Source organism: Melanotaenia boesemani, chromosome 23, assembly GCF_017639745.1.
Source record: "Melanotaenia boesemani isolate fMelBoe1 chromosome 23, fMelBoe1.pri, whole genome shotgun sequence".
Taxonomy (NCBI): domain Eukaryota; kingdom Metazoa; phylum Chordata; class Actinopteri; order Atheriniformes; family Melanotaeniidae; genus Melanotaenia; species Melanotaenia boesemani.
In genome coordinates, this window is record NC_055704.1 from 10,466,670 (window position 1) to 10,585,000 (window position 118,331).

A 118,331-nucleotide genomic window follows, 5' to 3' on the forward strand; every position below is an offset into this window, starting at 1 on the left:
TACTAAATTGGGCATCTAAACACACAAATTTATAATCATAATTAAGCTCAGAACTGAACTCTGGTTTGAAATGAGGGCCGTGGAGCCTTCACAAATTAGCTTGAGCATATAAAAGTCTTCAAAGACATCATTTTGTTCAGAAAAATAACGTTTATCTTTCAGTAAACGGGAACTCTTCTGGACCTCAATTGAAGTGTAAACGCCGGAACACTAGGTGGCGGTATGTAAAATAGGAAGACAACTTTTAAGGTTAAAGGGTACTTCCGGTCGGCGGTAAAGCGTGCTGTATGTAAGCGAAGCTCAAACGTTATTGTGACGAAACGTAATAAGACCATTTGTTTTAAACTTCCACAGCTATTTATTCAAAACTAAAATGGTGAGTAAAGTTTTTAAAATTTTGCTTTAAACTGATTGAATATTATACGCAGTTATTTTGAGAACAGATCGAAAGGATACTAAGTAGCCTGTTAGCTAGTTAGCATTAGCTTTACCAGCTTTTCATTCATTGCCATTGATTGAAAGGAAATGGAAATTACATTTTATCTGAGTAGGTATTTAATGAAACCGTAAGAATTTTTTTTATGTAGCTCATGTATGATTTTATGGCTTTTTGATTATTTTGTGGTATCGACACATCAAACTGGTATAAATTGCCACCCGACATTCAAAACCAGACTCAACCCACCTGTTTAAGATCGCGTCCTAATTTTAACCACTATTCATGCATTTATACCGCAGTTTATTTATTTACTTGGTCTTGAATTTATTTCCTTTTTCATTAGCTGTTGTAAAGTGCCTTTTAGAGTCTTGAAAGGTCGTAACAAATAAAATTTACAATATTATCATTATCAAATGTTTTAGTTTAGCTGACAAGGGACTACTATATAAACATCGATACGTGTATTTATTTTCGCAGAATTGTATGTTTGGACTGCAAAGGCTGTTTGCAGCTTCACTGCATGCTGTTAAAAACATACACATGAAAGACTACAAAGGTTGCACCAACAGCTGCCATACATTAGAAAAAAAGAGTGAATTAATATATGTTTTTTTTGTGTTTTGTCACCGTTTTTTCCACACACAGAGTCTACCTTTGAATCCAAAACCCTTCCTGAACGGTCTGACAGGAAAGCCAGTGATGGTGAAGCTGAAGTGGGGTATGGAGTATAAGGGATACCTGGTATCCGTGGATGGATACATGAACATGCAGGTGAGAGAAGTGTCTAGCTGTAAAATACTCCTTTTATTTACTCTTTATGATAGATGTCAGGGCCTGAAATTCACTGCAGGATTGTGAGAGTTGTGCATAATATAGTTGATTCCTGCAAACGCAGCTCTTATAATGCAGGAAATTTCTGCATACAATTACAGTTGTGTGTAATAATGTGCAGTAAAGTTTGCATTAGAGCCATAAAACTGAAAGGAAGATGAGTATTTTCTCTACTAATTAGCATGCTCCCTCCCTCTCAGCTCCAAGCCCCCTCTGCCTTCGCAGTGTCACTCCCACTAGCAAACCAAACATTGCCACCTGATGTCCCGCCGGCAATTCAAAGGCGCCTTGCAGTGTGAAGAGTAATCAAACAGGCTTCTTGAAGCTTTATAGCAGAAAACTATTGAGTCTGTCTGATGACAAAGATAAAATAAAAATGTTACCCGTGGTCTTTGCATTAGTAAGTCATGGCCATGGATTACTAATGCATGGAGGAGATCATTGATTTGTGGCCAGGTGTTAGTTAAGCACATGTTTAAGGGCAAATATCATTTAATTTGATTGTACTTTAATGTTGAGATTAATTATCTAGTTGTAACCGAGTTACTTAACAGTTTCCATACTAAACTAGAAGCGCTCAAAGTGCAGACCTCCGCCAAGACATAGTAATTTTTATTTCTCCTAAGACTGTGGGCATTATTTTTCAGTTAGAAGCTCTAGTGGCAAAATTATTCCCATCTCCCCATAGTGAAGTACTCTATAAAAAAAGCCATGGATCCAGGCGGTGGATCTGGATCGCGACCAAAATCTAATCGCTCTTTTTATTCCATTTATGAGATTTCCTGAAAATGTAATCAAAATCCATTCATACCTTTTTGAGCTATGTTGCTAACAAACAGAACAATGCTGTGAAATCGTGCGAACATAGATTCAGCATAGAAAGGAAGATTAAAAAACAATTAAGAAATCCACTGAATAACACCAACCTCACCTGGTCCGATGCCCATTTCAGAGCTTGACCCTCCCCAAAACAAGTTTTATTTCACTGGAATTCTTAGAAACAGGAAAGAGATTAAGGAGAGAAGACAGAGCATGGTGGGAAATGACTTATTACACTGATGGAGCTGAAAGAGTCAACATATTACAGCAATGAATATAGTTCATAGCAAGTCGGGAAAGACTATGTGAGCACATAGATGAGATGAGAGTCATCTGAGATGATAACCAAGAAAGGAGAAAGACGACAAATTAAATATGCATATTAATCTAAGTAATTAATCTAAGTACGAGCAGGACACACCGCAAGATCTGTAATTAAGATCACAAAGTGTATAACCCCCCACTCCCGATATGCATATAAGGGAGGAACCCCCCCCCCCACACACACACTTTGAAAAATGAATTTCAGGCCATGGCTGTAATCCAGCATAAAATTGTTCACACACAATAAAAAGAGTCAGTATTTCTCTTACAAACGTGTCGTGTTTAAGACTGAATCCGAAATCCTTCAAATATTTAAAAAAAAAATCTTTAAGACAAAAAAACAACAATAAGGAAATAAATTTTTAGGTTTTTTCCTAATTGAAAACTCACATTTTACTATGTACAAATACTTTTACTTTAGGTAGTTGTGTGTTTTGTACTTGAACTTCAAACAGATACGGTTGTGTAACTAATGTCTACAGTGAATTTTCTCATCTCCACTAAAATTCCTCATAGGAAATCTCTCATCCCAGATATTTTAAATCATGTTTGTTCTTGCCACAGTTTTCTTTTCAAAGCATTTTTTTATATCCAAAACTCGTTGACTTTGAAAGAAATTGCATTGTTTATTTGATATTTAATATTTTAACTAGTGACAGTAAAATTTAGATATTTGAAATTACACAAAATATAATATAATACAAATAAGGGCACATTTTCATCATATTAATATTTTAGCAGTAACTTTTTATTCAACATTCTTTGTGCAGCAATGGCCTGTTTTTTTTTTTTGTTTTGTTTTTTTTATTAATTAGGTTTAAAGTGAAACGGCGTGCATGCCCACAAGTGACTTGACATGGAAGTCACATATTTATGGAAGTAAAAATAGATGCTACAGGTCAGTTAAAACCAATAATGGACTGGTAAAGTAGACAAAGGATTTTTTTTATAGTGTTACATGTCAGAAGTGTTTGTAGACACATTAGATTAGATTATTACAATCATCTGGTTACTCCCACATATTCTTTGCCGTGCCCCGACACCTCCAGCACAGAAATGTGACGTTTGTCTAAATTTAGGGACAAAAAAGTCACTGATGACTTGCAATGTGAAATGACCACTCAGAATCAGGTCATTAAAAAGAAGAAGAAGAAGAAAAAAAAACATACGTGTGATTTAAGTCTGATTTGAGGAAAAGAAAAAAAAAGATTTGTGCTCTTCACTCATCATTTATTTGGGTCACATACCAAAAAAAAGTGCTTTTATACACGTTAGTGTTTATACAGCATTTCATTCTCTAAACTGCATCAATCTCTACAGAAAATTTCTTACCAAAGCTGAACATTAAAACTCTTTTCACAGAAATGCATTCATGTCACTACCTTTATGACAATTTAACCTTTTATTCTTCATGATTTCCGGCAGCTGGCAAACACAGAAGAGTATGTGGATGGAGCGTTGGCAGGACATCTCGGTGAAGTGCTTGTCAGGTGTGTAGGTGCTTCTTGATCTTGTCAGCACATGTGACAGAACAGACAAGTAAACATGCAGCTCAAATATTTTTCACTTTATACAGAGAAAACTGGTTTTGTGTCCTCAGGTTTAAGATTACTAACCAGCTTAACTAAAATGTTAATAATTAACATGGCATGTTTAAAAGACTTCCTGCAGTCATTTGTGGAAATCTTTTGTGTTTGCAGATGCAACAATGTTTTATACATCAGAGGAGTGGAGGAGGAGGAGGAAGATGGAGAAATGAGAGAGTGATGACTGCTTCGTGGAGCTGTTAATGTATGGATGTGTGTTTCACCGTGTGAAACATCTCAACGCTTTTTGGTTAAGGTTTCCAGACAATTTAAGTTACTTTTTTTTTTTGTTTTTTAACTTTACTGCGTGTAACTCCAGTTTTATGTTTTGACACAGACCAATAAAACTTATTATTTTCCAGTTTCCTACACAGGATTTCTGTCATTATTCACTGTGTGATGTCTGAACTGAGTGTGAAGTGTGAAGGACCGCCCTTCTCTGTGCACTTTAAACTCTAGTCTCTTGGACAAATATTTAACTTGTTCTTGTTTCCAAACTAGTTGAAACCCAGTCACTTCTAAAGAAATTGCAGCTTTCAAAGAGTCAAAATGTCCAGAAATTACAGGCTTCTGGTGAAAAATGCCAAACAAGTGGTTTTGATCTGCAACAATGGAGAGAAGTATCTAACCAAGAATGGGATGCAAAATCTGTGTGTGGTTGAAAATGGCAGCATTGTAATAGGGAGGTAAGTCTTTGAGATATTTCCATGTTAAACATGCATTTAGTGGATTTTGAACAACAATTTAATGCAAGCTGCTTTGTTAAATTAATTAGGAAACTGTCAACGCTTGCTTTAGTTTGCAGCCATGCTTTAAGATATTCAGGCAGCAGCTTATATCTTAGTCTGCAACATCTGTTTTTATACCACACAATGGCGCTCTCATCAGGATGTGGTGACTTAACTACAATAAAAAATAACATAAACCTGAACTGCTGGCATTTTTTTATTATCCCAGAGGGAAACTTTGCAAAGGAAATCACATTTGTCCTTTTGGTGATCAGGACTAAAATGTAAATGCCATTAATTCAAGTCATTTCTGCATCCAGTGACGGGCTGATTAAAGATGTGGGACCAGCAGAAACCATCAGATCTCAGTATTCAGAATCGTCCTTTGACAAAGTGATTGATGCGACAGGGATGTGTGTCCTGCCGGGTGAGTTTTAGTTCTGGTTTGTGTGTGCTTGCTCTGCAGAGACGGCAGTAATATTCCTGGTACACCTAAAAGTACTTTTTAATGAAAATTTTCTTTTTATACAACACTTAAAAAACCAACTCCTTTTACTTTGCATTGATGTATAAAACCTCTGAGGCTGGGTCAGAGGTTTTTAACTTTACTGGTTTGAGGATAATATTATAGTTGCATAACGGCATAAAACTATTTCATTCTATTTTTTTATAACCCAGTAGCTGTAATGTAAGATTAGATTGACTCGCCTTCAGTGCGAAACTTGCTAGTTTAATCCCCAGCTTCCCCTACTCTACAACCACCAGCAAAATATGTTATCATGCAGGATGATGTTTCTTAAAATTTTGTTTAAAAGAAAAATAATGAAAAATGACTAAACTATTTCATATAATTGTAGCGTTATGAAACATCTCAAATTAATTGATCAAGCTGAGGAAAATGTAGGATTTCTCAGAGAAAAAAACAAGTGGAATTATTAAAATAAATTAATAAAAACTTAGTTCTTGGGTTCAGTTTCTATGATTTATAATATACCTCAGGAGTTTGGTTAGAAATATTAATGATTTCTGGATTTTCTTTTTTATTCAACAGGAGCTTTCTGTGTTTGAAATGATTATGAAAATATTCTTTACAGGGCTGGTTGATGCTCACACTCATCCAGTTTGGGCTGGAGACAGAGTGCATGAATTTGCAATGAAGGTAAATTAAAACACACACTTAAAAGCTGACCTCGTCTCCATGGTTATTTTAATTGATGCAATGCCTTATTCTGCAGCTTGCAGGCGCCACCTACATGGAAGTGCACCGGGCTGGTGGAGGGATCCACTTCACGGTGGAGCACACTAGAGCAGCTGGTGCCTCAGATCTTGTGGCCTCTCTGAGCAGCAGGTTGATGCGGATGCAGCGAGCAGGCACCACCCTGGTGGAGTGCAAGAGTGGATACGGGCTGGAGTTGCAGACTGAGCTCAAGATGCTGGAGGTGATTGAAGAGGCCAGACTCTCTCTGCCCATCAACATCTCCTCAACCTATTGTGGAGCCCATGCAGTCCCCAAGTGAGTATCATTTACTTCTGCATTACATATAGAAAAATCTTCACACTGCTTTAAATACTTGGGTCCTTTTTCAGAGGGAAGACAGTTGCAGAAGCCACAGAGGACATCCTGCAGGTTCAGTTGCCAAAGCTGAACGAGCTGATGACTGCTGGGAGGCTCAGAGTGGACAACATTGACGTGTTTTGTGAGCAGGGAGTGTTTGATCTCAGTTCTACACGCCGCATCCTGCAGGCTGGCAAAGACATGGGCCTAAACATCAACTTCCACGGAGATGAACTTCATCCCATGAACTCTGCTCAGGTATTACATTACTCCGAAGCTCTATGAAACATTTTCTAACCACAAGAAAAGCGCTCAGCTGTGAAATACTGAGATTTTCTCTATAAAATTCTAATGTAAGATGACTGTCTTATGTGTGGGTCAGCTGGGGGCAGAGCTTGGAGCCTTGGCCATCAGTCATCTGGAGGAGGTCACAGATGATGGGATTGTTGCCATGGCAAAAGCAAAAACTGCTGCCGTTCTTCTGCCAACGACAGCTTACATTCTTCGGTACTGTAACGCACTAAGACATGAATTTGCAGTTTTTCTGGCTGTTAATATAAGTGTGTGTGATTAGGTTACCCCAGCCTCGAGCCAGAGACATGTTGGATGCTGGCGTAATCGTTGCCCTCGGCAGCGACTTCAACCCAAATGCTTACTGCTGCTCCATGGTGAGTAAAACAGGAGGGAAAACGGTGAAAACCTGGACATCCTCCACCTCCTGTCAGTTTCCGGTTCTCACAGTGTGTCCTTCCTCAGCCAATAGTCATGCACCTGGCCTGTGTCAACATGAGGATGTCCATGCCCGAAGCTTTGGCCGCGGCCACCATCAACGCAGCCTTCGCTCTCGGGCGCTCTCACACACATGGATCCCTGGAGATCAACAAACACGGAGATCTGTTGATCCTCAACACCATGCGGTAAAAAACAGACTAGTTTTTTAGAGCACGAGCAATAGACCCTTTAGTAAGTAGAGAATCATATACCATAACCTTGTAAAGTACCAGAAATATATATTTTTTAGGATGTTTCTTTGTATAGTTAAAGAAAGTACCAAGTATTCCCCTTTGTGTTCATTTCCAGAATGAAGGATTGAGGAAAGCGCCACATGCTGTTGCTTGAATTAAAAATATAGATTTATATAATATTTAGTATAGAAGCCAATGGTTGTTTTCTATTTATTGTCACAAGGCACTTTCAATTATTCAAGTAAATCAATGAGACATAAATTTAGTTTTTGTTATCAGACATGTAATACGTCACACATACCTGACAATTACACCACTTTCCATCCAGTGACATCTCTGATGAAGACAGAAGGGTTATAGTCGAAACACATCAGATCTGTGAGAAGATTACGTCTGATAAAAGAAACCGAAAACTAGAAAAGAACTAGGCACTGAACGTGTTTGGTTTAATTTATCTTTTCTTTCACGTCTTTGTCATTCATATACATCAAGTTTTGCTTTAAGCAGAGCTTCAGTGGACCGTGATGTGGTGACACATTTAGCTGTGGGATGGCGTCCCATTCCCCAACCAGGAATTAACTAGCGTGGTTGTGTTGGTCACTAGCACGTACAGCAAACCCAGACTAAACCAGCAAGAGTTCAGTTGGATTGAGGTGTGGACCATTTAATCCTTTCCACTCTCAAATTCTGGAGCTACTCTGTGATCCTGGCTCAGTGGGGGTAGCGTTTGCATCCCAGAAGATGGTGTTAGGCCCCAGATTGTGAAGACATGGGATCACCACTAGTTCAAGGGTCAGAATCAGGCTGTCCAGCGATGTATAATACAACACCAGCTGGTATTGTTAAATGGGAGAAATAATGAACTAAAGACTAATTTCCTTTTTAAAACTTTTCTGCTTCAGTAATAGTCTGATCTGATTTAACAGAGTTGAGCGAATTTGAGTTTTTCTATCGATCCGTCCATATTAGTCTTGTAAAATTGACTAACTTAATTTAATGTACTTTTTCTACCCCTTTTCTGTAGATCAGGGCTACTCAGTTCAGTCTCAGGAGATTTTCATTGTATCCCGGCTCCAAAACACCTTACTCAAATTAATGAGTCACTGTGCAGAACTTCATAGGCTGTTGGATCTATTTAGTCAGTGTTATGGCCCCTGGCCTTTCTGGACTGGCCTCCGGCCTGTCACTCTACACTTGGATATGCAAATGCATAATTTGTGACTTTGTGTATAGTTTGGTGTCAGTGGACACTTTAGATTGTTTGATGAGGTTTTGTTACCCTGTTCTGGCTGTTCAACAGACGGTTTGCTAAAACAGAGTGTTAAGTTTACAGATGGTAATTAGGGAGCTTCCTCATTAGGAGAGGCTCCCCTCTTTTGGTTTGTTAGGATCCTTTTTGTTAGCTATTCTGGTTTTCATTTACTCTGATTTCTTTCGATAGGATTTCTTTGGTTAAGTTTCCTTTATTTTATTTTTTTTTATTGTAAGCGAGATATATTTTGCTGCTGGTTAGAGTGCAGTTCCTCTTATAGGACACCCTTTGTTTGTTGTTGTATTTTACCTGAAAAGGACATTTTATGTTAAATTTGTTCAGTAACTTTGTAAATAAATTATCGTTTATTTTAATTTTATTACCGGCTTGTTGTGTTACGCCATCCCTTCCACCCCTAGACCAGAAGTAACAGTCAGGTGTGATGGAGTGGGGATACACTAAAAACCTGCAGGACTGCAGCCCTCGTCAGACTGAACCGAGTAGCCCTGCTCTAGATTTTACAGTGGTTTTTTGTCCTTGATTTTCTATGGTAGTATTGGAAAAAAAAAGTCGACTAAACATTTTTTTGGGCTATTTATTTTCTTGTACCTTTGTGAAATGTTTCTTATCATCTGTCTTTAGGTTTACATTTCCCTTTTTTTTATTTCTCAAGCTTTCTTTGTAAATGAATATCAAGCTGTACTGAATCTATTGTCTCCTGGTTTTGTATGTTTATGAGACATTCATGCGTAACATGACGTTCTCTGCGGTCACAGGTGGGAACACCTGATTTACCAGCTGGGAGGACATCAGGAGATCATCCGTTATGTGGTCATTAAAGGCAACATCGTCTATGATAATGATAGAACCATGGACTTGTAAGTGTGGAAAAACTCTCCGACCACTAAAGATTAGGAAAGGTATGTCCATAATTACAACTATTGGGATTTAAAGAGTTTATATAAATTCATTGGGGTTTAGCTCATAAACATATAATACTATATATTTATAAGCTGAGTTTTTAAAGGATTACAGGAATACTCTGCCTCTTTTCCTTTTGGAACTAAGGAGTGGTGGTCATCCAAGGGTCCTATGACCTAAGAGACACCGTACCCCCTGTAAAATGTATTGTTAGACCTCATGATCTCCTGCTGGTAAAAGACATTTAAGGTCAACATCTCGGCTCTTCAGTGATTAGAGACAGTTAAATTAATCACATGAAAACAAACCGTTCTTATGCGTATGAAGATGTGCCTTTATTGAACATGTTAGTACACAACCTTTATTTCCACAGGCAAGGCTTTAAAATACCAGATCATCTCATCTCAATGTATTCTCTCCGTTCTGGCTGTTAGAGACTCATCATCAAATCATTTTACATAAGATAAGCAATTATATATATATAAAAAAAAAGATAGAAAACTACTTTAATGCTATTCACAACAATAACTGAGTGCATAGATGAAAATGTTGAGTGGCACACACGATAACTGGCTTATTCTTACTACAAAAGAACAAAGATGACATATTCGATGTATCTAAGCTATATTCTGTGAATCCCCATCAGGCTTCATATTTTTTCCCTGCTCGGTGGATCTGTTGGTAGAGCGTCATGGAAAAAGCCATGCCAAGTAGCTGGAGAAATGAAATGATAGCCAGTTAATGAGCTGCAGGGTTAGAAATACTTAGTGCTTCAGAGTTTGGTTAAATCATGCGCATACCTGTATGACCAAGACACACATTGCAATGGTTCCCAGAAGGTGTTTGTTGTCATCCAGCCACTCCTCTACCTTCTCATAGCAACCCTGAAACACACAAAACCTTAATTAGAGGGAAAATTGATCAGCAGAAAGCACAGATTAAAGGTAAACAAGCTTAAATAGAAGCTTTGGTTTTATACAGATAAAATGATTGTTTTAAAAAATTTCAGTTTAAGTAAATTTGAACCTTTTCCTGGGTCATTAAAAGGACGAGTTTCCCAAAACCCACTATAAAACATACATATAACCCCCTCCTTTTCTCAAATCTTTCAACTTCAAATCAAAAATATCAAATATATAAACAATGAATTTATATTAACTCTTTAAATCTCAATTTGATTATGTAATGTCACTGTTTCTTTATGGGAGGGGAAAGTAAAATTGTCTTCCATAAAATGCATCTTAGGGGAAGCTGAGCTTTTTTAAATGTATTTCTTGCTAACATAACCTAAACATTAACTCCAAGCCATTTTTTGTTGTTATTAGACTGTCTGCTCTTTTGTTTTTTTAAAGTCAAAATGGCTCTATCATTTTAAGTACAGTCAACATCCAGACATTTTTTTCAAGACAGCCCCAGATGTCAGGTTATGATGCCAAAATGATATCAAATGTATGTATTGATAGATATAGCACAACAAAGGCCAAACAAACGAAACAGATAAATCACATCTGTAATGTCTCAGTTAAGTTTGTCTTGTCTCCTACAGGCTTTGTTGATATAAAGAAAATCAGGATTTTGTGACTCACCCGTGTCCAGAAGGTGTTTGAGGTGTTGCGTCCACAGCCTGGGTGAACCTTCTGGCAGCAGCTGTCTGGAACCACGTTCTCGTGCAGGGCAACATACCAGTCATTATGGTTCATCACGCCACAACAGCTCCACTGAGGATGAAGAGTTAATTTGATCACCATGATAAAAATGGACTTTGAGTTTAGGAAATTAGGATCCAGAGCTATAAATAAAGTATTAAATATACCACACTGTGTGATATACCTCTCCCTGTATGGTGTTCCATGCGTCCCTCAGACCAGCGTTGTTATCAGTGTTGTACAGCACCAGCCCTTCTTTCAGGTCCCGTCTGGCATTTTCACCCACCTAGAGAAAGACAGGTGGATCATGATGATGATGTGAAGCCACACTCACCTGAAGTAGGAAATCATCAGTAAGAAATATGAACAGTCATACCTTGTCAGTGTAGACGAAGAAGAGGATGAGGAGGATTAGCTCAGCCAACAGGATGATCAACAGAACAATGAAGAACTGATAAAAAAAAAAAAAAGACAATAAATGCTTAAAAATTTAACAATTTTTTGACAGCATTCATAATTCCCATTGTACCTGAACACAACATTGCTTAAGTTAAATAAAGCCAACTTGGAAATGTATAATTTAATGTTCTCACACTCAGCAGCAGGCACTTGTTCTCCTTGATGGCACCCAGGCAACCCAGGAATCCTGTCACCATGACAACAGTACCGAGGGTGATGATGAGATTGGCGGCAGAGAGTGAGGGGAAGGAGGGCGACAAGGTGGCAAAGCTGCCCTGAGAAACTGACAGCCACACGCCTACACCCAACAATCCACAGCCGCCCAGCTGAAACACACACACAGAGGAAACTCTGAAACTTCCTGCTGATTTCACGATAAAAAAAAAAAAAAATTGGTGTGCCGATCTTACTGCTGATTTCTGTTAACAGAGAACATTTACTGAGAGTGTGTGGAGCAATTACCCAAAAGAGCAGGTTGAAGAGAAACAGCATGTATTTCACACAGCAGATGCAGCCACGAGCCATGATTGGAGAGAATATCTAAAAAGTTTAATCAAAACACAGCAATGAAGTCTCCAACAGAGTATCACATTAACTCTTAACAGTGGTAGATGAGGTAGACTTACCACTACAACATGCAGATAAACAGACGTCCTGCTGGTGTATCTGTAAAAAACAAGGATGCCACAATGAATGTATAAGTCATGTTTACAAACAACTAATGAAGTTCAATATGCAGGACTAGTAAGTTAGATTGCACTGACAATGATAAATTAAGACCAATTTAATTCAATGTACAGTATGTCCACTGTATGTATATGTATACACATATATCCATGTATAAGTATATATCTCCATGACGTGCATGTCCACATATGTCCATAGCATGCATGTCCATAGCATGTCATTGAATGTGTGTAATGTTTGAACTATGTCCATGTTATAGCTTCTGAAACAATCTAGAATAAGTTTTTCACATCAGAGGTTGAAGGAAAAAAAAAAAAAGATGGAGAATTTGAGAGAATCCGAAAGGTTTGCATTGGAGACAAAACCAAAAGGGATTTATTACTGTTTCCAGCTTGTTTCACACAAATTTTTACGGACTAGTAGTTAACCCCAGAATAATCTTCACATCCAGCTCCAGGGAGGGTCAGAAAATTTCAAAGAGGTTTCTTGAAAATCTTTTAAAGTTCTGGTTTTAATCCTGTGACAACTAAAGGGATCCAAAGAAAATTTGAAAGAGCTGAAATCTGACTAAATTCAACTGTATTTAGGTAATTTTAGGGTCTGGGTTTAGTCCCCAAAAGTTTCCATGAAGTCTGAAGTCCAGCTTTTAAAGTAAAGCTTAAAAGATGACAAATCTTTTCTTTCTTTGTAATTGAGTGGTCATTTGACATCATGGTTCCCATTCACAGAACAATCTTTGCCAGTTCAAGACTGTCAGGATCATAGAGTGAAATGTTTCTTTTTGAGGCCAAAAGAAAGAAAACTTTAAGAAGGTTCATTAATGTGTCTGAGAGAAAAGTGACAGTTGAAGACCTGGCATGTCTATGGATGTGGGATCAAGCGTTCTCATGAAAACACTTTTGAACTTTGGACACCAAATGAAAGACTAAGAAATGCTCTGAAGTGTGTTGTAGTCTGAGAGGATGGCTTAGGGCAGGCATGTCAAACTGGTCCAGCAAAGGGCCGTGTGGCTGCAGGTTTTTGTTCCAGCCAGCCAAGAGCACACAGTTTGACCAATCAGCTGTCTGAAGACTGAGATCAGTTGATTGAATCAGTCAAATCTGGTGTGCTGCTGCTTGGTTGGAACAAAAACCTGCAGCCACACGGCCCTTTGCTGGACCAGTTTGACATATGTGGCTTAGGGTGATAGCGAACCTGCTGAAAACCAACAAGCTGCAGGTTCCACTCCTGGTAAGGGTGGTGGTGGTGAAAAGTTTGACTTCAGAGTACTTTGAATTTAATGTTTGTCAATTAAAGAGTGAAAAGCTTTAACATGAAAACCTGGTCTGTCTGGAAGAATAGCTCCAGCTGTTAGGAGTAAGCGCTGTAGTGTAGACGACCTGATATCAAACCTTATGATTCAACAGGTGAGTTTTTGAAGTCCAAGGGCCAAAATGAAAAGACAAAAGCACCAAGAGAACATGGACCAATGTGAAGAGTCCTCGGTGGCGTGGTGAGGTTGCCAAAGAACAGTAAGTCGCCAGTGGTGCAGCGTCTAGTTCGAATCCTGCCCGTTACCAGTACTTGGATCATAAAACCATCCCACTGTGGTGGGTTGGGAAGGGGGCTGAGTCCCCTCCCTGTATTCTGGGAGGGTAAAAGTAGGGGGTTATGAATCAGGAAACTAAAACTTGCTGGAATTTTACTGGGTTCATTATACAACTACTACTGGGAATGAGAAAGTACCACAAATAGCTCTAATTACTTTAATTTAATAACATATCCTTGACTTTGAATCTAGTGGTTTAGTGGCACTAATCACCTTAGACAATGTTAAGAAGCACTTAAGTTGAAGTCTCTGTTTGGGACTAGAGAGACTTCCTCAGTTACTGAAGATGTTATCAAAGCTCTGAATTCAGGATTCAGAAACTCAGATGACTAGATCTGAGTGACTAGATATTTTCAGCAGAAAAATCCCAGTCAATTCCTTTAGAAAGGCAGATGGTTGTTTTTGCCAGTGAAAAACTTTAACAAAGCTGACCGATGTGAAAGCACCACATCTGGAAGAGATGTGGTGCAGGTAAGGGGTTTATTGGGGCCATGAAAGTGTGTCTCCTGACCTGACTCAAGTCAGAACTAACATGCTTTTAATTAGGTCTTAATTTAAAAACAACCAAAACCAAAAAAGACAATTATATGTGCTACACTGGTATATTAAGAGAGGAAATATTAATGACACATGTGGCAGAGCACAGCTAAAAAAATTAATGAGATATTGCAAGGTGCAGACATATTGATGTATACATTGGAAGGAATAAAGAGAACTGTCATCAATGCCAATCTGAATTGACTGGAAAAAGACAACCATTCTTTCTTTTCCTTTTCTGAAGAAGTTACAGAGCTCACCTCCTGGTGATATCTAATAGACATAAATAATCTATAGGTGCAGCTTTTTAAGAGCAGATCTGAGTCTGGTTTGACACAAAAGAGGTTCTTTCATTTTTCATTGAGAGTTGCTTCCATGGCTCACTGTGTTTGCTACGTAACAGGAAGAAGACGTGATGGGTAGAAGTTGGTGAATGCTACGACTCAAAACCGAGTGAAGCTTTTTGGGGATATTTCAAATAATTCAATTAATCTGCAACACAATAACCCTAAATCCTTTAATATTACATTTCCATTCGTCCTACTTCATATCAATATAGGCGGGTAATGTCATTGTGGGCCTTTTATGTTAAAACTGTGTGCAGGTTGTACTGCTGGGAGTAAAATATTAGCTCCTTTTTTCTTTTTTGTTCTGAGTTATTTTTCAGTTTAAACTGACCTGGCTCTAAAAATAAGTTGGAGGATGATATTTTCACCTATGCATATTTACAAACTTCAACTGTTATATTCTATATATTCTACAGTATATTCACATCAAGGCAATTTGGACTTGAGTTGACCTGCAAGTAACAAAATGAACTAGTAAGCAGAAAGTTAAGTTACAACAGAATTTACAGAGTTGACTAACTGGAGTATTGCAGACATCTAAGCAATAAAATCCATTTAGTCTCTGTTTGCTGTATTATAAAGAGTTTTAATCTCCTCAAATATGTCCAATTGTTCAAACAAGCAGCTCAATAATGGTACAAAGGTACGTGGTAACTTTTTTTGTATGTCCATGGTGTTCTTAGTGGATTTACATGACGGTTTGTCTGCATGTGTAACTCTAATTGTTACCATGATACAAAGATTCAGGCCGTATGTAAAACTTCTACTGTATTAAATACGAAGTGGACAGTAAACTAGAACTAATTTCTTATATTTATTTTACCTCCCTTTTTTAATGAATATGGTATAGTTAATTTCGTCAATGTGAAAAGTGCTAGTTTAAAATCTTTTAAATATATCGAGATCCTGGTCACAACGTGACGTCACTGCTCTTAAATTTCACTTTATGTCTGTCGTTTATAAAAATTTGCGCTGAAAAAGCAACGAAAACTCCAACCACGCCATTTTTACGACTTTCCAGGTGACAAAACAAACGAGTTTTTGCCTACAGACCCAGAAATCGCTTTTCAGCTCCTCGGGTCGTGATTGTTTCCCTGTCCATGCTGTTGGAAAAGTGACGAAGTGGGGGGAGGAAAAATGGAAGTTTCCTACCGTTAGTTACGAACTCCAGCTCATCTTCCCGACGCTGGTTGACGTTTCAGCTTTACATGCTCTTATACCCCGCAGCATCCAACGGTTTTATAACGTTACTCCAATAAAAATTGTAAACTGCGACGCTCGCTTTGAAGTTTCGTCGACGCCTGGAAGTGAAGAGGAGGATGTTTTCTCTGGAAAGGGCGGAGCACAGGGAGGAAGGAGCGGGACTGTCTGTGGGGGAGAGGAGAACGATCCACGCCTCCAAGCATTAAAGTAGTTCTTAGTGACTACTCCCACTAGCGGCCAACTGTGGTACTGCCGCAAAATAAACCATTGTCAGGGATACCCAGAAATCCCTCACTTTTATCCATTATCGCAAATTTATTCACTCTCCATGACTCCAAAGAATGTTATTAGAATTAAAGAAAAAAATCCAAATGGAAACTCAATAGTCGATAACTGATATTATGCAGGGTGTTAATTTGCTTTATTCACATATTAGTCATGTCACAACTTCTGAGATTTTATAACTAGCTCCAACTAGCACAGCTAACCATATAACCAGATCAGTCACAGGGTACCTTTTATTAGAAAATAGAGGTGATTTTAAAATGACTTTATTCCTTATCAAAACAAGCTTTTTGTTAAAGAGAAAATTTGAGTGCTAACATTGGTACGGAATAATATTATTATTAATATTTTTTACAGTAAGTCTAAATAGGACAAATGATTTTGTTTATTCTGTTGATATAGAAGGATTTTCAAATCAGAAAAGTGGAATCTTTGGGATTTGTATCCATGTCTGTGTAAATTAAACCTAGTATTGCCTCCAAAATCAAATGAAGGCAAAAGTATTCTATGTACTTATTCCTTCTGTTCATACCAATAAAAGTACCAATTTTGAGTTAAGGTGACCTTTTTATATACTTACAAATGATAAATATCATAGAGTAGCAAATAAAACAAAACAACAAAAAACAGTGAATAAAAAAAACATTATGGGATCATTGCAAAAACAGCTAAATTTAAAAATCAGGCACTGTAGGCTGTTCTGATTTACTGTACACCACCTGGTTTGGTAAATCAATTAACATAAGTTTTGTTTGTGAATTTGAGGCACTCTAATTGAATATAAAGTTGGCTGCATTGATACAGTTATTCTCTAAAATAATTAGCTGGCACATGTAATAACACATGGAAAACCGTTATCAGGCAGAAATACTGTTGGAGACTCATGGAATTAAAAAGAGCTGGTTGATGTGGCCACATATCTGCTTTATGATTAAAACTTATATATGAACTTTAAATGTGAAATTAAAGCACAGAAAATCCCAAAGCCAAACAAAGATTTAATAAAGGTCTTCATCATAACATTGATATAAATACGGAACTCGGAACAGAAAAAAACCGCAAAACAAAACAAAAAATAAAATAAAATAAAATACAAAACATACAAAAAACATTAAAAGCATGTTTTTCTTTCAGTTTCTTTCATCTGTGGTGCAAAATTACTGTTTTGTTTCCTGTTTATTTTTGGGTTGAGGAGTAAAAGCCATTGTCCGTTGTCAAGAAAGTCCTCAAACTGGTGTCTGTAGTGGGCCCTCCAGTATGAAAAGAGGTGGAAGGAAGTGGCACCATCACTGACATGCCGTTCTTCTGTTACGTAAACTTGCTGACTCGTTTATTTAAGCTTATCCCAAAACCCATCGATCCGACTGAGAGGAGTTCAGCTGCACGGACTCGCTGCTTTCTCCGTCCTCATGCTGAAACACAGAGATCAACCCCCCACCCAAAAGCCACGCTCATGACTTGAGGTTGCAGGATAATACAAAGCAGAAACAAACATCATGACAAAAAAGACTTATAATGAATTAAAGAACTGAGCTAAAACTAGTAAGAAGTTCAGGTTTGCGTGAAAGTTGTTTAATGATGCAGTGAACTTTACAAATAGCATGTAAGCAGACCTTGTTAGCGATAGCTCGGAGTTTCCCCAGCAAGGAAGGTTTTTGGGTGTAGACCACGTCATCATCAGGCTCCTCTCCTTCAGCCAGGCCACAGCTGTCTGCAGCTGGCAGCTCACACTCCTTGTTGGCAGACATCACCAAACGGGAGTACTTGTACTCCAACCTGGCAACACACCACAAGGACTGAGTCACCATCATGCTGCAAATCATCATAACAGGCAGCAACTAGAAAAAGCACCATTTTTAAAACCACAGATGACACATCAGTAGTAAACAAATTCAGTGTCACTTATGGTGAAGATGTCCAGGTTACAAGAGTCGAGAAAGTTTGACTCTTGTAATGTCTTAGTCATTTTTATGTCATTCTTATTTTTCATTTATCTCTGAATAACATTGTTCTGGATTCAAACTGACAGATTTGAGTTGACTGTGGAGACTGTGGTAAAGAAGAAGGTCACATTACCATCGTCAACCTCATCACATTATGGCTGAGGAGTTTGTGATGATGTCTTCAAGTCACTACTACCCCGCTACTTTGAGAAAAACAAGTCGTTTATTACTCATTTATTCCTTCATCAGACTACTGAATGTTAGCTGATATTTTAACCTGGACCTTCACCCTTCCATCTTTCTTTTCATTTAGACACTTATCATAAATGTTTTTTTACTGGTCCTTGAAATAATAGTCATTTTCCTCTCTGAAACCTTCAGCTTTAAACTGATAACATTTGGCCTATTTCACCAAAAAGGCCTGAATTTTTCCCTTGCAAAATATCCAACACTGAAAACTTAAAGTGTCCCATCTTTTTTCTACCTTAAACTTTCCTTTGGTTTGGTTTGGTTTATTTATTTCAGTGTAATGTACAGAATCTGCCCAGCCCAATGGGCTTACAAGACACCATACATTATAAATCAAAACAATTACAAGATGGCTAAACACACCAAAAATACACATAAAGCCAAAATCAAAATACATATAACCATCAACTTAAACATTAATAACAACATGGCTCAGGATTAAATGATCATTGCCAAAAAGATAAAAGGAAGGTGCCATAAGAAGACTAAGCTGGTAAAACAGGAAGGGTTTCAGTTAAATAAAAATATTTGCCTTTTCATTTTTATTAAATTGATAATGTTTTGTCTTCCTTTAGTCTCCAAAATACACCAAAATATCATAGTTTAAGAGGAAAAAATCTCATGTATCAGATAAAATATAAATTTTGAGCACATCACTTTAAAAACTACCATTAAAACCTTTGCAGCCAGATCATCTTTACCTTTAAATAACCTGACCACATAATCTTACTGTGCATGATGATGCCCTGAGACTAAAGACAGTGAATGAAATTGGCAGGTGCCGCTTACCTCTTGTTTTTCTTCCAGAAATAGCAGGTGAGGGAGACGAGCAGCACGGCCACAAAAGCCCCGCCTCCGAGCCCGACCTTCAGCCACAGAGCGATGGCCTCGCAGTGGGAGGAGCTTCGAGGAGGCAACGACACGCCTTTGGTGCACAACTTTGGCTCGTTCCACACATACAGCGTTTCCTGAGGGGAAGGTGTTTTGATTCATGTTAACTTTTTGCATTAAAGGGTTTTTATCCTATGAAAACTTTAACAATGACACAGTTTCTTTTATGCACTCCTTAATAATAACAACAACAACAATAATAATAATAATAATTATAATAATAATAATATATAGATTTATATAGCACTTTTTAAGCTACCCAAAGAGAGTCACATTCACATACAGTAGGAATGCTCAATCAAATATATTCATACACTGTTTATATGCATTTAATCCCTTACAGTTAAATTAAGCATCATCCTGTATCTCATTTCACTTCATCCACTATTCAAAGTAAATATTCTCTTCTATGATTCTTGTGTAATAAATGCAGTGTTTTTATCCACATGACACAATGTACATTAACCTGCTCTGCATCTGGATAACTTTTTCATCTGAATACGTCTTCTAACTGCTGCTCATGTGTTGGAACCAGCTCTACTCGTTACCAGACCTCTTAACGAAGAGGTACTTAATATGTGGCTTTTTCAGCAATCATTGTAACTTAGTGATGAAGGTTTTACTGCTGTAACAAGTCAATAAATCAGGTAAGTTTATTGAAGCTCACAATGTTCTCAGTTAAGAAATCAGTCTTTTTTTTAACTTTAGTGATTATTATGTTAAACAAAGTGAAGCTGATTTAAGTTATTTTACTTGACTTAATCAAATATTTAAACTCCAATTATTCTGAGGTAATTTAGCTCTGGTTTAGTAAGTTTTACTTGTGTTTAAATCAACTAATTTCAAGTTTATTTATATTCTGGTTTGCATGCCGCTCTTTAAAAAAAACTGAAGGGACTTAAATATTTAAGAAGAGGCTAATTTGGTTTTATGAGTCTGAGTATTAAACCATTTTAACCGAATTCAAATACTAACAAGTCATTGAGAGCATGGTAATATAAATGTGTATGTGTGACAATATGGCTGATCCAGACTTAATTCACAGATGCTGGACCTGAAACGTAACACCATCACACCACCAGTTTAAAGTGCTCCTACTTTAGTTAAGGGGTTTAATTATATGTTCCTCTCTGTGTTACCTGGACGCCTCTCTTGCATGCTCCCTCTATCTGGTGGTAGTCATCCTCGGTGCAGCGTGGACAGGCGCTAGCACTTTCCCACAGGAAATGAAACGTGCATCCATCACATGTTCCAGCAGGACAAGTGCTGCACATAAAAAAACATACATAAATTCAACCACAGACAATCTTTTCATTTTCATATAAAACTGAAATGTTAATGGTCTCTCATGTGTATGTTTTAAAGTGGTTTATTAATTTAAGCTAAATTCTGTAGGTTTAAGAAATTTTTTTTTGTCTAAATTTTACTTAATTATTTTTTTAGTGTACAGTTATTTTAAATTTTTTATTTACTTCATTCTTGCAATATAACTTTGTTTTAAAAATATATTAAATAATAATTTAGTGAGAGATTTTTTAAATCTTATCTTTTTATTTTTAGTTTGCTATTATAATTAGTTCTTTTTCTTCCTATAATTTTTCCCCTCAAATTTTCTCATTTAGAAACCTTAATCATGATGTATTTTTTCTGTGGTCTATATTATTTTATGAATATTATTTTTTTAATATTGTTGCATATCATCCTAACAAAAAATTATAATTATCTGTGGTCTTTAATTCATGTGTCTTTTTATTCAGTTCATACCACAATGTATTGTTGTAATGAAAAGTGATTGGGAGAATTTGAAAGATATCATTTTTTTAAAGATGTTTCCTAACTTATATACATACATGGGCACAGACAGCTCTCCTCTTTCAGGTTTCTCTGGGTCACAGCGAACTGTAATCACTGCACTCCGACCTTGATCACATGAGGCGGTGGCCTGTGTTGACCTGAAGGAAATGAAGGTTTAATTAGGACTTAAAAATAATACAAGCATATAAACATTTCCTCTGTCTTTCATTATGTACCTGTAGAAGAAATTGATATCTGGAACAGCCTTTAAATTTTCTGGAAAAAGTTCTGGTTTAGCATTCACGCCATTAAGAACAGTGTCCACTGTTGCTCCTGAAAACACAAACAAGTCAGACTAATTTTACACAACTGATTATCACAGATCCACATACTGCTATTAGAAACACTCGTCATACCCATAAAAGTGTCTGCGAGGCTGATGGACTGGGAGGAAATGGCCAACCTGAAGCCCCGCCCATCGGATGGGATGATGGTTGATTGACAAATAAAACTGTCCACAGTGTTTACAAACTGTGCCAAGTCGCTGTGGTCATCTTTGCTGGACACGTCGGTGACGTTATCAGTGCAGATGGCCGCTCTTTTCCCCTGAGAGGACACACACACACACACACACACACATGAAAACAGCATGAAAATGATCCGTCAGTTGCTATGGTTACAGTATTTCACACAGTATGCAAGAAGCACAATTTCCTCTTACTGCTGGATCTTTGAAACAAGAGATAAATAAAATTATCTTGAGACTGACTGATCTTTAATCTGTTTTGAACCGATGAGCTGTAGCTACCTCATGGCCACACAGACTGATGTTGAACAGGTGAAGGTATTTTGTTCCTTTAGAGGTGAAGCTCGGCCCGATCGTCAGCGAGGCCACGTCGCTCATGGGGCTGAGATCAAACACCAGCGTACGGTTGTTCTCAGTGTGGGTGAATGAGCAGTCGCTATAGCAGCGGGAATGTTCCTGAATGAAGATAAACCCCCCCAAACACAATCAGAAAAAATCTAACTAGATTTAGAAAAAGGGACAAAAGTTTAGTGAGCAGATCTTTCTACCTTGTTGCTGATACTTCCAGGTCCGCAGCCAATACACGCGTCCTGGCCGTAGGTGTGTCGCCCAGCCAGGTGTGTGTTGGGTGGACACTCCTGGCATCGGTTGGTGTCTCTGTCAATGTAAAAACCAGCTGGGCAGGGAACGCAGGAGGAGCCGGCCCGCTGGGAGTTCTGGGGTACCAGAGCGCAAGCCCGACATGCTGATGCCACCCCATCCAGAACGTTTGTCACACTGATGGAGTAAATCTTTACCATGTCACTGACATAGCGACGAACCTGCAAGCATGTTTATTTCTTTACATGGCTATTGGTGCAAATAATATACTTTTTTATTTGTGTGTGTTTTCTCTCACATCTAGAGCATGGTTAGTCCTCTGAAAGGCCCATGTGAATGTGGCAGAAGCGTTTCTGGTCATGCTGTGCGAGAACGACTGTTTACCCTTACTGCCCTCCCACGACTCCACCACTGTTGTGCTTTTCCTGTTCACATCCTGCAGGGGGTGCGCCAAGACAACACAGACAACATGGGTTGGATTACTGAACACTGATAACCCAAACACAGTAATAAACTGGACCTTTTCTAACCTCCCAGTTAAACTAGTCACATAATTTCTACCCTCTGCTCCCAACCAACACGCTCAAGCACACACCATCATGAAGTAGAGCTCACAGTCGGCAGAGCAGATGGTCTCGAACACGAAGGTTATCCGGCCAAACTCACCACCGGTCATCCCTGAAAGTGATGCTGGGACCCTGTCACCAAGGAGACCACCAGGGAGAGATTCAGTACAAAACACTCCTGCACACAAATAAGCCAAGCACAGCTTCTACGAAAACTCACTTGAATCCAGGCACATGCAAGTTGAGGATGAGATAGTCATTGTCTGAAGTGCCAGCCCCGCTGCGAATGTGGTCTCCTGCAACCTCCCATCCTGATGAACAACACACCCAAAGCACAAACATTACACCATATGGATTCGTACATACATTAATTCAGTACATTTTTCCTGCGTGGCCTGGATACATGTGGATGAATAGAGACTACAGGTGGATAGAAAACGTAATACTAAATCAATTTACCAAAGATCATATATGATTAAAAGCTCAGATAAAGCTGATAAACAGATCTGTTTTATGTACAGCTTTTAGAACACACTGCATGAATATCTTTCAACAAATAACAGCAAGTTTCTCTTTAGTAAAAGGTAAAGTTGGCGATCAAGTTTAGTAGTTAATACAAGCTGATGATAAAAAGTAAATTAAATTAGGTAGTCTGTAATAATTCTACAGGGGTTATGTTTTCTGTTATGATTTTGTATGGTATAAAAATTCCATCCTTTTTACAGTAACATGGGTATTTTTATGCTCACCGTTCATGTCGTCACATTTGGAGTTACCCACATTGAAACAGGACGTCTTCATGTTGGATGGCAACACGTTCCACCATTTGTACTCGTAGCCCAACACTGGCTCTGTACCTGCAGGGCACTCAGCACAGGCTGGTGCACACGCAGAGATCACAATAAAGCTTTATTTAAACAGCACATTAATGTCTTTGCTGCTTTATTATGTTTGCACAAGAGCCATCTGTTCTGAGGTGGATTATCAAGCTGGCAACACATTTCATTTAGTCAGATGGATGAAGATGATCATTATGTGACCAGATGGAGTACCTCTGGATCTATATTTGTACCAAGACAATAACTCCATCAATACTTATGAGGAGTAAAACAGCAAGCTGGGAGTCAGAATAGATTAATTCAAAGACTGGAATTTGTCTGAAGGTGTAATACATAATATTTAAAGCAAAAAACCCAAAAAGATTATGCAGTTAGTTATGTCCATCCTTTTTCTTAAAAATAAATATAAGTGTATTGTTTTTTTATGTAAATATGGAAAATGCAAGCACATTATGGTCACTTGTAACTCTTGTGTGTTGTTCAAAGGCAAATCCAACATGTGAGCTGTTTGGTTTAAACTGTTTGAATAGCTGTGATTGCCTCAGGAACAAACACACCAGGTGTGGACCGGCTTGAGTAGATTTACCATAGGTGCCGTCTGAGTGGGTTCCAAGTGGGCAGGGTAGACAGGTGGAGTCGATGCTGTTGTAGTAGCCGGGGTTGCAGGGAGGGCAGGGCTCTTTCTGCCCTGTTGCAGGCAGCTCTACAGCCCCAGTGACATTCTCCACACAAATCTTTGGCTCCACCCAACGATACATCACCTGCGTCTGTAACAAAGCCACCAAGGTTAAAATGCGTGGGGGTAAGAGGGTTTTACTCTGCTGAAATATTCCTACTCTTCACATTCAGAAATGTGAATGAAAACAGGCCAATGTTGTGGATGATTGCCAGGGAGGTTGATTATGAATCAGATGGCATATAAAGTGTTTAGTAAGCGATTTATTTCTTGCTTTCTCGTCACATTTGGAGACTTCTCTTGTTTCTAATGAAGTGCATTGAGAGTGCTGACAGTCATATTCACTCCCTCCATTGATGTAAATGCGACACCCTCTTCTACCTTTTGATGAAATGCTCCCACCTCACTGAATGTATTAGTGTTTTAAACATAAAAACATGTTAATCCGTAGTTTGTTAAAAAAACAAAAAACATTTTCATTAAATGTCATCTTTGTTTGCTGAGCGTATTTGTCCTGCTGGAGATATAAAAGTCAGTGTTTTTGTGTGTGAAATATGAAACGGGGGCCCTGCTGACCTTCCCCTCGCTGTCGCAGGCTGTGTGGATCTGGAAGTAATCCCTCTCTGAGCATGGTGGCCTCACCTTACATTCTGCCCATCCCTCATCTGAGAGAGGAGTCAAACAGAGACACAATGAGCCATCTTGTAGTGATGCAGCACAAAAACACATCATAAACAGCTCTGAATAGGCATGAGAAGTGATGTGGTCACTGTATTTAAAATGTTAACCTTTTCTGTTCTGTTAGCTTTTATTATAGCAGGCTCAGTTTTTTATAGTTCGTGTCCACGGGGGCATTTTGGACGTGCTCCTTCCCAGCTCTGGATGCCTGATGGAAATGCTATTATGACCTGATTATGCTCAACATATTGCGTAAGCCGGTGTCATAACTCTTTATACTGTTGCTTAAGGCCTGCTGGATTGACTGCAATCTTCATCCTAAACAGCAGAAAATGACACTAAAGTTTATCATTCATTCGTAAGAACTACATAGCTTCAACAAATCAGTGGTTTTGTAATGTTTGCAACTATTTTTGTGACACATTTGTAGGTTTTAATGTCCATAAAAATAGACCCATCTGCACACAATCTCTTCCAGATATCAGCGAGGCGCACGACCAGTTAAAAATCACAGCAAAGTGGCTCGTACACCAAGAAATGTGACAACAGTTTTGGCACCCAGAGACATTTTTAAGGTTGAGAACGGATAAATAAAGTTAACTTTTGGGCAGCGCAACTGATTGACAGGTGCTTTCCTTTCTTGAAACAGGAAAACGAAATAGGCTGCACCCAATTTTAAAAGTTTCAAGTTTTAAAACTGTTCAGCAGGGTCATAATGACAAGCATTACTGTATTTGAACACTCTCCCCATTTTTGCCCAACAATCATTAAACTTTTAACTCGTAGTGTATATGTAGTTGCTATAAAACTGACTGCGTGAATTTTTTTCAGATGGAGGTTCAAAGCAAATAATCTAAAGCAGAAGTCAATGTGCTGCTGTTATTCCACCATTTAATTACAACTTGTATTATTCTGACACTGTGCTATGATATCAGTCTTTAACATCACAAACTAGCTAGTCAAAACGAGTTTTTACAAAGCAAATCAAACTTTAAAAACAATACCTGATGACAATAAAACTAATAAAAACATCTTTTCCATTTTTTCTCACTATGCAACCAATATAATCAACAACAATGTAAAAGACAGTGAGCTTTAATATTGGTAATGTGGCTGGTACATACGTGAATAGTAGTGTTCAGGGCATGGTGTACAGGAGGACGCTCCCTTCACAGAGTAAGTGTTGCTGGGGCATGGCTCGCAGGATGAGGAGCCGGGCATCGGGCTGAACCAACCGGGTCGGCAGGGAAAGCACTCCGATGTGTAGGCAACACCTAGACATGTACACACATGTAGCACTGAGCACTTTACATCCAATGTTTCTGATTTCTTCACATTCACTTCATCTATTGTAAATTTATTGCTGTGGAGTTCAGCTTAGAGTGTCTCCTTGTGAGTGTTCGCTCTTCGCTTTTACCTTCTATTTGGATGTTTTTGAGCAGGACAGGTTTGACCATCTTCCCTCCCACCAGTATCCCAGTTGTTCTCCAGTACAGGATGTTTGTACCTGACTTCAGGCTCACCTTAAAAAGGTTAAACACACACACAGTGATCCACACGAGTCAAAACACCAACACAGACAGGCAGAGCCATGTACTCACTGTATGCGTCTTCCATTCTCCATTGGTGACTGTAATCCACTTCTGATCATCAGTCTGGGCCATTTCCTGGCACTGCTCATTCTGGACCTGAACACATAAGTCAAAACATTTTCACCCACTACAAGGAAGAACAGGAGTCAGTACACAGTACCAACATGAAATTTTATGAGCTGCTGCTTACATAGAACTCAAAGAAAATGTTGTTGTCAGGGTACTGGTAGATGAAGGAGACGGATCCCTGCTTCTCCAGATGGACCGCATAAACCAGAGACACTGTGCACTCATCACGGTTTGACTCCAGGTACACACCCTGTGGCGTCCATGATGAGCTAGAAAAAAAAAAACAAAAAAAAAACGCTGTGGTTGCATCCTCCATTTTGGATTTATAATTTATTTTATAATAAGTTTGCACTGTGCTGTCCGTGTCACCTGTTGCAGGCCTGAATGTCCTCTCCATTCGGCCCAGGATCCAGAAAGCTGGCCAGGCTGGTAAAGCCTGCAGGGATGGCATCCCATTGGTCAAACCGTAGACCACTGCCCAGAGAGTAAGAACCAGCCACACATGGTGTGCACTGCTGCGTGGACATCTCCAAAAACATCCCGGCTGGACAGGAGAAGGCTGGAGGAAAAGATGTGTTTATATATGTTCATATCTGAATACATACATACAGATAACACATATGAAGACAAGCACACTCTGGCTGAACTTACAGCAGTCTGTTCCTCTGGTTGGGGGTGGAAGGTCTGAGCAGGAGCCTGGACTGAGGGGGATGGCGACCCTCCATCGGGACCCTGTGCTGTCACACTCTGTGTACTTGTAGTAGTAGTCTGTCTGCAGAACACATGTGAGAAAAGACACCAAAAGATCAATAAATCATCCATGTTTAACCGGGCTAACTCAGCCAGCCCACCACTTTAGTCCAGACTGACTTTGATGAGCTGCTGACTATTTACCCTGCGAGGTGGGTGGACTCTCACACAATCTCTGAAATGTGCAAAGTTTTCCTAAGAAGAGGATATTTCCAGTCAGGGTTGTGACACTAAACAGCAGTGGATTGAAAAAACATGACAACTCCTCTCCCATCAACCTCACTGGCTCCCCTCAGGTCTGCCATGAACTCAAGCCATCATATAGTGAAGTTTATGGAAGACACAGCAGTAGTGGGACACATCACCAACAATGATGACTGAAAATAGAGAAGAGGTGGAACACCTAGTGGGCTGGTGCAGAGAAAACAACCCGTGCAAAGAAAACTAAGCAGATGCTTGTTGAGTTCAGGAGGAGCAAACAATGCCCCCTTCCTCTTTACATCGTTGCTGTGGAAATGGTCTCCAGCTTCAGGTACCTGGGTGTCCACCTTAGTCTGTATAGATGATTAACCACAGACATCTACAACACCAGATTATAGCACAATCACCTCACTCAAAACACTTGGATATAACAGCTGAGGCATTTTGCACATTATTGAACTATTCAGCACATTATTGGGCTGCTGTTTGTTATACTGTTTGTTATAACTTTAGATTTTTAATTACCTTGTTAGTGTATTTATTTATTGTGTGCACCATTTTATCATTCCCTGCTGTTTATTGGTTGATACTGAGTCCTTCGTCACCAGTTTAGTCCCTTTCTCATGTAAATGCAGACTGAAATAACAGTAAACTCGTTTGAATCTTTCAGAGGTTTACCTGTGATAGATCCTTTAATCTGCTAGCAGTTATTTCTTTTTTTTTTTTAAGAACTTCCTGCTTTGTTTTCTAAAAGGTCTTAACAGCAACTTTTCTCCAGTTTCTACACGTCACATTAGCTTTGACTGCATTTGTTGATCGAGGAAGGAAATATAAGAGACAGTATTTTTTGTTTATATAATAATAGTAACAAAGCAAAGAAAAAGAAATGCCAGAAACCCAGGAATTTTTTGGGAGGTGAATATAAGCAACAATCATAGTGCCGTAAGGCTTGTGTATGAGGCCAACTGTGACAATATTGTTAGAGAATGAAACAGCATGATTGCTTATTAAACAAAGCTGATGATACAAAAGGGAGCATGGATGGGTTTCCAGGTTAAGAGTGGTGCCTGACCCCGATCACCATGGCAACACGGGTGGAAGACTAATGGGTCCATTAAGAGCATGGCAGCAGGTCATCTGCACAGTGGGTTCTTTTCAAGGACGACTGGTTGCTGCTTTACACTCACTATTCAAATTGACTGAACATTCATTATTTGACAATAATGGATCTGTGGTGGAACTTATGAGAGCTTTAAACCAACAAATGAACAAGTGCAGAGCTTCACTTGAATGCAATACAATTAATTTCTGGCAATTAATTATTTGCATTTCAAAAGCTAAAATACCAAACACTGTGTTTTAGTTGGATTTCTTGTATTTATTTATATGCACTTAAGAATCTAGAGGTTGTTGGCTGTTAGTGAGATGAAGCCAACATCTTCAGCATCTTAATATTTAGGAGAAATATGAATAAAAAATGACTAAATAGAGAACAACCTACTAATAATATATCAGTAATGGCCATTTGTCATGAGTTGCAGCTTTGCAACAATATGAAGAAGGAATGGTTTGGATGTTGAATACAACTCTGTGGGAGTCCAAATCCTCGACCCCATCTCCTCCCCCGAACCTGGTGTTCACTGACAGATAAATCAGTGCAGGCAGCTGGCTGCTGCAGAGCACTGACCAACATCTAAGTAGCAGCTAATTAAACTGAAACAATGGCAAAAATAAACAGTGATGTGTCTGCGGGGGGATTAATCAGTGATGCGGATGGTGCTCACATGCAGGCTATGTATGAATGTGTATGTGTGTGTGTGTGTGTGTGTGGTTGCAGATAAGCCTTCATTCTTTTAAATGACTAATAGCTTTGCTGCAGCAACAAGTGTGGTCATTCATGCTGCACCGCCTCCTTTTCCCAAGCGTACAAACAAACAACACAAACTGTGAATGAGCCACGTGAGTCGCAGACGTCAGGAAGACATTTCATTAACATGCAGCTGCCGACCTGCGCTGTGATTCACCTGCCGTCTACCTCTGTGAGACAAACAGAAAAAAAAGGCTGTGCTAATCAGTTGACAGTGGGGAAAAGGTGAGACTGATAAAAAGGATACATGCTAATGTGTTGCACCCGTTTCCAGGGTGACTTCAGCTTGTTGTCATGGAGACTGAAGGAAGGAAGCAAAAGAGGATGGGATAAAATTCAGCTCCTCAACAAGCCAGTCAAGAATTTAACAGAATGCCAACAAAAAAGAAGAAGGCAAATATTTATCATTTTGGTTGAAAACATCATGAAATATAAAGAAAACGACAAATAAATTTATCTGGAGATTTTATTTTCTTGTGTCTAAACAAGCATTTAGGTCATTTCTACTCAAACCCAGACAGCTGTGCTTATTATATAAGTGGTTACTGTCCATACTGTGTATAACATACTCAACTCAAACTCAACACAGTGTCTTTTGTTTCTCTTCATATTGCAGGATGTATTTCATTACTACTTTATTTCACATTTTTGTTTATGTCATCTGCTTACATGATCCACTGTCTTTCTTTGCACTTTTCACCAATACAAAGCTGAAGCTCCTCTAGTCTACAATGTTAACTGCTTCCTTTTAAAATCAGATTTTTGTGATTTAACATATTGACAATAATACATTCTTAGTAATTTACCTGAAAATCCATTAAAAGACAAACCATGACTATTTTAATTACACAAAACTTTGACTAAAATAATCTTAAATTGAACTTTATCCAAGGACTAATGCTAATGAGGTGTCTTCTTTAAATATGGAGCAAGTTTTTAGTGATCAGTTGAGTCTCTTCCCATAATCTGGACTATGGTAGTAGAACAGTTAGTTGTATAATTAAATAAGTATATTTGTCAGAGTTAAATTTAGATGAAAGGATAAATGGCATTGTGTAAAACATGACAGTAAAGTCTGCTAAGCTTTACAGTATCAATCAAAATGTGCAATGTTAAAAACCTCCCTACCTGCCTTGAAAAGTCTTAGATATTGTATAACTCTACAGGTTTGTAACGTTTTGCATACTGGGATATGTGAATATGCAAATTAGCCCTGCCCGTCCTTCCACTGCTCTAAACCTTATTCCTGACTGGTGGCCTTAAAGCTAAATAAGTGAAAGAGAGAATTAAAAAAAAACACAGAAAAAGGAAGATATAGTTGTCAAAAAAAAACTGAACTAAAAGTATGGAAATATTTTTACCTCATTAATATTAAGTAATGTTAACTGAAATAATCTGTTAGAAGTGCCATGCATTTGTTGCCACAGCACAAGACAACTTAAATAAAGAGTTTAATAATTTAAATCAGCACCACAAAGTTGTGCATGGAGAGTCCAAAGCCAGATCTGAAAGAAAAATGACTTTACTTTGCTTGTCTTTGGTCAACCAGTGGATTAATTTAATTTACTTTCTTTCAGAAACTGGCCTTCAGAAAGTCTCTAAGAGCTCACTTGTATAGCTTGGTGTTTTGAAACCATTTCTAAAGTATATAGGTTTATGGTTGGCTTGCTGAAGGGGGGGGGAAAGTTTTAATCGAGCCCTTCAAGTAAAATAGAGTAGTATATAATAGCGTGCAAATGTACAGAAGTGTATATGATATATAAATTATGTGCAAAAAACTGAAAACTGAGCCCCCAGAGTCCTGAACAGACTTAAGAGACATACCATGCCATTATTTTTCACAAGTTGACACAATTTTCTAGAGTCTTATTAGAATATCTGTAGATAATTTAGTCAAAATCCCACAGAGAGACAGACAATCAGTTCCTTTTTTAACCATGAATCTATAACAGTAATAACGTCTCTCAACATTGGCCTATTTTAAGGCTCAGGGGGACCAACTCACTCTCCACCACCCCTCTCTCCTCTTTAGAGATTTGCGTCATTCAATAGCCCTTGAAGTACATTATAATCCGAACGACCCAGCATACAGTAAATAGCCTGAAAGCTCAAACTAGCATGCAGAGAAATCCAAGCTCAGGCCACCACACACTGAACTAATAAAAAAATACTTGATACAATTATCTTTATAAGTTCTCAACTTAACCCCCATCTGCAATATGGCCGCTGACAGCTGAGTCTCTTTTTTGACACAATCTTCTTGGAAATCATTTATTTAAATGGCCCAAGTTGATAAAACACTGCATCATGGTTTAAGCACCAGCAGATTTATAAACAAGACAGAGTCATATAGTATTTCCTCCATCACATACCACCTCCTTGAACCCCTGTTGACTAATTCCCCCGTGTTCTTTTAGTTTTTAGAGGTTGATGTTAATCATTTTTTCTTATTTGGACAAAATTAACCAAGGTTACAAGTTTATGTTTTTACTGCTCGGTCCATAAAAGCGCTACAATCATTTTAATGAATTATAAAATTGACCAATTAATTCTAGATTTTTAAGTGTGGCTATCAAAGATAAATATGTGTACATCCATTGTAAACTCGAATTAATACATATTTTTAATTAATAGAAATATCTTATCTTTCCCCCCCAGTATATTTTAGTCCTAGTTGCCAAGCAACCAGATCTAAGCTAACCTTGTCCACTGTTGCAAGTAATTATGCTAAGCTAAGTAGTTGCTAAAGGTTGTTTATTTCTGAATAGATATTTTCTTATACTCTTCTGTTTGTGTGACACTTTAGGTAAGAAAACTAATGTCATTTTCAACAAATAATTCTAACTCAATGACAAACTGCTAACAGGCCGTTTTTGTTTTAACTGAACTGCTAATTTAGCTTAACTTCGGTTAGGTGTCTTTGTCCATTATAGAAACCTGGGCTGCCCATTCGCGAGCTCTCCTGTGTCAGCATTTGGATGGTTAACAGAAAACAGCATGACAGCAGCGCCATGCTCAGTCTCCTCATCGGCTGGTCGGGTTGCACCAGAGGAAGGATGGAGGCCAGCAGACGGCGTCCTCTCATATGTTTTTGGTCAACATGAACTGTATTTTAAGCCGATCAGCAGCCTGATGAGGATTGCACAGATCCAGAACCTGCTGAGCCACTACACTACGACGCTGGAAAACTATTGATACGTTGAATTGTTTTTACAGTGCATTTGGATAAGCTTTAGCGGATCTAATCTTTATGGTTATTCTTGCACACACAGTCATCTCGGGACTTGTTGACCCTGCAAAAATAATCATGAAAATATACGACAAAAAAATAACCTTGAGGATTTTTGATAAATTACAAAGCAGCATTTGCTCCACATTTTTATTTTAAATGGAAACAGGACGTAAAGAGACAAAAATAACAACGCAATATGAGCGCGCACCTTGTCGCACGGTCGCAGGTCTCCGTGGGCTGACGCGGATGATGATGTGTGAGCGGTGATGGTGATAAGTACGAGGCAGCGGGAGAACCAGGAGGTCCACACCTGTTCCCACATCCTCAGCTCGGATCACAAACAGGTCGTTGTCCGCTGCCTGGAGCCACAAACATGAAACAGGTCGAGCGGTGAGGGTTTAGATGCTGTCCCTGTCATTGATGCGCCTGCCTGGCCGTCGCCTTCCCTCACTACCACCAACGCACAAACATCAGCTATGACGCTTCCGGTCACCGCTTTCAAACTAAAACTACGAAGCCCTGGGACGAGTCCAAGGTCTGTCCTTTAATTCATATGTAAAACGAGTTAATCTCTAATACTGGGAAAATTCTGTCTCAGATTGATGCAAATAAGCTAGTCCTTTAGTTCTTTAAAAAGTCTCTGAAAAACCAGCTGATCCAAAACACTCACATATAAGCTAAAGGTCTTTATGAGCGAACTCCATTATTTTGCTCTCAGATGACAGGCTTACTTTGGTGGTCAACCAACAACTCCTGGATGAAGATTGGGGCCATCCCAAATGTGACTAAACTGGTGACCTGCATGAAGAGAAGGTGCCAAGCTATTGTGACTGTGTACTTTTCACACTGAGGTCCCTGACAGTGGAACATAAAGTGTAAATATGGTCAATATGTGTAATTTTTATGTATTGTATTACAAGTTTTACTTCACTGTAAAGGCGACTAATCAGGCTTTCCAATTATATACAATACAATGCCAATCGGTATTATTAAAAGTGAGAAATGATTGATCAAACACAAATTTTCTAACTTTTGTGCTAAGTTTTAGAATCTTCAGTTATCAGGCTCCTCTCTTGAAGAACCAGTTCCCAGTTTGGGTTCATGAGGCAGACAACCTTTAACTTTTAAAGTTTAGGCTTAAAACCTCCCTTTTTGATGAAGATTTTAGTATTATTCTTGCCTTCTTTTTGTTCTTTTTTCAGCAGTTACCCCTGACCTGGTGTTTGGGTGCTTGTTTATTTCTCAGTACTGTCCTCTTACTCCACAGACCATCAAGGCAGATGGCTACCCTTCATGAGTCTGGGTTTTCAAATTTTCCCCTTTTAACAAGGGAGTAGTCCACTCATCATGTGCATGCTCAGGCTGAGGGACCGAATGATAAGATTTAACAAAATCCATTTGTTTCTTTAGGAAGACAACTTATTATCATATGTATACAATTATAATGAATGACTGAATTTAATTCAAATCAAAATGGATTGCACATGTTTGTATTGAATTTGTTTACTTTTTCTGTAGTGCTTTGAGATGATATGCAGTGAAAGGGCACTATAAAATAAAATAAATAAAATGGAAATTAATTGATCCCAGCATCAGTCTTGCTTTTTGGGCCAAACATCTTAAGCAATCTGAAAGAATCATTTTATGCTACATAAGATTTTTATTGAAAGATTTTACTATTTTTTTGGTGAAATTGTTTTTGTTTGTTTGCTTTTTGATGAAAATAAAAACCTGCTTTTTGCAAAACTAATCAGGTAAGCTGAGTTTGTGATAAGACTTCAGGATGTTCAAATGTGGATGCCTCAGAACTTTTTTCAGCTTTATTTTTGCTAAACTGAGATCACTGTCATTGATTTGAAGCAAATGACTAAAAAATAACTGCCCTTTGTTCCTTTTTGCATGTCTCCAACAAAAGTCCATTATTTAACCCCACACTGTACAAAACTCAGCTGTTAATCAAGAAAAATATTAACATTATTCCCATTTTAGCCTTTTTTTTACATCAGTCCCTAGTATGTTTTAGTACTGATTTTAAGATCTTGCTCTTGACCCTCTTCCTGGCTTTGAGTCTTCATATTTTTCTGATCTTTTAGAACCATATGAGCCTCTATGTAGACTGTGATTCTCTGGCAGGTTACTTTTACTTGTTCCAGATACATGGTTCAAGACCAGAGAACAGTAAAGTAAACCACACCAAGACCACACCAGTGGGGTTATTTAGAAACTCCTGCCTACTTAAATTCCCAGAACTGGTAGAATTTCAATCAGCTCTGCTAATGTACAAAGCCAGGAACAACCATCTAGCTGATAACATTCAGAAACTCTTCACCGATAGAGCGCGGGGTTATGATTACAGAGGAAACCTGAACTTTAGAACCAGGAACGTTGAAACAACCATGAAGAGAATGTGCATCTCAGTCAGTGGTGTAAAGGTTTGGAATGAACTCAGCCAAGAACTGAAGGATGTTGACTATGACTGTGTTTAAAAAATAGTCTGAGTTGAAAACTGATGATTTCCAACAAGTACAGGGATGAAAACCTGATGATAATGATTGTAAAAGGTAATTGTTGATTATTAGAAAAAGGATAGGAATAAATAAGTATAGTTTCTTCCTAACCCCTTTCAGACATGTTAATGGATACATTTGTATGTGTGTTATGTGTGTTGCTGTGTAAGTATAAATGTAGGGGTGTGTGTGCATACATTTATTTATAGACTGTATAGATTTATTTTATGCATATGTGTATATGTACACATAGTTTCAAATCTGTGTTAAAGATTGTTTTCATATTGTGTTAGCATGTATTATGTTTGGTACAATGATGTTGACATATCTGAAATAAATCACATAAAAAAAAAAAAAGTATTTGCTCCTAAACTCTGCAACAAGCTACCTGAGAAGATCAGGTGAGCAGATTTTCTTAATTTTCTTCTTAAAACAAACTTTTAATAATAATAATAAAAAAAACATTTCCTGATCTTACTCAAATTTACTGTTTTTATTTGTTGTTTTTTTTTTAAAAAAAAACTTGATGTTAAAGTATTAATGCTGCATGAAGCACTTTGTAACATTTGTTTAGAAAAACATGATAACGTTAATAATAATAATAATAATAATAATAATAATAATAATAATTATAATCCTGAAAATAGTCTTAAGTTTTTAATTTAATTTTTAGGGCCCATGTATGTTAAACAGAGATGTTATATACATGAGTTATAACAGAGCTATAATAGAAATTTATCTGCATCTTTAAAATGTATTTATGCCAGTAAATTTGTAAAGTAAAAAAAATGATAATAAAAACCACAACTGAATTAAGAAGTACTCTATATGTCACCATAAACAAATGCAAACTTATCTACTGGACTGAAAGTAAAAGCAGTTGCTGACAATTATTCAGCACAAATATATTGTAATTTTATTTAGAAGGCAGTACTTCCTGTCTCAGTCTGGTTAAATTTTGGTAGTCTTTCAGCTCTCCATTAAACCCTCAGACACTGTGTTAACAAATGTTATGTTGGTTGAGAGCTGAATATGGACAAGAGAGCTGCTGATCCTATTTTAACCAGAGGCAGAATGAACAAACACAGGTAATGTGGACCACATGAATGATGTTATATTTGTAACTTAATTATATCAATTACCTAAACAAGCTAAGAAGGAGCATCGTGCTGTTAATAGTGTTTCATCCCATTAGACATAAATCCTCTTATGGAACTTGTAGAAACCCTTGCGTTGACCATAATTTCCAAACAATGTTTTCAAGAATTTGAAAAGGGCATTTTAATCGAATGTATTGCCTCTAGTGATTACAATACAAAGTAGAAATTTATAGAAAATGTAAACTTCTACAGTGGAAAAAACATAAGCCCAAAAAATAAATGAAAAATGGCACTGTCAAAACACAAACATAACTTCACACTTGATATTATGATTTTTTTTGTTATATTAACCAAAACAGATGTTGCTTTTTTTTTAAAAAAAAAATAAAATAAATACGTTTTGCAGTTTGTTAAATAGCAGGAGTGGTGCATTTCAAACATTTTACTCTGTTGGTACATAATACTCCACATAATGAGTGTTAGTTATAAAAGAGTTTTGTGTTATTAATACCTTTAATATTGTATTCTTACTTAGCAACATTTTAATTTCAATCTTGTGCCTGCATGGAAGTATGTTTGGACTACTGAATCGCTAATTTAATTAAGATAAACGAAAACGTAAATCGTTTAGTGTTCAAACGACGAGCCGCTATTCGTGCAATCACCGGTAGGTGGCTGCAGTGTACCGTAATAGCTCTATGTCTACAATAATATGCTCAAGGCGAAGAAAGCCGGACGTGACGTAAAACTCCAAATCAAAACACTAAAAATTTGACAGCTCGCGCATCTCATAACAATAGGCTGTTGACATGCCGTTGAAAACGTTATTGCCAGTTTTAGAAATACATTTATATATGTAGATTACATAATTTAAAACGTGCAGCCGTTTTTTGTCAGACTGTCGACGAATGTTAACCCGAAGAAAGGGTTTATTTTGGGTAATTTATCTAACAGCATCTGTAGCTCCTCTGTTAGCTGGTTAGCTTCCCCGGCTAAAGAAAGTAGCTCCTTGGCGATCTATGGGCTGAACATGACCATATATAGACCGACCATAGAGCTCCCTCGCCGGTGAAATGTAAACGGTGGGTCGGTCAGGAGGAGGCTGACAAACGAAGAGCACAACAAAAGAGACAAACACCGGGGCTCTCTTCATCATGTCATCTGACCAGATTATCGCTATTGTCATGGATGACAAAACCTACGAGGTTAATAAGAAGAAGCTGATAGAAAAAAGCGACTACTTCCGTGCGCTGTATAGCTCTGGTATGAGAGAGTCCACAGAGGACATGGTACAGTTGCAGGGGCTCAGCGTACCGGGTCTGGAGTTGGTTCTAGAGTTCATCAACACCTCCAAAGTCCAAATAGTCAACGAAACTCTGGAGGATCTCATCGAGACGGCTTCCTTCTTACAGGTCACCTCCATCCTCAAACTCCTGACCTCAGAGATCCGCCTGGAGAACTGCGTGGAGCTGTACAGCCTCTCTGAGGTGTACGGGACTCATGATTTGCGTAATGCATGCCTCAAGTACATGAGCTACTACTATCACCCCATGCTGAGACGGCCTGAGTTCAGCAGTCTGCCCTCTGCTGTTATAGACCAAGTCAAGGAGATGCGCATGAAAGGCACAGCCACCCTGGTAGCAATCGGGGACTTCACCTGTCTGTCCCTTGATGTGCCTGATCAGGATGAACCGTGGTCCATGTTGAGGTATGGAGAGGTGGAGCAGCGCTGGAAGCCGCTGGCAAACAATCTGCCTCCAGATATGATCAACGTCAGAGGATACGGATCTGCTGTCCTTGACAACTACCTCTTCATAGTTGGCGGATACAGGATGACGAGTCAGGAGATTTCTGCTGTGCACTGCTATAACCCCTGCAGGAACGAATGGAACCAGGTGGCTCCCCTCAACCAGAAGAGGTAATACAAGAAATTCTCCTCTTACAGGTCAGCTGAATTTTGTTTCCTTCATGTTTCAGTCACTGTGTTCTCTCATGCAGGTCCAATTTTAAGCTGCTGGCAGTACAAGGGAAGCTGTATGCTGTTGGAGGCCAGTGTCTGGGTACGGTGGAGTGTTATAGCCCAGAACAGGACTGGTGGACCTGTGTTTCTTCTATGCCTGACCCACTGGCTGAGTTCTCAGCCTGTGAGTGCCAGGGTATGATCTATGTCATGGGTGGCTACACTGCAAGAGGTGGGTGTACAAAAATCCAGGGAATGAGGATTTTGGTGTCTTTTGTGCAGTTCAATCCACAGAAAAGCAGCATACACTGCCACAAACACACACATAAAGTAACACTGTAAACAAGCATACATGGAAACAAAGGCCTTTTACACTGGTTTCCTTTTAGTGTTGTTTACCAAATAGCAGCATTAAAATACATCAGTCAGCCACTACATTAAAACCACCTGCCAAATATTGGTCCCTCTCATCCTTACTGTAAGAACTCAAGACTTGTCAGTAACATTTTTCTGATTATTGTGTTGCCAACCTGCTAAATTATTTAATTGATTTGCCTCTGGATAAACAAACAAAACACAGTAAACAAGCACATACCAGCAGCTCCACAGCTTCCAGTGTTTATATTGGTGTTCTGGAGAACGTGAGGCAGTAGAGTGTCATTGGTGAAAAGTGGATTCAGCAATGCCAGAGAAGGCATTCAGTAAGAAATTAAATTTAGTATGTTATTCTTTTTGTGTTTGCTCAATGACAGATGAAAAAATATAAATATACATGCAATGAATGGAATTTTTTATCAAGATGCAGCCTCTTTTACATCAGAAGTAGATGAGATTTACAGTTTCAAGTTAAATTATTTAACAATTTTATGGTTAAGAGGGTAAAAAACAAAAAGGTCTGTAGTTGTTTTACCTGTGCAGACCTAAATTAATAATGTTTAAGTGCATGAAAGTTTGTATTCATCATATTTGAATGAAATTTCATGTGGATATGGCTAAATTACATCTCAAAATTAATCTGTGTCTGACAGACAGGAACACCAATGTCCTCCGCTACTGCCCCACCTCTGACACCTGGACAGTGTTCCGGTCCTGTCCGGCCCACATCCGCAAGCAGCAGATGCTCTCGGTGGAAGATACCATCTACCTGGTGGGGGGCTACACCCATGAGCTGGAATCGGGCCGGCGGCAGCGTCGTCCCAGCCAGACGGAGGATGTTCTGACAGTGCAGTCCTACAATGTCACCACGGGGGAGTGGATCCAGCTGAAGGAGAACACGTCCAAGTCAGGCCTGAACCTGACGTGCACGCTGCACAACGACGGCATCTACATCATGAGCCGGGATGTCAGCTTGCCCACCAGCCTGGAGCACCGCGTCTTTCTGAAATACAACATTTTTTCAGACGCCTGGGAGGCTTTCAGACGCTTCCCGGCTCTGGGACAGAACATGCTGCTCTGTTCTCTTTATCTCCCCAATGTGCTATGACAACAAGGCACCAGGCAGGGACTTTTAAAACAGACAGAGGAGCCCCGGCAGCATTAACGGGCCCGTGTGTGGGGTCTGCTGCTCTGAATGGGGCTGTGTGGTATCAGCAGGAACAATACCTCTTTGCCGGGTTGAACACCTCTTGACCTCTGTGCCTGCAAACAAACACACTACGTTGTTTCATTCTGCTGTGGATTTCAATAAAAAAAAATGAGCTAAAAATAACAACTCTGTGCCCACAAGTCAACGTCATAACAGCTAGCTTCATTATGTGCCTCTCATGTGTTAAACAGTCACAGAACTCACTGCTCATATGAAAATATTTCCAGAATCCTCAGATTTGTAGATACCCGAATGAGAAAAATAAATATTGTGAGGAAGAAAAAGTTTTTAAACCAGTTCCCAAACTTTCGACTGCTTGGCTGCCATCTTTGTTTGGATTTTAGATGTTTGTTTGGAGCAGCTGGAACATTTCTTCCGTTAAATTGATAGAAGAGTGTTTTAGGTTTCTGGAAATACTGTCAGAACAGCAGTTAGTGGCTTTAGAGAAACTTATTGTAATACTAATACTTAGGAAGCACAAACAAGAGCTACATAACATATTGCCTCAACTATGTTCCTGATGTTTACACTCCAAATAAGGCATTGATGTATACGTTTATCTGCTAAAACTACAAACCTTAAACTTATTTTAACAAACTACATTTCATGTCTTTATGTTCTGCATATAGCAGAAGATTGTGGAAATGGCTTTGGTTTTACACTGCCAGTTTTATGGGAATTAGAAGCTCCTTAGAAGTAGTTTTGGGGTGTGAAGTGAGTCAGAGGGAGCTTTGTGTTGTTTGTGTGCACTCACACAGTCTTATTTTTCAGAGATACACTAAGAAAAGCTGAAAGCACAGTTCCATGAACTGAACAATGCACATGTGCCTTCTGCAGCCTCAGTTAATAGAAACTTAAAAATGAATTGAAAGCACAAAATGCAAGATTTTGTTATGTTGCCAGCAACTGACCAAAAACTGCTGTTTCTATTTTTATTCTGCTGATGCAGATTTTTTTTTTATTGAGATACTTTTTGGTTTCTGTGTGAAATTGTGGGGATACTTCCTGAGAAGTAAAGTTAACCTTGGAAAGTCTTGTAAGTGTTGGGTAAACAGAGTATTTGTGGTGTTTGGTTGATAGATTTCAGCTTCCCTGCTTTACTTGTTTGTTTTGCAGTTTGGAAATTTAGGCCACAATTAAAAGGTTTTCCAGGGATCTGTTGTGATGTCTTGATTTATATAGCATCATTTATTAACACACACTTTTTTCTGCTTTAGTTTTAGTCAGAATTTCCAAATTAAACTGAGAAGGAAGGTTATTTATGATGCATGTGACATTTTACTAAAATATCTTGCCATGTCCTTGGAGCCTTCCTCTGTTGCTCCCTCTGCTAAATTTATTCCCAGGAAAAGTCGACACGATCTGCATGTGCACTCCTAGGATCAGATCTTCGTCTACTGATTTCTATGAAGCTGGAAGAAAACAGTGAAAAAAAGCATTGGCAGAGGAGCCCATAGCTTTATAGTCCTGTGACTTTATAGCAGAAGCTGGAAAGGAAAGGCTGTAAAAACCCAAATAATCAGCATTTAATGGTTATAATGGTAATTATCCAACAAACCAAGTCAGTGCCATATCTCAATAAAAGTTAGTGATGGCCTTGGGAAGCTTATTTAATTAAAAAAAACACAAAAAAACAAAACAGAAAACATTTCTAATTGAGGAATGTAGTAAAAAGATGTTTGCATATGCTTCTTTTGAATCTCCCTTATACAACCCATGCTTACGGAAGTTCATGCAAGTGGGTTAAATATCTTAAAATAATAATTTATTTACTTGTAAAATGTTAATTTCTTTTACAATGAAAACAATGTAAACTATGACGTCTGTTTTTTCATACTCTGTCTGCAGACTTATGTGACTAATGAAATCTCAGGAGACACTAATTATCATTTAGTGTTAAATACTTTTTTTTTACAGTTTCTATACTACAGCACTGTTTAGTGCAGCATATAAAACAATGCATATTTCTTTAAAAAAAAAACGTTTTAACGTTAAATATTGTTTGTTGCCATTAAGTATATTATTTTGAACAGAAGGTTGAATGTAATAATATACATTGGATATGTACTACTGTGAGAGATTACTGCTAAACAAAGTTTAGTTCTATCCCACCACAGTGCACAAAAACAATGACGTTTCTGTTCTATTCTATTATTAAGGCAATTTTACAGTGCTGTAAAAATAGGATGAAGCTTCAGATTATGTAATACTGAAGTAATCGGTACGTAACATTATCTGTTGGTTTGAAAACAACCTGAGAGGCAGATTTCAGTGTGTGCAGACAGTCATCTCTGCTTTATTAATGTGAAGTAAGGTGTGCCACAGGGCTCCATGCTGGGACCACTCATATTCATTATTTAGTAAATAATAATATGTTGGTCTACACCTGATCAGCTGCAGTTTACTTCAGTGTTGTTTGGTGTAAACTGTGTGGCTTTGAAATAAAAAATGTTTGATATTCTCAAATGCAAAATCAAACTTCTTTCCAGAACTCTGTGACCGAGTCTGTATCTCAGTACAAATATTTGGAATTGCAATAGATTATCTTCTATTTTACACCTCACATCAAGTAATGAGTTTAAAAAAGTTCAAGTTAAAATAAAGATTTTATGTCAGAATAAGGTTGTGTGTTTCAAATGTGGCCAAAATAAGATCTGCAGCTGCCATTATTATGTCTATGTGTGATTGTAGTGATGTCATATATCTACATGCATCTTTTCATGCTTTGGTTATTGTCAAACACAGCGCTCAGAGAGGTTTTTCACACATTTCAAGTCTTTATATATTTCTGCTTGTTGAATTATTGTGTTGACGGGTTGTCCTTGTCCACTCATATCAGTGACATGTTTCTAATTCTAAGGCTATTTTTAAATTTGGTTTATTTATTTGACGGGGAAAAAAGTACAAGGAGTTATGGCATTTAGTCTCAAAGATTAATATCTGTTCTTAGGTTTCACACTGAGGTGCCTACACTTTATGCTTGAAATAAAAAAAAAAAAGAAAAAAGGAAAAAAGTCTTTTATCCTTCTGGGCTGGGACTGCTCCAGATTTCACGATGTTAAAAGCATAGCTCAAATTTTTCTTTTTCAGTTTCTTCGTCCAACGCATGCAGTACCGTGTAAAAGTCGTGAGCCACCATTCATTTCTGTAAAGTGGTCATTAATGACAGTTCTGCAGACTCTCTGGAGGTTTTCTTTGGACATTGACTGGATTTTCACTCTATGGTCAAGTTCTTGTTGCGTCGACACTTAAAAGACAACACAACAAAAAGAAATTTTTTAATTTGTATCTTTAACTTAATTTAATTAAATGAGTATCTTTGTACCAGCAACTGCCACACAGACACACATTCCATATCTTTTGTTGTATTTATGAAAAAGGACAAAGCCGTCACAGTTCCAGAGGCATAAAATAGTATGTTTTCAACAACAAGATGATGCCCAAAGAAATGAAAATGTGGTAAATCTCAGCATGGTGTGTAGTGCATATTTAAAAATGTGCGGAAAGTGGACAAGAGAGGTGGTGTCTGACCTTAATAATCGATCTAAAAGAGATGAACAGAAACTGAAAAAGATGGCCTTAAGAAAGAGGATCAAAAAGCCACCAAAAACCTGACACAGGACCAGAGAAATGCATCTAGACCTTCAGTTGATCCATCTACTGTTGGCTGAAGCCTCATTAGAAAAGGTCTCCATGAAGATGGCTGTCTAGAAGCCAGTCTTAATGAAGGATAATGAAGAAAAGGCTGAGGTACGCCAAATGACACAAAAGCTGAACTGAAAATCAGCTCCAACAGGTCTGATGGAAGGATGAATCCCACCCAGAGCCTGGACCTGGACATTATTAAAGCTTTGTTGGGTCATCTTGACAGAGAATGAAAAAAAAACAAAAACAAAAACAAAAAAAAAAACAGCCAAAATGCAAAGAAGAGCTTACAAAAGTCCTTTAAGAAGCCTGGAAAACTATTCCTGAAGATTACAACAAAGCTTGCCTAAAAAGGTTCAGACTATGTTGAAGACTTTAAAGCTGTTTTAAAACTATTTTTTTTTTTAATCTAATTTCAATTTATGTTTGCAAATGTTTCAAGAAATTGCTGCACATATTCCCATTTTCTAGGAAAATATAAAAAATAAAATTTCAAATTATTTCTAACACACACAAAAAGGATTTTGATGGCATCTAGCATAAATCACATCAAAAACATGACTCACGTCATATCCACACCGGTTGTAGATAAAAAATGTCACCTGAATTGACTGGAGAGCACAGCTGCTCAATTTAAACACTGATGTGCACGAGGCTGAAAAATCAAAGACATGGCAACCAGCAGGGGGCAGCATGTGCTTTCAAGCAACTCCTTCCTCTGCAGGCTGTCAGTGTTTTCCACTTCACCTTCACAAGGACTTCCTTTTTATATAAATATTATGTATTTTATAAAGTCATTTTTAATTTGATGTCAAGCATTTTAAGCAAGAATCATATTAACTGTCATTAAATAAAAAAAAATGAACAATTTGTTGCATCTCATGACACCCTCTACACCTGTAGGCTGCATAATCACCTCAGTAAAAATGTGTCATCGTCTAGAGGTCACGAACAAAGATGGATGTGGTATTTATAGCTTTTGGTGGTGTGGATGGATGGGTGGATGGAAGAATTGGATTCTTGCATCCACAGTCACAGTCAGAGGGGGTCAAAGGAAATCAATAGTTGCCATCAGAGCTCCAGATTGATCCTCTGTGTGAGGTCAGATGGCAGTGATAACCCTCACACCTCCACAGCAGGGCTGCCGGACCTAATACTGCAACCTGTCAGACACACAAACAACATCTATACTGACAGACAAATGTCTTGTAGCTGCATGGTGACATGTTTTTGTAGCACGAGGCTTAAAATGTAGCATGAAGAGCCGTCAATAAAAAACATGCTCAGTATTGTAAACATGTGTCTGATGAATGTGTGACAGAAAGAGAAGAACTCAGAGGGGAGAGAAAACACTTCAGAAAGCAGAGATGTGAGTGTAACAGAGAGACAGAGATCCAAGGACAGACGGCACTGAAGGGAGGGGAGGGGAGAAACCACGCTCACACAGACTCAGTCACACCTTCCCCACAGCCTCGCACAGCCTCTGTCAGAGGCTGAATAGATCTCAGTGAGGAAGATGCTTGTCTACATCAGAGGAGCACCCAGGATAGGACAATAATTCCCAAAGCTGCTGAGGCACATACATGAGTGAGCAGAGGAAGCCCTGAGGGGAGGACAGGACTGTTTCAAAAAGGACAGAGCAGTGGATTCTGCTGCAAGGGACCTCAAAGAGGAGCAGTCTTAAACATCTGCCTCTCTAAGCGGCTTTCTTCTTCTCATTGCTGCTCTGAGGATATATCTCCGTGCTTCATCGCACAGCTTTAGAGAAACAGTGACCATGAGTGAGGCAAAGAAAGGCGAACTAGCCATCCGGGATAAAGCAATCCTGCACCAGCAGAGGCGTCTGAAACAAGCCACCCAGTTCACACACAAGGACTCAGCCGACCTTCTGCCCCTGGATGGGCTCAAGAGACTCGGCACGTCCAAAGACTTGGTGAGTGGGATTCAAGAGAATCCAAAGAGTGCTTGTGAGATGATCATTTACAAAACTGGAGAGGCTGTTGTGCAGGTTCAGATTGAGCAGAAATTAGATTAAAAACGGTCCTTTACAAGAACACCGTTTGACAGAGAGGATTTTTTTAAATGGAAAAAAAACATAGATGTCATATTGTTACTTTCATGCTTCAGTCATCTCTCTATGTTTACATCTTTAGATATTTTGTATTTTCAAATGAGTAATTTTTTTGGGATTCAACCCACTGTTCAGATGCAGAAAGGTTCCTGTAAATTCAGATTTCTAAAAAATATCAGGATCACTGCATAAAACATTCATAAAAACAGAAATTAATCCTCTTGAATCCCTTTAAACCCAAAGTTTTATTGACAGTTGTAGAAAGACATGACACCCAACAATGAAACTATGTGAAAAAAAGCTAATTTTAATTCTTTTCAGTGGGTGATGGGTTCAGTCAGACCACCTTAGTACCCAAGCCCTTATAATGGATCCATGCTGCTTCATTATGTGCAGAATATGCTTCCTCTTTGTCTTGCTGAGATAAGACAGGTCTTCATGAGAAAGATGTCATCTGGAAGGCAGCATATGTTGCTCCAAAACTTGTACATATCCTATAGTGTTAATCTTGGCTTTGCAGATGTGCAAGTTATCCATGCTGTATGCACTAATGCACCCCAACCTTATCACAGATGCTGACTTTTGAATTCATGCTGATAACAAGCTGTGGTTCCTTTCCTCTTGAGCCTGGAGGGAAAATTGTCCATGGCTACCAACTGGAATCTTAAACATTGATTCTTTAGACCACAGGACAGTTTCCTTAATTTCCTCAGTGCATTTTTAGTGAGTGTAAAAGCAGAGATGGGAGCATGTTTAGATCTTGAGTTGAAACTTTCTTTTTTCATGCTACACAACAATAACATTTAGCATTTTATTCCCTGAGCAGGAATTAAATCATCGCAGGTCTTTATTCATCTATAGTAAACACTCCACCTTTTATAGAAACCATGTTGTTGTGTTATCCAAGGATATGCTCAGTTTAGATCTATGTTATCAGAGAAACTGAGAAAATCATCTCCTTGAAAGAGTGTATAAGCTGTTTTCTTTAAGCATTAATGCATTACTGCTGGGTGAACTGTGTTGCCTCAAAATGCAGCACTGAATCACCAGAAAAAGTCATGAAAGATTCAGAGTACTGCACTCCATGCACAGAGGAGGGAATGTCAAAGCCAGTTACAGCTCATTGTGCAGTAGCTCTCACACAGTCATTACACATCACACGCACACACATTTCAGGGTTGAGTTGTAGGGTAAAACATAGCTCTGCGTATAAAATGGAGCATATCCAACTGCTTTGCTTCCTCTTCCTCCCAGAAGCCTCCTAAAGCGAAACGGTTATGGAGGAACTCCCTGTAATAATTCTGACAATTTATTACTCCTGTGACAGGATTCTGGTTTGATGGTGGCTTCCCAGGTTCCCCAGAGCTCGCCAACAATTTTAGTACAATCGCTCTGGCACTGGGAAGCTGAACTGGCAGCATTCTGCAACAATCACACTTTGATGCACGTATGTGCACCAGATTTTAACGTAATTTTCTGTTAGCTTTCCTCTCATCTACTCAGATCTAATGTTAAACATGTTTTCATTCCCATACTCTTGATTCACCTTGATACGATTTCATACTATAATTATAAATTTATGTATTTTAAGGGGAAAAGAAAATATCTGTATATTTTAAAAACAATTATATTTGACACACACATTCCAAGTTTCCAACTGTATAAAACGAAGACATCATTGATCCAAAGCCTGTTTGAAATGACTGTATTTCTTCTAAGTCAATGCAGTCACAAAGGAAAGGCAGAAAATACTGACAATGAGTAGTAGCAGAGACAGAATATATCTCAAAAATGTCTCAAAAGAGCTTTCAAGGAAGACACAATAACTCAAAACAACTACACAGAGATACACAAAGCTTCAATGAGACACAACTATAAAGAGAAAATCGCTTCATTGAGACAAAGACAAATACAAGGGGAAACACACCAGCTTCAAAGAGAAAAAACAACTGGAAACAAAAATGAAGAAATGCAGAATTGCTTAGAAACAATACAAACAACTAGAAAAACATCTGAAAGTGCTTTAAAAAAAGGCTTAATGTTTTAAAAAAGCAACTATGAAGATATGCAAAATACCCCAAAAGGGACACAAAACTGCAAAAACAAAAAAAAAAAAAAAAAAAAACCTTAGGGAGGAACAAAATGTCTGAAAACAACAAAAATTTGAAAAATTGCCTAAGAGAGGTAAAAAACAACTACCAAAATACAAAAATTAGCTCAAAAGAGAAACAAAACTGCATAAATGCTAAAAAAAAAACTTTAAAGATGGACAAAATGTATAAAAACAACAGGAAGTTGAAAAAATGTCTTAAGTATGTACACAAAACAATTAAAGAGTTTCTTCAAACAGACATGAAAAGACATAAACCCTCAAAACAACCACCAGCAGGCATAAAATAGCTTTATGGAAATCTTGGAGTTACCTTTGTTTACTTTTGGTTTTTGGTGAACAAACCCAAATGGCTGATCACAGATTTAAGGAGAAAAGAAAGGATAATCCCACCCTGTCTTTATGAGTTAAATCAAGACCACATATCTCTTGTCATGATCATTTCTATTATGCTTGAGAAAACTCAGACACTTCTGTATTTCTTAAAGAAACTTAAAAAGATTAAACTCCTGAACCAAGTTGCTGTAAACTAAAGAGCACTGGAACTGGAAACATCACAAACCAGAATTACCGGCTCAACAGACTCATCCAGATCATCATCATCTACCACCAGTATCACCTAATATCAGTGAGATGAAGATTATTAAAGACAAAAAGATTAATCACCCTGATCATGATGATAATCAGACCAGCAACGTGCTTCAAACTGTACACACCAGGCGATGCTACAGGTTGATTTTTACTGTGTTTTAAAGGCCAGATTGTCAAAAAAAATCTTTGGATGCACAGCAAGGTTTTACATGGACAGACAAGAAGAAAGACAAAGATATAAATGCTGAATTTCATGTAAGATACTAAATAAAAAAAACAATATTCCCAGCATGACTAACATTATTACTGGACTCAGACTAACTGCTGGCTTGGCTGTGACTTGTTTTATTCTCTCAGTCAGGGCTTCCAGCTGAGTTCAATACAGCCTCACATCTAAACACAATAACAAATAAAATCAAAGACAAGATTAGTCTAAAACTTTATTAGACTCTCAGAGCTTAATGTACAAGTCATCTGTTGGCAGCCTGACTCAACATCTCCTGCAGGGGCTGAGAAAGCCTCTCATCTCACTAACAATTATCTCCTTTAAGAAAGAACGAAGCGCACCTCTTATCAGAAAACCAATCTGCGGCTCAGACATGGCCACAGGGAGCACATGTGTAATGCATCTGGAACAAATGTTTTTCTATTAGTGTAGCTCAGGAAAATTGATGAAGCAGCTGAAATTGCCAGCTAGCCCTCTGCATTGCCTGCGAGTCCCCTCTACAGAAAGCTCATTTAGGATCTGAATAGATGGACTGTAAATGAAACGAAAGCATGATTTGCTTCTGTGGTGGCTTGCAGGTCAAGCCTTCATCTGGGTAAAGCTGTCTGAGCTATTAGTTTGTCAGCTCACTGCACATCGTTCTGTGTTCTCTACATTTCTGTATACTTCCTGGTATTTCTAGAAGAATTGTTATTTTGCAGTCTCTCCTCATCTGGCTTAAATAAACAAGGCATATCACTGACACTCTGTTTAACATGATAATTTAATGGATATGTTGTTGGAGTAATCCCAGAAAATATAATTAATTTAAATAAATAATAATAATCAAAAAGCTTTAACTATAGTTTGAAAAGGTCAAATCTAATTACTGTTGTTACAAGGCTGAGATTAAGCAGTGCATCAAATGGTGAATATTTTTTTAAAGATATACAGCAAATATTTGAGAAAACAAACCTGCTCTTCTCACTTTTTAAGTGGATATTAATTTAGTATTTTTTTCCACACATATTAATGAATCAAAACGAAACATTGGCTATTTTATAGTGGGACTAATTTTATGAATGTCATTGGGAGTAGATCATTGACTTTAGCTAAAAAAGGACCTCGGTTGTGTTTAAAAATGTTGTATTATATAAGTAGTTATTAATACAGCATACATGATCACATATTTGTGTCTTTATACAGAATATTGTTGCAAAAAAAGCCATTAAATTACATTTTAATGCAATGAAAAGGCATCCGAAAGTTTTCTGAAAGAGAACTTCTCACTAAAAAGTATGTAACAGCCTCTTATCACCACGAACATGTACATATAAAATCCCTGCTGGAGTCATTAAGCTATAAAATTTCACAGAAATTGTTTTAAGGGAGCGGCTTTCTATCCCCCCAAAAAATGTTTTTTCTTACAAACAAATCGAATCATTTTGTGGCCTCAACCTAAAAAAACAATATCCCAAAACAAAAAATATAAATCAAACCATATCCAACCATATGATGCTGCCAGCTGGCGATTTAATGCTGTGTCTGGCTCTTCTTTTCAGTACTGACACATAAACTTTGAGTCAGATATATATGGGTTTTTGCAAACTTTAAATAACTTTAAATAACTTTATTTTAAGACGTTGATTCAGTTAGCCTGCCTACAAGGTCCTCTGGTGTTCTAAATACCATTATTTTGTTTAATATCTACAAAAACCAAAACACTTGGTCTACAAATCCAACTCTCCAAGAGCAAAGAAATAATCAATGAATGCCCTGCTGCTATACAACACTGACAGATAATTTATAAGGATGGTGTATAATGTCTAGATTTTTTTCTTTCCTTCTCTTTTTTGCTCTAGTTAGTCTTTCTTCCTGCTCATTCCTGCTGGCTGGCTTGTCCTGTCCGCTGTGTTATTCAGCAGCAGAGCAGTTATGTAAGAGTGAGTTTGTTTTGCTGCTCTTTAGCCCGAGGTGCTCTCACTCTCAGCAGCAGCATCACTTCAGCCATGTTCTGCTGTGAAGCTGGGAAAGCAGTGAACACGAAAAAAGGAAAAATGCACTTCTCTAATACAAGAGCAATGGAGGGGGGAGGAAAGAGATGGCTAGAGATGGGGTCAGGAGGAGAAATACAGTATAGTGGGTCTGTTTAATTTGATTCAATGTAAACAATAGACACATGAATGCATCATCAGAGGGGTTATTGGAGTGCATCTGTGTGTGTTTTGGTACACCTGAGAACAGATATTTCAACACCTGAGCCCAGCTTGACCCAACTTATTGTATAACCACAGTGTAACCTTGATGATGGTTTCTACTGTACTCACTCAATGATTAAAGCTGTTTCACCACAAGGAAATAATAAATGTAGAAATGTATGATACAAACACAACCCCCCCCACCCCCCCTCCAAAATGTGGATGCTGTAAGAAATTGTGATTTAAAATTGAAGCAATGATTTGCAAATCTCATAAACTAATATCTTATCCGGAATAGAACATGAAAATATTTTAATCTGTTGAAAGTGAGACGTTTTAATATTCATATAAATTAATTTAGTGGCAGCTCCATGCCTCAAATAAGCTGGGACAAGGCCAAAGTTTACTACTGTGTTGCATCTCCTCATTTTTTTAACAATAGTCCACCTAATGTGTAGAATTTAAGACCACTTGAGACCATTCACATGCACACAGTGTACATGGAAAACACAGTGATATGTACACATGGTGTATGTAAACAACAACAAAAACAGCAATAAACAACCAGAAAATGCAATCCCAAGAAACAGCAGTAGCCAGTTAAAAATATGTTAAAAGAAATCAAAACTGAAGTAAAAAAAAAAATAGCAAAAGGGGTTTAAAAAAAAATAAGAGACCACATAAAGAGACAGCTCTACTGTGAAGGTGACATTGCTGCTTTTTTGGTAAAGAGTGTTATTGATATGTATCATGGAGCATTGTAAATGAAGTAGTGGATGGGATGCCTTAAAACCTGTATATACTTTTCAGCACAGATGTTGCCTTTCCAGATGTGGCTGTTGAACTAAGGGCTAAGCTGGATGATCCTTTTTCTCTTTGGACTCTTAACTAGAAGAATATTTTTTCATTTAAAAAATGCTTCAGCCCAAGGACGACGGCAGTGTTTCTGAATTATGGTCATATATGACTGCTTTGCTTGACCTGAGCTTTAACCTGCATTTGCAGATGGTACAGTGAACTGTGTTCACTGACACTGATTTCTGGAAGTTTTCCTGATACCATGTAATGATTTCTATGATGAAATCATCCCTGTTTGTAATGCAGTGCTACCTGAGGACTTGCAGATCATAGACAGCCTATGTTGATATCCATGGTGTCCCTTGCAATGTTTCTTTATGCGTATTACTGAACCTCTGAGCATCTTTCCATTGAAAGTAAAATTGGAATCGGCATTTTCAGTCAAGTGTGATATCTAACCGTTAGTATATCCTGTAATATACGCTGCCTGGCCAAAAACAAAAGTCACCACCTGGATTTAACTAATCAAATAGCTTTGAGCCCCCTACTGGATAATTACTGCATAGGTGATTATCTTTCAGCAGGCAACAAGTTCTTTAACCCCAACTGATGCAATGAGTAGCTTCTCACTTCTTAAACAATTATGTACATCCCGTGATCGTGGAAAAGATGTTAGTCTGTTTAAAAAGGGTCAAATCATTGTCACCAAGTAGAGAAAATGTCAAAGGAGATGCAGAAACTACTAAAACTGGGATAAGAACTGTCCAATGCATTATTAAAAACTGGAAGGATAGTGAGGAACCATTGTCATCCAGGAAGAAATGTGGTTGGAAAAACAGTAGAAACAACAGAAGAACTCAGGGTTGTGTTTAATAGTGGCAGTAAGAACATTTTCACATGAACGATGATGGCTGTGTAGCCACAAGAAAATCACTAATCTGTGAGGCCTACTGGAGGAAAAGGCTTCATTTTGCTAGGGAGCATAAAAATTGGACTCGGAGCAATGGAAGAAGGTCATGTGGTCTGATGAGTCCAGACTTACCCTGTTCCAGAGTGATGGGAGCATCATGGCAAGGAGAGGGGAGAATGAAGTGATGCAGCCATCATGGCTAATGCCTACTGTACAAGCCTGTGGGGGCAAACTATGATCTGAGGTTGCTGCAGTTGGTCAGGTCTAGGTTCAGCAACATTGTGTGTCCAAAGAATGAGGTCAGCCGGTACCTGAATATACTGAATGAGCAGGTTATTCCATCAATGGATTTTTTTCTTCCCTGATGGCACAGCCACATTCCAACATAACAATGCCAGAATTCATCTGGCTCAGAGTGGTTCAGGGAGCAAGAGACATCATTTTCACGCATGGACTGGCCACCACAGAGTCCAGACCTGAACCTCATTGAGAATCTTTTGGGATGTATGTTTTTTTTGTTATTTGTTTTTTTTGTTTTTTTTTTGTTTTTTTTGGCCAGGCAGTGTTTATATACCGTTATCAGAAGCATTACCACATCAACAGCCAGCTAAGCGAGTTGTATTAACTTTGACCTTATGACTCATGCACCTTATCAACAGGAACTTATCTTATTCCTTTTAAAATTCTGTATAACACATTTACTTTTTATATTTTACATTTTTTCTGTATTTTTAAATAATGTTTTTAATACATTTAATGAAGCTAGCTGCAACAACAAGCTAAATTCTCTCCAGAGATAAATAAAATCAGATATCTGTCTGTTGAGCATTTAAAATTTTTGCTCAAACAAACAAACTCTCGTTAAAATGGTTACAGTACACCTTTTTAATTTGTTCAGTTCTTGTGTTTATATTCCCTAGCTAATGAAACACATCCATAAACCTTTATATTAGAGCAATTTTCTCACACATTCTTCTGTTGCTTCTAAAGCTTCCCTCTGTTTCCCTGCAGCTCTTCTGTTTGCTCTTCTGCTTCACTAACAGATGAATGACTATGAAACCTCTGTGTGTGTGTGTGTGTGTGTGTGTGTGTGGGTGGGTGGTGTGTGTGGCCTGTCTGCAGGTACATCTGAGGATGATCAAAGACTACAGGTCTTAGCTTGGATGTTAAACTCATAATCCAAACACACAGAAAAACCAGGGTGGAGAGCTGTTATCATTGTCACAGCAGCAACTTCTTTATCTGTTGTCCTTTAGAAAAAGTCAGACATTTTTTCCAAGCAGCTTATGTGCAGAAAATCTCAGTCTGCATCAGGCATTTTAAATTATATACATATCTATATTCACTCTCCAAACTCAGTTGTTTGTTTTCCCCAAAGGATATAGATGCCTTTCATAGGTGAAAAGCAAACAGAACAGCGTCACACAAAGTGACCGTACAACCTCTGGGGAGTTTGCCTTCTCTTGCACCAAAACATATTCTGTTAAATCGGTTCAGATGGAGGCTTTATTATTAGCTCCAGGACAATTAGGAGGCCTGGACCTGTCTCTCTCTCTGTCATCTGGAGCTGTGGATGGGCGGCAACACTCCCTCAGCTGCTCCCTCAGCGCCATGTAGGAAGACAGGAGGCTAAAAATACTCAACAAAAACAAAAAAACCACAACAACCCCGACAACAAAGGAAACGAGGCAAGAGCAGATGTCAGGAAAAATGACTGGGTATGGCACAAAGTGACACAAGATACCTAGTGGTTCTTATTAAATAAAAATAACTACTAAATACCTGAAAACATAGATTTTCCTCAGATAGACCTGTGAACATGCAAATGAGGCGGGCCTCTTTCAAAAACTGCACACAAAAGTTGTTTTTGTTCATGTACCTGAACAGGAAAAAAAATAACATATGAGAGTACAGCCATATTATTTTGTGACACTATTATAAAAAAAAGTTTAAACAGGAAAAAAAATCAACATTTGGATGGTGATAGTGTAACAGTGGAGTACATTTTACACTTATTACTTCAATTTAAATAATTTTTTTTTCTCTCTCCCTACTTTACTTTTGTTTTGACTTGCTTTTAATCCCCTAAACCCCTGTCTTAACGATTCAAGGGTTTATCTACAAAATTTTCTAATGTGGTTTAGTAAGAAAAATCAATCTATATCCTTATTGTGTCACAAAAACATCTGCAACTTACTTCCATTTGACTGGCCACAAGATTTTTCGTCTCAGGACTTTTTCACATCTAATGAGACCGATAGAACAAGTTCTATCCTGTTGTGTTTGTCTGCAGCCTTGTTTTGAAGACTGTGGTTGGTTTACTCCAGTTAAAGGCCATGCTGTTGGCTGCTTATTTTTCTTCTGATACACACTCACAGGCAACTTTATCCACCTTGCTAGTACAAGCTAGTCACTTGCCTGTCCCACAACCCTTAAACCTATAGAAGGGCTTTACAACAAACACTTCTTTTCATCATTCCCATACTGTGACAAAGCACAAGTTCCTAATATTCCATAAAATTATTAACTTAAAAACAATCTGCTTAATATACAAGGTACTGCAGGGTCTATAATTCTGATTATATTTTATCTGTTGTATTTTTAAACCTTGATTTTAACTTCCTCCAGGGAAAATGGATGGAAATTAGCCTTGGCTCAAATTCAGGGTGTTTACATAACATGTTTTCATGTAATGTTCATTAACATCCACTGTCCTTTTCAAATAAACTAATCTTAAAAAAACAAAACACATTGCTGTTGGAGACTAAATCCATAATTTATTCTGTCACTGAAATTTTGGCTAGCGGCTATATTCCATGTAGGATTTTCAGAACATAATGCAGAAACAAAGAATGGTTTAAAAAAGTTGGAGAGTGGATGTGAATGAGGAATAAAGAAGAAATGGAGGGCCAGCAGATTTAAAGCTGCTGAAGCCTCCTGGTTAACACGACAGGAAGTCAGCCACTGGATACGTCCATCAGAGAGAGAAAGAGGGCATTAGAAAGCTCATATGACTGGATGGATGAAAGAGATGAGCCTGTTGCAGCAAGATAATTAGTCCACATGGCAATCAGCCCCTAATCTGACTCACAGAAGAAGAAATACAGAGGAAAGAAACTGAGCCAAAGAGACACAGAGGATGTGGAGGAGGAAGAGGAGGAGGAGGTGCTGCTCTGGTGTCACACATTAACAGCCTTTCTGACCCACTAACAGGGGGCCGGTTTGGACTGGCTGGTGCTCAGAGATCACAACAGGACTCACATCAGCAAAATCAGCAACAGAACACGTATGATTGGTCACACAGGAACATTGTGTCCATGAGTCAGGCGAGCAGTTTCAGCCTGGATTGTGCCCATTTTTCACATGACAAACACATTATATTTATAAGAACATACGAAGCAAAGTAGTTAAAATTATGGAAAAATCATCACACAACAATGGATTATTTTACTCATGCTCGCAGCTGGTTTTCATGCAAACATTACACTTAAATAAATTCAAAACCACAAAAAATCTTTTTTTTCTGAATGATAAATCAGCACAAGAACCAAAGGCAACAATGGCCCAAGGTACTTTCCACTTCAGGAACTTCCCCTGTGATGGTGTAGCTTTTTAAGGCTTTTAGTACTGCAAAGACAGGATCAGGGTCACATTTTCCAGCCAAAAAATCTCCCTGGTCTGGGATGAATCAGGTGCTTTTAGGCAGTCAACACTAAATATTGCTCATTCTGCATTTCTCAAGATGACAAAATAAACTTGTTGCTCTGCATTGAGCCATGTGGTCAACAATAATCTGCACAGGTTAACAATGATGTTTGCATCAGTGATTTTACACCACTAATCATTGAGATGTCTCTAAAATGTTTTACAGGGATTGTATATACTTACTAACTGCATATATAATTATGAAAAATCACATTTTATGCTTGGAGTTTAAAGCTACACCGCAGAAATTTGGAAGATTTTCTTAGAGAGGTGCCCCTTAAAGACAGCTAATGCGGCATCAATCTTACATCCTGTCTCTTTTCTGAGCCCTCACAGCCAATAATCTTCATGTCAATGTTGACTCTTGTCTTATTTCTTACTCTGTTCCTTTCGCTCTTCTTTTTCCTTACTTCCTCCAATAATGTTATCTTGCATTTCTTTGACGGATCAGCCAACAGTTTCTTTGATTTCTTCAATGGATGTGTTCAAAAAGGCCAGGTGTGCTGATATCTAGTTACCAGTGTGACATGGTGTCGTAAAGCGAAATGCTGCTGTAAAGTGTCCAGAAAAGTTGTGATTATATTTTAACAATATTTTAAATATTTTTTTATATAAGAACACCCACTAAAACAATTCAATATGCTTTTCAGTTGGCTGTTAGAGCTTTTCCTTAGTACCTTAAGTCCTTTAATATGTTCAGAACCATGTCAGTATCATTGCTACCAGTTCCTCCCAGGGTTCAAGTGAGCAAGCATAACATTAAGGATTGACATTATAGTCTATCTTGGATTTCTTAGCACCAGAACCTTCCAAGATAATTAGGCCACATTAATTAGATGATATTTTAAAATGGAGAAAAAAACAGAGAGCTGTGCCCACTCTTGTAGCCCTGCGTGCAGTCCCTCTCTGAAAATAAATGTTTGCACTCCGGGGGTGTGTTCCAATCAATGCTCTTATGATCTTACTGGATAAATACTCATGACTAATGCTGTTATTTTCAGAGAGGATTAAATTTAATTTCCATACTTTCATTTTTGCACTGAAAACACAGATGTTAATGGATGTTTGTGTTATTTACTAATCTTTTTAAAGCAGTGTAGAAAAGGTGTGTAAATACTTCTGCATATCTGAACTGAAAAGTACTTCTTTATGCATTCTGTAAATAATAAATTGACTATATTTTTCTTGCATGTCTCTAGTCTTATGTGACCTCTCAAACACAATACATGTTACACTAATCTAATCACACTCACATTCATACAGCACTTCTATGGTTTTCATGCTGAAAGCTTTTCTAAAGAACAACATTAATTCCCCATAGGCACGTAAGCAATGTGGGTTCATTGTGTAACCCAAGGACACTTCAACATATAGTCAAGAGAAACTAGGAATCAGTCTACCAACCTCCCCATTGGCAGGTAACTGATCTGCCGCCCCAAGAATTTAAAAATTCTTTTAACAACAAATCTGTATGCAAGCAAACCAATAAGTACTTCCATCTATGACCTGTGCACCACATCAGTTAAATGAATGTAGCCTAAAAGACTGGACTTGAATGCCATTTGTGTTTGGATCACCCAAGGAGCATGCTGATACCAAATGTGATGGTTTTATGTACATTCAGGTTTAGTTAGGAATATCAGCACCATCGCTCAGCTAAAGCCTGACCTTACATCTGATGCTAGTTGGGACGAGCAAACTTTTAGCACATAAAAAGGCTTTTGGCTGACTTTCTTAACCTGTCTGTAGTAAAAGACTTCACCAAGTAAAGTGACATGACAGACACAGCTGAGTCAAACTGGTTTCTCTATCTATCTGTAATCAAATGTGCTTAGAACTATAAAGCAATGGGAAAAGCAGATAGAGCTGTAAATGGTTAATGCTAAATGGTGGTGGCGTGGCTCAGTGGCTAGAGTGGTCATCTTGTAGCCTGAGGGATGCTGGTTCATTTCTTGGTCTGTTGAGCTCATGTCGAGGTGTCCCTGAGCAAGACACCGAACCCCAAATTGCTCCTGATGGGTCGTGGTTAGGTTATATCATCATGACTGAGTATAATTTATATTTAATGGGATCACTACATACAAATGTTCTTCATATATGACAAATCTGATAAAAACAACAACCCCCCGAAATATTAAGATCATAAATATATAAATAACTTCATCAGCTTGCTAGAGGTAGTGGATGTTAAATAATTGTAATATATCCAACCCACTTTATTTTAGGGAAAAAAATAATAGCACCGGTGGTTTAATAACTCTGCAAATCTTGCAAAACAACCCTGGGAGCATTCTTCAGCTGCTACATTATCTGTGACTCATTTTGAAATCAGGAACAAAGCATGTTCAGTATTATATTGTCTAAAACCTCTCTGCACATTATAAAACATATCACCCCTCAGATCTGCCAATTCCACCTCAGCTGCCTCAACAAGCAAAAACATTTATTGTCAAATTAAGTGGAACAGCGGGATGCAAAGCATATAATAAATAAAGTCATTATGAGACATCACTGGCTGCCGTTTTCATTAGATTTTATGACATTAAAGCCAAACAGAGGCCATATGATTGATGCCAGTTTATATGGTGTCTGTCTGTTAACAAGCCATCAGTGGAAAGAAGTGAGAAATATGTTGAAAGCCTGAGATGTGTCATGAGGGAAGATATATGCTGTGCATGCTTGTGTGGAAAGACTCTTCACGGCTTGGAGAAAGTCATCAATATGACAGATTCAGAGTCTGACACTGACTCAGACATCAAAGTAAAGTGTTGATCATGCAAAACAATTACTAAAAATCTAATGCTAATCTGATTTATTTCCCTGTTTTTATTGGTCAGTGGATGGCAGGGTAGGAGATGACTCACTTATGTCCACTAAAGAGGCTGAAATGCAAGTATCCCCTCCTGACCCATGCATATCTCACTAGCCACTTTGTAAGGTCCACCTTGCTAGTACTGGGTCGGACCTCAGACATTTTGCTTCACATTGACATGACAGCATCACACAGTTGCTGCAGATTTGTCAGCTGCACATCCATGATGAGAATCTCCCGTTCCACCACATCCCAAAGCTGCAGATTGAGATCTGGTGACTGTGGAGGCCATTGGAGTCCAGTGAACTCATCGTCATGTTCAAGAAAGCAGTCAGAGATGATTTAAACTTTGTGACATGGTGCATTATCCTGCGGGAAGTAGCCATCAGAAGATGCTACACTGTGGTCATAAAAAGATGGACATGGTCAGCTGCTCAGTTATAAAGCAGGATGGAGCCATGCTTTCAAGTTGTTTCCACCTAATTCTGATTCTACCACCTGAATGTTGCAGCTTAAATGGAGACTCCTCAAACCTGACAGGTTTACATCTTCTATTATCTAGTTTTGGTGAGTCTGTGTTAGTTGTGGTCTGTTTTCTGTTCTAAGCTGACAGGAGTGACACCTGGTGTGGTCTTCTGCTGCTGTAACCCATCTGCTTTAAGGTTAGACTTGCTACTTGATAGCGACTAAATAGTCTGCATAGTTTGGATAGTAGCCAGTGGTTATTCGAGTTATTGTTGCCTTTCTATCATCTCCAACCAGTCTGCCCACTGGTCTATGACATCAACAAGACATGTTGATCCAGACAACTGCTGCTCACTGGATATTTTCTCTTCTTCAAACCATTCTCTGTGAACCCTAGAGATGGTTCAGTGTAAAAATCCCAGTAGATCAGCAGTTTCCGAGCAGCCCTTTCTTTCTCATTGTGATGCTCAGCTTGGACTTAAGCAAATTGTTGTGACCATGTCAACATGCTTCCTCTGTAATGAGAGCCATGCAAAAAAAAAAAAAAAAAAAAAAAAAAAAAAGATATTTAACATTTGAGCATGAAAACTTGTTCTAATTGACTCATTAATTATAATGATGAGCCTCTAAATGCACTCTTTAATAAATTTGTTTCTAAATGAGATATTGAGGGGTGGGTGTGAGAAAAGAAGGATAATTGAAGGGATACAAGCAGAGGAGAAAAATAGGAAGAAAACAAATAGAAACATTGGTTGTGGGTGCACAACAGAGGTAACAAGGAAAATTAGAACCAAAAAGGGTAGAAAAATAAAAGGATTAGAGGACAAGAGAGTTTAGAAAAGGACTAGAACAGAAAAGCAAAAAGAAAAAACAAATAGAAGAAAATAATAATAATAAATGTAGTACTTGATGAATGCATTTAATAAATTAATCAAATCTGGGATTTTAAATATATGTTTTAAAGGAAAAATGGATTCTGCATGTGTCTGCACTGTCCTGAAATTCCTTTTCTACCTGCAAAGATCTGAAAATACACACTCAATCACACATACACACAATCTGATCACATAGACAAGGAAAATAATACAAGAGATTCAATTAGTTGTCAACAGTAGGTTTTAAAAAAGCTGTGATAAGCCAACAAAAGGCTGGAAAATCGTGGCACAAGGAAAGAAACATCCGGAAACACACTTGGCAAATCACATAATTAGACATAAAAAAGATCACCTTAGAGAGGCAGTGTCTCAGAAGGTAAGATGGGAAGAAGTTCATCAACCTGCAAAAAGCTGAATTTATATAACTCCAAATCTTCATTCATCTACAGCAGGGGAGTCCGGTTCCGGTCTTCAAGGGCTGCATTCCTACAGGCTTTAGATTCCTCTCCAATTCAATACACCTGATTCAATTTAAACGGCTCTCCTCAGCAGCTAGTTGTCAAGTTCTGCCCAAGCATGTTGACCCATTCATCAGCTTCAGGTGTGCTGCAGTAGGAAACATCAAAGACTCGCAGGACAGCGGCCCTCGAGGACTGTTTTAAAGACTTTTGATCTACATTATCATCAGCATCTTTGAACTCCATCACATCTAAATACAAGAATAACATTTTCTCTGGCGAAATATTTAGTTTGATCCTAGTTATGTTCACAAAACAGATAAAGCTTGCTGAAAAGTATATAAAAATATGTTGTTTAATATTGTTATTATTATCGATCATTACCGTTATTGCTGAAGCATATTTTTAAGGCCTATTTATTAACCCCAGAAAGAGTGGAAAAATAAAAATCTACCAAAATTTTAAAATAAATTTGTGGGAAATGTTTAAATCTAAAAATAGGAGAGGAGGCCACATCAGCACCTGCTCAGCTACAGTTGTAGCTCAGACAGGGTGCCGGGCTGAACTCTGTGACATGGGTGAGGATTTTTAGCTCAAGGTGTTGCTGTTTTGAAGCATAACAGAGAAACTCAGCAGGCTGACTGATGCATGTCTGTGAATACAACCTTCTACTAAGGAAGCCAGTTTTTTAGTGATTTATTTGAGGTGAATAAATGTTTTGACTGATACTTCAGCAATCTGTGGGGGGCTGGGCTGAGCTTTGCATCCCTGAATTGATGTGTTGTGGTAAACAAAAATGCCATTACAAGATAATAATGAATCAAGCAGCGTAAAGCCATAGACAATTAGACATGGCCAAGCATGAGATGACATTATTACAGCCATGTTAAGGTTATGCAGCCTCATCTCTTGGGCTCTGGCACTTTTTATTTATTTAGTTTTCCAGGATGTGAAATCATCTTTATCTTCATTCAAATTCTAGTCAAGAATAGTCTAACAGCAAAACTAATTATTGCTGCACGTATGTTAATCAGACCATCAAATAATGACCCTGAATATGTAAAAAAAATAAATAAATAAATAAAAGGGGGAGAAAAGCAGGGTTGATATTTTCTCTTCCATTATGTCTGCATAAGCTGTGTCTTAATAAAGGTAAAAGCCAGACAATCAAAGCTGCTTACACGAGTTCCTTCACAGATACAACACTGCCAGGTTTTGCTGTCAACAGCCACTTTTGTTAAAGTGCACAAAACTGTTATCCTGCAAAGAATTCACACACCTTGCTCCATTAACAATTCTCACAAAGAATACTTCGTTCTGAGAGACAAGTGAGCTCCCACAACATAAAGCACCTTAAATGACAACAGCAACAACAACAGCACTTAAATGGCCGTTTTCCCCTGACAGAACACAATGCTAACACACCACATTCTGCAAATCTGAAGCAACTGCAGGCTTGTCATTGCATTTGGAAAGAGGTGTTAGCTGCAAGATGACAAAAGAGTGTGAACAACATGTTCTTGATACAAGACATTTGAGAACAACAGGAAGATGAATGGAGATGATCTTTATAAGGCTGGATTTCACCCCAAAACCCTTCAGTTGTGACATTATAGTTCAACAAATGTCACTGCTAGCCAGTAAAGCAGGGGTGCCCAAAGTCGGTCTTCGAGGACCGCTGTCCTGCAGATTTTCCAATGTTTCCTGCTTCAACACACCCAACTCAAATGAAATAGACAGCCTATTAAGTTTTGCACAACGACTCGTCAATTTGAATTAGGTGGTTTTGGAGCAGAGACACATTAAAAACCTACAGGATTGTGGCCCTTGAGGAGCACCCCTGCAGTAAAGCAATTATTCAGCCAGCCGGTCCAGTGGTGGGGCTTCAAAGAAGTTTGGTAATCTGATGAGGAAAGGTGCCCATTTAATTCTGACCATTCTGACCTTAAAACTCAGTGTTCTTGACTTGTTTGATGGCATCAGTGACATCTACTATGTGCATTTTTGGAGCTGCTGTTGCCCAGCAGGGTCCCAAGGCTAAGAAACCTAATCACAACTTTTTTTTCTGGGACACCGTTTAACACTGCAGCTGAGTTTCACTTTACGTACTGCATCACACGTTAACAAGCAGATATCAATGCACCGGCAGGTGACTAGGAATGACTTTTACTACTTGGAGAGACCTCACAATAAAGGTACTATTGCCACATTAGTCATCAATAGGCAGTGCATCACTGAGAAAATCTGCAGAAGTTCTGTTGTGCTTCTTTACAACACAAATTTAACATTCACAGAAAAGGTCCTCCAGCTCTAGAACTCAAAAATTTGAAGTGACCACATCCTCCTCCACCCCTCCAACCTCCAGATATGGTCTTTGTCTTTTGGTGCTGTAGAGTTAAAGCTTGCTGTGCCCAAATATGAAAGTGAGAATGTGCAAGAATGGTAAAGCTGTGAGTTATAAAATAGAAAATAATCAGTAGGAGTAATGGGATCCTGCCTCTCCACTATTTTTGGCTATGCATTCTCAGACCTTCAAAGCTAAATAAACAGACAGAGATTATTAAATATCAGACTCTTGAGGTGACTTGTGAAGAGATTATTTTATCTTTCAGTTAAAATATCTGATAATTGAGTAAAGTTCTAACAATTCATTTACTTAAATTAGTCTAAACTATAAAAAAGCAAACTTGTGTCTCATCTCTATGATTTCAGCATCGGGCTTAAAGTTAGGGACTTGTTTCTGTTCTATAATATCTTGCCATTCAATATATAATGTTTAAGAAGTTCCCCAAATGACAACATACCTTCAGAGGCTTTTTCTCTGGTTGGATTTGCATATAGGAATGTTGGAGTTAGATAACAGGAATTAGCTGATGTCTGGAGGTCTAGTGTTGCTCTTGTATGCTCAGTCAGTCACCATATACTTTTATTGTCTGGATCCCCTTACTAGTGGTCTTCAACCAAAGACAGTGTAGCTCCTACTAAGTCTGAAGTAGGAGGAAAAAAAGACACCCACTGAAAATAGTTTTATGCATAACAATCAGTTGCAGCTCCTGTAGGGCAGACACAAAGATCTGCTCAGTGTTATATTCTTGTCTTTGACAATTTGCATTTCATAACTCTTTTAGTGTCTTTACATAATACAATTTGGCATAAGATTTTCAGTTTGTTGTCGTTAAAAGCCACTGGAGTTACATTTGAATCTGATTAAGACACAAGGGAAGCCTCATGTTATTTGGTCCTTTTCAGTTTGAACCTCCTGACCGGAGTTTGTGATTGTTATCTGATGATACGTGTGAAGAAACATCTTTTTTTTTTTTTTTATCACCCTGGGTATTTCAGTGTTCAGAAAATAAAATAAGAAAAGAAGCTTTATTTTACAAATGCAATGAACCTGCTGGTGCTGTGTAATTTTCTTTTCAAAGACAGTCTGTACAAAGACTGCAGTGGTGGAACAGCAATGAGATTACAGAGAAACAGGCATCTTAAATGCACATTTCTTTTAATATGAGCAAGAGAGAACAGCTAGTTGCTGCAACATGCTTTTAAAAATGGAGAAAATCCAACATGAATCAAGCTCAGCACACTAGCACTGAATATACCATAAAATATGAACCAACATCTTACTTCAATAGTGGCAGGCTTTTGTATGAAGTGAGTGATGTACAACCATTGAAAGACTCCAATAGAAGTGTGTCCATGCTTGTGTAGCTAATTAAAGCCATTTGCAGAAATCTTTTAATGCCCATTTTAACAAGTTTTCATTTCAAAACAATATGTGGGTTGTTTGTGCATTTTCTTAATTACGATTCATAAGTACCGCCCCTACAAAATGCAGGAGGAAAACATGACTGTGCATTTCCATATTAGAACAAAAGTTATTTTCAAGTATTTCCTTAAACATGTTGCAAACTCCTCATAAATAGGCAGGACTGTTGGGTTTGGAAGGAGCTTTTACATGCAGCACCTTCATATTATTCAGTTAGCTCATGAAAAAAAATTTCCCCCTAAGGTTATTGGTTGGGTTTAGACAATAACATCAAAAACTCTCGTCTGCTGACCGTAATCACTTTTTAGTATTTAGTAGCTGAACAAAATATAAAACAAATGTCCACAGAAAATGAAAATGTGCGTTAGCAGTAATGCAAAGACACAAAAGTAGGACTAGTGAATTACTAGTTCATCATTGTATATATTAATTAGCAATTTACTAATCTATCTTGACATCCTGACAGAATTCTAGCTGCACGAAGACAAATCTTATTTCAGTTGTCAAACCCTCACACATCAGCAGCTGCATTATTTAGTCAAATCTTGTGAGGAGAAAGGAGGCTTATTTTAGACAGCACTTATGCTTTACACCAAATTACAATGCACACACCTAAATTCAATATAAAGCAGCAGCAGTGAAGACTCAGCTGAATAGAAATCTAATCTGATGCTTCTCAGCTCTGGTCCAGCTGACACTGCAACTTTACACAAGTGAGATTTGACTTGTGACTTGTGTAGTTAACCTCAAACGCCATGCAGACGTATAATAAGAATTTAGTGGATATCTGTTTGGTAAAACTTTAACACACACTTGTTTTGATAAAACATTTATTTAATCAAATCTGAAAAAAAGGCAGAAATGTGCTTTAATAAATTGATTACTTGGCTACTCAATGATGACGATGATGATGTGAATCATCCGTTTTCACAAGACTCATGCTGACGTGTTATTTCCTACAGTGAGCTACACACTGCATCTTGCTTTCCTACATCATGGTATCACAAGCAGTCAAACTGCTGTTCAACTTGTCACATACTGACACCTGGTTGAGAGCTCCCCAGGGTTGTGTATTGAGGAGCTACTTAAATGCATCCTGCTGGATAAAGACATTTTAGAACCATATCTGAAGGTCGGAGGGACTCAAGAGCCGATATAGAACAGACCGAGTTGTTAATGTACTAATGGGCCCCCAAGTTGGATAATACTATGTTAAATTATTACATTTTTACATCTCATTAACCAAGTTATGAACATCTTGGAGAAACATTTATGACACAGGTCAAAATGATTTGATTCTGTAGCAAAATTCAGGAGGAAATGTTTAGAATTTGCATCAAATTGTCTGACTTTTCCTTTTATGCCAATAAACATATTTTTTCATCATCCCATGTATTCATTTAATTATCAAAATGGTTGAAAGAAAATATCTTTAACAGCCTTCATCATTTCCAGTTACACTGATCCCAGCATTTTGGGTTTACTGTAAAGTTTTCACCTTATCTCCTCCACTTGACTGCCACTGTGGAAACCTAAAGACTAAAGAAAATCTAAAATATATTTGTTTCTCTTTACAGCAACCACACTGCATCGTCCAGCGGCGTCTGCTGGAGGGAAACATCACACGACTGCGCGGGGAGGCCCGGGACCCCAACGCAAGGGTTCGTTCTCCACTTGCCGACACCAAGGATGGACCAATCGATGCTGAGGAGAGGAGCGAGAGCACAGCCGATGACTCAACAGAGGAGAGGGAGTCTCTGGAGGAAAGCGAGCGGAGCCTGCGATCAGATGAAGATGATGATAATAGCGAGGCCAGAGCCAGACAGACAGCCGAGAAGCCCGACAGTACAGACAGCTCACCCCTCCTCACAGCTTTAATAATTCAATGCAAGGTAATTCTAGACACAAAACATGCCCAGCCAGCCCACATTCAACTTCATGCAAACACAAGAGATACAAAACCAGAACCGTTCTGCTACCATGACTCATCACTTAAAGCCTGCTCTGCTTTAACTTTCCCTTTAGAGATGTGAAAATCCTGGCAGCTGTCTGACTAAATCTGAGTAACAGATAAACGAGGCACAGTGATTATAGGACCAACCTGGCTGACACATCCACACAGGCACTAAACTGATTCATTAAAGAAAACACATATGTAAGGGTGTGAAATTAATGAACTGTGTGGGTTACAGGACAAAAATGGAAAAGAAACATGAAGAGGCTAGCCAAAGCAGCCAACAGTAAGCAACAGATAATCCTCTATATATGCTCCAGTTTTGCCTTCCTATTATAGATATTAATATATAATAATATTTAGTACCTAATTAGATATTTATTTGACTATATTGTCATCTCTGCAAAGCTTCTGTACTTGACACTTGACAGGTAGACACATTGCTTCTCCTCGCAGCTAAACACAACACAAAGAGTTGCTGCTACTGCAGCATGAAACTGATTTAACATTGTTCTTAATTGTTCCCAGACTTCCGACCGTGACAACATTTAGACATTTAGCATTGATTTTTGGAGACATTGCAAAGCAGAAAAATTTAAACTTTCTGCACTGCTGCAACTACAAAATATCCTCAAGAGTTCTGTAGAAAACCTCTTTCAGAAGCAACTCTTGAGTCCTGATGTTAATCTCATATACAGTAGGTGTTCTTTTGATACTTCAGATGCGCTGACTTCTTTTTAACTTAATGCAGGGCTTCTTGTTTTAATTAAAAAGCTAATTCTACTTCTTTAAAAAAAAAGCAAGTGGCCTATAGAGATAGCCACAAGCAAATTATAGAGTTTGTGCAAAAATAAACTCAATTCCAAACTTCAAACATGCAACAGGCTTGAAAATAAGGCAGAAAAAGATAGTAAGAATTGTTTTAAATGCAACAGTGAGGAATGCAAAAGAATCCGCAGCATCTTTTGACCTATTCATCGACTCAGCAGTGTAAATATGTGAAGGGAAACTAACCCTGCAATGGAGATGGCATGTAAAAGAGCACACACCACATACAGTACACCATTATCTCTTTATCCCTTACTTGCTGTCAGCTCTGTTCTAAATAAAAGATGCTATCAAATATTTATTTAGATGAAAAGGTTTAATAAACTATAAACTCAACCTGAGTTGACAATAGTCCTGAGTTTGGCATTTATAACTGGGTAAGACCATTCTGAATTCTAAAGGATTCATATATGTGACAACAACATTTGTAATGCACTGGAAATGTATTCATGCTTTTATTTAAAGTATTCGGAAGCACAGAGAAGCATTGATGATAGTTTGGGTTCACATGAAGATGCTTCCTGTGGTTTTCCATCAATACCCCAATGACTAATGAATGCAGGAAGGTCACATGAATTACTACTGATTTATAATGAATAGCTACCAAACAGGAGTCAATAAAGTATCTGGAGTGACACCAAAAAACAAAAAAAAAAAAAAACAGGAATGTCTACATGAATGATTGATTTTACAGGAAAAGAAGGCTCTTTGAAAATTTTTAACAACAATTAAAACGTTTCACTGAAGTAGCTGAAAGATTGACTTTAAGGACAAAACTGACTGTTTTCACAACAAATTAGTCACACACTTGATTAGCCAAAAACGAGCATTTAGGGGATTTAATGAGATAATTTTTTCTGACTGTGGTAAAGTCTAAGTGACTCATTAACTGATCAGAATAAGTGAATAAGAATCTAATTATTTTTGGTAAAACACAGCTATCTGGACATCTTCCAGGTGGCAGGTGTTGTAAAACAACACCTGCTCAAGGAAAAGCTAAGTGGTGACAGCAACTTTATAAACAAATTTGGCTCTTTTCAGTATAGGTTCTGCATTCAAATAGTTTGACACAGTGCTGACAGAACATAATATAGCCCAGGTTAGATCCAGTCAGAAAGACAGATGATATCTAGGCCAAAAACTACATTTTATTTAATATATTACCAGGGGCTAAAGAGGTAATATTTTGTAGCCATAAAGAACTCTAAGAAAGGTAACATTTTTATTTTTGTATGTGAGAGAAATCCGCATTTGGATGCAACATCTTCTGTTCCCTGTGGTGTTCAAATGATGTAGCACAGCTTTGAATTCTACAAATATGTAAATATTTTCCAGCGCATTCAGCATTTTTCTTTATAATTCTGTGCTTTGCTGGGTTTTATCATCAACTTATGAAAAGCATAGTGTTCATTGATTACTCATTCAGCTGCTATTTTTAAACTTCAGAGATAGAGAGGGATTTTTGTGCCACCAGGACTGAGACAAAAGAGCAGGATTATGGGTCTACTGATAAGCCTGTGAGGACAAAAGAGGCTTGTTCAGCCAGCTCAGAGTGAGAATGATCAAAACATGGTGCATGGAAACTGAATGTGTTCAATTCCAAGGTAGCTGATACCCTTGTGATAAGTGGATAAGGTACTGATTGTTGAAGGGCAGAAAAGGATAAAAAGATCAAATCTGAAGAACCAGAACCAGGAGCAGAAAAACACAGACCCTTAATGGACTAAGTGGTTCAGAAATGAAGAAATGAATGAATCTTCTATTAATAGTAAAAATAAAAAAAAATCTAAAACATTTTGAGGGCAAGCTTTTTTTTTTCTCAATCAAATGTCCACTGAATCAATTAAAGCTACTTAAACTTGTAGATTATAATTAGTTATTTAATTGCCTTTCTCTAACATTAAAGTCTATTAGGAATTTGGGTAATACTTATTAATCATGCATTCTTACATTACATTGAGCCACATTCATATATATATATATATTTGTATTTCATCCTAGAAAGATTTCATGATTTATGCACAGTGTGGGGGTGGTACCGCCATATTGCTTATCTCACATGCAGAGCTGCCATATGTTCTGTATACATTCTACCTTCTTGATTTCCCAACAGGCAGAGACTTAGGGGACGCTGCACAGGGAAGGACCCTCAGAAACAACCTTTTCCACAGACCATTGCAGTCTGCTGAGCCATAAAAGAAACACGTCTTTGTGGCATGACGTGCACCGCAGGCAGCAGAGTAACTATGAGATAAAGAAGAGAACAAAAGTCAGCGGAAATGAGGTCAAGCTGCCTGGTGGCATCGCTAGAGTAAATCCACAGCTTGAAAAATTAGATGAAAGTGAAAGAAAATACAAGCGTGAAAGGTTTTTACAAATGGACTGAAGCATTTTTAAATCTGAGAACCAAAGGAAAACATTTTCTTTAATAGGCTATTGTTCTCATATCTGTTCATTAAATACAAAGCTAATATGAGACACTCAGATTAGCACGAAGATCAAAAGAAAGCAGAGAGCATCCAGATTTTTAAAGTATGGACAAAACTAAATATAAAATATTAATGAGCTTTAAATGACTGGATGGTGTTGGAGGGGTTTTGTATTTTGTACATGGTCAGGGTATCGGTTTACCTGTCTCTACACTTTTCACTAAACTAGGCTAAGCTAAGCTAAACTGAACTTAGCTAAGCTAAGCAAAATGTCTAGAGGCTGTTGCTGTTGGACTGTTGCTTCAAACCTCATTGTTTTGGCCATTTACAATCAAGAATTAGACATGTTTTTAATAGTTTCAGCTCAGAAATATATTTGCTTTTAATTACACATACATATACTTATGGCTGCCTTGCTTGGACTGCTGTTTTCACTACTATGCTAATTTTGCTAGTCTGCTGCTTGGTCAGAAAAAGAAAGTTACATTCTGATGAAAGCAAATAAATGAACAGTTTTGCCTTACATCAAATTGTTAGCAAAAAAAGTGGTTTTATAATAAAGTGACAGTTTTCATGTCTTGAAATAAGTGCGTCCGATACGGATGGAATCTACAGTAGCAGTAACTAGACCTTTAATAAAGGTTTTTTTTTACAAATAAATGTTTGGTTTTGTTTTTTCTTTTTTCTTTTTCTTTTTTAATGCCACTTTGAGTGAGTTCATTCAGCTACAATAAAAGGAGGTAAAATTATGAGATTGGGAATGTTCTTTAGGTCAGGTACTACAACGTAGAAGAAAGGGAGCTTTGTGATGTAACATAGCCAATTTAAAATAAACCTGTTTTTTTGTCTTAATCTTATCAAGTACGTTTGGATCCTGAACCAAACAAGCAGTGGTTTAAACACACTGGATATGAAAGGCCTCAATTGTATGAAAATGATAAATATAATTGCAACAGTGGCATGTCACAATTTCAACTTAATTTCAATAAAATCTCATGCATTTTCTACTTTTGACCAATCAATACATATTTCTTTTATAGAAGTGGGTTGCAATGGAAGAAATAAGACTGAACTGAAGATAAAACTCATTAAAAAGCTCTCGAGGCAATGGGAAATGTAGTGCAGGCTTCTAATTATTTCCCATAACACATTACAAAGTCATGTGATCCACTGATATGATAGAAATAATTATAACAGGAACATAAGTAACAAGGACTTCATATGAGTCACGTTTAAATATGTTAAAAATAATAATAATTAAAAAAAGATTATTGCATACATAAAAAGAATGAGTCTTTACTGCCATAAATCTCATCATGCATGTTGGTATCTCCACTGTGCAGCTGTAACGATGTGTTAATGTGCACATATGACTCACTTGCATAATATTTCATGCTCCATTGAAGCATCAGTTTTAAAAGGTACACTCGACAAACTGAGGAATCATTAGTCATCAACTTGAGTCTTAAAATATTAGCTTAATGTCCAAAAACAACCTGTGGTTTTTAATCATACACAGAATGCTTTAGGTTGATTATTTACTAACCAATCACTTAATGTTCAGCTGCTCAACCAAATGCTTGAAGCAATATTGAATCAATAGAGATTAAAGCAGAGCAGCATACAACTCTGGGTTGGAAGGACTCCACTAATGGTAAGGGGGTTGTTTTATTTATGTAGAGTTGAATAAAAATTGACATGGGCCTTATTTTTTCAGTTTGGCAGTTTCATAAGCACAGGGTAGCCAAATGGATTTTTTTTAAGAAGAAAGCTCTGTGGTTTTTAAAGACTCCCTAGAGCTGTGTTCACCCAATTTGATTGAAGTTGATGACTAATTGTTTCCTTGCATGCTGTAGAGCCAGAGTGAAGTGGAAAATCACACTATGACACCAAATCCCCCTCTGTTTTCCCCACAGTGCTGCGAGGCTGAAGTCAAAGCATCCATCAACACTGGCAGCCTACATAACCACATCTCCACCTCCTGCTGCCAGAGACTGGGGTAAGTCACCCAGCAGTATAACCTGCACACATCACCACATTCACTATATATTACCTGCCGGCTTCTTAAACTTTATAGGCAGTTTACAAAGCTTACACAGACTAATCAGCTGATGAGTGGATGTACATTGCATTAAAAATGTAAAAAAAATGTGAGATTTTGGTTTTATTTTAAATTCATAGCAGCTCTATGGGTAACTGATGATCTGCAAAATTTGATGTACTGTGTCTCTTAATCCTGCATAATGAAATCCTAGCTGCTTTAACTTTTGATTGACATTTCATAAAAAGCTGTTTGTCAAAAGTGAAAACTACTTTTGGAAGGAAGTTACAGCAGCTGCTTAAAATGAAGATCTGAAAACTGAAGATAAAGTTTGTGTGACTGTGTCTCTGTGTGTTGTCAGACTGGTACCCAGTCAGGACGGTTCATCATGTGGCATGAGCAGCTCAGTGACAGATCTGCAGCTGCAGTTGGGCAAACAGATGGTCCAGTGTTCAGCCTATGTTAAAGGTGAGAACTCATTCTGTTCGTGCTGGATTACCACCCGTTCTCATGATGCAGCTCCAACAGACCAATCCTAGTCCAATGCAGCCCTCTTTTTATGTATGAGTTAACAAATGCACTACTATTTATAGCACCAAAATGCAGCATCTAAAAAGGAAAAGCACAAAACTTCCAATATTTTCAATAGTTAAGTGTAAAGAAACCCTAAAGTACTATTATAAAGCCACAATGTGAAAGCAATATGAATTTGTTAGGTCTCTAAATCACAAGAAAGTTACAGCAATTAAAAGACAAACAAACAAAAAACAACCAAAACAGGTAAATCAAACTGGAAGTGAAGCAGCATCCAACATAAAAGTTACTTTTACATGTAGCCCTTAAGTTAATGAGTTGTGTGGCTAAAGCTAGCTAAATACCGAGCAGTTTAACTACGAGACAGCTTATTTTCTGTCCAACTATTCCTGCCTGCAAATACATTAAAACTACCTGCTCCATGTGTCTACCTGATGCAACCCTCTGATACAACTTAAAAATATTAAGATTTGAATTTCTTGTGTGGCAAGTTTGCAGCTATGCTAGCTGCTGTGGGAGGCTGTTATTTGGCATGCTAACAGCAGCTAAGAAACGACAATCGATCTTATGCAAATGCAATATTTAATTTAATATGCAAACAAACTAACATCATTATAAAACATCACTATGGAACTCTAACTGAGATTTTTGTAAAGGCAACTACTTATGCCAGCAGTTTACCTTATAAACCAAAATAATGTAAATATGATCATTTTGATTCCATTTCAGGGTCTTAGGAGGCAGAGCTTGTTTTAGATAGAAGATTGAGTTATTGGCTTCAAAAAAAGGACAAAAATCATGTCAACTACTCTAATGGAGTCCCAGAATAATAATGATGATGGGGGGGGGGGGGGATGATTAGCATAATAGGTTTTTTAAAGGGTTAGATTAATTAATCTTAAGTTTGAAAGACATTTATTATTCATAACTTACTGAAGCTAAAATGACTTATTTAAGATAAATTTGCTTGAAATCATCTTTATAATTTTTTCTTTGCCAGCCTTCCAAGCAAATGTTTGGATATTTTGCTTTGCTGAATAACCAAAGTAAAATGTGAGATTAGTATTAAAGTGATTTTTTTTAATTATTTCACTAAAAATAATGTATAATAAGACATCAAATTATTTTTGTAGCAAAAAATTCACTTCCCTTGTAAGGACAGGTCTGTTTGTTTCTCAGTCCTTTGTTCTGCTTTCAGATTCATTTATTTATCTTGCCTCCTGTGCAGATGAGAATATTAGCTAATCCATGGTTATTACAGCAAATTAAATGAAAACATTTTACACTCAAACATTTAAGAACAAAATATGTCTTTACTACCTTAAAAAATATCAAATGAACAGTTGAGAATAACAAAATATTTTATAGAATATATAATATATAGAATATTATTGATCTGTTTGCTGGTGAATAATGACTAACTCAGCCCAACATTCAGACTAATTAACATTAGCTTCTCGCTTTGCCATGACAAAACTTTACACCCACCTTCACAAGTTCATATGCCTACAGCTCACATTCTCACAGAGAGGAATATTTTTGCATTACTGATGGTTTAACTCCAAGCTAATTTATGCATGCTCAGATGAGAGTGTTAATGAATGAGTTAAGAGTTACTTTCTCAATGCAATTCTAACATTCGATTCATTTCTGTCCATTTCCCTCTCCTCTTATCTTTTTCTTTTTCTGCTTTCAGAGGATGAGGCGTTTGAGCTGTGCTTGGGTCTGCAGACTCTGCTTGAACTTAAAGTAAGGACCTCATTTGCTTTGCTAATATTTTGTGAGCCTTTCTGTGCACTTTTGGGTGTGTGTGTGTGAGCCAAATATCATGAAATGGTTCCCATATAGAAGCAAATGTGGAAAGAAATAGGCATATTTCAACAAAAGTGAACATTCTAGGGGGTAATATGGAGTCACAGTTTCAAATTCTTGGTTTTTATCTGTGGGAAAAAAGAAGGATGGGGTTATTTAAAATCTTTCAGCTTCCCACTGTGCAGCTCAAACCAAGATAAAATAAAATAAATTCAGGACACTCTGTGATGTCTAACTTATATATGTGCACATTTGAAGAAATGATATTCAAAGCCATCTTGCAATTTAAAGGCAGTGCTCGTCTTTTATTTATTGCTATGTCTCAATATCAAGTGTAAAATCTAATTAGAGGAGAACTTTAGGGTGTGAAAGTAACATTATCTGTAATTCTGTAAATCAACCCTTGAGGACTTTGTGTGGTAAGATGATATTAGCTGAAGCCTTTCTATGGCAATTTTTGTTTTACACAAATATAATTAATTATGATTACAGACATATGATAACAGGTTCAAATAAAATATTGTTTGTAAAAATAACATAGCCCACTTACTGCATTCAGAATGCTGCTACCAGCTGTAGCAAGCGGCTACTCCTTTGGAAAATAAAAGGATCACAGACAGGAACTATTATTTAATAATAAATAAATTTAATATTATTTAACTATTTTAGGAACTATTATTTAATATTAAATAAATTTAATATTATTAGTAGCTTAAGTGGGAAGTTGCACCGTAGAATAAATTTTCATTACAGAGCTGACTCTACCTTCCACAGTTTGTAAAGGAAAATGCCATCTGCTGGGGCATCTTTTTAAGATGCAGTGCACCGATGAAGTCTGATTAAATTAAACCTTGTGTTAACCAGGTGACTGGGGTGTAACCTTGATTTCCTAATAAAACTAATAATTATAATAAAAATACAGTTGTATTATATTTAAATTATCATACACCACATACAGCAAGTGAATGCGGGAGTCACAGGTAACTTGGTCATTTATGGGGTGATATTTTTGAAGTTGAGAGAGTGGATCTGACAAGCATATATTATTATATTTTAATAAACTAAACACCAGAAACTGTCACAAAAGCTGATTTTGTTCAAACATGTCAAAACTGAAATGTGCCTAAGAATACTCCCAAGGGTTCCTATGATTTGTTCTTAGCTAAGACTGTTAAATTCTAATGATTTACAAGCCTGAAGAGGAAAAACAATCCAGCATTTCATGACTTTCTGTTCCAAAATATATATTCATATCCTATCCACACCCCTCATATTAGTCTCCTGAACTCAGGCAGCCAACCTGTATGAATTATTCAGTGCACTAATTCTGTCTCACCATGTGAATCCTTTTTAGTGTTGCTTGGATCTAGGCAGTCGTGCTCTAAAGCTGCAGGGCTGTGACCAGGACCTTCCCTTCCTCAACACTTCAACTGACAGCCAGTGCCAACATGACACCAACGAGAACCTGTGAGCCTGTCTCGACAGCAGCAACCACTTCTTCTAAGCTCTGCTGGTTGCATCGGTGTGGACCAATGCTGTTTGTGTCTGGACTCTTCAATCACAGTGTTCCTCACTGCCAGAACGTGGACAAGCATTTGCCTCCGTTGTTCTCGAGTTTACATCGTTGTGTTTGCAGAATTAAAACATTTGCCACGATTTTCTCTTATACTAGTTTAGTTTACAGAGCAAAGTTTAATCTCTTTAAAGTCTGATCATTATTAATTATTATGCTGTAAATTCAAATCTAATCTTTTGTTGTGCTGCTTTGGTACACTGATTCTCCCTGAAAGAGCCTCAAGTATAATTTAAGGTGACCTTAAGTGAACAATTTAGTGATTTGACTGTGCAAAACCAACCTATTATCAATTAAACAAAGAAATGCTAATTGCAAACATAAACCACTTCAGTTGAGTTAATGTTAATGAATGGGTTTATATTTAAGAACCTACCACTCATAGAAAATCTGCCTACAGCACCATTTAGACTTAATACTTTACATGCTGGTTAGCATCCCGTCTCTACCAACAAAGCAGATCTGGGTTGTAATTCTTTAATTCTATAATTCTTTGCAAGATTGTGCACCATATTATAACAGCTTAATCATTAATCCTATACTGATTACTGTATGGGATAACTGAAATGTGCAATCACTGAAACAGTCAATCTAAAAATTGCATCTATAGAAATGAAATTTGCCAAGCTGATAAACAGTCAAATAAGCACATGTAGCCTGATATTCAGTTTCCAGATTGGAAAAACCAGAGGTTCCCAACCATTTTTTTTTATCTAACGGGTCCCCATGAATTTATCTGATGAGTTTAAGTACTCTATCATCTTCAACTTTCATGTAACCTAAACACATTTTACAACCGAAGCAGTAGATTGCAGTAGGACTCTCAAAAGCTGGACATATCAGCCACTGTCTTTTTAAGTTAAATGCTAATTTTTCAGTCCAACTATTTATCCCCTCTGGCTTATTGTTTCAACAGTTTAGTCACGGTAGCCATTTTCCTTATTATTTTTATGTGTTCGATCATTTTTAAGTGACACTCTGCAAACTATTTTTCCATCATGTTTTAGCAATTTGTTTAATAAGTTACAGTCTTAGAAATGGTTATTAACTACTTCAAAAACAGATGTTTAAAAAAAACACACAATATATTCCATTTAGCTGACTTGAAGAGATATATTTATCTCTACATTTGCTAGTTATGTAGCATTAGCTATCATATTTATCTATTCCAACATGCAGCTTTTAACTTTAACATTTTAACCATTTTTTAACTTTTTTTTTTTATCAGTTTTTGTGATTTATCATTAACTTCAAACTTACAATTTCAACTGTCCATTGCTTTTAGAACAACTTAAACAGTTTGTTTAGCTAACAAGTTAGCTAACGCTAGCATCAGTTTATGCTTAATACTTTTATCTGTCAGTTTCATGGGGTTGTGTACCTTGGTTCATTGAGCAACCATCAATTGTGTCCATTCATTTCAGTCATCTATTTCAACTGTTTAGTCATTATTCTTATTGTTCTGTAGGGGGAAAAGTAGTCCAAATATGACTTTTTCTTTTGTTCTTCCACAAAAAACATTTTGAGAAAAGCTTGGATTCATTAAATTTAGCTTAATTGTTTTAATGCTTAGAGCTTCTAACTAGCTTGCTGACATAATTTATTATTTAAACAGTGAATTTCTTTTAAACAAAATGCCATTTCTACTTTCTCAAATGAGCATGGCTGTTCTCTGATCTTTCCATGTACCCCCTCCACCCTTGGTTGGGAATCACTGGCTTAAACATTCTGCAGGAACATAATTATGTGAGTTTTGGAAGTGCTGTTTGGTTTATTTTGTCATCTTAAGGCAGAGTCGGTATTTGCTAGCAGTAACCCTATACATAAAAGATAATTATGCGGGTCTTCTCGGCATCATCAGCAATGTGAAAACTATCTGTTTTCTCCCAACTCATATTATTCCCATGCTTGGTCAGGAGTTCGCTGCATCTGTTCTGAATGCTGAAAGTAGCTGTGTGTCACTTCTGGAAGTGAAGGGTTTCTTAAGCTGGTAATTTCACAGTCTCAGGATGTTTTAACATAACTTGAAAAATCTTAGCTAAGCTTTCTGAGATAAAATATATGTTACTGTGTTTATCTTCAGAAATAACAATGACATTTGACCTTTGAAATGATGAGCCCTAGTTTTGTATTTTATTATATTCTATACTTTCAGTACAGCATAACAAAGGAAATAAACTTAAATTTGGAAACAAAAGGATCTAAAAAACAAACAAAAAACATCTGTCTTGATGCTAATCTCAAATTTAAATACCATGCATGGGAGTCTGACATCAATCCCCTTCTTCCTCTCTGACCACTTTTCTCTCAACAAGAGAGAGTGGGTCCCTGTGCGTCTGAAAGAAACATTAAAGGGGATAACTCATGCATTAAAAGCCGATGCGAAGGATTCTCGACCAAATGCCATTAATAAGAGTCAAATCACTTCAAAAGTAATTCTGAAAAGTGTTTTTGAAAGAAAAAAAGTTTGTTCCAGTATGTTGAGGAGGTCTCCAAGTTTTGAAGTCATGTAAAATTAAGTGCGAATCAGGCTACCTCTTTAAGAGAATAAGATAGATTCTTATCCTGAATTATGTAAAGATATTTAGTTTTTTAAAGCCCCTTCTCTTTTTCTTTCCCTATCAAAAGATTGATGTGGTTTCGTTTTTTGAGAGCACACTTTACAGCCTGTCACAGTGGCCTAGATTGATTGATGGTAGTTTTCTATAAATCCCCTCTACAAGAATTTAAATAGACTTCTAGCCAGCCAGATAAATATGTCTGAGTCAGACTCCGAAGCAACAAAAATATCAAAACATTCCATCTGCATGATTTTGTAAATTTCTGCCTTCGTATAAGTCTGCATGTAGTGTACTAGTCAGATAATGTTATGTTGAAAGTCTAATGGGCCTGGATGGTGTGTGTTCTTGTGTGCATGTGTGTTACAGGCCAAAACAGGGTTTTCTGCCCTGTACTGGCTCCTGGTTCACATGGGAAAAAGTGGAATAGTTCCCATCTTTGTCAACCAAGTTTTGAACAGAACAAGCTGCCAAAAGCAGACCCCAGCTGCCTTCCCTCTCTGCCTCTTTCAGGAGATTTTAATCACTTTAATTCAGTGCCAAGACCTCCTCTAGCTCGTCTGCATTCAGAGGTTCGGTCTTCTTTATGTATTTAACCATTTTAGCTAATGTTGAGAACTTCAACAGCTCATCTTTGCCGCTTGATCATCACTAGAAACATGGGAGGGGGGCAAAAGGATCAAGAAAAGCTTACTGAAGGCCATCAAACTTTGCTGTAAGAACACCTGAGCCATGTCACGCTTTTGACTGTGCTTTACACTATCCATATAACTAATTCTTGGTGGTCAGCCAAGCTTAGACTGCCGATGTTTGTTTCTCTTTGATGTATAGTGACCTTCCTATGCCATGTGAAAGGAATTGATGTATGAAAGAAATTTATTTTTGGTGTTTTTCTTCTTCTAGACAGTATTTTCTCTGCCTAATAAAATATGTATTCTGGCTAGCTCTGATTGTTTTATTTGTCAAATACAGAATGAGAGACAGGGCAGAGGAATGACAGGTCTATTCAGAGACAGAGTACAATGAGTTGCATGAATTGACTATCGGGTAAAGGGTATCTCTAAACTCACAGTATCTGTAAAAAATATTAGTAAGCTCTACAAACACAGAGAACCTGTGGATTCCCAAAGCAAAAACATCCTGTGCCCTTAATTGGCACATCCTTCTATATAAAGAACAGAGAAGGCCAATGTTCCCACAGCACCAGGGGGTTGAGTAATTTGACCATTGAAGGGCCTTGTCCTGATTTTTCCATGACATAAAGGCAACATGTTGCATGTCAAGTCTGTCTAAACAATTTTCAAAGTATGAGATTCCTACTTTTTAGTTCGTTTGGTCTTTTGGGGTAATGTAGAAGTAAAAAGAGGTTAAAGAAGCCAAAACCTACGATTTGTTTTCCATCCTAACCAATAAAAGTCATCAATTTTAGCTTAAAGTTTTACTTGTGTTTAATCAGTTGCTCTTTGGTCAGTTTTCAAAATTAAGAAAGAAGTTGTAAGGTTTAGTTAATGAAATCTAATCTCTTAGGGCATTAAAACAACTTAAAATAAAATCTAATTATGTGACCTGGCTTAAAGCCAACTGTGATAGCATCATATACATACTGCAAAAATCTTCCTCCCTGGCTTATGAAGTGAGTCCCAACCCATCTGCTAAATGAATACTTGTTTATTTATTTATCTGTATTCCTCTATTTTTATATTATACTAGGCAGTGGTAGCCTCGAGAGGGAGACTTAGGCTGGAGGTTCAGTTCAAGTCCCTGATCCTTCAAATACTAGAGGGATGCTTTTTGTGTCTGTGTTTGTGTCATGTTTTCCATATGACCAGGCCAGAATATCTGATCTGGAAACAATTTTTCAAAGATTACAGGTTTATTAACCTTTAACTCAGGCAATAACTCATGTTTTTGATTAAAAGAATTACTGTGGCCTAATTTAATATGGAAAAATCCTCACTGACTTGAAAAAAAAAAAAAAAAAAATTAAGTAAATCTGAAGTTTTTGTTTGATATATCACCCTACGGGGATTCAAACTTACATGGATAAGTTGTGTCACATGCTGCCTTTATCCAAATTAGGTGTAATTTTTTTAACAAATAGATTTAGGAGTGGTGTCGTTTTTACACCTAACATTTTTAACTTTACCCTAAATATTTTGTGTGTCACTTCACCGCATAAAATCAGTGGCATATACAGGAAATTTATAGTGGGGAAAAAAATAAGACAGATGTTAGTGCAGGGTGGCTAACAGATATTAGTAACTATATGTCCAGCAGGCTTGCTGTTATTAGAATCGATGTGCAAAAATACAGGATTCTTGGGTGCCTGGAAACCCTTAAATGAGAGCTTTGAGGTTACTCTATTGTCGAAAACAAAACTCTTTTTACAGCTTTATCTTTTGCATAATTTCTAAGAGCAACAATCACAGCTTTAATAATCTTTTAATATTGTACTATAAACATGAAAACACTGCAGTCAAGAAATCTGTGGCATTTAAATGCACTCTCACTGTATTTTTGATGAATATAAAAAATAAGATATGAACTTTAAAAAAACTAATTGGTATTGCAAACACAAAGTACATCATCTCACAAAAATCACCACTGGATAAAATTACAGAAACACATTTGAATGCATAGATAACAAGTAAAAACATAACAAGTATCTTATAAGTGGTCCCCAACGCCCACTATCCTGCAGGTCTTAAATGTTTTCCTGCTGCAACACACCTAATTCAAATTAAACGGTTCTCTGACAAGTTCTGCACAAGTCTGCTAATGAACTATTAATTTGAATCAGGTGTGTTGCAGCAGGGCGACATCTAAGATCTGCAGGATAGTGAGCCTTAAGGACCAGGGCTGGGCACTTCTTTTATAAACAGTCATATTTAAAGATTTAACTTTTGGACTCTGGGATATTTGAACTGAATTTCTTGTATTTTGTACAGAACCAACAAATGCACACTGCTGTCACCCAATTTAAGCTTTGTGACAATGTAAGCTGCCTAATTTGAAGAGACTCAAATATCCAAAATATCAGTTATTCCAGATGCCAAAAACCCGGAAATAAACTTGGTGTACCAAACCTAACGCAAACATAAGGTAACCCAAAGGTTACCTGCTTAAAAAATGTTAATCAAAATCAGTAACCATAAAGAAATGTATCCATGATTATTACTTTTTATTTTAGACGAGCACATCTGAGTTATGGCCCTATGATAGACTAGCACTAACACACTTAGAGTGTACCCTGCATCTCGCCTGATAGCAGCTGGGATAGGCTGAATTAGACTATGCTGGTATAGAAAATGAATGCGTGGATCTGTATTATACCGGTACATTTACAGTTTGATAAGTTGTATCTTCCCAAAATTTAAACGGCATTTCATCAGAGCTGCCAGGTGGTGCTTTAATCCGGTTATGCTTGATGTGTCAGCCAGGGAACACGGCAAAAGAAATTACAAGAACACAAAATTACAACAAATCTAGTTAGAAAAGAGCCCCCTCAATTCACCCACTCGCTTGTTTTGAGCCACTTTGCACACCACATCCTGTTAACACTTCTGGTAAGAAATTTCCATCAGTCAAATGTTCTTACACAGCACACAATGCTGTTTCACATTTCTGTTTTCACAGGTCTTTTTAGACTACTGTAGAGCAGAGGCTTTGTCTTAAAACCACAGTTTGTCTTGTGATGAAGTGAAGCAGGAAAGAATAAATGTTGACCTCATGTCTGAAGTTTTATCAATCTGCCTGCAGTAGAATTGCTGCATAAAGCAATGCTTCATCCTGTTATTCAGAATGCATTGTTATCATTAGAGGGCAGAGTTGACAATAAATTTCAGCAAAGAGAACAGGCTGAGCTTCACCAGAGAATGACTAATATAAATCTTCACCCAGAGGACTGAAAGCACACTCATAACTTCATAGTGCTACAGACTGATCTCCCCACGCTCCCACAATCCACGAGGAATGAGTTCTCTGAGGATGTAGAGTTAATGTGCAAAACCTTAAAGAATCCTTCACGGTATCTATGGCGATGGGGGTTTGTGGAGGCATTGCTGGTGGGGTCCCAAAATGTTTTGTTGATTAGACAATTTTTTTCTAAATAGAAATTTTTAAATATCTTTTCGCATAAATTTAAATACACATGATGTGATCTTTCAGTCACAATTGTGACACACCGTGAGTATTTCAAGCTGGGCACCCATTCACTCACAGTACAAGACCAGCCTAGACCGTATGGGGGTATTTTTCTATCTTTAATCAAGAGCATAATTGTTTTCTTTGAGAGCAAAATTTCTGGTTTTCACGCTCAAATATCATCCTGCTCTCTCTCAAAACTCTGCTCTCACACTCAGAAAGTCCCTCTTGCTTTCAAATATATCGTTCTTCCTTTCAAAACTCTGCGCTCAGACTTGGTCTCTTTCCCTCACACTCAGACACATTCTCTGCTCTCTCAAAACTTCTGCTCTTGGATATTTTTTCATCTCTCTTGGGTTGCTGAAAGAGCTGTCTGTCAAACCTCCTCCAGCCAATCGAATATGAGATAATTCGAGCAAATCGTCCCCACCTTCTTCAGGGTGCGCTTGTTTTACTTGACACAGTGACTCCACACTCTTAGCCCAGATTTTGTTTGAACATAAACTTTTTAGTAGTGACTAATTATCATTTTATGTTTTATATAACAGTGTCTCATTAATAAAACAAATAAGTTGTTTCTAATAGTTTTCTACATCTCAACATCTTACGTTTCTGTCAGAGTCGACAGGGTTTTAACAGTTTAAACACTGTGGGAAATCTACACTAAACTAAGCTTCTCTATTCACAAAACCACCAAACAAAGCACATGCTCATAACCAAAGCTCTCAGACCAAGGGCAGACTGTCTGTGCAAACAGTTGCCAAAGAATACACAGCTGCTGATGGCTTTCATTTCCTCATCAGGTGGCTGTAGGGATGATGATTGGCCTGGCAATTATCCAAACAGCTTGATGAAGGCAGAGGTGTGGTGTAAGCATGACCAGTCTCAGATGGGTGAGACACACAGGCATTTCCATCCAAAATGAGAGGGCAATTAGTGAAATACTGTAACATTTACTTCATTTAGTATTTTAGGATATGTTAATATGAAAAATGCTCTTAACAAGACACCGATGACAAGCGGGAAATGTTCAGTCATGGTGTTTGCTGCTTGTTTCATTATATTTCATATGTTGTCTTGCATATAAAATACATATAATTAACAACAAGCAACAGACATGAGCAGGTTTAAATCCAGCAACAATCTGGAATATTTTCAGGTGTACTATTACATGCACTGGCCATACGTACAGCATTGATGGCAGTCATGCACTGACCTCTTTATTAGGTATATGTATTTATCAGCTTGTTAACACAAACAGGCATGTAGACATGGTCAAGACAACTTGCTGAATTTCTAACTGAGCAAGAGAATGAAAAAGAAAGGGGATTTACACTGACTGAATGTGGCATAGTTGTTGAGGCCGGCAGTTATTTGACCTCTGACATCCTTGTTAATGGGTGGAAGAAATTATTAACCTATTATTGTAACTTCTGAGTTAGCGCAGAGTACGTAGTTAGCCTTTAGCTTTTTCTATAATGCTCAGTAGTGGCTTTGCAGAGACACTGAAGGCATACACAGTGGTTCTATATTATCTCTTTCTTAAATTCAAATGCTATACATATGATAGTTAGATTATAGCTGGTATTCATGGTAACACATTTAATTTCTAATTGCTATCAGAAAGATGTCTAAAAAGTATATTTTAAAAATGCAAGGATGAGATTAGGTTGAAAAAGGTCTTTAAACTTTCATTCCTGTCCAGTCCCCCCATTCTTTTGGTATTTGTTATGTCATTGTCTTTTAAATATCCTCAAATTTAAGCATTAATTTTAAAATTTTTATGATTCATTTTATAATTTCCTTTATGGATAAATAAAGCTTTTTTTTAAAATTTAATTTCAGTTTATCAAACAAACTGAATTTTCTCAGCTAGAAAGAAAAAAAAAACATTTAAAAGCTGCATATAAATGCAACTTTTAGAGTTTCTGCTCTACTGCACATGATTAGAGGAAGTGGAAGGTTAGTGTGGGTAGATGTACTTTGCCTTTATCACAGACCTTTGATATAAGTTGAGAGTACGCTCCTCCATGCAGACCCCCTTCACAGCCTGCTCACTCCCACACCAACAAGTCTGTCACAGAGGAAATGTACTTTGCTCATCACCACAAACGGCTTTCAGTATCTTTCTTTTCTTCATCTCTATCAATCGCCTCCCTCTTTGCAGCATTTTCTGCCATCTGCTGATGAGATTTAAACACACACAGAGCATTCCTGCAGGGCCCAGTAACACAATGATCCACAACACTGAACCCCACGGTGTGGATTCCATGAGGGGGGATATTGATCAGAATAGGTCCTCTGTGGTGAGGCAGTGTGTTATGGAACAGGCAACTCAAATAAGCGATAAACCCTCCAGAGATTATTTCAAACAAGACTAATAGGAACATTTAAGCTCCGGGTTATGGTGAATCATCCAAAAAATTTGCATGCAAATGAAAAGATTTTCATTGTTTAGGCTGAAGGAAGTGGGAGAAAACCATAACTAATGTGGCATTCAGGTCAGGGTTTCAATAATCACTGTATGGTTTTCTGATGTGTCTGTTTGATTTTTCTAAAAGCCCCTGTGTATTTAAAAAAAAAATAAAAGAAACAGAAAGGCCACAAAAAGCTAAAATCTGTGCTCAAGGTAACTGAATGGAAATTAAAAGGTTGATCAGCTAGATGGTGCACTGATGAGAATATTTGGATGTTGTACAATTTTTGTGATGATGAACATTCAGCATTTAAATGACTTTATTTCGACAGAACAGTGGGGTTTATATAAATCTGCATGATTTGTTCAGTAAATTTACATAATTTGTTCAGTTTGAATTAATGACTAGGATTTTCTTTTTCCCTTGATTTGAGTCACTGCCAGACATGAGATACTCACATTGAAACACTTTGGTTTTGGTCAGGGTTACACAGGAAACTTAATTTTTAGCAGTGAATGTTTTGCTAAAAGTCTTAGCAATAGGCACAACAGAGATCTTCAGAGTCCCGCGTCTGCTTCACCACTGCTGGGTAAAGTGAATGGTGTGTCCGAAGCTAGCTGTAGCTTCAGCCAGGAGGAATCACACCGCCTCTGCCTCCCGACCCCGGTTTGGAGGCGGAAGCAGGAAAACTTTACAGCTGTTTCTGTCGCAGCTGTTTCACTGATTATGGAGGCAACAGACTAGAGCAGCACGGTTACTAAACAGCCAAAGAAATGTTGCTTCAGGAGCAAAAATAAATAATAAAAAAAAAAAACTGATGGAAAGATGAGGAAAATAACTGGTTTTGTATGATTGTATAAATTGTATAAATATTTCCAAAGCAAAAAACTTAGTGATAGCATTGCACTGTAACTAAAATGTTTGCGTGATTGTAAGTTTATCATTGAGTATTAGATAATTTTGGTAGTATTACAATTGCATTAAGAGCCCTTTTGTGCCCCTGTCAATCATGGGCCCCTAGAATCCTGCTCCTTTATCCCCCTTTTCAGTGCCCCAGTGTGAAAGAAGATGTAAACATTAGATGCGAGTACATGAACTAGATACCTTAAAATAGTTTACCTGTGTGATATCATAGATTCCTTATGTGTTATCCAAAACAGATTTAAAATGGTGCTTGAGACAAGATGAAAGCTTGGAAGCCAATATAGTCAAAGTTTGTGGATGGGTCAAAACATTTGGGATTACAACCCTTCACCATAAATCCTGCGTTGTTTCTTTTTTTGTAAGTGTGCAAATGTATGTTTGTTGTAAAGCAAACCCTGAGTATTTTACTAGTCTGTGTTATCGTCATCAGATTGCTGGGACATCCTGGTAAATCAAGTAAAGCCCATTTTCATGTTGTATGAAATCTTGGATCAGAAAAAAAAGAAAAAAATGAGCTAAAGCTTTTTTTTTTTTTTTTTATCACCCAATTAACTTAAATTTTCCCATAAAATAATAGAATCTTTTTAAAATGGACTCTGATTTACAAACCTTTAATGAAATGATTACTGCAAACTCTAGCATGCTTTTGACACAGATCCCAACAAAAGGTTTGCAAGCCACTTTTCTTGATCTTAGTAAAATCCAATATGGCTGTTGAAACAAACAAAATAAACATTGTCTCAGTATCAGGAACTTCCATGGTTTTGCACACAAGAACGTTGCAGAAACTAAGGATATAACAAGAACTGAGCTCTGCTAGATTCAAGAAATTTAACAGTTTTATGAATGGGCTTCATAGTTTTATTTGGAAACGCACCTTTAATTTTGACCCACTAGTGGAGGCAGAGTGCTCAAGCTGAAAAGATTTGGTTAAAGTAAGAGCCAAAGATCCTGCACGCTAATTTACATAAGGTTATACAATTTAGTTTTAGAGATCAACTTTCAGCTCAGTCTCTTGAGAATTATGTAGTAATGTAATATTTCTTGGAACAATGAATATCCATTAAACGTATGGTTTATGCTGTATAACTTGAACCAAGTGAGCCGGCTCTGCCATCTTGGAATTCATGGTGACGGTTTGTGAGAGCAGGTAATGTCGATGCTGTAACTTAAGCAAAACCCGGCATTTTTTAAAAAAAAACCTAGTTCAGTTTGTAAAAATAAATACAAAGTGTCTTTGTTGTGTATATATAGCTGAAGAACAGAAAACGCCGGGGACAGGAGAGTGAATTAGTGATAGCAGAGATAAAGCAAAAGGGTGACACTTGCAGTCTCCAGCACCCATTTTAAGAATAAGATTTACTTTACTGTCTCAGAGGGACATAGGACAATAATAATTTGACTTAAATATCAATGCTACATTATGTGCTAATGATTGTTAAAAAGTACAGAAATGACAAATGGTAAATGCACTGGACATTTAGAGGGGCTGCTACTCCTCACCCACTCAAAGAGCTGCTCTTTTTTGCTTGATAAAACTGATGTCATGTACATGTCTGTTTTGAGAGTCTTTCATGCAGGAGTCACAAAAAAAAAACAACAAAACAAACAAAAGAAAAAAAAACCTGAACTAAAATAGCTACATAAGGATGTAGGCGTATATAGTTGTGGTTTCCTGAAAATGTGATGAGGAAATAACTTCACCTGGAGACATACTTATTTTTGTGCATTCTAATGTCTAGCACAGCGTTTTAACTGAAAAGACACAGATGCACAGAGCCTCCACAAAAATCTAGCATTAATTTTATTTGAATTAATAGAGCATTTTGTCTTACAGTTTCTGACAAGATACTTCAAAATGGCTTTTCTGCCTTTTTTATTTATTTATTTATTTTGAAGAGCTGTATCCATTGAATTACATTTAAACAACTCAGAAACCAGTCATATCTGAGGCAAAATCCTTTACTGATCAAAACACTAACTGCAGTCTCCAAATTTATGATATCACAAACCAAGAACTTGCATAACACTGTTTAATCAAAGAGCCGGTTAGATCACAGTCCTCCCTTCATCTGCTGAGATAAAACCGGTGGCCATTAAATCTGCCTTTTGTGCTGTTCATCCAGCAGCTATCTGCTAGCTTACATGCTGGGATGATGAAATGCTGCAGAATTAAGTCCGACACAGACGAAACTGGGTGCTGTTAATCAGCAGTGCCAGCCCCCTCACCGACTTGGAGTTGTTGATGGAATGAGAGGGAGCCTGTGTCAATCCTTCTTCTTATATGACAGTAAGCCAGTCACTTGTCAGGTCAAATTAGATCCACATTCCCATTCCCACTGTGTGGAAAAATTCTCATAGGATACACTTTTAGTGTAACTCAGAGCAGAGAGATTTCAAAATACAGCTTGATATACAACCACACAAGTGGTCTTAAACAGGAAGTGTTAAAGTCTAGAACAAATAATTCTAGTTCATTTCAATTATGTGTAAAGCCCAGAATCTCTACAAAGCACCCATGATTAACAGCTAATTGCACTATTATTTACTTAAAGAAAGCATCAAATTCAAATGCAACTAATCCATCATGAATGCATATTTGGCAATCAACCTTCACACTTTATTCCTACATCGTTAGCCTCATACCATAATTGGCTAAGTCATATTTTGGCTAAATTGTGATATCTGTCTAACTGTACCCTCCCAATGTTGGTGATTGACTGTGCATCATTGCCTATAAAACCTTACAATATGACTTAGGTAATTATGCCATAAGGCTTACAATAAGATAAAGACAACGAAAATCCCAGACTCCTTCTGTGCTTCCTCTAAGTCCTGCACTGTCCTTTTCACTAAAATGCTTAAAAAAAAATAAATAAATAAAAAAAAAGTGAGCTAAACATTATCCACATGCAGGTATTTTACAAGGGGAAAGCATCATGTAGTTTCACTTCATTTTCCTTAAATAGTCAGTCAGTTATTTATAAGCAGCAGACAAGCATCAGCCACTCCCCCACCAACAGCATGACAACTGACTCCCTGAAAACCACATTATTTATATTTACAGATGTGACAGTGGCAGCAGGACTATACTCAGTGATTCCAGATCTTGCAAGAAAAAGGAGCGACCAGATCGATAAAAACAAGCCCCCTCCAAAAAGGAAAAAAACTAAAATTTTATATTAACTATAGACGCAGCAATAAATTTGAGTAACTTTTAAACTTTGAATAAAATAAGACCTGACACTGAGGATTGTGGAAGGTTGGAGGATATAGTGAGTCCTTTAGGATGTACTGAACTGTTGGTCTGTGTTAAGCTCAAACAGAAGATTTTATTAATTTTTAAACATCAATCTTTTTTGCAGATAAAGCTTTAAAAAAACAGGAAAAGAAATTTATAAAGCCTCTAGATTGTGTCTTTATAACTCCTTGTACAATCAATGAATTAATCATTTTTTATAAAGCCCATGATGTGTTGAATAAATTTTTAATACATAAAACAAAATTTTGTTGGTTCATTAAGCATTTTTCTTGTCGTTGGTGAGTCAGAGAAGGTCCAGCTGCAATATAATATATAATATGAATAATACAACATTATTTACAGTGAATCTGGCAATAAAGCAAGTGAAGCAGCATCCACTCATAGAAGAGTGTGTACCAAGAAGCCCCAAGGAATTGTAGTCACATAATGTCAGTTTAGATGAACAGGGTCCTCATGATGGGTTTATTAGTAAAATGTCTCAGAGCAGTGATCTTTTACAGAAATTATAGCTGGGGTACATGTTGACATGAGCATTTTTTATTAATTTATTTATACTTAATTTTGATCCCTTAAACAAGTTTTAACTTAGATTTAAAAACGAATAAAATAAAAATCCCTAAACAAATTTGATTATATCTAGTGATGCCAGGTGGTTGAAAGCAATAAAATAATTTCACTTTTTCTTATTTACCTGATACTGTTCTAAAAATAGATAAAATATAAATAAAACCTAAAGAGAAATTTGTTGTATGTGATCAGTTAGGCTAACATTAGGTCATAGTTAAGTTCAACTATAACTGCTAAAAATGCTATATAAAAAAAAAAGTAGAAAAGTCGACCAGCACCCATCTGATACATGAGTACAGAAATAAAGGGAAAATCAAAATATGAATTTAGTTTGCTTATAGCACAGTGAAAAAAAATCAATAAAAACTTTAAAACAGTTGGCAAAAGTACAGCTAAGTTAAGCTAGCAAGCTGCCATGCTACCAAACTGGCTAGTATCAGCTAGACCAGATAACTGAATAAAAACTTTGTTTTTTATTTTTTGTTTTTATATATGTAGCAAAATAAATTGTAGGAAATGTAGTTAAAACCTGCTTTTTAAAAAAGAAAGCAGCTAACTGTTGCAAGATGTTGTCATGTTAGCATACAGTATTTGTATGCTAACATCTTTTTGCTTCTTTCCAACGCTCTGGAAATAGCCAGAACTGGTTAACCAGCATCCTTGACTCCGGCTCTGATTTTCTAAGCATAACACCATAAGAACTTTTACAAACAAAAACAAAAAAGGAAAAAAGAAATAAAAAAAAAATGAATATGACCAATTCAAATGAATAAATAAATAAATAAATCCCATGGTTAGATTAAAACAGCCTTCATACCTCTGTAGTTTAAAAACATCATTATGAGAATCTAATCATGTTGAAGTAAGAGGATAACCTCTGAAGAAGTGGAGAAAACATGGCTACATTTATACAACACACTCCCTTGAGCCAATATCCCCCTTTCCCCCAACATCTACATTTTTGCTGCTATAAAAGGGCAAATGTGGCTTCTCTTATTCAGTCTATCAAAGACATAATGCAACTAAAATAGCTTAAGACAAATCTAGATACACTCATGAGGTCTAGATCATAGCAACGCTGTTAACCCTGCGTGGTCAGGCCACAAGGTCAGATGTCTGAGACATGTTTCATGTCCAGGGTGCCTGCTTGGGAAAAATAACAGAGCAAAAGTCACAGTCACACAGGATTCATGACTGGAAACCAAGGAGGTCTTGGCATACTAAACAGCCTGACATTTTCTCTGTAAGATCAGAACGGAAACAGGCTTAAGCTAGCCAGCCTAAATCCTTGTATAGCGTATCTGATAGTATCCATACAAACAAAAACATCAACCTGGCTCTGCTTGACCATTAAAGGTCATAAATATGACTCAGAGTGAGCTCACTGCACAGGAATGCTCACCGCTTATAAGGACAAGCTGCAGCTGCACAGAGGATGTGTTGATTTTGTTATACAATGATGGCTTTTCGTATTTTACCACTGAAGTTAACTTTGTCATAATTAATCTCAGTCCTTCTAAAGGGGAAAAATTATGTTATAAGTTGTTTATACAAAACTAATTGAATTATTGCAATAATATTAATAATAATAATAAATCATTGGTCCACATACATTTACTTGAGAACAGAAGTACAGTCCTTGTTGTGTTTTTTTAGCAATCATCCCCTATAATAACAGAAAAAGGTCAAACAAAACTTGTATTGACCGACAAACTACCAAACCTACCATTCTGGATGCACCCTGCCTCTTGCCTGGTACCAGCTGGGATAGGCTCCAGCCTTTCCGAGATCCTAAATTGAATTACATGGTACCAAAAAATGAACAGACGGACAGATGGATGGATGAAATCTGCACATGCTGTAAGGATGTCTGCAAACTTGAAGTAAAAAAGGTTGCATCAAACAGCAGATGAGCGCAAGAAATTTCTAGAAAGCATCAAAGAACTCTGAACCACGTTTTGTTGCAGCACTGCCTTTCACTGCGGACATACTAGGCTTTAAAATGTTAATTATGTTAATCAAAGCATCTTTACTCATATTTACAAATATCTTTAAAAGCATGTAGCAAAACCAGCTCCTTCAACCCTAGGTCGTTTTGCAGGTTAGTTCCAGGCAGCAGGAGCAACATACTGAAAAGCCTTTCTACCTGCTCTTTTCTGACCCTCAGAACAGTTAATATTAAGATGTCTTGTTATTGGAGATTATACCTTGCTGACTTTTTCCATGATAAGTATATTTGTAAATAGTACGGATGTATCCCAAGGAAAGATGTTATTTTGCTATTAGATGACTAAATCTTGCAAAACATGAAGAGAACCAGTTTGTTGTTGCTGGAAACACAGCAAGAACGGCTCTGGAATTCTTCGGACTACAATATGCTCATTTAGGTTTTTAATGCTTTTTCTTTAGTTGGAATTTTTTTTCCCATTTTTAATGGTACATCAAATTGTGCTATTTTAGAAGACTTTGGTCCTTTTCTATTATCACGTCTCAGATCCAGGTAGAAATATTTTCTCATGTCTTGCAACAACAGATAATGTAATATTGTTGGCCTTTTTATAAATGTAATAAAGCCAATAATGTAATAACTTGCCAATAATGTAACATTTTCAAAGTAATTTTTATACTAGGCCAATAATGTAATAACTTATTAAGCCATTGCCACAATACTATGTTATTGGAAATGAGTTTTCTCCGCAGGGTGGCCGGGCTCTCCCTTAGAGATAGGGGTGAGAAACTCGGTGATCCGGGAGGGGCTCAGAGTAGAGCTGCTGCTCCTCCGCATCGAGAGGAGCCAGATGAGGTGGCTCGGGCATCTGCTCAGGATGCCTCCTGGACGCCTCCCTGGTGAGGTGTTACGGGCATGTCCCACCGGAAAGAGGCCCCGGGGAAGACCCAGGACACGCTGGATGGACTACATCTCCCGGGTAGCCTAGGAACGCCTCAGGATCCCCCAGGATGAGCTGGTGAATGTGGCCGGGGAGAGGGAAGTCTGGGTTTCCTTGCTTAGGCAGCTGCTCCCGCGACCCGATTCCAGATAAGCAGCAGATAATGGATGGATGGATGGAGGTAAAATGTGAGGCTCTGGGCTTGTGCATGTCTCTAAAGGGCACAGGATAGATGAGAGGCTGAGGCCTACCAGGACACCTGAGCCTTACCCTGAGTTCCACCAGCACAAACACACATCTCATTCATAATGCATGAGAAAGGCAGAGGCAGTCGGCGTAGGTGGTTATAGGACCCTCCCATGACAAACAGTGGGTGATTCCCTCGAATCTTCCACTTGTCATGCCCTGCAATTACTTTGCTGCTCAGCTGGCAAGCTGGTCTGCTGCCTTGCTGTCGTGCCAGTTTCATTACATAACACATGTTGCATTATGTAATATCTGCAGGGCTTCGTATGTCAGAGGATCCACCACATAAAGAAAATTCTAGGGCTGTATGAGATGAAAAGGGAGGAGGCACTTTGTTTGATGGGAAGCTCCTTTCAGCAACTTGTCAGCGCTGACTGACAGCAGCATAATGCCTCTGCTGATCCTGCTCACTCAAAAATTCAGTCAGTGCTGAAATCAGCAGGTTGAACAGGGCAGTGTTTCCCCTGCACAGCACCTCACGCTTTATCCTCCCTCTGCCTTGTTAAAAGCAACCTGGGCAGACAGGATACCAATGACAGCGGTAGTATATAGGTCTGAGGCTGCAGCCGACAGCTCAGAAACCTGAGCCTGACACTTCTTTCTGCAGGGAATACAAATAACATGGCCTGCATCATGGGGGACAAACAGTGTTTATTTGTGGAGTATTTACATTAAGGGGGTAAACAAAGGCGGCAGTGTGGTGACATATGTTGCTGTGTTACGTCTGTGCATCCTGGTAGAGAACATTTGCCACCAGGTCTCTCACTGCACCCGAATCCTCCGCATCTGTGGAGACCAAACATATTGTGACAATTACTGTTAACACTGAAAAAAAACTTGCTGTGACTAAAAAAAATATAATGAGGGCTCACAAAGAATTCAGACCAAATATAAATGTAGTCAGAGTGACCAGAAATATTTGTCTCATGTCGGCCAAACAGGTTTTAAATGGATACATTTGCAATGCAGTTAATTTTTGTCTATTTTTACATAAGATCTGGTGCCTCATTTATAAAATGGTGAACAAGATCATTTTTTTAAGTTAACATACACTCACTGGCCACTTTATTAGGTCAACCTAGCTAGTACTGGACTAAACCCCCTTCTGCCTTCAAAACTGCCTTAATTCTTGGTGACTTAGATTCAAGAAGGTGTTGGAAACATTCCTCAGAGATTTTGTTGCTGCAGATTTATCGGCTGTCCATGATGAGAATCTCCCGTTCCACCACATCCCAAAGCTGCTCTTCTGGATTGAGATCTGGTGACTGTGGAGGCCATTTGAGTACAATGAACTCATTGTCATGTTCATGTTGGAGATGATTTGAGCCATCGGAAGATGCTACACTGTGGTCATGAAGGGATGGACATGGTCAGCAACAATGCTCAGGTAGGCTGTGGTTGTTAAACCATGCTCAGTTGGTACTAAAGCTGGATTTATACTCGTGCTCACACTGGTGAAATGTACTCTCGCACTCAAGTGTAGGGTTTTGGCATCGTGTTGCAGTTTTTCTTCCACGGTAACTACCCAAATTCAGCAAAAAGCTCCATAAATCCGGAATCACATAATCACAAACCAACCAATCACAATGGAGTACTTCCGCGTAACCACGTGACGTTCAGGAGTGCACGTCGGCTCTGGGAGAGATGCCGACCTAACGCAGACGCTGCAGGAGTATAAATCCTGCTTACTAACCCCTACATACAAAGCATTACAATATTCCAAACTCGATGTTATAAAAGCATGAATGAGTCTCTCAAAACCCTTTTCTAACAAAACTAGCTTAATTTTTGATAGCTGCCTCAACTGAAAGAAAAACAACCGTTTGTCCAGTTTCAACTCAACCTTTACACCCAGACTTGTAACAATGGGCTTAACAAATGGTGACAAAGAGTCCAAACGTGCAAGGAGAGCAGTCGAGGAACCACTGGGTTTCGAACAAAATGACCTTAGTCTTCTTTTCATTAAAACTCAGGAAGCTGGAGTCCAAGGCAGGATGGATCCACGCTTCCATGTTATTTTCACCACATTTCGACTCTACCATCTAAATGTTTCGATCTTCTATTCCTCAGTTTTGTTGAGTCTGTGGAAACTGTAGCCTCAGTTTCCTGTTCTTAGTGGACAGGAATAGACCAGGTGTGGTCATCTGTTGCTGCAGCCCATCTGCTTCAAGAATGGATTTGATGTATGTTCAGAGATGCTCAGCTTGAACTTCAACAATTCATCTTGACCATGTCTACACATGCATTTAGCATTGAGTGTCTTCCATGTGATTGGCTGATTAGATATGTGTGAGCAAGCAACTGAATAATTTTACCTAATAAAAGTGGCCAGTGAGCTTATGTTATGGAAAAGGTATAGCAAATGTTACTTGAAGTGTTGCGCTGTATCACAGCTCCCACAAACCGTACAAATGACCAGCAAGTTAATTCAGTCTCTCCTACAGAAGTAATTCTCTAGTGTTTGATCCACTCCCCTTGGCAGAGCTTTAATAAGGTCCACTCTTCTTTAAACATGAATCCAAACTTAATGCCAGTTCAATGCAGCTGCTTCAAAGTCAAAATATTCTAATACACCCTTTATACTTCATGCACTTTTTTAGACTATGTTTGGATTTCACTTGCTTTAAAATACATTCTCTGTGGGGTTTTTGATCATCCATAGCACTGTGATCCTACAAGTTAAAGTTCTTACAGAAGCAAATAAAAATATAAACTTTCCAAATGTTTACGAGGAGGGAAATACATGTCGTTCAAAGAGCTTTATTCTTCCACACTAAATAATTAAAAGAGTATATTAAATCTATTAGGAATATTAGCGTATTAGGAAAAACTAGCAATCCGAGCACCTCGAAATATTAAACAACATGAATTAAAAAGGTTTCATATAGTCAAGATTTTTCTTAACCCTGGCCACATTTAACAAATATAAATAGTAACGTATCAGTTAATATGATCTTTATACATAACTTGTGTTTTTCATGCCATTACAGCCAAAAAAAACTATTTTCCAGCACTTTTTAATAACTTTATTGCTTTTTTTAGGTGATTTCTCAAGACATGGATATTTCCTTAATACTCGGGCTGGGTAATAATTAGGCCTCTGGAGTTTACCGTGAATCCAACTGAAAGTAGTTAATGAGTGAGCGTCTGTTGATATGTACCTCTGGTTGGCCAAAAATGGACTTTTGTAAGCAGAAAAATATCCTGTGTGGAAAAACCTGCTTACTTCATACACACGCTATCCTCTACAGCTGTAAATAGATGATGGAGATCCTGCACCACAAATTAAAAATGACCATGTAAGAACAGCTAAGCTTATTAAGCAAGCTGCCCCCGGCTCTTCATAAATGACTGTTTGGCTAAAGGGCAGTTATTAAAGTGAGAGAAAAAAGAAAATCAGCAGGGAATAACCTGAGAGCTGCTGCTGACATTTCTAAGAGGTCAGCTAGGGGCAGCTAACGTCCACTGTGCAGAGTTTACCTTTCCCCCTTTTTATCATTTGCTCTTTTCCTCTTAGCGTTAGCCATTCTATATTTTCAAAAACATTTAAACAAATATTAAATTAAATAAATCTGTCCCTAATTTTGATTTATTTTAGTCTGAATCCTTCTAGATGAGACATTTCTCATAGTATGATTGGAGGTTAAAAGTCAGAAATCTGCATTTTAATCTGCAATCACGAGGCTTCAGTGAGTTTTAAAGATCACGTTTTTGGGTCTCATCTAATACTTGTTTCCACTTTCTGATAAGGATTTGATTGACGAGTCAGTCATCCATGCCGACCATAAAGCATGGCCTAATTTGTCATTTAAACCCCGTTTATCTTCTCTTGTAAAACATTTTCTAAACAGACACTGAAAATGTACTGAAACAGCAGCAAGATTAATGTTCTACTATGAAAGGCAATTAACAACAGGAAATTAACAGGAAATAAACAACCACAGAGCACAATCATTAACCAAGTACGGACGCGAGTTAAATATTGCGACTGTCACGAGGATGGTGTGGGGAAAAGACTCTGAACCGCACAGAGATATGAAAGGAGGGTAAAAAAATAAAGAATTTAAAAAGAGGAAGCCTGACTGACAGGCTGCAGATTTGTCTGCAATAACACACACACACACACTGAATTTATTTCCCTGCTGAAGTCGACACATGTATGGAGGATACCTGCTGCATGTAGATGCTAACGGCTGTGGCACTACAGCACATGGAGTGAGCATTTTGATGGTGGAAGATGACGAGAGGAGTCAGGAAAATGTGGATGCAGAAGAACTTGTGGCTAAACAGAACAACACGTTGGCTATTTAGAGCTACGTTGGTTAGAATAGAGGTGATGCACTACAAACACGTACTCTGCAAGACATGTCGAATACTTGTGCCAAACACCAGAGGACACACATTTAATCTCCGCTGCCACCTACAGGACAAACACAAGGAGCTATGGACAAATCTAGCCAACTTTTGTGCGTTGTGGTGCCGCCTTTATTGTGCAAATTACCTCATATCTGTAGACAAGGACTGAGCTATGGTCCACTGTTACTGATGAATGCATCTTATCTGGCAATACCAAAGTTATTGTGTGTTTCCTGTTAGGCATTGGTCCATTAATGTCTAAAACGCTGCTTCATCTGACAGAAACTGCTTATAACAAGCCACACTGGAATATAAAACAAATCTCCTTATAATAAGTTGGTAAAGAAACCTCTTCAAACTTTTGAAAAGGCTGTCTATTTTCTATTCCATCTCTAGTCTTCAGGCTGACAGACACTATGGTACATGATCGGTTAGTGTTGCTGACCAAATAATTTTTATTAAGAAGTAACTATAATCTAGCGTTAGCTAATACATGCTACTAGTGCTAATATAGGACAAGCTATAAAGTTCAGCAGATGTCTGTGCATGAGAGTTTTGTCAGTGGAGCTCTTTATAAGAAAATACAACAGCAGCAGCTTTATTTATATTATTTATCGCAGGCCATATCATCATGGCAACTTTCAACAGTGTTTTTACATATCGCATATTTTCCTGATATCGTGCAGCCCTAGTTAAAGCATTAACGTACAAAGTCAGTCGTCAAGGGCCGCTGTCCTGCAGGTTTTCAGTGTAACCCTGCTCCAACACTGGGTGATAATCATATCCCTTAGGATTCTTCTTTCTTTTCTTTAAATAACAGGTTCAATCCGGATAACTTTTGGATAAGAGATTCTTAATCTCAATGAGGTTTTTATTTGGTTAAATGAAGGAGAAATTCAATGGAAATGAGGTGGTTTCCAGCTGCTGCAGCGCATCACATGTGGTGACATGAGCCTCCAGCAAAGTTTTAATGTCATGTGACATGGTCACGTCTTGCAATGCAGTCTACAAGATTTTTTAACCATCATGCATTGCTGCAGGATCATTATTAATCATGTCAAGACACTGACGCCTGAGAGGAAGTCACACATCTAGAGGCTTTTTATCTTTTTTTTTTTTTCTTTTCATTCATACAACATTCAGTCATCTGGTAGCTATGGTATAGTCTGGCACAGGAAGTCTTTTAAGGATCAGATTTAGTACATATTAAATAAACTTACTGGGTTAATTATATCCTTATTACAACTAAATCTGCATGCAGTTTAGGCTTATCTAATCCAGTTGAACAAGCTAATACAAGGCAATAAAATTCCAGTAGCATGGTGTTTATCCTCTACATGCCAGGCATGCAGAGCCCAGGTTAAGTCAGGTAACTATGATTTCCTCCCAAATGGAAAGAAATTGTTGCTGTTTCATTTTATCATTTCTGGCAGGACTGAGGATGAGCTGCCAGCTGCCATGTAGACTCATAAAATAAATCAGCTGTACATCATTTTCAGTTGTGGATTGGAGCTGTTAGTTTCACAGACTCAAAACTAACCCTGTAAAGTCTGACATATGATTGAGAGTAAATGCTATATTTTGTTATTTAACATTTAAACTTAATCCATCCATCTATTCTCTACCAAATATCTGAGGATGAGTCATAGCAGTCTGGCAGAGACACAGACTTCCCTCTATCTGGCAACTTCAGTCTCCCTCGGGGGGATCCTGAGGTGTTCCCAGAGAGACTTTGTCTCCTCTAGCATGTCTCAGGTCTTCCCTGGTAGCTCCTCCTGGTGGGACCCTCCCAAAAACCTCTCCAGGGAGTCGTCCAGGAGACATCCTAACCAGATACCCAAGCCACCTTATCTGGTTCCTCTTGATGTAGAGGAGCAGAGGTTCTTTACTGAGCCCCTCCCTGGATGACAGTGACTCGCCCTATCTCACCCTATTTCTGCAGGTCTGGAGAGCCCAGACACCCTGCAGAGGAAACTCATTTCAGCTGCTTGTATTTGCAGTCTCGTTATTTTGGCCATTATGAGGGTGTGAACGTAGATCGACTAGTAAATCAAGAGCTTTGCCCTTCAACTCTTCGTCACCACGACAGACTGGAGTCCACCTCATTGCAGATGCTACACCTGTCAATCTCCCGCTCCATCCTTCCGTCACTTGCGAACAAGACCCAGAGATACTTGAACTCTTCCACCTGCTGCAGGACCTCATTCCTAACCCAGAGAGGACACTCCACCCTTAGATTTGGAGGAACCAGTCTCCAAACCAACTATATACAACAGGATTTATTTCTATACAAGAGGTCTCAGAAACTTGGGTATCAAATATGATACGTTACAGATTAAACGTTAAAATGGTACAGCAGGTAAAACACAAAGTGAGCTGTGCCCACTTTTACAGCCCAAAGCGCAGCACTGAAAATAAATAAGTCCACCCAGGTGTACTGATCGAAGCTCAAACTGAGTTGATGCAAGTCTGAATGCTGATGAAATACCTTCTCAGTGGTATTTAGTGAGCTTTATAGGTTCTGGAGGACAGTTCTCGTGCTGTAGTTGGCCACATAGAAGTCAAGTTTGTGCCCTGATGATCATATTCTGGTAAAAAAAGATGTTGATTTTTGTATTTAAATGTTAAAAAAACATGCATTGGGAACAATAACTTGTCACTTAAAGATGGACTATTAAATTCTGGACTTTTATTCGACGCTCATATGCTCTGCTACAGATAACTAAAAAGCTCAGCTATGCAGCCTAAAACAAGCTGCCAGTGTTTGCTAAAGATTTTCTAGCTTTATCTTCATATCACGGATAGAGAGGAGTGTTGGTCCTCTATCTAAATAAGCTCATTTCTGAACATTTTAAATGATTGCTTTAAGGAAAAGAGAGAAAACAGAACAACAGTAAAATCTATCATGTGGGAATAATTTCTCTTCTCTGTGCTCATTAGCATTCAGGACAGGGTCTGAGTGATACAGCAGGATGCAGGAAATGTTGACTACAAACAGTCAGGGTTTGTCTGCAGTTCAATTACAGCCTCAAACAGAGAAGATGTTGGTAAGAATGTAAAGGTGGATGCTCTAGTTTGAGCTGAATCTGCTTCCTAACAACTGATCTAAACTTATTTGTGTACTCACCGACTCCTAGCACCTTAAGACGGCTTCTAAACTCTGGCTTCTCCTCCAGAACTCGCAGTAGGTTGGTGGACTCCATACGCTCCAGCTCGACCTTCCAGTAGATGTAGATTTTCTGATTAAAGCTGACGTACACCAGGCAGGGACTGTTTTTCCCCTCCTTACATGTATACTGACCTACAACCACACAAGAGACATAAATACTTTAGGTTTTATTCAACATATGGTGGGCAGTGCTGTGATTTCACATGAATCCAAATCATCAGTCTCCTGCTGCCAGGCTGCTGTAGTACAACTGGTCTCTACAGGAACAGAGAATCTAATTTCTTTTAATGGCAACACAAAGCAGGCAGAGCAACAGAGGGGAGGGTTCAGATGTTTTGCATACAATGGGAGTAAAGAAACGAACCTCAATGGAATCAAGAAGCTCAAAAACAGTCTCTCCATCTAATCCACCTTCTGTCACATTAGCTCCTACATACATAGTGGCTCATTCAAATGGACGGTTGCAACAGAAAAAGCGGAACTAAAGCTCAACATTGCCATCTAGTGTTCAAAGTCTGAATGTTTCATCACCTGAACGATCCAAAGTCTCGAAACATTTACAAAAAAGGCCACAATGAGTTATAAAACTTAAATATCAACAAAATCTTAAGCTATCTTAAAGTAAAATCCTTGAATCAAAATGGTGAAAAGATTTGTGTCATTATTTTTTATGTAATACATAACAAAACAAACAAAGTTACACCAGCAAAACTCATTTATTTGGCCACTTGTGAGTCATGGAAACACATTATGAGCTTGTTTGTAATTAAAAATCAGGAATGTTTGCGCAAACAGCTGCTTATTAAAATGCAGCAGCTACAGAGACACATTGTCATTATCTGAAATAGTGTTTCACTCCTTATGATGAATAATTTTCATTCCTCAAAAAAACCTCAGGGAAATATATGGCTCTTCAGCTGCTCAATTTTCTATGTACCTGTGAGGGAGAGAGGTGCTTTGGATAAGGAGGCTTCAAGTATGTTTTTTATATAAGTAACAGAGGCTGATGGGCAATAAGAGTACCAGAATTTAATTATTAATTCTTCCTAAAACAAATGGTAAGTGAATTCAGAGATTCAGTGCAAAATAAATACCTCAGATTTTTTTTAATCTACCTGCTGCAGCATCTACAGCATTCACACTATACAAATACAGGAAAATGTCTTTTCCCCCAATAATGAAAGTCAACTGACTTACTTTATGTGCCAGAAGCCTTGAGAGCTGAACATTTAATTTTCAAAAACATCATTGTCTTTACTTATGATCTTTTCCTTGACCCTTTTGAGAAAACGACATAAGATTAAAGAAAGATGGCACAAGATGATGGACAGAGGTTCACCAACCTATGGCAAACTGCAGCTAAAAATCATGGAACAATTTCTAAAAAATGTTCCTCAATGGCAAAAACACTTGTAAAGACTTTCCAACCATCGACAATGTATAACATTATTTAAAAGATTCAGAGAATCAGGAGGAATCTCTGTGCGCATGGAACAACGCCAAAGCTCAAAACTGGATATTTGGGTCCTCAGGCAGCACTGATATAAAAAAAACAGACATGAAATTGCTGCATGGGCTCAGGAAGACTTCCAGAAATCACTATCTGTGAACACAGTTCACCAGGAAATTCACAAATGCAAGTTAAAGCTTTATCATGTAAAGATGACACAACCCAAAAAGGCACGTCGTCATCATGTAGAAAACTGTTCTTTGGTCAGATTAATAAAAAATTTAAATTCTTTTTGGGAACCATGGACGCTGTGACCTGAAGACTAAAGAGAAGAGGGACCAGTCAGCTTATCAGTGGAAAGGTCAAAAGCCTGTATGGGGTTGCATTAGTGTCTATGGTGTGGGCAGCTTCCACCTGTGAAGCTCCATAAATGCTGAAAAGTACATGGAGGTTTTAGAGCAACATCTGCTCCCATCCACACAATGTCTCTTTCAGGGAAGGCCTTGCAGATTTCAGCAAGACAATGCTAAACCACATCCAGGTCCTGGTACTGAACTGGCCTGCCTGCAGTCCAGACCTTTCACCAACAGAAACATTTGGAGCATCATGAAACCAAAAATCCAGCAACTAAGGTCCAGGACTGCTGAGCAGCTGGAATCCTGCATCAGACCAGAATAGGACAACATTCCTCTCCTAAAACTCCAGCAACTGGTCTTCCTATTTCCCAGAGGTTTACAGACAGTTATGAAAAGAAAGGGGGGTGACACATAATGGTGAACATCACACTGTTCCAACTTTCTTGAAAGATGTGTTACTGACATAAAATTCAAAATGAGCTAATATTTTTCATGAAAATGTACAATGTCTCAGTTTCAACATCTAATATGTTGATTATGTTCTATTAGAAATAAAATATGGGTTCATGAGATTCGCAAATAATTTCAGTCTGTTTTTATTTACATTTTATAAGCGTGAAAAAATTTTGGAATTGGAGTTGTTGTACAATATTTAATTAACAAGGATGGTAAAACTAAAAAAAGAAAAAAAAAAGCCACAAATGGGAAATATGGCACAGACTCAAATTCACCCTCCTGCTTGTTTACGTGAATCTTTATTTGTATTGTTGTATAGAAACAGGCTAAGTGCAGGTTATTATGTGACAGAATGATCTTTCCTTTTATAAAGAAGCAGCAGGTTAAGGTGACAGGTCTGCAGGTTTATTCCCTTTCAAAGTTGTTTATGGCTCATCTAAGTCTTTTTTCCAACATGAAACCCAAAATCTGGCCCATGCATTGTTTTCTTCATCCGCTGCACTGTTTTGTAACTTATGTTAAGACTTGTGTGTGTTAGCTGAGTTATATCAGTGGAAAAACCTTGGTAAGTTATAAATATAGACATTAAACTGGATTATAAATAACAGCAGAAGTCAGTGGGAACAACAGAGAAACTTGCAGGACAAAATCTGAGCCATTTATCTGTGGATGAGAATCTCACCGGCACAGAAGGCGTTGACGTTCTCATCAAAGTGGAAGCGCACCACGGTCCGATTGTGGTCAATGATGTAGGTTTGACCGTCCCAAGCGCACGCCACCACTTCCTCTCTGCCGTCTCCCTGGAAACAAACACACATGCAAACTGAAATGCAATCGTTACGTTGACCAATACAGTTGAAGCAACATGCTTCTGTAGACTAAACATTTTCTGTTTAACATATTTTACATTCTTACACTCTTTATTTTATTTTTTTCAACTTTATCAAAAGGGCCATTTTACCATATGAGATTATTATTTTACAGAAAACAATATAATTTCAATATAAATGAAGGTTCTGTTGTTTAAAAGAGGCTGACAAAAGAAACCTTTCATTTTTATTCAGTAAGAATATTAAAAGTTGAATCAAAAGTCAACTTAAAGTCTTGAGTGGTCACAGACTTACAGTGACATCGAGCTTCTGCAGGGCAAAAAGCTGATGATCCACCTGCACCGACCACAGCAGCTGCTCCGAGCTGTCCATCAGCTTCAGGGTTCCTTTTTACCCAGGAGGGCACAAAGAAAAGACACGATAAACAAATTAACATCGGCTTTACTAATTTACAGACTCCAAAAAGACTGATTTTTGTTTTCATTTTTTTTTTCATTCAAAGGGAAATCAACAACATAAACAATTAAAACTGTACGTATGGATTTAATTTTTTATTAATTATACTTGCATTAAAGGGTTATACTGGTTACTAAACTTACCATCTAAAGTACAGAGTGCAAACAGGCCACATTTAGAGGATTCTTCTTTTGAACCTGGAGAAAATCAAATTATATCATATTTGAACTTATCTTAAATTATTATCTTAGCAGCATTTTCAACAAACTTTTAGATAATTTAGATGGCTTTTTAAAGCTTTTTAAACACTATACAAAACACATTTTAATATAATTTTCATTGTCACGCTGATCAAATCTCATGGAAAATAAAGAGGAACTTATACACCTACAATTATATATACACAAAATAAGAATTTTATTCATTCATATCTCAATTTCATTTTCATTTTCTGGATTTATATAACATTAATTCTCAATCATTTAATAATTGAACACAGCAAAGACCCCAAAATGTAGCAGCTTTTGATGATATAACTCAATAAGCACAGCTAATAAAACTGTAAAACCAGACAGCTGGTTAGTAGTTGATGCTGGTTTTGTACCTTTGCTTATGCTGCCAATGAGATGAGTGGAAACGTTCTTGTTGTGGATCCGCCCGGTGGTCAGATGAAGAACTACGTCTCTGGAAGGCCCCTCACTGCAAAAAAATGCATCAAAGCATGTAAGCCCCAGTTAAGATTAACGGACCACGTCATTAAGTTTTTTGATGAGCCGCTCATTTCAGCCAGACATGTTAAAGCAGAAACATCTAAAACATGTAGGACTTTTGTACTTGAGGACCAGGACTGAGAAACACTGATGCAGACAACATTTTAATTAAGACATAAATTATGATGGGGTTTACCTCCCCGGAGTGGCAGGGGCATCCTCCTCAGATTCAGTGGAGTCCTGTTGAGTCCAGGTGCAGAGCAGGATGGCATAGCCGCATCCGGGTTGAGACACCATCAGCTCCGGTAAACCCTCTGGACCAGGATTCACAGACAAACTGTCTACCTGCAGCACAGGAAACATAAAGATCAAACATCATGAAACTCTAGAGTTCATTTAGTTTGAGCTGTTCTGGTTTCAGGCTAGGTACAACTTCAGCTGCAATACAAAAATTAATATTACATGAAATTTAGTTGTAGTTAAGACAAAAGGGTTTTTTCTTACAGATCACACAAGTTCAAAGATAATAAAAAGTTGTAAAATTTCTATTTCCTTTTCCTAAAAATATAGTTTTGCTCTACTTTTCCCTTTACACTATGTATTGTATAACTGTAAATCTGTCACCTTTTAAAGAACTGACTGAGCTGCATGACGAATGGCAGTAGAAAACCCTGATTCCTTGATGTGTTGCTGTACATTAACATGCACTAAATTATAGTGGATAAAAATCAGCACTTTTTTGAATATCATAATTTAATTATAGCACTTCTGTGCAATAATGATACTGCTATGCAAAAGTGCACACCTGACCCTCCAGAAGCCATTTCTTTAGCAGAACCAGCTGACCCAGTCCTCCATTTGAGCTGTCAGATGGCTCTTCCCAACGGAAAGCTCGCACCACTCGGTCTGTGTATCCCACCACAAGCTCACAGCGTCCATCTCCATCTGTACATATGCACACAATGTAATCAAAAGGTGCAAAATTCAAAATACACAGAAGAAAGGAGCGCAGGACTGTACCAATATCACTGATGAGGAGGACTTTAGTGTTGGCGGGGATATGTTGGGTGAAGAACGGCCTCTGGTCATCAGGTGGCTGGAATTCATGTTGGCTGGATGAATCTAATTTACTTGCAGTGGCGGCTGTCAAGTCAAAGAGGTGAAACCATCCCTCTGCACCCACAGCAACCACAAGGTTCTGATGAAGACAAAGGAAAAACTGTCACATCACGCAGAAACCTTTGTGACATTCAGCTGACTCCGATTCTCTCTACTCACCTTTCCCCTGTTGCACACATCTCCGACTGCAACACAGGTTAGCTGGAAAACCAAAACACATTATATAAGCAGGAGATTACATTCCCTTTTAAATCAACGATTCTCTAGCTCTTACTGACCATGCCCACACAGGTTCTTGTGATCCAGGGTTTGGAATCATCATTCTTGTAAACAAGAAGCTTTCCACTGGTGTCTCCTACAATCAGCTCGTTCAACTACAGTAAATAAAGACAGATAGCATTTTCATTTTACTGCAATGAAATTTTCAGTTACAAATAATCTAAGGCAGCTTTCATTATGTTTAACTTATCTTCTCACTAATAAACCAAAACATGGAAATCCATTCTTCAGAAGATATTGTAAAAATGATGCAGAGAAAATTAATATGTTAAAAAATAATGCTGTTTCAGTCCAGATAGTTTAAATAAAGTTGCGCATTTAAAAGCTCATTCCTGTTTAGATAGGATGCATCTGGATATATACATTCACAGCTGACGTTGGCTGGGTACATTTCCTTATACAGACAGCAAATTAGACGAGTTTTAATAAATGGGTTCCCTTGTACGAACAACATATTTAAATGTCTCGTGTTTAACTTAACCCATTTAATCTAATACAAAAAAATAAACAAATTCAAATGTATCTTCGGCGCAAATCTTTGTGATTTTAGGTGACCTGATGCACGTGCAGGCTAACGTCAATTAACTTAGTTACCGAGTCGTTGTCTGCGTCTCCCAAACAGATCGCGTGAGGAAACAGAGTTCCTGTAAAATCCAAACTGACCCGCTGGACATAGTTCAAAGACCTCATGGCTGCTGGTTAAAGTTGATTTTAATTCCGCTAAAACACCCAAACATGAAGGAAACTTAATATTATGGTCAATTAGACAAAACTAAGCTGGTTGACAGCTAGTTTAGCTAGCCTAAGTTCTACAATGCTACAGAGCTTAAATTAACCATAACTAAACATAGACCAGATAAAGCCGGGTCGTTATTAGCTAGCAAGTTTTAAAATGAACTTTTCCATAGTAATTCAACCCCCATATTAATATAATTTAGGGATAAATGGTTACACTGTTGCCAACTCGTACCACAAGCACGCTTTTTCTAGTAAACAAGACCACGTGACCAAAATTCTACGGAAGCTCTGCATAGTCAGAATGTCTTATCCGCAAACACGTACTGTACCTTTCAGTAGCAATTAGTCAGGCTCTGAAGTGTATATCATACTTTCTATTGAAATATATAATAATAATAATATTTTTGTTAGTTTTACAAAGCAAACGGTTTCTTACTTTACAACTCGCTTTCCAAGACAGTTGGGACCCTGTAAAAGGTTTTTGAAATAACCACTCATAACAATCTGGATGCGTCCCTCTCCTCTTTGGCCAGCAGGACATGGTTTCTGAAAAGAATTCGTACTTTTGATAAATCTGGCCACATAACCATTTGCCTCCGACTATTTCACAGGAGCGCTGGTCCAGATTTTTATTTTATTTCTTGTTTCAATGACTCTTTACTTCTTTCCATTTTCATACCAAGCTGGTGGCACCATCATTGTCCTCTAGAAGGCAGTATTCTATTACAGTTTGTCCTGTTGAGACAGCAGAAACCGATTGAAGAAATATCACACAAGAGGCAGGGAATTAGTCTCTCGAGCTTTTTTCCCCTCTTGGCATCAACCTCATTAAAAAAAACTTTTTAAAAATGAGTCACGAAAAACATAAAATAAACGAAATTTTGTTTATATTTGTCCAATTAGCGGATAACCAGATCTGGTTATCCACTAATTGGAAGAGTGGAATTTATCAGTATTTTTTTTTTCTTTACAAGTAATTCAGTGCTGTGCTCAGTGAAATTTGCGTTTCAAAACACGATGAGAAAACAGTTTTTAATGAGAAACAAATTAGAAGATAATCCCCTCGGGCTCTCGCATGGTTTGAACGTTTATATGTTTTTTGTTTTATTATCTCTCCCACAGAGTTCCACCAAAGAAAGGAGAAAAAAGAAAATAATCTGAAAGTGGTAAAAATGGGAACTTGGGCGCCCAGATGTCATATTAATTATTACACCCAGCTTTGACTGGAAAACCCCCTCGAGTAAAATGAGTGCCCTCCCAGCCTCTGGAAGAGACGCAGCGGCCGCGCGCAGAGAAAGTCCTCACAAAGCGCTAATTGGACTCTGGAAGCACAGTGACAGGGCATGGATAGGTTTCAGAAAGCCTGACGATAGTGGAGAGATGCAGGGGGGGGGGGGGGGGAGGACGCTGAATAGGACCCACGCCTCTTTTTTTTAAAACTCTTCTGCATGGGGCCAAGGGAGGGAGGCAAAGAAAAGAAAGTATAGGTGGTGTGTGCATGCGGGGGTGGGGAATGAGGAGAAAGTATTCAATGAAAGCTTTATTTTGAATGCCACTGTCAACACAGAAATTTTTTAAAATAAATGTATTAGACTCCCGTCCACCAGGTACGTATTCGAGCGCACACGCACAGAAAAAATTGAAGAAAGGAAGAAGAGGATGCAAAAACAACAACAACAACAAAAACAGATAAAACAAAACACAATATGACTGTTATAAAGCGCGTGCACGCGCTTCAGGTCAGGAGTTAGTTTGGTCCTCTTTTTTGTTCCTCGCTGAAAGCCGCCCTCTACCTCTGAAAGCGGCAATAATCGACAGAACACACCGCGTCCGCGCTACTGTAACCACATCGGGTGTGTCCAATCATTCACAAAGCCTCTCCAGCGCGAAGTCTGAGGGCCCCTCCTGCAGATTTTGCGCCTGAACGTTCCGCCTGTGCAGTTGATGATGTTCTCCGCTCAAAGTGGAAAAATAGGGCCTGTGATGGACAATAGTTCCTCAAATGAGAGGCACTCGGGCGCGTCTGTACTGTTAACAATAAAAACTAGACTGTTGTTGGAGCTTTAATGACAGCGAGCAGCTGATTTACATGCGGGGCTCTGAGGACTGCAACATGAATGGTGTCGCTGTCTTTCAGCACCACTGGGGTGGATGAACCGAGCAGTGAGGAGGGTTTCCCACTTAAATTCTTCCTAAGTCTTAATAAGAGTTGTTTTTAAATTAATAAACTGGGGAAATTTTATTTGGCATTTTCTGTCATTTAAACAAACAAAAACAACAGATGTACAGATCTTTTTTTTCTTTTTTTAATAGACTTCTAATTTCGATATGGCAAAGTTATTGATGTTAACTTTTTAGATTCAGGTGGACAGTTTTATGTGATGTTGATATTTTGCCAAAAAAAAGTAATTCATTATATTACAAATTAATAAGTTGTTAAAAGTTGTAAAAGTTTCACGATCAGCTCGGGAATTAAAGTGTTGCTTGTTTGTTGTTATTAAATCAGCACAACGTTCTCTGCGCCACACACACACATCCGCTACAGTAAGAAGAAGTAGAAGAAGAAAAAAAACTCACCACTGTTTGTTTAGTGCTTCAAGTGGCACGCGTCCGGCGCGCGCAAAGCACCGGTACCGGCGCAGGAGCCCAAGGTGTATCCACGCGACCAGAGGGCGTGGCCACCCCTTCAACCAAATGTATTGAAAAGCAGTGGCGTCTTTCTTCGAGGACTCATTTGAGCTTTGAGAAGCGCGCGAGGCAGCAGCCCAGCGGACTGCCCCCCCTCCACTAAAACAAGTGCGTAACAAGCGGCCACTCCACGTGAACGGCACGAGCGGGACGCACCGCCTGGAGACTTGGCGAATCTTTATAAGTTTATGCGTAGTTTTTCCATTTTTTTTCCATTGGGAATGGACCTTACAGCCAGAATGGAGATTAACGTCAGCCAGCAGCAGTTGATTCCACCTGCTTGCTTCTTTTCCGCCACAGCGGCGGCGCAGAGCGTCCAGCTGAGCCCCAGCGGCAGCAGCCAGTCCAGCGGAAAGTCGGCGTCTAAACATCCCAAGAGACAGCGTTCTTCCTCCCCGGAGCTGCTGCGGTGCAAGCGGAGGCTGAATTTTGCGGGTTTCGGCTACACTTTGCCGCAGCAGCAACCGCACGCAGTGGCCCGAAGGAACGAGAGAGAGCGCAACCGGGTGAAGCTGGTCAACAACGGCTTCGCCACCCTGCGGGAGCACGTTCCAAACGGCGCTGCCAACAAGAAGATGAGCAAAGTAGAGACGCTGCGCTCCGCTGTGGAGTACATCCGCGCCCTGCAGCAGCTGCTGGACGAGCACGACGCGGTGAGCGCGGCGTTTCAGTCCGGCGTCCTGTCGCCCACCATGTCGCAGGGATACTCCGCGGACATGAACTCCATGGCAGGTTCACCCGTGTCCTCTTACTCATCGGATGAGGGCTCTTACGACCCCCTCAGTCCAGAGGAACAGGAACTGTTGGACTTCACCAACTGGTTCTGAGCATATAAGGTAAGACCCAGTGTATCTAGATTAATATTACACAAGATTTAACATAATTATGCCTAATTGTGACCTAACCTTTTTAATCTCCTCACAGGAAAAGGATCAACTGATTAAACTGTTGTCCTGCGCTTGGGATGGTCCCCAGAGGTGGCTGGGTATCCTCAAGAACAAGATGCGCTCTGCACGCGTCCTCAACATCCAGTACACCCTGACTGACTCAATAACGGACTGACAAGGCCTTAAAGTCCCGAACACTTGGGGAGAAATCAGGCCCAAGATCAGCACCAAAGGATTAAAGGAAGACGGATCTCCTAACAGCGTGGGAATCCCACTCCTGTGCATTTTGTCTGCGATAAAGAAAGAAAGAAAGAAAGAAACAAAAAAATCCCCAAAAGTGAATTCACGCTCTTTGGTGGCACATTGAAAACATTATTTAACACGTTGCTCATCTATGCTAATCCAATCACACAACACCAACTCTGGTTAAAAAAAAAACTCTCAGATGTCGAATTCAGAAAATGCTTCCAAGACACGGATTATTCTATTAAATTCTTTATGAAACGCTTTTTTAAAGTATATTAAAATATTTTTGTATGTAAGAGATTTATAGACGTTTTGTACACAGCCTTTTTGTATATATTTTTGTCTATATATTGCGAATTCGCTTCTATTACCTCTTGCCTATGTAGACGTGTAGTCTATTATTCTCTGGCTCTTTGTGTTCATGAGGTTTTCAGGAGTTTGACACTCCCGATGTTTTATTCTAGCACCAACGTGTCTTATTTAATAGCAGAACCATGTTATTGCATTATTTCATGTCACAATGATCAAAACCTTATGCAGCTATTGTCCAAACAGGGTGCGATAGCTATGCATTGTATCTTTATACTGCCAGCTATATATCCTCTTCACATAAGGAGATGTTAAAAAGAAGTCTTATAACCATATTTTCTACATTCTAGTCCAAGAATAAAATGAGAATTATTACTACTGCTGAATCCTGACTTATTTCCAAGGGGATTTAAGGGGGAGGGATGCGGGTTGCAGCTTTCAACATGTGGTCAGTAAGTTGAGGACTATAAGAATAAAAACAGGAGGGGATGATGAGAGTCATAATAATATGATGTGTTGGACAAAAAAATCAAGACTGCGGGCTCTATTATAAGAGAAAAGTAACTTTTACGCACAATTACGCACGATATATTTACTTATATTTACTTATTTATTTAAAAAAATAAGAGAAAGTGGTTCATTACAGCTTCAAATAAAAAATCCATCACTAAAAACTTCATCTTTCAGTTCTGCTTTCTTTTGTATGAATAGCAACACGACAGAGCCTCATAAACAAATGGAAAACGTGCGTAAATTAAGTGATTTATCTGGATATGAAAGCGCCTTTATCCGTCAAAGAAGTATATGTTACGCAGGCAATAAAAGCATGAAATTAATCTTTAGGGAAGTGTTTTCATTACGTACCGTGCTACATTATCTTTGCATTTGCAGCGTTTATCTATGCCACAATCTGAAATCTGAAAGGTGGCGAGAGCTCTAAAGCTGGGGTTTGATAATGGATCTAGTTTCAAATTTAAAAGCATCCCAAGAGGAAATAGAAGAAGAAGAAGAAAAAAGCGGGGTTATTTTCGGTATGTCAGATAGACGGGAAGCCAGTGGTCAGCAGCAGACTGGGAGGTAGAATTTTGAATTTGTGCTTCTGCGCAACTGAGTTTGACAGGTAGGGCGGGAGGCTGCAGCCAGGACGCGTGTCTGGTTTAATAAGTGGATGAGGGTGGTGGTCGAGTGGAGCCACAGAGCTGAATTGGTTGACGGCGTGTGCCACCTGACTGCAGCATGCCGTTGAACACACAACACATCCACCACCTAGAAAGAAATGTGAGAGAATCAGCTGTGTGTGGCTCAGAATTTGATTCGTTTGCACATTTTGTCCTTTGATTGTCAATACAATAAAATATATTGAACGAATATTTTAAAAAGCACATTTAAATTACATTCTCTAATATAGAATATATTAAAGAGTTGCGTTTAGGGTCCATCGTAAATATGCATTACATCGTACAAATAAGAAAAACTAAAATGCTCAACTTGGTAATAATTAGATGAGTTTTTAAAGTTAAAAGTTTGCTTTAAGTCATCTTTCAAGATCTATGTTTTCAAGCAATATTTTAGAAAGAGGAAAAAATAAACTAAGAGAAAATATCTCCCCACCTCCAACTCTGCAGGATCAGAACAGCCTTCAAACAGACAAGCTTTTTAAAAAGTCATTTAAAAACATTTCATGATGTGATAAAATGTTCCTGTTTATTTAAATTATGTGTGAACATAAAGAACCAACATTGTTCCCTTTGCAAACCCCAAAAAGTTTTCAAACTATTTCAACATGTTTGAATATTGCTCAGATTTCCTCATAAAGTTCTTTATCGAGAAGGCAACATTAATGAAGACAATACACAACAAAAGCTTCATTAATATTCAGGAAACTTTAAAAATAGACAAAAAATTTTTCAAAAAAAAGCAACAGATGAGGAACAGCAGAACTAATGTGCATCCTCCAGCCATGTGCATAGAGCCCTGCACATACAAGGACTTTAGCATGTAAATGCTTACAAAGCATCCATATTTTTATGGAGGATAAGAAAAATACAATTTATGCTAATCTTTTGAATTATTTGACATACTTGGAACAACAAGTGCTGCCAATTTTATGGCAATAGAGGAGAAAATCCAGGGTTTCAGGACACTGAAACTCTACATTTCTGCTTAAAAATAACAGTTTGTTATCAAACCCTGAAAGGAAACTGATTAAGGTTAAATAATATTGTGATTTCAACCTTCTCTGATACATGATAGTATTTTAAAGACTGCAATAAAGCCATGAGTAAGGTCATCCTTACATTGGAATCAACAGGCAGATGGTACAAGAGAACCTGTAAGCAGGTTGCATTTACCTGCCTGATGTCTGTTCAGGTTATTAAGACACAGAGTAATAAGTAAGAACATTCAGAGCTAAGAGCAGAAGAACACTGAAGACAGACATCAGTATAAGTTTTATCAGTGATATGGCTCAACATGTTTGTCTAAAGTTGTTCTGACAGTTTTCTTTCGTGTGTGTGAACTACATGATGACGCATGCTGCTTACAGGACGTCCCCGATCTAACAGCGTGGCTCTGCTGCCTGTCAGAGCCCATTATGTTTCCCTGTTTGGCGGGATGTCAAGCGTGCACGAAAAGCAGGAGAACACAGCCATGCCTAATTGGCAAAGCTGAGGCAAAACAATGGCTCCAGCCATGTTGGTGGAGTATTTTACTGAATATCATTCATCGGTGTTAATTTTGTTGGATGGAACTGGACAAACAACCACATCTCTGCTGCTTTTCTTTTTAAACAATAAGTTCATGTTGCATCAGAAAATGCACATGTGAACCCAACATTGGAACCAGCATGAGAGTTTTGTACACTTATATTTTAAAAAAGGTCAACAAGTGAAAAATGAGACAAAAGAGAAGAGAGAACTGAACAGCAGTATATGTTGCTCCAAAACCTGCATATATGAGGCCACAAGAGCTTGTAAACCTTTAAACTGCAAGCTAACAAGTTAGCTCTCCAGCTCTGAGGACAGTGTCCATGATTTTTAATTTTAGATCACAGCAGTTTTCCATGAAGGTGACAGGATTCCTTGTGTGTATGTTTTTTTTTTATTTGATGGTAGAATTTTAACTGGTTTGTGAGACGTGTTTTGTGAGCGGTGTTCACTAAAAGTGGTTTTTAATAATATTCCAGAGGCCACAAAGTGTTTCACTACAGAATCAGGTTTGTTTTTAATGCAGTGCTTTAATTTGATTTTGACTTTTGGCCCTAACACTTTTGAAATCCCCAAATTCTTTGCAGCTTTATTTGAAGTTGTTTCTCATTTGTGATCTGACATCAAATGCAAAACCATTCCCACCAGCTGATATGTTATCTGTGCTATTTTCTATTAAATAAAGGGTCAAAATGATTTGCAAACCACTGTATTCTGCAACACACTGGACACTATGCATAGCATTTTGGTTGCATTTTTGTCAGTGTGTCTGCAGCTTATTTCAGGACCACAGACAACACTACAGCTCCATGAAGTAATCCACATAACCCAGTGAGACAATGATGGAGCATTAATATTATCTTTATTGGGTTCATCCATGAGATTCTCAAAATAATCTGTTATCTCTGTGTCCCACTGGTAAAAGTGTAAATCTGTTGTTCCACCACTGCAAACTGGTTTTGTTACTAACTATATTTTGTATCTGGCATTTTTGCGCACTTTGTATTACTGTCTTTTACTGTTATTATTCACAAGAGTTTTTAGAGGCCTTTTGTGTTTTTTTGGAAGATTCTACATTGTATTATCTTCTAAGTTTAAAACACACAAGAACAACAGGCAATTAAATAAAACTGATCTGAAAACTGCTCAAGATTATATCCATAGATTAAAAACCTGCTCACCAGTGAGTGTGAAGGTAGCTGCAATCAGTAAATTTCAGTGAAATATTTTCATTGAGCAAACTGAGTTTGAACTAACCAAGTGTTGCTGCTCTAGCTAACATGCAAACCTTAAGCATGACAACTCCAGAAGCTTCTGAATATCGTCTCCATCTTTCTCTCTATGTCCAATGTTTATTACTGCAAACAGTCTTCTCAGAGAAAATTTGTTTAAGAAAGTTAAAAGTCCCCTAAAATAAGCTTGCAAAAATATTAGTAAACTCATGCTGTTAGTTGAGCTTGTAGCGCTTGACTTCTTTTAACTGTCATATATTCTCCTCATTTCTGTGGGAGTGTGGTATCCCTGGCACGATGGGGTTTTTTAATGTTTGTTTGTAATTTTGTCCTGTAAATCCAGCTCTTAACTGGTTGAGACTGATAGACAACTCCCATTTAATATGTTTTTCCTGAAGGTTTCTTATTTTTAATGGGGTTTAACAAGGAGTTTTTCTCCTTGTCTGTCACCTGCTTCCCTATAGAGTGATGCAAAGTAAAAAAATCCATGAGATCTATTGGTTCTGTTAACCGGTCAACTTTTTACAAACAGCATTTTCCGACCACTGTCATACTGAACTGGACTGTATTGAAGTGAAATGGAATTTATCAGCTTTAATTAAGAGTAAAATGGGTTGAAATAGACTAAAATTAGATAGAATTAGACTGTATTTATCTGCGAAATAATGCCTGTTTGACGACACAGATGCAGTTTAAGTTAAAATTCTTCACTACTTCAATTCGCCACATGTATGTACATCTTCCTATATGACATCCTCCACTTTCCTCAACATCTCACTAAAGTTAATTTAGATGCAAGTGCTCACAAACAAGATGGAGGGGATGGTGGAAAGCCTAAAACCTTACTCCTGAACTCCCTTCCTAAAAGATTGAGTCAGCCCAGTTGGTTGCTTTATCTCCATCTCTAAAACACTCACATCTATCCTCTGCTGTTTGATTTGGTGATTTACAACTGAGCACAGCCTGAAACACGTGATCAAGTCTTCTGATGGTGTGACTGTAGTGGGTCTCATCAGCAACCAGAAAGGAGGTGGGAGTGAGCTAACATCTTTTCAAAAGTTATAATTCATGAGGATGTATACTACAGGTCCATCACCAGTTAAACTGATGCTGCTGCAAAATGTGTAATTTGAAGATAAAGATGGACCAGTAACTTAAAAAATTTGCCACTTTCTTAACACAAAATGAAGGTTGTGATGACTGAAGGCATCACAGCTGATGTCACATAAAGTGAGCTCAGAGGTGGTTGGAGTCATCTAGCGGGTTGGAGATGACCGACTTGTGAATGAGCATGAAGAGCGGCAGGTAGGCCAGGAAGTCCAGCAGGTCCAGTGGAGGAATGTGCTGCAGCTCCAATCTGATGGCCGCCTCCTGCTCCAGATGGATCCCCCCGGCCTTCAGCTCCAGCAGCAGCTGCTCGCTGCTGATGAATCCCTGCTGAGCTCCCGTGTCTCCTTGCTGCTCCTCCAGGAGGAACAGGAACAGTTGCTGAAGGAGGCAGAATAGGGATTTTTCTTTAATTTTTTCTCACATATCCACATTCTTTTCTTTCAAGACTTTCTTATTTGAAAAGCAGCCATGATTTTCCCTCAGGGACAGATATGTTCAGGAAGAGCTTTGCTAACGTGCTGAAATCAAAACTTCCTGACCAGGGCGTTAACAGATCTGGACTCAAACGAACCTAAAACAGGGAAAACTGGCTCTGGATTTGCTCTCAGCACTGTTGTGTGGGAGTATGTTTGGTGACTGCATGTTATTGTGCCGTTCAGCCTCAGATTACCACAGTGTTGTTTGAGCGCACCTGTTTGCACAGTTAATGCAGTCTAGGTAATAATTGTTGAGGGAGGGAGGGGATAGAAGGAGGGGAACATGGAGTAATCCTTCTGGCAATTAGCCCATTCCCTCCCGAACAGCCTCTCCAGTTAACAACCCTATCCCTAACAGCTCTGTAATTACAAAGCCTCCCCTACCTGGACAGGGGCTCAGTTTCCACACCCACAGGCTTTCATGTTCCTACTGCCTTTCAGACACTCAGCACTTCCTTGCGTGAATGAGGGCTGGACTTGCTTGTGAGCGGCCAGCTGGTAGGCCAGTCCCGGTCCATCTGAGATGAGCCGTGTGTCTCGGGCTGATTACAGGGCTAGGCGGAGTGGATGGCATGTTCACTGCTGGGCACTTTAATGAGATTAAGGCCATGCTAATCTATGAAAAGGGAAAAGCACCCCTCTCTTTTGCTCTATGGCTTGCTTTCCTCATTTCCATGCATGAGGGCTGAGAGCCTCTCTTGAAAAAAAAAAAAAGCTTGATGTATAAAGCATGCTTTGGAATCGCACTTCAAAGAGTTTGCCTTGTATTCATTTCATTATAATTATACCTGCGGAGCTTCGACGGAGAGGAGGAGATGCCGTTTGTGGCATGAATGTGACTAAAGTAAGAGTTAATCTGAGGTTGCATTGAGGTAATCAAGTGTTCCTTGTGTAAACAAATTCAAGAGCACAAACATGTGGTGGGGAGTCTTTTACCTTTGCTTTGAAGAGCCTCACTTCAAGAGAGCGGAAGTCCATGTTGCTGATTAGAGATCGCATAAACTCACTATAAGAAAGACAAACAACAACAAAAACATGAGCTGCTGAAAGGAGCTTAAGTAATTAAACATGAGCATATTAAGGAACCCGAAAAGATATTAAATCAAGCACTTGGATTAAAGGCTCTTCAAATTGAGATCAAATTAGTTAAAATTCAGAGAAAAATAATTTAGAGTAGAAAATAACATTTTAAGTGAAAGAAGAACATGCAAGTTCACAAACATGTCCTCTTCTCTAACATTGTTGGTTGAAATGTGTTGCTGCGTGACGGGTGATTTTTGGCGGGTCCGTCCCATGTGATGTTGTGTTTGCAGAGAAGTGATGGTAAAGTGTTCTGAGCCCATTGTGGTTGCTCACAGCGGCCAAGCTGACAAACAATGTGTGGGCACATGGGGACATCCCGCCACAGTAACGGATAAAACTGCTCTGCTTTTGGGGACGTGGGGGGGTTGTGGCAGGGTAAACTGGGGTGAGCAGGATACGTGGGGAGGGGAATAGGTGGTCTGGGCACACTCTGGTGCAATGTGACCATTCGCAGACCAACAAAATCTAGGTCCACTAAGATAATTAGAGGTAGACAGGACGGATTGTGTTGGGACAGACCTCGTCTGTCCAGCGTGTGGCACAGCGACGGTCGTCCCTTCTCTAACGAGCGCCTGGTGTTAATGAGCCCCTCCTCGCTGAGCGCTCAATGGGCTGTTAGAGCAAAGAATGAACAAGCACTAGGCCATCGAGTGCAATGCACGCCTGAGTGCTCCTAGGGCCGTGATTGGCTCTTGTCCTCCAACCACATAGGGCAGGGGCTTGATGGGGATGAGACGAGACAGAGCAGCTAATGATCATTAATTGCACTTGGTTTGCATTAAAAGAGTCCAAATGCTGGTGTGCAGGCACACTGGCATGATAATGGCTAGCGTAACCAACGAGGGTCTGGCGGACCAGAGATGGACTGCAGGGAGGATAATAGCAGCCTAACCCATTTTCTTTTGTCCACCCTCTATCGGCACCCCGCTGTGGTAAAAACAGCAGACTTCTCAGTTACGTAATGGCAAAGATTTTGGCGGCCTCAGTGATGCAGGGTGAAGGGATGCAAACATCTCCCTGACCTAGTTTAATTTGAGAGATTAGAGTTGTTTTGGGATATTTTGAGCTGGCTGGGGGAAACTGTGGAGTTA

The 118,331-nt window shown here is 38.2% G+C and overlaps 8 protein-coding genes across 12 annotated transcripts; 5 read left to right on the forward strand and 3 right to left on the reverse strand.

Annotated features, from left to right (window-relative positions):
* The first annotated feature begins 219 nt into the window (after nt 1-219).
* On the forward strand, nt 220-4,368 carry snrpf (small nuclear ribonucleoprotein polypeptide F). Its single transcript, XM_041977770.1, has 4 exons — nt 220-376; nt 1,085-1,210; nt 3,839-3,903; nt 4,114-4,368. Exons 1-4 carry the CDS (start codon nt 374-376, stop codon nt 4,178-4,180), a joined length of 261 nt encoding a protein of 86 aa, XP_041833704.1. The 5' UTR covers nt 220-373; the 3' UTR covers nt 4,181-4,368.
* A 109-nt stretch (nt 4,369-4,477) lies between these two features.
* Nucleotides 4,478-11,232, forward strand: amdhd1 (amidohydrolase domain containing 1). 2 transcript variants are annotated; one of them, XM_041977766.1, is made up of 10 exons: nt 4,478-4,685; nt 5,048-5,154; nt 5,822-5,886; nt 5,963-6,240; nt 6,315-6,540; nt 6,665-6,789; nt 6,857-6,950; nt 7,039-7,199; nt 9,276-9,419; nt 10,948-11,232. In XM_041977766.1, the coding sequence occupies exons 1-9, from the start codon at nt 4,549-4,551 to the stop codon at nt 9,379-9,381; spliced, it is 1,299 nt and encodes a 432-aa protein (XP_041833700.1). In that variant the 5' UTR covers nt 4,478-4,548; the 3' UTR covers nt 9,382-9,419; nt 10,948-11,232. The 2 variants fall into 2 exon arrangements, with proteins under 2 accessions (XP_041833700.1, XP_041833699.1); XM_041977765.1 differs by having other exon boundaries at nt 10,967-11,232.
* LOC121634831 (tetraspanin-9) lies at nt 9,734-16,068 on the reverse strand. Of its 2 annotated transcripts, none has more exons than XM_041977768.1 (9): nt 15,837-16,068; nt 12,152-12,191; nt 11,988-12,065; nt 11,660-11,851; nt 11,443-11,517; nt 11,251-11,352; nt 11,007-11,138; nt 10,221-10,304; nt 9,734-10,134 (listed from the first exon to the last, which is right to left on the reverse strand). In XM_041977768.1, the coding sequence occupies exons 3-9, from the start codon at nt 12,048-12,050 to the stop codon at nt 10,063-10,065; spliced, it is 720 nt and encodes a 239-aa protein (XP_041833702.1). In that variant the 5' UTR covers nt 12,051-12,065; nt 12,152-12,191; nt 15,837-16,068; the 3' UTR covers nt 9,734-10,062. The 2 variants fall into 2 exon arrangements, with proteins under 2 accessions (XP_041833702.1, XP_041833703.1); XM_041977769.1 differs by lacking the exon at nt 15,837-16,068 and adding an exon at nt 13,604-13,674.
* A 223-nt stretch (nt 16,069-16,291) lies between these two features.
* Nucleotides 16,292-33,093, reverse strand: elapor2b (endosome-lysosome associated apoptosis and autophagy regulator family member 2b). The gene is made up of 22 exons (XM_041977760.1): nt 32,854-33,093; nt 27,247-27,367; nt 26,965-27,154; nt 26,717-26,864; nt 26,536-26,622; nt 26,352-26,457; nt 26,059-26,208; nt 24,833-24,921; nt 24,167-24,347; nt 23,491-23,619; nt 22,962-23,052; nt 22,771-22,873; nt 22,474-22,611; nt 22,124-22,396; nt 21,858-22,031; nt 21,466-21,655; nt 21,286-21,382; nt 21,106-21,207; nt 20,395-20,521; nt 19,154-19,332; nt 17,786-17,948; nt 16,292-17,584 (listed from the first exon to the last, which is right to left on the reverse strand). Exons 1-22 carry the CDS (start codon nt 32,965-32,967, stop codon nt 17,513-17,515), a joined length of 3,024 nt encoding a protein of 1,007 aa, XP_041833694.1. The 5' UTR covers nt 32,968-33,093; the 3' UTR covers nt 16,292-17,512.
* On the reverse strand, nt 27,287-106,764 carry itfg2 (integrin alpha FG-GAP repeat containing 2). 3 transcript variants are annotated; one of them, XM_041977763.1, is made up of 12 exons: nt 106,361-106,764; nt 105,766-105,861; nt 105,647-105,688; nt 105,389-105,566; nt 105,174-105,313; nt 104,565-104,713; nt 104,263-104,357; nt 103,802-103,855; nt 103,497-103,588; nt 103,055-103,172; nt 100,069-100,242; nt 27,287-27,367 (listed from the first exon to the last, which is right to left on the reverse strand). In XM_041977763.1, exons 1-12 carry the CDS (start codon nt 106,454-106,456, stop codon nt 27,336-27,338), a joined length of 1,266 nt encoding a protein of 421 aa, XP_041833697.1. In that variant the 5' UTR covers nt 106,457-106,764; the 3' UTR covers nt 27,287-27,335. The 3 variants fall into 3 exon arrangements, with proteins under 3 accessions (XP_041833697.1, XP_041833696.1, XP_041833698.1); XM_041977762.1 differs by lacking the exon at nt 27,287-27,367 and adding an exon at nt 93,220-93,371; XM_041977764.1 differs by lacking the exons at nt 27,287-27,367; nt 100,069-100,242 and adding an exon at nt 93,220-93,371.
* klhl42 (kelch-like family, member 42) lies at nt 37,001-40,952 on the forward strand. The gene is made up of 3 exons (XM_041977761.1): nt 37,001-38,170; nt 38,251-38,444; nt 39,241-40,952. The coding sequence occupies exons 1-3, from the start codon at nt 37,407-37,409 to the stop codon at nt 39,693-39,695; spliced, it is 1,413 nt and encodes a 470-aa protein (XP_041833695.1). The 5' UTR covers nt 37,001-37,406; the 3' UTR covers nt 39,696-40,952.
* nrip2 (nuclear receptor interacting protein 2) lies at nt 44,842-77,384 on the forward strand. The gene is made up of 6 exons (XM_041977767.1): nt 44,842-45,375; nt 65,987-66,301; nt 71,537-71,619; nt 72,023-72,129; nt 73,892-73,944; nt 75,362-77,384. The coding sequence occupies exons 1-6, from the start codon at nt 45,220-45,222 to the stop codon at nt 75,476-75,478; spliced, it is 831 nt and encodes a 276-aa protein (XP_041833701.1). The 5' UTR covers nt 44,842-45,219; the 3' UTR covers nt 75,479-77,384.
* A 2,492-nt stretch (nt 106,765-109,256) lies between the features above and the next one.
* Nucleotides 109,257-111,012, forward strand: ascl1a (achaete-scute family bHLH transcription factor 1a). Its single transcript, XM_041977735.1, has 2 exons — nt 109,257-110,028; nt 110,117-111,012. Exon 1 carries the CDS (start codon nt 109,381-109,383, stop codon nt 110,017-110,019), a length of 639 nt encoding a protein of 212 aa, XP_041833669.1. The 5' UTR covers nt 109,257-109,380; the 3' UTR covers nt 110,020-110,028; nt 110,117-111,012.
* The last annotated feature ends 7,319 nt before the right edge of the window (nt 111,013-118,331 follow it).

Bases quoted from the DNA above. Each gene is read 5' to 3' on its own strand.
- LOC121634831 (XM_041977768.1), bottom strand. From the start codon at position 12,050: ATGGCTCGTGGCTGCATCTGCTGTGTGAAATACATGCTGTTTCTCTTC. The intron at 11,852-11,987 runs GTAATTGCTCCA...TGTGTGTTTCAG, and splicing joins TCTTCAACCTGCTCTTTTGG to CTGGGCGGCTGTGGATTGTT. The intron at 11,518-11,659 runs GTGAGAACATTA...TTTTTTTATCAG, and splicing joins ACAAGTGCCTGCTGCTGAGT to TTCTTCATTGTTCTGTTGAT.
- itfg2 (XM_041977762.1), bottom strand. From the start codon at position 106,456: ATGAGGTCTTTGAACTATGTCCAGCGGGTCAGTTTGGATTTTACAGGA. The intron at 105,314-105,388 runs GTACAGTCCTGC...GCATATGTACAG, and splicing joins CCTCCTCATCAGTGATATTG to ATGGAGATGGACGCTGTGAG. The intron at 103,589-103,801 runs GTAAGTTTAGTA...CTGGGTAAAAAG, and splicing joins TGCACTCTGTACTTTAGATG to GAACCCTGAAGCTGATGGAC.
- nrip2 (XM_041977767.1), top strand. From the start codon at position 45,220: ATGAGTGAGGCAAAGAAAGGCGAACTAGCCATCCGGGATAAAGCAATC. The intron at 71,620-72,022 runs GTAAGTCACCCA...GTGTGTTGTCAG, and splicing joins TCCTGCTGCCAGAGACTGGG to ACTGGTACCCAGTCAGGACG. The intron at 72,130-73,891 runs GTGAGAACTCAT...TTCTGCTTTCAG, and splicing joins GTGTTCAGCCTATGTTAAAG to AGGATGAGGCGTTTGAGCTG.
- ascl1a (XM_041977735.1), top strand. From the start codon at position 109,381: ATGCGTAGTTTTTCCATTTTTTTTCCATTGGGAATGGACCTTACAGCC.
- elapor2b (XM_041977760.1), bottom strand. From the start codon at position 32,967: ATGTGGGAACAGGTGTGGACCTCCTGGTTCTCCCGCTGCCTCGTACTT. The intron at 22,874-22,961 runs GTGAGTTTTCGT...CCTTGGTGACAG, and splicing joins TTGCATGTGCCTGGATTCAA to GGTCCCAGCATCACTTTCAG. The intron at 22,032-22,123 runs GTAGAAAGATCT...ATCTTCATTCAG, and splicing joins CTGGAAGTATCAGCAACAAG to GAACATTCCCGCTGCTATAG.
- amdhd1 (XM_041977766.1), top strand. From the start codon at position 4,549: ATGTCCAGAAATTACAGGCTTCTGGTGAAAAATGCCAAACAAGTGGTT. The intron at 6,241-6,314 runs GTGAGTATCATT...GTCCTTTTTCAG, and splicing joins GGAGCCCATGCAGTCCCCAA to AGGGAAGACAGTTGCAGAAG. The intron at 6,790-6,856 runs GTACTGTAACGC...GTGTGTGATTAG, and splicing joins ACGACAGCTTACATTCTTCG to GTTACCCCAGCCTCGAGCCA.
- snrpf (XM_041977770.1), top strand. The intron at 1,211-3,838 runs GTGAGAGAAGTG...GATTTCCGGCAG, and splicing joins ATGGATACATGAACATGCAG to CTGGCAAACACAGAAGAGTA. The intron at 3,904-4,113 runs GTGTGTAGGTGC...TTGTGTTTGCAG, and splicing joins CTCGGTGAAGTGCTTGTCAG to ATGCAACAATGTTTTATACA.
- klhl42 (XM_041977761.1), top strand. From the start codon at position 37,407: ATGTCATCTGACCAGATTATCGCTATTGTCATGGATGACAAAACCTAC. The intron at 38,171-38,250 runs GTAATACAAGAA...TCTCTCATGCAG, and splicing joins GCTCCCCTCAACCAGAAGAG to GTCCAATTTTAAGCTGCTGG. The intron at 38,445-39,240 runs GTGGGTGTACAA...TGTGTCTGACAG, and splicing joins GGGTGGCTACACTGCAAGAG to ACAGGAACACCAATGTCCTC.